Here is a 127,713-nt window from a genome sequence, read left to right on the forward strand (position 1 = left end):
CACTTTGACCCCTTTATGTCTACGTCCTTCGGCATTAAGTAGCTTTGACGATGAGAAAAGAAATGTAGAGAAACCGACGAAGAGAATAAAGATCCATCCCTCCCGCATGATGAACATGCGATTTGTTTTCTTGTTTCACAAAACAAAGCGGCAAATGCAAATATATATGTTTAGATTCTTGTATCCATTGGTCTCTTATAATAGAGGATATTCAGCGGATTACCGTCCAAAGTGATTTAAATCACGAATATCTGCTTCAAAATAAGAAAAATCGGAGAGAGAAGGTGCGAACCAACTGCACGGAGAATGTTGGCACTTTATAATTGGTATAATTTATTGATTCGACAATACAACAAATATAATTTTTTAAGTGGATAGGCGCAAAATTTGCTTGCAATGCATTTTAAATGTATTAATTTTTTTCGAATCCTGAAAAAGCTAATACATATTTTTGAAAAATTTAAACGCAGAATGAAAGATTACATTATTACCGAGGGCTGAAAGTCCCTGAAAACCTCTATAATGTTTATTTGAATAAGTTACAAGGGTGACAAAATACATAGAAGAAAATTCTTTTGATTTAAATTTGGTCTAATGGTGTAAATAAAAACACAACTTCAACTACATACTTCAACACAGGCGCTGATGCGGGGGGGTCCATGGACCCCCTATTGTATTTTTTATTATTTATTATTTTTTTCTGTTAACTCTAAACTTTAAGCCATCAGTACAACACTAAATTACACAACCGCTTCCAAAGAATTGAAAGAAGCCATAAACTCTAATAAAACACCCTTCTTTGAAAAATAATCTGCAGGCGCATTTGTTTGGGTACCGGTGGAACCATATACAACGGAAATATTTTCCAATTCAGACAATAACAAAAATGATATTTTAAAATGCAAATACATTATACTGGGTATAAACCTTATCTCATGAAAAGTCACGTTTCAAATTTGCGATACAATAAAGATATAAAAATTTGTATTTTACTAGATAATCCATGCGTACCTACTCATCTATGGTAGAAAGGTTAATTTTTTGGTAAAGAACGACCAGTAAGATTAATATTCGTGAATTGTCTATCAATCCTTTTGATACCGTAGGTATCTGGGATTATATAGTGTATTTTATCCTTAGAGTAAGTGTGAGTCGTATGACTAAATCTGGAAAATATAATAATTTGAGGTAAGTCTGCCCCCCCCCTATTATGAATTTGTAGATCCGCGCCTGTGTAAATATGTCAGCATTTTAAAACCCAACAAAGAAACAAGAAGACCAAAATGCTCACCAAATGAAACTCAACGTAACCAGCGAGGAAAATACTGCAATACTGTAGGAGGAATGGAGACAATAAAAAACAATAATAACAGAATCTGCAGAGAAAACTGTTGGAAAAGCCAAAAGATAAAAGAATGGGGAATGATATGATGATGAATGCAGAACTGCGGTGGAGGAAAAAGGCAAGCTAGACTTAACCAACTTCAAAGAAATGTAAGAAATAGCAAGCCAATTTTTAACGAAAAGAGAATACAAGCGACTAGAATATCAATTCCAAACTCAATTGGAGTCCCATATTAACAATATAACCACCAGAGCTAAGCGACTCTTCTGAAGCTGGAGAGGAATTGTAGGTAAAACCTGGTAGTTGAAACCAAAGGTCATCTGTTGGTTATACACATCAGTGATACGAAGGATAGCTACTTATGGTTCAGTACTTTAGTGAAGGAATGACATTTTTAGAGGCTATAACAGGTCTCCCTCTTCAGCACGGGCGCCCATACAAAATTTTTTAGGGGGGGCAGACGTGAAGATGTTGCACATTATATTTTGTATACTTTGGATAACCATAATATGGTATATATTATATAATTTAAAGCACCCTAAAAGCCAGGGGGGCCGTGGCTCCCCCTGCCCATGGGTATGGGCGGCCATGCTCTTCAGGAATTATATATTTTAGCGATAGCCTTTATGACCATCTGAGATTTAAAGCAAACAATATTTGGATGCCAAATTATGTATTGAATAGCCACCAAATACTACTGGGACTATACTTGAGGAATCCATCTTGGTGGTGAACTCGGATATGATAACACCCGATCCAATCTTCACTGAGAAGATTAATACAATTATACTATCTCGAGAACAAAATGTTTCTAACATCAATGGGAACTTAATATGGTTCACTGATAGATCTAAAACTGCCCATGGTACTGGATCAAGAGTCTTTGGGCAAACATTGTAACTATAATAAATCTTACAGCCTAGGTCAACAAACAACGGTTTCCAGGCTGAAGTTTTGCTTTGGTGGCCTGCATTGATGAAATCATTGATGAAGACCCTAAAGCTAAGAGAATTAACATTTACACAGATAGCCAACCGGCTATTCTGGCTGTAAAGAACCCTCTCACCAAATCAAAACTAGTGAGAAACTGCAAAAATATCCTCAACAGCCTGGCAAAAGCCAATAGAGTGTTTTTAATATGGGCGCCGGGTAATAAAGGGATGCATGGGCATGAACGAGATTTGTTGATAAAGCAAGGATTGAGAGAAACCTTTATAGACCCAGAACCATGTGGCATTATTAAAGATGCTACAAAAAACGAGGTTCAGACGTGGCTGATAAGGAATCTTCCAAAGAAATGGAGAATCACCGAAGAGCAAATCCAGAGTAAAAAAATGATTAAGAATATTGATAAAAAACTCTTGAACAATTTGATTAAGATGGTTTAACATTTGATTAAAATAGTAATTGCCGTTTAAGAAAACACCTATACAAACCAAGTAAGGTGAATGAACCATGGTGCAGAAAAAAGCGAAAAGGAAGAAGAGAATGCTATACATATCCCATGCCAGTGCCATGTACTGTGAGGCAGGAATTGACTGGTCAACTGAGGATTGAACCAGAGGAGATCCAAAGCTACCAATAAGGAAACTGTTGGCCTTCGTTGAGGCCACAGGACTTATTAGAGTTTATTGAAAAATCAAGGTATGGCACAAAGGTCTTACTACCAAGTGCCAGAGAATAACAAGTCTCGCCTGAATTAACAAGAAGAAGAAGAAGAAGAAGAAGATATTTTATAGTATTTTATAATTTTAGTGAAGAAAGAAGTCAACAGATTATGGTGTTATTTATAGAATAGTAAAGAATAGAAACAAGTTTATTGTATAGTCCTGAAAATGTTTATTACTACTTTGCAGTAAACATTTTGTCTACAGACCGTTTGTCACCCTATCATTTTTCGTTTGTTTCCCTTGGTAGACCGCAAGCTATGGAGGAAACGCGACGGTAGACCGCATACTATAGTGACACCAATAAATATATTTTTTAATTCACATCTAAATACCCACAAAAAATAAACTTAAACTGTTATATGTTTAGTGCAGTTGATTCTCACTGAAAAATACTTATAAACAGACAGACAGAAAAGCTATTCTATTCCCCCGATGATATTGTAAGGAACATTATTTATGAGCAATAAAAATGCATTGTTCTAAATTTAATCTTTTGATAAGACCGGCCCTGTAATTGGGTTTGATGAAACCGGCTCAGACCGAAAAGACCAAGCGAAGAGGTGCTGGCAAGATGGAAAATGCTAACACCTGTGCGGACCCCTAGGGGCATCTACGTGCCGGCATGTTAAGAACACTTTAACTGGCAGTGCATCATCTCTATATATCGGATCGCCCGGTAAGAGAGGCGGTATGTATGAAAAGACATACAGGGTGTCTACTGTCCACTTGTTGTCTCAAAAAAAATTTAATACCATCAAATAAACCTAATAAAAAAATGTTTATCAATATCAATCAATCAATAATGCCTGTTTATTTCTCAATCTCAAAAAATACAATAGGTATTCTCTTTTATTGACATTTGTTCTCCTTGGCACATGCCACCAGGAGAGAGAAAAATGTTTATTACAATAAAAAACAGAAACGAGAGTAAACAACATGAGGAAAGTATTTCATAAAGTGAATACTTATTATCGATGCTATGAAAGATCTTTGGGCCTGTGCTTGATGAAGCAGCAGGACAATGGACAATATAAGATAAGAACTAACGAAGAGCTCAAAGAACTTTACCCAGACCATGAGAAAAGAAATAAAGTCCAGAAGACTGCAATGGGCAGAACACCTCAGAAGACCTTCTGGCCAAAGTACAGTAAGGCTGGTTTGGGAGGAAGTTCCAACTGGAACAAGACCACTTGGAAGTCCTCGACTCCGGTGGCGAGATAATATAGCAGAAGACCTGAAAGCTATGGGCGTGGAGGATTAGATAGAGGTTGCTCAAGACAGGAGAGTGTAGGCATGCTGTCGAGTCGGCTAAAACCCACGAAGGGTTATAACGGCACGTAGCGTAAGTAAGTAAGAATACTATGGACCAGAAGGAGAAGAAGAATATAGCATGGACAAAATACATTGTAACTGCACATTGAAACCGAACTGGAAGAAGATATAGGAAAATATAAAAGGCTGAGACGATTAACAAAAAATACCATAAGACAATCAAAACCAAAGACGCGAGAAGAGTTTGTTTTATTTGCATCACTTGTTCTATTATTTTGTTATTTACGACAGTTTACATCGTCTCGGCTCCGCTGATATCACCATCGATTTAGTTTTCTCTGTTGAGATCGCCATGTTGTATATGAGCGCCGTGTCTTCGAATACTTTATTATTCTTTGTAGCTTATCTTCATTTTCGGTTGTTATTATGGCGTCGTCGGCGTAGCACATTAGCATTATTTCCTTTTCTCCCATTCTATATCCTCTTCTTTTTTAACTTGTGCGCAATGCGCACCATTAGACGACCGACGTTACACTTCACCACAAACACAAAATTAGATAAAAACAAAAATAATCGAGCAAAACTAACTAATATATCAGTGTTTAAAATGATAAATAAATAAAGGATATAAGTACTATTTAAACTATATTTCTGTCAAGAAAAAAAGTTATCGCGTATTTTCAGATACACAAACAATATCAAACCACGCGAAAACATGTAAACGATAAATTGCCAACCAGTAAAGTATCTACGCGACGTTCGTTTGTGTCGGATAGATATGGCAGTTGCTACTGGATGGAACGACAATATAGTTTTTGCAATTTTATTAAATAGGAGATTAGAAACATTGATGCGCACAATTACCCAACGCGCACCATTAGCCGACTCTTCCTTATAATCAATCTCAAAAAAGTGTAAAAATTTAAACAGCCATTAAGAAAGATGAGGTTAAAAATTTAACATGAAAACACCGCCACCTTGTATATTGTATCTCCAGGTTGTAGAGGCGGTCTATATGAAAAGATATATTTATAACCATATGTCACAACTGCGACCTCTATTTAAAATTCTTACGGTTAATTAAAAATGATTTTGGTAAGTACGTTAAAAAGTTGGCGTGAAATTGAAATGCCTCAGGGGAATTTTTCTTATTGTAGGTATATATACCTATACTAACGCCTTAAATGTTTTTCAGGCAATGTTCTAGCAGTAACTAGAAGTTTATTTTGTCGGTTATTAATGATTATTTAATTTTAAAGATTCGTTCTTTCATAACTGTCGATGCGGATAGGTACCAGTTTCTTATCTTGTTACCGATCTCATATTTTTAGGTAGATGCTAATGTTTAGATTATAATTTTAGTTTAAAAGTTCGTTAGAGCGCAAAAATTAATCGATTGCTTTAATGAATGATTTCTATTTAATGGAAAATTAATAATTGATAATGGATGAAAATGCGACGAATATAGCTAAATTAAAACAAGAAGGAATAGGTAGGTGAAATAAGAAATCATTATCATCATCCTTTTTGTGACACAAAGACTTTGTAACGATATGCCATCCACCCGGCATTCAGCAGTTCGTCAGTAGAGGACTGAACGCGCATCGATACCAACGCAATTCCACTAATTTCTCCACTCCGATGGATCCAAGGAGTGATGGTCGCCGAAAGTGTATTTAAGAAAAAAGCGTTTATTTTAATCATAAAATCAGTTCCAACCAGCGTACTGGGCTGAACGAAACTCAAACGGCAGTGATGCAACGGATTGAGTCGGAACCTGCCGGGGCAAAGGAACTCAGTATTGAAAAGATACTTCACTGGTAACTGTGTAACCGCGTAGTGAGCAGTTGCTGCCCTCTCCGACCCTGAGTTGGTGTATGGGTAGCTGTGTGTATAGTTGTCGATGTTTTGATTGCGAAAGTATGTGTGATTATATCGGCGTGAGGTATAATGGGGATACGAGTATGTGTGTAGATTACGCTGATTTATTACGTTTTTAATAATAGTAAATACAATTTAGTTTTCTTTTACAGACGTCCGGCGTCCGTCCGTCCGCCAAGGGGCTCTCTTCCTCCATGAAGCGAAGACTGAATATTATTTTAATTTATCATTTTAATTTTTGTCTGTATATAAATATCCTAAATATATTTATTTTGAACCTGTGTTTTAGTGACTCTGTTTAGACCAGGGCGCATCTGTAAAAATATTAGTACATTTGGATGTTGAGAGGTGACTCAAATTTTTTTACAGAAATTGCTTGAACATAACTTAAATATTTGAGTTATCCTCCCTCTCAAAAAGGTCCGGAACATGTTTAAATAATCAAAATGTCAAAAAATGAAGGAAAAATTCGATTTTTTTCTTCGTTTTTTGATTATAGCTTTAAAAGTATTCATTTCCGAGAAAACTTGTACTGACATAAAAGTTGCGTTTGCGTAATTAAATTTCCTACCATATAGAATTGGTTCATAATTTAAAACATAGTCACCATTGTTGCAAAATAGCAATAATTGCGAAAAAAAAACATACAAAAACAAGTATTCGCATTTTACGTTTTTCAACCATTTATACTACACTTAGGACCTTCATATTTCACCGAGAAAAACTTTATGATACAATAAAACAATAGTGTAAATTTCATTAAGATCGGTTCAATAGATTTTGCAATCCAGCTTTCGCAAAAAAAATCATTTTTTCAAAATGTTACAGTACTGAAAATAAAGCAGATAGCAAGTTGAATTTTTTTTGCTTATAGAAGTGTACTGTACCTTTTATTTGCAATTTTCAAAGCTAAAATCGATTAACCACCACGGCGTCAGGAATTTTTTTAAATAAACAATAATTTTGGTGCTACACGCAGGACAGCGGATAGTTTGCTCTGATTGGGCATTCCAATGGACTTTGATAATGATTGATACATTTTAATTTTTATTACATTTCGATATAAATAAATAAATTTGTTTATTGCAAAATAAAAACACATACTCTATCCTTTGAAATAACACTTTTTTAGCAAAAACTTTCTTTGTTCATATATTTTAACTTAGAGAATAAAAGTTTATTATTTCTAAATATATGCAATTCTTTAAACAATATTTCACAAACAATAATAAAATTAGTTTGATTTTTGTGGAATTAAAATATTAAAATACAACAAAATATAGAGTAAGAAAATAATATATTAGATAAAGATTCGAAGAAATTTTGGTGGAAATCAACTTGTGTGAATCGAACACCGCTGTCCTGCGCGTAGCACCAAAAATTAATGTATATTTAAAAAATTTCCTGACGCCGTGGTAATTAATCGATTTTAATTTTGCAAATTGCAAATGAAAGGTACAGTACACTTCTATAAGCAAAGAAAAATCAACTTGCTATCTGCTTTATTTTCAGTCCTGCAACATTTTAAAAAAATGAATTTTTTTTTTGCGAAAGCTGGATTGCAAAATTTCTTTTGCATAATCTATTAAACCGATCTCAATAAAATTTACAGTGTTGTTTTAATATATCATGTTTTTCTGGGTAAAATATGAAGGTCCAAAATGTAGCATAAATCGTTGAAAAACGTAAAATGCGAATACTTGTTTTTGTATGGTTTTTTTGCAATTATTGCTATTTTGCAACAAGGGTGACTGTTTTTTAAATTATTAACCAATTCTATATTGTAGGAAATTTAATTATGCAACTTTTATGTCAGTACAACTTTTCTCAGAAATGAACAGTTTTAAAGTTATAATCAAAAAACCAATAAAAAAATCGAATTTTTCGAAAAGCATGGGCGACAAGAGGCATTCGTGCAGTACTCCTCTTTTAATATTACGAGCCTGTGATTCCAAAACGTCTACTAAAACTGATGTTTGATGCCAATATGAAATTCGCAGTTATGCAAACGTCTCTGCCATTCAAACCAATATCTCTTAGAACTTATATATACACTCACCGGCACAAAAAACGGGCACCCAAAAAATGGGTCATTTTTAATGACTTGTATTTCCTAAACCTGATATCCGATTTAAGTAATTTTTTTAATATGTTATAGCCTTATTCTTTATCAATATCGCTGTAATAATATTGTTGCTAGACAGGTACATTGTCATTGTATACAGGGTGTACGAATCAAACTGTTTTTTCTCAAACTTTGGAACACCCTGTGGAATGTTCTAGCATTTATAAAATACTGAAATTAAAACCCAACTATAGCCTCAGGTTTTCTTAACATTCTGTTTTTTTATTCATTCGCTTATGTTGGATAATAAAAAAGTTAGGCACTTTAACAACTACCCCTGTTTTTCGTCAATACAGGGTGTTTTTAAATAAGTACGGCAAACTTTAAGGGGTAATTCTGCATGATAAAATAATGACAGTTTGCTTTATAAACGTATGCCCGCAAATGCTTCGTTTCCGATATAGGGGGTGTTGAAATTGTTCTTACAAACTGACGATTTATTCATTGCTCTAAAACGGTTTGTGATATGCAAATGAAATTTGGTACATTTTAAGAGGTAGTTATTGCACATTTTTTGGCAAACCATTAAGAATTTTATATTCACCATTGGCGTGCATACGGGATATATCTAAAATGTTTATACTCGTATGCACGCCAATAGTGAATATAAAATTCTTAATTGTATGCCAAAAAATGCGCAATAACTACCTCTTAAAATCTACCAAATTTCATTTGCATATCACAAACCGTTTTAGAGCAATAAATAAATCGTCAGTTTGTAAGAACAATTTCAACACCCCCTATATCGGAAACGAAGTATTTGCGGGCATACGTTTATAAAGCAAACTGTCATTATTTTATTATGCAGAATTACCCCTTAAAGTTTGCCGTACTTATTTAAAAACACCCTGTATTGACGAAAAACATGGGTAGTTGTTAAATTGCCCAACTTTTTTATTATCCAACATAAGCGAATGAATCAAAAAACAGAATATTAAGAAAAACTGAGGCTATAGTTGGGTTTTAATTTCAGTATTTTACAAATGGTAGAATATTCCTCAGGGTGATGAAAACTTTAAGAAAAAAACACAGTTTGATTCGTACACCCTGTATATAATGACAATGTACCTGTCTAGCAACAATATTATTACAGCGATATTGTTAAAGAATAAGGCAAAAATACAAGTCATTAAAAATGGCCCATTTTTTAGGGTGCCCGTTTTTTGTGCCGGTGAGTGTAGAATGATATATTATAGATAAAGATTGTCATTGTTCTTTTTGAATTACTAATAAATGGAAAATTTGTGTTCTTAGTCATTTAGTCTCAGGGGCAGCGTCCAGGAAAGGTCCAGAAACTACAAAATAAAACACAACAACGGTATTTGGATTTTTAATTTTTTCATAAATAATAACAAACTTAAAATATACAAAATAAAAAACATATAAAAACTTATGTGGGCGGCGCGGCGTGTATCGACCGCCTCCTTAAAAATATCCTCCCCCCGGTGGGGAACTGCCTGGCGAGTAATATCAACGAAGACGCTAAAGCGAGTTTTACTGACGCACTTTGGCCTCCTGGTAAACTAACAAATACTGTGGCTACCGCTGCCACTCCATCACCTAAAAAAAGAAGAAGAAAAAATAAAAATTACTTTATAAAGAGTATATTTATTAAAAAGAGCCCTTACGGGCTACATCACGAAACGCTTTCCGAAAGACGACTTCAGTTGCTCTCTAAAGTCCATTTAAAGAGTTTCTCTCAGGGCCAGTAACCCCATTGTTGACAGTTTTGTGTTGCGATGATGTAAATGGCGTTAAAGTTCAAACATTATATAATATTATTTACAAGAATGTAATATAATAACAAATAATATAATATAAAATAAGAAATACCCCACCAAGCCTAGAAGAAATTAGACATGCCATAAAAACGCTTAAAAACAATAAATCCCCTTTAGTGCAGTCACTGAAGGTGGATATGAGCTATTACCTCCGATTTCGTTGAACCTCCATAGATTTGCATGAAAATTGGTGAGTGGTTAGAGGGTATATCAAGGAACAAAGGTGACATGGTGCCAACTTGCGCATTTACCCTGAGGGTAGATGCCACCCCTTTTCGGGGGTGAAAATTATTTTATTGAAAATAATATTTAGTGAAAAGATTTTAATTTTTCTTAAGAAAAATGCATGCTTTTTCCCGATTTTTCATCAATAACTCAAAAACTTTAAGTTTTTACAAAAAAAGTAATTATTACCAAAATTGAAACTAATAAAAAATGAAATAAACCCTTTACTAGAAAAACCTTTTAATGTTAACTAAAAGTGAATTATAGGTAATTGAATATATATTTTTTTGGTGCGTAAAAAAATCTAAGTATTCAAGCTGAAATAACGGGAAAATTATGCATTTTATAACATAAACTTATTAAACATTTGTCAAAGTACTTAAGAATATATATCAAACGAGCCCCCGAACATGTTGATAGCATTAAAATCTATGTACCAAAATTTTTTCAAAATTTATCTTTTAAAAATTTTTCCAAAAAATGTTATTGTTTTTTTTAATAACTCCGTTTATTTTTACGATATCAGGTTTATTTAAAAACCGTTTGAAAGATAATTCCAAGGACTATTTAATCACGTTGAACCTAATCTTTTAGACCCCTTACTTTTTGAAAAATAAAAGGTTAAATGGCCGCGGTTGCATGGTTTTCACAGAAAAATTTAAGATTTAAACGTTTCTATCTCGGTTATTTTTTACCCTATGGAAATAGTAAAACAGGTAAAATATTGGACACAGAAAAAACTAAAATTTGGGTATATATCATTTTTTACGTATATTGAATATTTTTGGAGTTATTATCAAAAGAATATGAAAATTACAATAATTTTAAAAATTATAATTTTTTTAAATTATATCTTTTTTGCAAAAATATACATTTTAAGCCAATCAAAATTATTGAAATTATTACTTATGCTAATATAAAGAAGTTGTTGTAAGGATTACTATAAATTTTAATTTTTGTGGAAATGACGTACCTATGTTTTATTTTTCACTTTTTCCTAAAAAATTCAAAATCTTTTATTTTCATCATAACTTGCTTAATTTTGACGCTATTAACTTATTCTGAAGCTCATTTAATAGGTATTCCGAAGTACGTTGACAAATGATTAGCAGCTATATTTGTTTTTCCGTTATTTAAGCTTCAATACTTAGATTTGAGCCAATAACTCACTTTGAACTAACATTACTTTAGTTCTTTAAGTGAGTAATGTATTCAGTTTTTTATTATCATCAATTTCAGTAATAATACCTATTTTTTAAAAGCTTATAGTTTTTGAGTTATACGTGAAAAACCGATTTAAAACATGCATTTTTTTACGAAAAAATAAAATTTTTGGTCTATAATAACTCAAAAAGTGTTGATTTATATTAATAACATTATATAACAAAATTTTCTTGGGGGGTGGCATCCACCCCCAGGGTAAAAGCGCAAGTTGGCATCATGTCACCTTTGTTGCTTGAGGTTTCCTCTAATTACTCACCAATTTTCATGAAAATCGATAGAGGTTCAACGAAATCGGAGGTGAAAACCTTCAGTGACTCCACTACTTGTCTAGACAATACTGATGCCGAGTTATGTGAAAAAGACGGTCATGATATCATTAGTAAAATCCATCAATTAATATAAAAGGCCTGACAACAAGAAATTATGCCGAAAGAATGGTGTGGTATCATGTGGCCGAAAGAAATCATGTATGAACTACAGAGAAATTTCACTAATCAATACTACGTCTAAAATATTGGCTTCGGTATTACTAAAAATATTACTACCATACGTCGAAGAAATGTGTGGTTTTAGGCCTGGAAGATCGACCATTGATCAAATATTTACTATATACACTCCTGGCCAAAAAAAAACGGGACACCTTAAAAATGGGTCATTTTTTATGTCTCGAATCTCCTAAACCTGTTGTCCGATTTTAGTGATTTTTTTAATATTTTTTTATAATATAGCCTTATTCTCTAAGAATATGGATGTAGTAATAGTGTTGCTGAACAGGTAAATGTCATTGTATACGGGGTGTAACAATAATACTGTGTTTTTTTCTGAAAGTTCGTAACACCCTGTGGAATATTCTAGCATTTAAAAAATATTGAAATTAAAACTCAGTTGTAGTCCTAGCCTCTCTTAACATTCTGCTTTTTGACTCATTCTCTTATGTTGGATAATGAAAAAGTTAGGTACTTCGACAACTAGCCATGTTCTTCATCAATGTAGGGTGTTTCTAAATAAGTGCGGCAAACTTTAAGGGGTAATTCTGCATGAAAAAATAATGACCGTTTGATTTATATGATTTACAAATTTTATGTACCCCCAAACTTTTGTGTACGTTCCAATTTAATTATTATTGTAGTACCATTAGTTAAACACAATGTTTTAAAAACTTTTTTGCCTCTTAGTACTTTTTCGAAAAGTCGAGTTTTTATAAAGATATTTTAAATATTATTTGTCAAATCCACCACATATTTGTATATGGTTAAGTACGATTATGGAGACTTGGTAATAATATGAAAATTTATTTATTATTTACATTTTTAGGTATATTTTGAACCATATATTAAAAAAGAAGCCACATCTAGATAAACGGTGCCTTATCAAAAAAATACAAAGAGGCAAAAAAGTTTTAAAAACACTGTGTTTAACTAATGGTATCGCAGTAATAGTGAAATTGGAACGTACACAAACATTTGGGGGGTTTAAAGGAACAAAACCCCCATAAAATTTTTATGTAAACATATTAAAAAAGAAGCCGCAACTCGATAAGATTTGCCTTATCGAAAAAATACAAAGCGGCAAAAAAGTTTTAAAAATATTGAATTTAACTAATGGTACCATAATAATAATTTAATTGGAACGTACACAAAAGTTTGGGGGGGTTTAAGGGAACAAAACCCCCATAACATTTTTATGCGGTGAACAAATTTCACTATAATTTTTCTATAAGATGTTCCTGCCATAAGAATGCCACATGTCCATTTTCAATAAAAAGCCTCTAACAGTTTTCAATATATTCAAAAAAATATATTTACATATATAACTTCAACGGGCTGTAACTTTTTTATGTGCATATTTGTACTAAGGTAAGTTAGGTTCATTTGAACTATTTTTGGTCCCAGAATATGTGATTTGATTTATGACCTGTATTTTTGTTACACTCTGTATAAAAGCCAATAGACTCAGATGGGCAGGGTATGTGATATGCAGTAATGACAATCGCCTTATAAACAATGTGTTTTGGGAAAGGCCAGATAGGAGGTCTGTAGGACGGCCTAGAAGAAATTGGAAAGATGCAGTAAGAGAAGTTCTAGAGAAAATGGGAGTGAGACAATGAAAAACAGTGACACATGACCGACAAACATGAAAAGCAATAGTAAACGCGGCAAAGACTTACAAAGTTTATAACACCATTGATGATGATGATGAATATAATAACAATTTTACACAATTTAAAAGGTTTTCAACCATATATTTTTATTGGCTCAACCACGTATACCTTGTAAGCAGCACTTGGAATTATCATTCCGAAAACAAGAGGCTAAGAAATGGTGTGAACTCGGTACTTCGGATTCGAAGCAAGTTAATAACCAAAAATCGACCAAGAAAGTTTTGGCGGTAGTTTAAGATTCTACTCTAATTTTTCCCGTTAATTAGCTTCCAATTGGTAAAAAAACGAACTCAAAACAAACAAAAATTGTAACATTTTGGAGGAACTAAATATAAAAACTCGTAAGAAAAGAACCGAGGCGAACAACGCCTCCTCCCACATAACTGAACATACCATCGCAAAAATCAGTCAATTACAATTTGGATTATTGTAACATACACTCTATTTACCAGACTTAGCTCACTCTGACTTTTGACTGCTTTCAACTCAGAAAAATTAATTCATCTAAAAGATTTTCACTTTCAGTTGGGACGCGTTAATTTTAAATTTAAGAAAACTTTTCCAAATTGTCGGTGAGTTTGTGTTGAACACAATGAATATGGTAAAATTCTCGTACACCATACCATCACTCATTCCACAACTTTTAGGCGATATTATTGATTTAAATGGTACATTCCATGTCAAATCACTCAGGCAAAAAATTTTTGGATCTCCGATTTGTCTGAAAATTGGTATATAGCTTCTGCGGGACGTAAAAATAAGATATTTAAGTTCAAAAAATCTTCTTCTTTTTTTCTCAAAGTGATATTTTATGCGATTTTACAGTGATTTGGTGTTTATTTAAACAAATTTGCATTTTCTGTCGCAAAGTATCAATGAAATACATAATATTTTAATAGAAGGGACTCCAAAATGTCATTATATGGCATTTACAAGTTATTTTGTTTCAAAACAACGTTAAAATACCGATTTTTTACATTTTTTTGCATTCCCAAAATACATCATAATCGATTTGGCTAAAAATTTGCCCACAGATAGCCATAGCATAGGACTTTAAGTGGTGAGAAGGATTTGAATTATATTACAATACCAAAAAAGTTACATGCAGTAATATCAGGCTCAAAAGTATATTAGTCCAGTCGGAATAGCATTTGACCTTGCATATCGAGCTGCCCAAAATTTTATTTTTCTAATCTTTAGGGGAGTCAATAGTAGCCTAAATTTAAAATCACGGATGAAATCCTCCGTTACGTTAGCCGCCATCTTGATTTTAAAGGAGAACCTGTTTTGCTCAATATCTCCGCCATTTTTAACTTTTCGACAAAAATGGTAGAAACTGAAATTGTTCCAAATAAATCGTATTTTAGTCCGTTCTTTAACGGTGAAATATTGCAAAACCTCTAAATTTTAAAGAACTGCTTGGATTGACATGAAATTTGGCATACACATAGCTAACAAGTCAAAGAAAAAAGTGATGTTATGCCGATATGTGCTTTTGCCCCGGGGTGCTTTTCACCCCATCTTGGGGGTGAAAAAGTATTCGTCCAAAGTAAGTCCGGAAATTGATAAACTGACTAATTTTAAGTAATTTTTGTTCTATAGAGTTTTTTCACTAAGTCGATACTTTTCGAGCTTTTTGCCAGTGAATATGTTCATTTCTTCAACAAAATAACCACACTTTTAGACGGTTTTTTGCAACTAACTCAAATAGTACGTATTTTGTCGAAAAAACATTCGTAGCAAAAATATAGCCTGTAAAAATTTTTAAAAAATGGTGTATATATCACGTTTCTATACCTAGTAGAAGCAGAGTTATAGCTAATTAAAAATAGGTTCATATTCGTCAAATTCCAAATGATATACTTTAACGTGAAATAACCAAAAATGAAGCACATTTCGGGAAAAACTCATTACAACTTATTTAAAGTGTTTAAAAAAAAATGAAGCACATTTCGGGGAAAACTCATTACAACTTATTTAAAGTGTTTAAAAAAAGTTTCATTTTTGTTTTATAAAAAAAATTTCTAGCATCAAAAGTAAACAAGTTACGCTCAAAATAAAGTTAGTCCCTTTTTTTTGGTAAAAAAATCGGGAAAATCGCCCCCTAATTAGTATCTCAAATGAACTTAATCGTTACGACTTCACAAGTTTCTTGACCCGTGTATGTATTGTTTATATGATCTGTAAGTTTCATCGGTTCAAAGTCCTTATTTTTGAAAGGGCTGTAGTTAAAAGGGGTTGAACGAGTCACTCATCACCAGTGTATGCAAATTTAGAAACATCAAATCTCAATCAATTTTTGTCTAACAGAAAAACAAAAAAATACATGATATTCAGAAAAGCAATGCTGATTTTTTTTGTTTTTCGAGATTTTTGGTATCTCTAACAATTTTTAAGTTATTTTGAAAAAAAGCATATTTTTCAAAATAAAAATTTTACTTTAAAACCAAATTTTTTCCAAAATAAGCACTTTGAATCGATGAAACTTACAGATCATATAAACACAACATAAGTAAAATAATTTGTGGAGCGGTAACGATTACTTTCATTTAAGTTGCTAATTAGGGGGTGATCTTCCCGATTTTTTTGCCAAAACAAAAGCGACCAACTTTATTTTGAGCGTAACTTGCTTAAATTTAATGCTAGAAACTTTTTATAAAAACAGAAATAAAGCTTTTTTAAATCCCTACAAAAAAGTTATAATGGGTTTTCCCCTAAAACTGTTTAACTTTTTGGATATTTCACTTATAAGTATTCTATTTGAAATTTGGTGAATATGAATCTATTTTTCATTGGCTATAACTCTGGTTTTACGAGGTCCAGAGACCTAACGTGTACACCATTTTTTTACTTTTTTACAGGCTATATTTTTGCTAAGAACGTTTTTTTTCGACAAAATACTTACTTTTTGAGTTATTTGCGAAAAACCGTCTAAAAATGTAGCTATTTTGTTGAAAAATTAACCTATTCACTCGCAAATAACTCGAAAAGTGTTGACTTGGCGAAAAAGCTCTATAGAACAAAAGTTACTTAAAATTAGGTAGTTTATCCATTTCCGGACTTATTTTAGACTTATAATTTTTCACCCCCAAGAGGGGGTGAAAGTCACCCCCAGGGCAAAAGCACACATCGGCACAATATCACTTTTTTTCTTTGACATGTAAGCTATGCGTATGCCAAATTGCATGTCAATCCAAGCAGTTCTTTAAAATTTAGAGCAAAAACCGTGAAAGAATGGACTATTTACAATTATTACAATTTCTTTTGAACAATTTTTGTCGTGAGATCGATATTTTCGTGTTAATTGTACTTACAGTAGACGCCTATATTTTTGACTATGATATTGCATGTAACTTTTTGGGTATTGTAATATAATTCAAATCCTTCTCACCACTTAAAGTCCTATGTTTTGGCTATCTGTGGGCAAATTTTTAGCCAAATCGAGTATGACGTATTTTGGAAATGGAGAAAAATGTAAAAACGGTATTTTAACGTTTTCTATACTATAAAATTTGGTCAAAAACTTGTTTTGAATCAAAGTAACTTGTTATAATGCCATATAATGACATTTTTGAGTCCCTTCTATTAAAATATTGATTCCATTGATACTTTACGATAGAAAATGTAAATTTGTTTAAATGAACACCGAATCACTGTAAAATCGCATAAAATAACATTTTCAGAAAAAAAGAAGATTTTTGACCTTAAATATATTATTTTTACGTCTCTCAGAAGCTATATACCAATTTTCAGACAAATCGGAGATCCAAAATTTTTTTGCTCCAAAATTGAGTGATTTGAAATGGAATCACCCAAATACGTAAAATTTACGCAAGAAACTACTTACCTGTAGGTTCTACAGCTACAGGCCTCAGATCATGATGCGCCGACTTCTTCGGCTTAGTCCTGGCGCTAAGATTTAACGTGACGCTGGCAAACGGCCTCTTGGCCATATGCAACATCTCCACGACGTGCCTCCTTCTCGCGCGACGCACGTCGGCTGCCTGTTTCGCTTTCCAAGCCACCACGCAAGCGGCTAGGAATAGGAAGAAACAAGAGAAAAATACTGAAAAGAATACGAAAAGATCTATGTGAAGTTGATCTTGACGGGAGAAAACGATGCCGTAAGCGACTTTCTTCTCCGAGTCGGTGGGCTCGAGAGCTTGAAGAACGAGGAAGAAGCGAGTTGTTTCTAAGCTGTGGTATTCCTGAAAACAGAAATTATATTAATTATATGATAACACCGAACCTGTATGGAATAGTGATGTTGATTATAGTTACTTTCGAGTATTCGTTACCAATCGTTACTTTTGTATAAAGTAACGATTCAGTATATATATACAGTATTCGTTACTTTGATTACTATGATTACTTTTGTATTTGAGTACCGGTAATCATATCGAGAATCGTATTTCTCAGTAGGTAGTTATTTTGTATAGGTATTCCGATATAATAACGACCTTCACGAAGTACGAAGTAATCAGAGTAATCAAAGTAGATGCAATAGTCGTTACTACTTAGCTCTGATACGATTGCGTATCGATGCGTATACCATGTATTTTGTTTTCTCTTCATTGATTTTTAGACCAATATTTAATACAGCTTCTTCAAAACTCGAGAAAATATCCTTAATTTCTAATGTTGATTATTCCACTGCATCTACTTCACCGGCAAAGGCGAATACAAATTTTGGTCCCCGGGCAGCTATGTCTTGTTTGATTTTTGGATAAATTTTAACGAAGTAATCAGAGTAATCAAAGTAACGATTTGCCTCTCTGTATAGTAATCGTTACTTTCGGTATTCGTAAGTAACTAGTACTTTGTAACGAATAGTTACTTTTTCAACGTCACTAGTATGGAAACTTCGATTAGTCACCGACAGCCTATACATTACTGAAAGTTTCTCCTGTTTTGTATGCGTATAAAAAGAACCATTCTTTTAGTTTTAGTGCAAGGCTAAAAATATATAAAGGCATGAGGACACGTGTACTAAATTTAAAAAATATCATCGAGTGTAATAATACGCCGGTCGATAAGTTCCGGGCCTAACATGAGAGGGCGACTCTAACGAATTTTTTATTTGACATTTCTGTAGTCCTAACCTTCAAAAGAATACTGTCAAAATGTTCATGTCATTAGGATTATTATTTAACGAGTTACAGTGTTTGTTATTTTTATAAACATTGGATTCAAAGCAATATCCTGTGTTGATTTATCACTGTTATGTGATGGGAAAAAACACTGTTTAACCTGAAAAATTGCTCAAAAAGTGTCAGCGGGACTCTGCTCCATCGATTATAACCGTGAAACGATGGTTTCCTGAATTCAAACGCGGTCATACCAACACCAATAATGCTGAGCGCTCCGGCAGGCTAAATGATGCAGTTATTCCCGAAACCATCGAAAAAATACTGAAAATTATTATAGTCGAGAAAATGAAACTGAAAAAATGGCAAAACCTCGCAATTTTTTCGTCCAGCATCGATTTGTACAAAAATTTCGGATTAGGCTCATTTCACCCTCTAGTTCATTTTCTATATTGAGCCGTTGTACGTTTTTGGTTTTTTAAGGGTGAAAACTACACCTAATTGTAAAAAAATATAAAATAAAATTTTAAACTTTAATATTGTCAACATTTCATTCTTATTAGTTACATAATGATTGTTTTATGCTTTAAGATATAATATCATAATATTTCAACCCTTACAAGTGTAAACTACAGTGTAAACTACCCCTTATTGTCAAAAATTATACAAAAACATTGTAAACTTTAATATAGGTAAAATTTGGTTTTGATTGGTTAAATAATGATTGTTTTATGCTAAAGGATATAATATCATATTTCAACCCTTAAAAACCACCCTTAATAACATTGCAATTTTTATAAGTGGATAATTTAATAGATCTACAATATAGATACAAAATAGATAATACAGAAAAAAAGTAGAATTAAAGAATTACAAAAACATTTATTTACACAAAAATACGAATTTACAAATATGTACAACTACAAATAGTTTTTTAGTCACCTTCCAGTATAAACAGAGGCGGATCCAGAAATTTTGGGGGGGGGGTCATGGGTCTTTAGGGTGATTTAATTACTTCTCTCCGATGCAAGGTCACTTAGTCTTACCAACCCTAGGATAAGGTGGTTTACAATTATGGGGGGGGGGGTCATGACACCCCCTGGATCCGCCAGTGAATATAAGAACTAGTTCTGTGGTATTATATATGTACATTGAAAATGCTCTATAAGCGGACTATTCGAATTTTTCGAAAAAAAAAATTCGTTTTCTAATCATACCCCCTTTATTTTTGGGGGTAAATTTTTTCAAAAATAATTTTGTAGGATTTTTTAAGAGCTATAAGACTATGTAAATTAAATTCCGTAAGATCCCTTAGTTTTTAATTGGGGTGGGTTTAAAGGGCTCGATAAGGGGTGTTTGCTCGTAAATAGCGATTTTAAACAGCTATATCTCGCTATCTATGCACTGTAATGAAAATATATGCACTGTAATGAAAATATATGCACCAGGAAATTTTAACTATGAAAAAAGCTACAATTTAGTAATCTATCATTTTTTTGTATCTCTAGTATTTTCGGAGATATTTTGAAGAAAATAGCGAAATATACGAAATTGCAAAAAAACAGTTTTCTTTAAACTCCAATTTTTCTAAAATTAGACTTTTTAAATGGGTCAAACTTCTTGGGTGTATTGATAATGCAAATATAAAAGGAATCACAGAAAGGTGAAGACAAATTTTTAATTAGGAGGGTAGTTAGGGGGTTGTTTTCACTGATTTTTTCATAAAGAAAAGCAGGTACCGACCTTTTTTGATCATAAGTCACTCAATTTTTATGCTACAAACTTTTTGTTTTTTTTTTCTGTTGAAAGGTCTAATTGTATCCTTAAAAAAAGATTATCTAAGTTTTCCTCGAAAAATGCAAAGATTTCCCGTTATTTGGCTTTGAATATTTCAAATTATACATTTGACGAAAAAAGCTAACCTTTAACATGCTGTATCTCGGTTTGTATTTGTCGGAAAAATATTATAGAAAAAGAATTTGGTTTGTGTTACTAAAAGACACAATTTCGATAGCTACAGTTTTTTAGATTAAATGCATATTTTTCGAGTTATTCTCAAAAAACTTTCTAAAAAAGTGAATTTTTTGGTCGAAAAACTGTTACTTTCAACCGGGAATAACTCGAAAAATATTGGTTTTACGAAAAAATGTAAAACACATTTTTTGCCTAAAATTACGTTTTACACCGATTTACATGGTTAAAATGTAATAAAAAATTCCCACCCCGAGATGGGGTGGCAACCACCCCCAAGGTTTTAGCGTACAGCGGCATATAGAAAATGATCCTTGGACTATTCCCTACTTTCTGTGAAAATTTCAAGTAAATCCATGCTGGACGAAAAAATTGCGAGCCAAAATGCTTCATTTCCTCGACTATTATGGAAAACCGCAAAGTGAAGTTGCAACACATAGCTGACACTCTAAAGTTATCAAAGGGTAGCATTTTTACAATACATAAACAATTAGGTATGAGGAAGCTGTTTTGCAAATGGGTGCCGCGTTTTCTTACACCAGAGCAAAAACAACAACGAATTGATGAATCTCAGCGCTGTTTGGACATCTCTTGTCGTTTCCCCATTACTGAGGATCGTGATTTCTTCCAATATTCCTAACAATGTTTCTCCATTGGTCTCTATCTTCAGCTGCTCTAAGAGCTGCGCAGAATGAGTTTCCAGCTGAATCCTTTATTTGGTCAGACCATCCAGCTGGTGATCGTCCTCTTGATCTTCTCCCCGGAACATTTCCAGAAACAATTAATCTCTCCATGTTTGGACATGTTTAATCGGAAAAGTCGGAGTTTTTGCGTCGGTATATCACAATGGATGAAACATAGATCCATCACTGCCCTCCGGCATCAAATAGGCACTTACCTGAGTGGATAGTACCCAGGGAAAGCCGTACAAAGCGTCTAAAAACGCAACAAATCGCTGCAGGAAATGTTATGGCCTCTGTATTTTGGGACTCACGAGGAATGATTTTCATTGACTCTTTGAAACATTGAGAAACAATCACCATCGACTGCTATATTAGTTTATTGGAGCATTTAAAGACCAAAATAGTAAACAAACGGCCTTATTTATTGAAGGAAAAATTGTTGTTTCGCCAAGATAATCCACCGTGTCACAAGTCGATGTGTTATAGTCAAAGTCCGAATTTCAGGCACTCCTAGGTTTGACTAGGCAATCCTCAGGTCTGACTGACGGTCTTAGTCAAAGCCCGAAATAAATTACAGTTTAGGCCTTTGACTAGTCAAACCTAGGAGCGACTAAGTTGGCCAGGCAAAGGTCGAAATTTAATTTTATGAAATCGGGGTTTGACTAGTCAAAAACCCCGATCAGATATTAAAATGTAATTTGTTAGATTAGGTTTAATAAAACGTCATTTTTTAATGTAACATTTATTATTTTTATATTTTCGTAATTAAAATAAAAAAATAGTATTGAACCCTTTTTAAAAAAGATAGTATTTATTCTCACATGTGAGGCATTATGGCATTTAGAGTTGAACAATACGTTAGACCTATTACACTTACATAATTTTGAAGAAAATTTCTTATCGCAGTAGCATTTTATAAAGCCTTGTCATGAGAATTTAGAATCTTTTGTACTAATTTCTCTTAGAGACAGCTTAACGTCTGGAACATTTTCGAAATTAAGAAAATTCTCTTTGCATTCTCTTATTTGATTTCTTGGAAAAAGTGTGTTTATTGTTCCGTATTTCGTACCAACTCTATATAAACCGTCAATTGTTTTATCTTGTATGATACCCGAAATATTTCGAGCATCTCCTTTGGCTCTATCAAAGCTGGGGATAGGTATTGTTACAGTTTTTCCGATCGAAATTGGAGGAAATTTTTTTTCACTTAATTGTTTCATCGCGTTGGCCTGGGCATGAAGACCTTCAATCGCTTTTCCTTTATTTATTTGAATCTTTTCTGTCTGTGCACAAGGCATGCATATAACTTTTCTTTTAAAACCTTCATAGTATGCATCAAGTTTGCTGTCAGCGCAGACAACATATACCACCTGATTACAAATTATGCACGTATGTGCGTCAGAGCTCTCTTTTTGGCAAATACAGCAAACCACATCTGAAGAAGTAATCTAAATTGTTTGCAAAAGCTGTCTCTAAGAGAAATTAGTACAAAAGATTCTAAATTTAGAGGACAAGGCTTTATAAAATGCAACTGCAATAAGAAATGTTCTTCAAAATTATGTAAGTGTAAAAGGTCTAACGTATTGTTCAACTCTAAATGCCATAATGCCTCAACATGTGAGAATAAATACTATTTTTTTTTATTTCAATTACGAAAATATAAAAATAATAAGCGTTAAAATTAAAAAATGACGTTTTATTAAACTTAATCTAACAAATTACGAGATTTTAATAGCTGATCGAGGTTTGACTAGTCAAACTCCGATTTCATAAAATTAAATTTCGACCTTTGCCTGACCAACTTAGTCGCTCCTAGGTTTGACTAGTCAAAGGCCGAAACTGTAATTTATTTCGGGCTTTGACTAAGACCGTCAGTCAGACCTGAGGATTGCCTAGTCAAACCTAGGAGTGCCTGAAATTCGGGCTTTGACTATAAGAGATGAAAACGATGGCAAAATGCACGAATTGAACATTGAATTGCTTCCACATCCACCGTGTAGGCCAGATCTGGCCCCCAGCGATTACTACCTTTTTCTGATATTAAAAAGATACTCCTTGGCAAGGATATCGCGCCGATGAGGAAGTAATCGCCGAAAATGAAACATCTTGAAGTAGATAAATCGTTTTATAAGGACGGCATCGAAAAATTAGAAAAGCGTTAGAATGATTGTATCGCCGCTAAAAGAGATTATTTTGATGAATAAAGAATAGTTTTTGCAAAAAAACTGTTGTTTTACTAGTTAGGACCGAGTCTTATTGACCAACGGGTTAGATATATAAGAAAATACACAGTTTACATCAAAGTAATATAACTTACCTCTGGCAACGTAATAACGAGCCTATCCTGCAACTTCTTGACCAACAAAATGGTCTTCGGCTGAGTAATGGTAATGTAGGTTTTGTATCCCGAAGCCTCTCTTTCTAAGTACACATCTTTCGACCTCAAAGTCCCATTCTCCCAATGGCCGTACATGCTGTCGATATCGACGTCTATAAACCCGCTAGTGTTATTCCGAGAGGCGACGTAAGTGTCATCATGAGTGCTCATAAAGACATTTAACCTTCCTTGGGTTACGTCGATTATAATACGTATATCCACATTCATGAATCGGGGTTGAATGACGAAAAATACTACTTCACCCGGATGGAGTGCGTTGGGCTTCATCTTACATTCATCTGGAAAATAAAACATTTACAAAAATTAAAGCATCATTTCATTTCAAGAAGTAAATAAAAAAGAATGTGTGTGTACTTTGTACGCAGTACGCACGTAAGAAGTTATACTTCTATTATAATATAATCTAACTTCATATTATGATTTCAACGAAATCAATATACCTATCTACTTTAAACAGTTTTGTGTATTGTATTTAAATATTAAACTAATTTTAGAAAGAACAAAAAGAATAAGAAAAATAAAAAAAGGATATGACTTTGTCCGGATTTGAACAGGGCCTTTGAACAGGATTTGACCTCTCGATCCCTAGGCGAATGCTCTACCGATCATCTACCACCGTTTTTGTATTCAGTCGATCATTTCTTGGACATAATTACAATCACGGTGACAGATACATTAATTGAAAATAAACATTTTCAATAATACTTATTAGGAGGAAGACATAAAAATAAATCCACAGACATAAAAATTATAATAAATATATTTACTACAAATACTAATAACATATTCTTTTCAAGCACACCTTATTTGCGCTACATAACTTAAAAGATGTAGCGACTAATAACATACTGTCGGTGTGCGCATGCGCCAGGGAATGTAAAAAATTCATCCTCGTGCCCAAAGAAGTATAACTTCAAAAATTAATGCATTCATTCATTAAGCATTACAATCCCTAGGGATTATAGCTAACTCCATGGAGTTCAAAGTCATGTTCTTCGGTGAGGTGGATTATTCCTCTATGTCATTTATAGCTTGCTGTGTGTCTTTACTGCTGTCGCTTGTGCTGTTGTGTCTTTGTGTGACGCTTTTCTATTTCTTCCTGTCCTTGCACTGAACTTTCCAATCTTTAACATTCATTGCTCTTATATAAATATCTTCTGCATCATCCAGCTATCTTCTTATATGCCTTCCTCTACACCTAAGCCATAGTGGTGTCCAGTTAGTTATCTTTCTCAACATATATGAGTGTGGGTGTCTCTCTATATTTTCTATTCATTCTAAGCGAAGAGATTTTATGTATCTGACTATATTTTCTCCCTTTAATTCTTCTTCAATTTCGGCATTTGTTTCCATTCTTATTTCTCCCTCTCTTGTTACATTGTGGCCCAGTATCGTTCTCATTATTTTTCTCTGAAATAAATCTCAGAAAGCTATCTTCCTGTTTCTTGTTAACCGTCGTTGTTTCTATCCCATATGTAACTACAGGTCTTATTAAGGTCGTATACAGGGTGGTCCTTAAGTAATTGTACAAAAAGAAACAGTAGATTCTACACTCTAAAATATTACGATTTAACCCAACTTATTTTAATAAAATGTTGATATTAAGAAAGATACACGGTGGTAAAGTTTAAATTTAAAATTTAATTTTTCGCCATAACTTTCATGTTTATGGAGATTTATTTACAAAAATTTATAAGTAGAGCTTTTGAGTATGAGGAATTATAACTTGATGCATAATTTTGATGTATCTCATAGAGGACGCCACATATGCCACATATTTGACATAAATTTGCGCTTAACTTTTTTGCTCTTCGAGTTAACACTATTTTTCTGATAAAATATTAAAGATACGATATTTCAACAAAAAAAGGTATACTTGTTAATAGCTTCAAAACTGAACAGTTTTCGAGATAGATCGCATTTTACAAATCAGCTGCTCTGTTTAACGCAATTATTCCAGGCAACGAAGGAAAAATAGAAAAAATATCAATACTTATAAATTTTGGTATGGAATACCTTCAACTAAAGTTGATAGTTTCCAAAACATTAAAGAAAAAATAGTATACGCTATTATTTTTTTATGATATTTTTTTCTATTTTTCCTTCGTTGCCTGGAATAATTGCGTTAAACAGAGTTCTGCAGCTGATTTGTAAAATGCGATAATCTCGAAAACTGTTCAGTTTTGAAGCTATTAACAAGTATACCTTTTTTTGTTGAAATATCGTATCTTTAATATTTTATCAGAAAAATAGTGTTAACTCGAAGAGCAAAAAAGTTAAGCGCAAATTTATGTCAAATATGTGGCATAATATGTGGCGTCCTCTATGAGATACATCAAAATTATGCATCAAATTATAATTCCTCATACTCAAAACCTCTACTTATAAATTTTTGTAAATAAATCTCCTTAAACATGAAAGTTATGGCGAAAAATTAAATTTTAAATTTCAACTTTACCACCCTGTATCTTTCTTAATATCAACATTTTATTAAAGTAAGTTGGGTTAAATCGTAATATTTTAGAGTGTAGAATCTACTGTTTCTTTTTGTACAATTACTTAAGGACCACCCTGTATATGTTCATATTTGTTCTCTTACTTAGTGTCTTGCTTGTCAGCAGATTTCTATTAATTCCATATGTTCTTTTGCCTTTCAGAACTCTTTCCTCTGTTCTCTCTTTTCCGGTTTCCCTATTGTTACTCCCAATTAGCTAAAGGTGGTCTATAGTATAGAGTATAGACAATGAAGCAGTCAGACATATCTTGGTTGACATCTGCGTATCTCTGTGCCAGTACATTAAAGACCAACAGGGCTTCTCTGGTTACCAAACCATTGCGGAGTCCGAACAGTGTATGTGATGTTTCACTTTCACATTTGTTGAACTACATATCTAATTATATCTAATAAAATAAAATTTAAATGACAATTATGTAATATCGAGGCTACTTACCCATGGGTTTGGCATCAAAACACATCTTATTATCCACGTGCATCTGCTTATAACATTGATGGCCGGAAGTGGGCGTACCCAAATAACCTTCCTTGCATTTCGAACACTGCACCATCCAGCAAGGATGAGCGGAGTTTTTATCTGATACTCCTCGGCAAACGTCGCTTTCCGTGTTGTTTTGGCAGTTGCATTTATCACCATGGATGGGATCGCACGTGTCTCCGTGACCGTGGCAATCGCATGGACGGCAAGGATCTCTGTGGTCTTCAGTACCACGGAAGTTACCTAAAATCAACGTAGATATTCAGATTCAACGAAAATAAAACGGGAATGAATTGAAAATAGAGGTTTTCTCCTACAACAAATTAATTTTACAAATTAAGAAGATGACAAGAATGTATGCAAGAATTATTCGAAGATGAGCAAGAAGAAAAGATATTTAAAACAATAGAGGAAAGATTTCAGAAACAAGAAATGCGGTCGTTTTGCGAAGAAGTTAAAAAAACTGAAAGGGATACGAGAATTACAATTCATACATGAAAAAAGAAGAGAGAACACTCACGAATGAAAAATAATACTAAATGGGCAAAATATAGATGAGAATGAGAATTGCCTTATACAGGATGACGGCATAATAGATGCGTCTAGTGAAATAGAGATTAAAAGTGTAATCAATGGGCTCAGAAATAACAAAAGACCAGGAGAAAACGAAAATGCTTCGGAAATGCTAAGGAGGGAAAGGACCTTATCAAGAGAATATGGAAAGAGAAAAATATGTCCAAACATTGGAACAAAGCTTTATTATGTCCTAGCTACAAAAAGGGAGTAGATTGGCCTATGAAAATTCTAGAGGTGTTGCTCTGTTGGATACTTGTTACAAGACATTAGCCCGGATGCTAAAAGAGAGGCTCAACAGATGTGCTGAAGATAAACTAGGTGAATATCAGGCCGGTTTTGACAGATCAGATTTTTATACTAAGAGAAATTCAGACTACCTGCTATGAGCATAAGGTATCCCTTCGTGCATTGTTCATAGATTTTAAACAAGGGTATGATAGGATAAGGATGAATAAAATATATGAAGCACTGAGCTCCTTGGGCATACCCGCAAAACAGGTTAGATTAGTAAGAATGACTCTGAATAATAGTACAAGGAATCATGTAGTATGGAGAGGATTCTCATCGGATGAATTTGGAGTGAACAGAGTTATAAGACAAGGAGATCCATTATCCACAGTACTTTTTTGGTATTGGAAATAATAATCAGAAAAAGCCGAGTTAAAACGACCAGAACCATCTTCAACAATGAACATCAATGTCTGTCCTTTGCTGATGATCTTACTGTTCTAGCGAAAACAAGAAAAAAATTAAAAAATATTTTGAAACATTAGAAAGGGAGGCAAAATATTTTGACGTAAAAATAAACCAGTAAAGTCAAGGTACATGATACTCAGAAATATAGAGCAAAAAGAAAAGGGACAGTTTGTGTCAGAGCTATACATAAATGGGGGCAAAACACAGTGAAAGGTGGAAGGTTGGGTGCGACGAATAAACTGGGAGCTAGAGGTACTGTATAACGAACCAAGCATTAGCCGCTTGATAAAGATACAGAGGGTAAGATGAACGGAGCACAGGATGAGAATGGAAGGAAAGAGGATGTCGAAGATAATGCCAAAACGGAGCTCAATCACGAAAAGAAGAAAAGGATGATCCACACAAAGATGGTTGGATAGAATACAGGAAGATCTCAGAAAAGAGAGAATTGATGGTTGGGAAGAAAGAGCAGCAACAAACAGAAATGAATGGAGGAGAATAGTAAGTAATGAGTAATAGTAATTAAGTTTGGGATTTTCTGCCTAAAACACGTTTTACGTTAAATAAAGAGTTAGTGAGAGATATTAAGGATATGTTATAATCTCATTTTTGAAACTGAAGTCTTCAGTTATTCGACAGTCTAGAGTCCAGGGAAACTAGATTAGCGAAACCAATACACTTTTAAATAATTTTTTTTTGCTTCTATACCAGGTAAATTTCATCTCGATTTGCAGTAGAACATTACTGCCCTCTAACGAAACAATGAAAGAACACTTACCTCTAATACAGTCATCACATCTGGCACCAGACGTCAAATTCCCGCATCTCAGACATTTCGCGTTGGCTTTCGGACCTTCTTTTAAAGTTTTGTTGAGAAATTCGTAGTCGATATAATCTCCCGTATCGATCTCCGTGCTGTTGTCCACACAGATCAAACTATGTCCATGGCAATAGTCCGAACAAGATACGCAAACACCACCGTCGGCTGGATCACCGACAAAAAGCGGTTTACACTTTTCGCATTGAGCGCCCTATACAAATAAGGAGTAATTACTTGGGATGTATCATTTTGCACATGTATACAATAGTACATAAATATCTGAAATCGCGAAGGTCACTCGGGTAGCAAATCAAGGAGAGGGGACTTTAGTTGTACGCGTTGGTGCAAGGAGTAAATATCCATTTAAAATACATTGTGCACAAAATCAGTGGTTCTGCGACATTGCCAAATGAAATTGTCAAATAGTTGTTTATTTAGAATACATTTAATATTTTTTTAATAAACATGAATATAGCAAGTGACGTGAAAAATAGGATACTAAGTGTACAATCCCGTGAAATTATACACAATGTTTCAAAATTTACGCAAGATTAAGCAGAAGGAAAGGGTACCCCCCGTTAAGATAGGCAAAATGCCCTTACTCTCAGAATTCAATTTATTTAATTTTTTTACGTTCTGTGCAATTAAAAAATGAGATAACGCGGATTTTTAGCTCGCCACCCCCTTACCCCTCCCCCCACAGCCAAAAACGTAGATTTTTAGATTTAATTTTTTTTAGTTGGGTTGCAATTGATTTAAAAATTTCAAAAATCTCACTCGTGTAGCTGAGGCTTTTACAAAACATGTCCATTTTTTATGGACCCTTAGGTCGAGTGTACATAACCTCAATTTTTTTTTAACTTTTTTAAAACCTATAACTTTTTTTTGAAGGGCTCTGCAGGTCCAATTTTGGATTTTGTGTATTTTATCAAAAGCTATCTCTCTGATTTTTTTCAGATTTTTCCGTCAGGTGCGCCATCTTGAAAAATCCGGAAAATTGTTTTTTTAAGGGGTTTTTAGGGATTTTCTCCAATTTATAGACGGCAACATAGATCAACTCAAGGTTTGCTAATAGATTATATATAACTTGAAATAAATGAGTATTTTAGGATTATCAAAAATTGGGTAAAACACCTTTAAACCCCCCAAAAACCATGTTTTTTTAAGTTATGTAAGGGTTTTTGCGGGATTAATGATACTTTTTGAGATCAATACAGCCTGAATTTTTTTTTCATTTTTTTACGTTATATGTGATTAAAAAAAAGACTAATCGCATTTTTAGCCCACCACCCCCTCCCCCTGCCCCCACAAAAACGTAAATTTTTCTATTTTTTTTTTTTTTTTTGTTTAAAGTTGCAATTAATTTAAAATTTTTATGAGGCTTCTACAAAACATATATCTATTTTTTATAGACCCGTGTAGATCGAGTGTACAATACATATAACCTCAAAATTCCTTTTTTATTTTTTTAAAACGTATTTTTGACTTCAAATCGATATTTTTTTAAAACGTCCAATGAATATTGTACATCTCTCTCTCGCGGACGGCCGCTTCAATACATGCTTAGCGCTCATTTTTAATTATTAAAAATAATAGATAGTAATAAAATAATGACAAAAACTTTTTTATGCTATTGCAGGGGGGGCTTTAAACTTTGAGTTGGTCACTTTATGACTTTCATAATGATAATTTTTAATCGAGTTATTAAGCCTTGAAAATGGCTATTTTCGCGTTTTTCAAGTTTAAAATTGCATGTAACTCGACAACAGTCAATTTTATAGAAAAATCACAAGATATCTTTTTTGCTCAGCTTGATCCAGAGAATCTAAAACAAATTTGTCCGAAGTGAAAAAATTGATTTTTTCAATTCGTTTAAAAAAATGTTTAAACAATTTTCCGACCGCGGTACTGCCTGGCACCTTGTGGATTTGTTATAAGGACCTGTTTTTGAGTAAGTTTGTGCAAAAAAATTAATCGGAATAATTTACCTAACAGGACAAGCATACAGCGTGGACTATTTGCATTATGAGCCAAACGTAGATGGTTTGTAAAATACACAAAACACAAAAAAAATTAGCAGCCATCGCCAAAAAAAGTTATACGTACCTATTAAAAAACAAAAAAAAAGAGGTTATAATATGTACACTCGACCTTCGGGTCCATAAAAATAAATGTTCTGTAAAAGCCTCAGCTGTGCGTGTGAATTTTTTGTAATTTATAATTTAATAATTACTAACTATTCTAAATGCGAAATAAGCCACAATTTCACTAAAAAATGATTTTATTAACGTTTCGACGTCCACCACGGACGTCGTTGTCAAAATACAAAATATTAATAAATTAAACAAAAATGTTGCTTGGTAAAAAAATCTTCTAACAATCTAATTTAATCTGACTTATTTATATAGATCCATTTATATAGAAACCATTTTTTCAGTGCGTCACAGATTATCGAATTCTCTCTATCGCAATACAGATGGAAAATAAAATCATTTTTTAGTTAAATTGTGGCTTATTTCCCATTTAGAATAGTTAATTAGAAAAATGCTACAAAGAAATAGCTTCAAAACAACATTTATAATTTAATTGCAAACAAATTAAAAAAAAAATTAAATCGAAAAATTGACATTTTTGGCTGTGGGGGAGGGGAATAGGAGAAGTGTCGAATAAAACTGTGGTGAGTCCTAATTTTTTAAAATCATATAGAACGTAAAAAAATAAAAAATATATTCAGGCTGTATCGACCTCAAAAAATATAATTAGACCCGCAAAAATCCTTACAAAACTTTAAACAAACATGGTTTTTGGGGGGTTTAAAAGTGTTTCGCCTAATTTTTGAATATCCTAATATACTCAGTTATTTCAAATTATACATAATCTATTAACAAAACCTTGAGTTGATATACGTTGCAGTCTATAAAATGGAAAAAATCCCCAAAACCCCCTAAAAAAACAGTTTTCCGGATTTTTCAAGATGGCGCACCTGACGGAAAAATCTGAAAAAAATCAGAGAGATAGCTTTTGATAAAATACACAAAATGCAAAAAAATTGGACCTGCAGCCCCCTCCAAAAAAAAGTTAGAGGTTTTAAAAAAGTTAAAAAAAAAATATAAGGTTATGTACACTCGGACTAAGGGTCCATAAAAAATCGACATGTTTTGTAAAAGCCTCAGCTACACGTGTGAACTTTTTGAAATTTTTAAATCAATTGTAACCCAACTAAAAAAAAATAAATCTAAAAATCTACGTTTTTGGCTGTGGAGGGAGGGGTAAGGGGTGGCGAGCTAAAAATCCGCGTTATCTCATTTTTTAATTGCACAGAACGTAAGAAAATTAAAAAAATTGAATTCTGAGAGTGAGGGCATTTTGCCTATCTTAACGGGGGGTACCCTTTGACTGTTAAACGGGTAACAAATAAAAAACCGAAAAACCTTTAAACCCCGATTGATCTGACAACGTTGCGTGACCAAAGTTTTCGAAGTCTGACTTTGGCGGTTTCAGATAGTTCTGCCAACTTGTACTTATACTATGAGAAGAAAGTCTTGACATAACTATAAAAGTGAAAGGTTTTTAATACTATTGAAAATATGTACAGCTGGTTCCAAAAAAAACTGATACTACTCTTAAAGCGTATTTTGTAGAAAATTGAGCAGCGTAATTTGAAGGATAAATACTTATTATTTACATTATGTCACTGTCACTGCCAAATTTAAAAATTTGTCAGATAACTTATTCTGTTAAACGTCAAAAAATGGCTGTTTGTTTGTTTATTTTATTATTTATCTGTCATAATAAATATAATATAATGTCAGACCAGTCATACACTGCTCAAAATGATCAAATCTTACTAAGAGTCGTATCAGTTTTTTAGGAACCAGCTGTACATTAGGTAAACCCGAAATGGCAATAGGGTATTGTGGGGCTCCCTGACACTTTGTATTAAAAAAAACTTACATTAATTTCAACTGATTTAGGTAAAAATCAGTATTTAAATTTCAGTACGTGTGTGTTCTTATTTTCCCTGATGGGATGTAGAATGATATTTTAATGTCGTTTTATGTATTATTAGATTGAAAAGTTAGTCTGAATTATTTGTAATTATTCGTCATCATTATGAATTATTATTTGTTGTCGGTCTACGAAATTCGTAACATTGTCCTCCAACAGAACATTTCAGTGGCGTCTATATTTCTTGTTTCCGCTAGTCTTAGGGGCCAAGATTCACATCCGTATGTCAGATGGGGAATATTAAGCTGATCAACATAATATTTAGAGTTCGTGAAATTTTAGATTCCATTCATATTTTGGCAATCTTTCCTACAGCGACTTTGGATAGATTACATTTTATTTCTTCCTGTAGTCACCTTGTGTTTGTGATCAATGATCCCAGATATAAGTATACGCTCACAACCTCAAACTGATCAATCAATGGTCCACAAATGGTTATGTGAGGATGATTTTTATGTAGAATATTAATTATCGTGATTTTTGCCTTGAATATATTTAACTGCAAATCAAATATTTGACTTTCGTTTTCAACCAGTCGTAAGAGATCAATTATGTATTCTTGAGTATTTGTCATCTGCAAAACGTAGCTGTAGGTTGTTTATTTTCAGTCATTTATTGAGATGCACTTTTCCCATATATGCTCCCCATATATATATTAAATAATTGTGGAGACAGCATACTTGTCTGACACCTTGTTCTGGAGAGAATTCGTTTGAAGTTGTGTTAAACACTTTAACTTTTAACTGTTTCAGTACTGTGTTCGTATAGTCCAGTTATAAGCAAAATTAAGTGTTGTGATACACCTACTTCTTTTAGTATCTGTCATTTTTTAACCCTGGGATAATCTACAAAACAAATATACAGTGTGTTTGGTAAAGAATGGGCCATAACTTAATCATAGATTCCTGAGGTTCAAATAGGTCGATTTAAGCTAACTTACCTTAGTACAAAAGTTGATAATAACCGACATACAGGGTGTCAAAGTTTTATTTTATTTATATCAAAACTTTTATTTTATTTATTCTTGAATATTTCCTAACAGGCATGGGATAATAACACGAAATTTGGTAAGCGGTGGTTTTTCGGACAAGAAATCTAGATTCACCACCAAAAATGATGTATTGCCCAGAGGGCGCCATATACGCCTTTCATCGCTCATTAAATAGGTTCAAATTTTTTTATTAACCACTCTACATACTTCTTAAATCAAAACTTTTAGTCCAGTCGTCAGGCCATTGCTTGAAATGTCTTATTTGTTACAGAGCAAGTAAAACAATCCTATTCCGGTTTCTTCAGTGGCTTTGAGAATGTCTGCTGTTATCTATCTCTGCTACGTAATTCCTATATATTGACTTATCATTTGTTTTGATCTTAAGATAACGGCCATCTTTTATATTTTTTATCAACGCTTAATAGTAAATATGGCAACACTTCGACTAAACTTTTTCTCAAATGATGATAATGAGAAGTATGATAAATAAATCAGCATTTACCCGATCTCTACCAAGTGTTTAGAACTTATAAAATTAGTGGCTAGTCATCCTATTGAATTTGGAGTTTGTTACATTGATGTATTATAAGTAGTAGACATTTAAACTTATTTATATTGATTCTATTTACAATTCCAGAATTAATTCAGTAGTTTTTCTTATTGTTAGTTTGAAGCCATACGATGTTTTGTACAGATGATAATCATGTTTTTTACAGATGATAATTTGAAATATAACATTGAAAATAAGAATATGGGTACGTTATTCTCAAACAAAGACAAATAATTATAAGTAATTATTTTTCGAAATACATAATGATATCCGAAAAATATCACCCATATTCTTATTTATAGTTGATGGGGTGTAAAGTGGGTTAGAAATTAAAACTCACCATGGTATTATTATGACAAACTAAGCATTTATCCAACTTATCGGGGCCTTCGCAGCTAGCATGCCCGTTGCACTGACACTGGATGCTGCAATTCGCACCCACATAGCCAAAATCACAAAGACACTTTTTAGGTTGAATACATTGACCACGGACACAGCCTAGCGGAGCAAGCAAAATATATTATTATTCAAATTTTTGTCAAGGTTATATTATGTACTAAGGTGCACTTACATGGGCAACAAAAATTACTCAATTATGGGCAATAATGGTCTATTACGACGTAATAGAATATTTAGAAATTTACGGCAACACGTATCAATTTGGAAAAAGGTTTAGTAACTACAATATGGAGCCATAAGGAGAAACTCCAAGAAACTAGGCAATGCTTTTATTATCACGAGTCAAAAGCAAAAAAAAACAAAGAAAAGGAATAGACTTAGAATGTTTTTAGCAATACGAAAACAAAGTTTATTGGGTTGTGAATTATATATTTTATTCAAAATTTTACTAGGATGTTCACAAGTGATTTCGAATTTCTTTTGAATACAGTTAGCCCATTAATTCCGAAACAGACGACCAATATGAGATAAACACTGCATCAACAAAAATTTGCCTTAACCCTTCCATTCCTAGCTACTGGAGATTCATTCAAAAGTTTAATGTATCTGTTTAGAATTTCTGATAGTTGCATTGCACTCTTCATCCTCACTGTATGCAGAGCTATTGCAAAAGTTCTTCGTGAATAAATAAAGGTAAGTTATTTTTTCAACCACAACCACAATCTTTTCAGAGTAGCATTATGCAAAGTACATATTGCCATGATGGCCGCCACATCTGAAACTGATAAGCACTACAAGAAGAAGAAGTTATTTGGATTCAACTAATGTTATTTAATATTAGGGTCTAGGGAAAAACAAAACTCGACTGCTAAACAAACAAATTAAGTGAAAAGAGAAAATTGTGTGCTGATACAAATGCAACACAAAAATATTCTCTTGTACCCGTTGTCTAATACATGCGGAGTTAAAAAATCAAAATGAGGGTGGTTAATTTAAAAATAATCGTAGTAATCAAAATATTGATTTATTTCAATTAGCAATTCACGTAGCCGCAGAAAAATGCATACAAGATAGTACACTGGGGTTCAAAATTAACCGGACACCTTAAAAATAGGTCATTTTTGATGTCTCGAATTTCCTAAACCTGTTGTCCCGTTTAAGTGATTTTTTAATATGTTATAGCCTTATCCTTTATCAATATCGCTGTAATAATATTGTGGCTAAACAGGTAAATTTTCAGTGCATACCGGGTATACCAGTGAAACTGTGATTTTTTTCTCAAACTTCGCATCACCCTGTGAAACATTCTAGCATTTATAAAATACTAAAATTAAAACCCAACTATAGCCTTATGTTTTCTCAACATTCTGTTTTTTGATTCATTCGCTTAAGTAGGACCATAAAAAAGTTAGAAAATTTAACAACTAGCCATGTAATTTATCAATACAGGGTGTTTTTAAATAAGTGCGACAAACTTTAAGGGGTAATTCTACATGAAAAAATAATGACAGTTTGCTTGATAAACCTATGTCCGCAAATGCTTTATTTCTGAGATATAGGGTGTTGAAATTTTTCTTACAAACTGACGATTTATTTATTGCTTAAAAACCAGTTGAGATATGCAAATTAAATTTGGTGGGTGTTAAGACGTAGTTATTGTACTTTTTTTGACATACAAGTAAGAATTTAATATTCACCATTGGCGCGCATACGGGTAATATAAGCCCTCATATTACCCGTATGGGCGCCAATGGTGAATATTAAATTCTTAATTGTATGTCAAAAAATGTGCAATAACTACTTCTTAAAACCCACCAAATTTCATTTGCATATCTCAACCGGTTTTAAAGCAATAAATAAATCGTCAGTTTGTAAGAAAACTTTCAACACCCCCTATCTCGGAAACGAAGCATTTGCAGACATATCGTTGATAAAGCAAACTGTCATTATTTTTTCATGCAGAATTACCCCTTAAAGTGTGCCAATTATTATTTAAAAACACGCTGTATTGATGAAAAACATGGCTAGTTGTTAAAGTACCTAACTTTTTTATTATCCAACATAAGCGAATGAATCAAAAAACAAAATGTTGAGAAAACATGAGGCTAGAGTTAGATTTTAATTTCAGTATTTTATAAATGCTAGAATATTCCACAGGGTGATGCGAACTTTGAGAAAAAAACACCTGGTTTACAATGATACACCCGGTATACAATGAAAATTTAACTGTTTAGCAACAATACTATTACAGCGATATTGCTAAAGAATAAGGCTATAATATATTAAAAAAATCATCTAAATCGGACAACAGGTTTAGGAAATTCGAGACATAAAAAATTACCCATTTTTAAGGTGTCCGGTTAATTTTGCATCCCAGTGTAGAAACAAATTGCTTCGAATTTCTATACCCACTGGATATTCGGCAATTCGTATCAGCGAAAATTAATTAAATTAATTATTTAACAATTAAAAGCAATATTGGCGAAAAAATTGCCGCAATTTTTTAATTTGCTCCTTTTCGCTCCACTAATTACTAAAAATTGATCTATTCGTGTTGGAGAGTAATTATTGCTCAAAAAATTGCTCGTGTAAGCACACTGTTAGAAAGATCTGATGTCTTGTGAACTTCGAAGAAATTTTCTTTTCCCCCTTTGAGAACGCCCAACAATGCTTTTCCAGTAGAACGTTTATGTTGGAAATGATAATCATTTAAATATAAAACTAAATTGTTATATTGAGATTGGAGTGGCTGAAGGATAAGTTGAAAATTGTCTTCCTTGTTCACAAATGACAAAAAACAAACATAAAATAACAAAAGAAAAAAAAACAAGCCCGTGAGTGAAGCATTTCGGCATTTAACAACCTAGATCAAGTGTAAAAGCAAATAATTATTCAAGAAAGTATTTCTAGGTATCACATCAACCTTCCACCAGGTCAACCAGCTTCCATTCTACTGGTACTCGCTGAAAATAATTTATTGATTTCTATTGGAATTTGTAAAAACATTAGAAAGAACTAACGCATAAGTTTTCTTATGCCATATTTCTAGCTCATAGTTCTTATGTAAAAAACAGTTCACATAAAAACAATTGTGAAGTCACTGTATGATTAGTTTCATCAAAGAATAAAAAACGCAAGTCGATGAAAGAAAGGTCCAAATAAGAAGGTACATATAGTAATGAAAATTTTTTAAGACAACTGAAAATAACCGAAGTGGTTTCTTTTCAAATATTATTCGAATCAAAGGTATCCACGCGTTATAAGTATTTCTAAGAACTAACAGTTCAAAAGCTTATAAACTGAGACACACCTCAAAACTTTCAACATTAAGTCTTAGATTTTGTTCCCAGTTTTATTTCAAGTAGACGAATCCAATCTAGACGATTATTTATCAATATTGTCAATTTAATGTTTTTGTAAAGTGTTGTAAGTAGTATTCATACCATCTTTAATATACTGCACAATTATTATCCAACTATTCTTTATTTATTGTGCACAAATTTTCAGTATGATTTACATACCGTGAATATTATCCATTATTTTGCAATATTATTGTGCAAATTGGTATAAAACTTAGACGGAACACTAACAACATGCAAAAACATAACAATATGTTACACAAGAAAATTGAGTGGAATTTACACAGAAGCTTAGGTGCAAAAATCACGAACACTGTGAAAAAATGAAAATTATAAATGAATAAGTAATAAAACAGGTGATTTATACATAGGTGTATCAAAAGTGGTGGGACTGCCGAATATTTCGCGAAACGAACATCGGATCGAAAAACTGAAAAACAATTTATTTAACGTTATTCAAAAATGTATCGAATGACACCAAACACGACTCCCCATGCCACCCCCTGGAGGTGGGATGGTGAGCAAGTTCAAAATATTAAATAGGAACCCCCATTTTTATTGCAAAAAATAAGTACCAACCATGAAATCTTTAATAGGAACCACTATTTTTTATTGCAGATTCTGATTCTACAAAACTTTCTTAAAATACTTTATTCAGTACCTTAAAAATTTGTGGAATTCTTAAAAATTTGTTTACAGACTTCGGATATGTAATGGTTTTCTGTGATTACGGCGCCATCTATCACGATTCGAAAATAAATCCAGATAAAACATGTAGAATCCTAATCCACAATGAAAAATGTGGTTTTTTTCATGTAATATTTCAAAGTTGTCCCCAGCCTCACCCCCAGGGGGTGGGAGAGCGGTGTTGTGTTGTGCCATTCAATAAAGTTTAAAACAATTTTCAATACGTGCTTTTTGGTTTTTCATTTGAAAGTGTATTTCTCGAGATATTAGACCGTTTCTATAATTTACCTATAGTATGACGATAAATTGGTTTTTCCGATTATTGGGACCGTGCAAGTTCGGAAAAGCGACACCTGGTTTCATAGCTCGGTAGCATTTTTCGCTTTTTTAATTATATTGGCCAATCAAATTGGTCCTGGTTACTCGACAATAGGGAACTTGCACATTTTTTTTTGTTTAAAATGAGTCACAGTTTTGTTTAAAAATGAGATTTCTAAAATTTCACGCTTCAAAAACTCGTAATAACTTAGAAATACATATTTAAAGTCTTCAGCGGTATAAAATAGTTCAAACGGCACGTGACGTCACATAGTTTTGCATTAGTTTTTATTATGGTTATATTTCGCTGTGTCTAGGTACACGCTAACGTGTACGCAAATAAAAAAGTTAGGTAGACGCGAATTAAACTTCATCAAGCCAGTGACGTCATTATTTAGCTTGCGCAGTGACTATATATTTTGGTACATGCTATTTTGATATGATTAGTGTTTGTTTGATGGAAACATATTTGTTAAGGGAAGGGAAGCAGAAGTATTCAGATGTTTCAAACTTAATTGTAATAAATCAATGTGTATATATAAAAGTATATATTTAGGTTAGCAAAATAATTATACAGTGGAACCTCGATTATCCGTCAGGGCACCGGACCAAGGGTATGACGGATAATCGAAAAGACGGTTAACAGAACATTACAAAAAATTAAAAATTCACAGTAAAATTCTCTACAAATTATACATGTATGTTTTGTTTGACAATATAAGAGTCCAACAATCGAATCAATTTTGTTAAAAATGTTCTGACGTCTTTGTTTTACTGTTGCTTCATATTTTGCAACGGCTGAATTTCTTATCGGCGTAAGCTTATGCAATCTACTTTATTGGCTTCTTCTTGTCGAGAATACCACTCGATGAACTATTACATGTGCGATGTAGCTTCTCTAGCTTCTTTACGCAAATCTTTGTCACTTGCAATAGCATTATCGACATCGCCACCGTCAAATTCCAAGTCTGTGTCAGCTTCTGAATCTGTTTCGTCCGCCTCTGTTGCCATTTTAACGATTTCATCATCTGTCAGCAATCGATAGCCGTTTGCGTCCTCATTACAAAAATTAACCAGTCCTTCATCTCGTCTTTAGGCAACGAAAACAAAATAGTTGATTCAGCCATAACTTCATTTGTTACCGCACCACGCTCTTCTGTCATGGAAGAGTTTTGATCTTCAGTTCATTCAGGCCATAATTTATTTCAAGCTCTTTTCAGCATTACTTCCGAAACATCAGCCAAAGCATCCGCAGCATTGTCGACTATGTGTTTTAACTTGTATACTGTCCAATATTCTTGCAAAGAATATCCCTCTTCCGTAACGAGGATTTGAATAAATATTTTTCTGAATCATCTTTTAAAGTTTCAATGAACGATTGATCCATTGGTTGTATCAATGATGTTATATTCGCAGGCAGAAAATAGCACGTGATATTTCCACCGTCACTTCGTAGCCTACCGGCAGGATGAGCAGAGGCATTGTCCAAAATGGGAATCGCTTTTTTTGCTTATATAGTCAATACAGTTTATGTACGGACCCTGACGGTTAACAGAGGTGACGGTTAATAGAGAGACGGATAATCGAGGTTCCACTGTATGTATTTAGTTGACCGACATGTAGGTACAAAATATTGTTAAAATAATTTTTATATGTAAGTGAATTATTATAATCAACTATTCTAAATGCAAAATAAGCCACAATTTAACTAAAAAAAATATTTTATTAACGTTTAGACGTCCAAATCGGATGTCATTGTCAAAATACAAAAATTAGTCAGATTAAATAAATTATTAGAAAAAATTTTTCACTAAGCAACAACATTTTTGTTTAATTTAATACTATTTTGTATTTTGACAACGACATCCGGTTTAGAAGTCGAAACGTTAATAAAATCAATTTTTTAGTTAAATTGTGGCTTAGTTCCCATTTAGAATAGTTGATTACAAAAATGCCACAAGGATAATGGCTTCAAAACAAGTTAATTATTATTGTGAAAGCTTTAGGTCTTCCTTTTATTTTAATCTTTTACGGTAATACTATTTCATTTATAACTAAAAAATATATATATTAATTTATAGTCTCTTATCTTTTGCGTACTGTTTTAAAATGTTCTTAAACTCATTAAAAGAACTAAATAATTGTCCGCACTCCGTAGTTAATTTAAAAACAAACACTAAACAAATAAAAAATAAGAAATCACTGACACTCTAACTTTTTTATTTGCGTACACGTTAGCGTATACCTAGAAACAACCTTATATTTAGGTATATTCTTCTTCTCATTCTTTAGTTTATTGGCCTCCACCTACTTGGGTATTTGGCAAGCTCATCGTCGTGGAATAAGTCAAAAATATTTATATTCTAATGACATTTATCGTATGTCATTGTAATAATATATACCAGTTTGTTAAAATTGTAGTTTTATACTGTTTTTGAAGGAAAGGAACGAAGGTTTACTATTGAAAATAAAACCATTTTGTAAAAGTACAAATTTTCTATGAATAGGTCAAACGATCAAAAACACTTGTAACGTCACATAAATGTCTTTTCTGTATGTATATACACCGTTCTTAGGCGTCAACGCCCTTCGGTAGGGATCTATGGGGGAGTTTCACCGAGCCGCAAGCCCTTATCCCTTGCCGTACTGCTCCCTCATAGGTCGATCAGATGCCCGCATATCCAGGTCTAAGCGCCAGATTCATATTTAGAATTTTATACTGACGCGTTAGCCTTTTTGTTTTCCGATGGCCTGGGCTGGGTTTGAACTCTCGTACCTCACGGCGAAGTGAAGTGCGGGTCAGCCGCTAGTCGCACTGAGCTATCTGATCGACCATGTATTTTCTACTGACGTTTATAACGTCTAATTTAAAATTATGTTTACTTTATTGGAAAAATGTAAATGTAAAACCAAGTGACGTCACGATGCGTTTTGGACCACCTGTTTTAATTTGAATTTTTAATCGTCTTTAGGGGCCAAACGAAAGACAAACAAAACTTTTTTATCTTTGATACATGTTTTAAATTATGTTCTGTTGTGATTTATAACATTTTTTTCGAATTTAAAAATTTATGCAAGTTCCCTATTGTCATGGCCATAGCCAAAAAAAAAATTATAAGAAAAAGTAAGATTTAGGTTATGTTATTAAAAGGTAAACAATAGGGAACTTGCATAAAATTTTAAATTCGAAAAAAATGTTATAAATGACAACAGAACATAATTTAAAACATGTATCAAAGATAAAAAAGTTTTGTTTGTCTTTCGTTTGGCCCCTAAAGACGATTAAAAATTCAAATTATACCAGCCAGCCCAAAACACGTCGTGACGTCATCGGGTTATATGTTTACATTTTGCATCAACAAAGTAAACAAAATTGTATATAATTTTAAATTAGACATTATAAACGTCAGTAGAAAATACAGTTATGTGACGTTCCAAGTGTTTTTGATCGTTTGAACTATTCATAGAAAATTTGTACTTTTACAAAATGGTTTTATTTTCCATAGAAAACCTTCTTTCCATTCCTTCAATAACTATATCAAACTCCAATCTCAATAAATTGGTATATATTATTACAATGACATACGATAAATGTCATTAGAATATAAATATTTTTCCTTTATTTCGCGACGACGAGCTGGCCAAATACCCAAGTAGGTGTAGGCCAATAAACTAAAGAAGAAGAGAAAAATATACCTAAATATAACCATAAACAGAACCATATAGATAAACTATGTGACGTCACGGGTCGTTTGAACTATTTTAAAATACAGAAGACTTTAAATTTGTACTTCTAAGTTATTACGAGAAAAACCTTGGTATAAGAATTTCACCCTCCCTCGCAAATACATATCCACCATCAGTAGAATTAGATTTGGACATGCACGTTATCCTGCACATTTATTTAAAATAGACATATTAGATTCGAATATTTGTCAAGAATGTGAGGTTAAAAGTGACTTAAACCACATATTTTTTGAATGCAAAAAGCATAAACACCTAACCAATAACCTAATTCAAAGAATTATAGACCAGAACATCCCACTCCCTGTAAATATTCTCTTTATTCTGTCACTGAATAAAAAGAAAATTTTTTACTGTTTGGTATCTTTCTTGTCGGATAGTAAAATATTATTGTAATTAGTTATAGGTATTTGTAAAATATGTTTAAAAAAATATTAAAAAAATAAAAACAAAAAATTAAAAAAATAAAAAATAAAAACATGAAACAAAAAAAATTAATAAAAAAAATATTTAAAAAAATAAATAAAAAAAAATTAAAAAAATTAAAGAAAAAAATCACTAAGAGGATTTAAACCTCCGCGGGGTTGAACCGGGTTGACATCCTATCGTAGTGACAAAAAAAAAACAAAACAAAAAAAAACTAAAATAAAATACAAAAACCAATGCATTTATTTTAATATTAAGATTAATATTTTTATTTGTAAAATGTATACACTATGTGTTCTTGATAAACATTAAGTAGTATAATATATTTATATTTATTAACATAGTATGTACATTAGCTGTTATGAGTAGGTAAATAAGAAGTAAAAAATTGTAATAATATTATAATAACCAAGTTTCACTAACTGGCAATATCTTTAATACATTTACTTTTGATTGAGACTGGCTGAATGACCATAGTCCAAGCCAAAAAAGAAAAAAAAAGTTATTACGAGTTTTTGAAGCGTGAAATTTTGGAAATCTCATTTTTATACAAAACTGAACATTATTATGTAATAAAAAAATGTGCAAGTTGCCTATTGTATGTCGTAAATAAAATTAATTATTAACATGGACTACTACAAGCAAAATACAATTAATTTAATTTACTTTTATATAATATGTCTTAATATGTCTATAATTTTTGTCTTCTTCATTGACAGTAGATATGAAATATACGTCAATTTGACCATTTCAATTGACAATATGAATTATTTAAGAAAGTTTCAAGATTTCTCCGCTATTCGAGCACGATCGTTTCTCGTATCCACTCCAAGTACTTGCACACGGCGAATAGAGCCAGCTATCAACAATGAGAAAAAATGTTCGGTATAAAAGTTACTTATTTGTTTATGAGAAATCCAAATCTGCAATAAAAAATGGGGATTTCAAGATGTTTAAGAGTTCAAAGTTGCCTCCCTCCACACTCTACTAGGAGCTGAGGCTGGAGGGTCGTGATGTTATTCGATAGGTTTTTGAAAAATATTAAACACGTGTTTTTTCAGTTTTTCGATCCGATGTTCTTTCGCGAAATATTCGACCGTTTCGCTACTTTTGGCACACCCTGTATAATGAAACATTAGTAATAGGATTATTATGCGCCCCAAAACGGACATACCTAATGGACAAACAGGTTCACAGCCATTAACTCCGTCCTTATAACCTTCACCACAGTTGCATTCGAAGCCTTCATCTAGATCTACGCATATTTCCGATTCTATTGCGCATGTGTGGTGACCGTTATTACATTCGTCTTCAGGAGGACATTTGACGTAATGCCAGCTGTATGTCACATTGTTCAATGGCTCTATCGCTTCCACTTCCTAAAAAAAGTACATAGTTAAATCGAATTTTTGAGGTTATATTGAAATGAACTAATGATTTATATTAAAATATAAATTAAAAAATAATAAAAAATATAATAATGTAGATGAAAGTACACATTTAAACAGTTGTAAAGAAATATAAACAACAATAAATGTGAATATATTACAAGTAAATGCACCCAACCAAGACTAGTGTGACATAATTTTGTCACATGACTGTTTTCAGCTCCTTGCCTATTTATTATAATTTAACAGACCCTTTTTGTTCAAAGATCTTGATTTATGTGTTTGTGAATGCATTTAAAAGGGGTACCTTTTTTACAGGTACACACCTCGATATTGGAGGAAAATACATGGAGGATACATGGATACATGGAGGAAAAGAAGATTTTTAAGAAAATTTAAAAATGCGCTCTATAATTTGATCTTATTTTTTTCAAAAACCATTCATTTTAATCCAGCCCAACTTTTTGAACATAGAAATAACACTATAATAAAAAGTATTGCAGAAGAAAAACGATGCATTTAAATTCTGGTGGATGAGGGGTTAAATATACTTCTCATTTTTTCTTAAAATACATTAGTCATCAACTTTTTTGCAGCATATCTCGCTTAATTAAGGTCTTTTTAAGCACTACAAAAGATATTGGTAGCATTATACATCTACAATCGGCCGTTTATCTGTTATTTCAAGTTGAATACACCGATTTGAGCATGCACCAAAAAAACAAACTCTTGTCACCTACCATATCTCTTTCTGTATTATAACTAGAAGACTTATAACGAAACGAATCTCTTTGTTTTCTTATAAGCTACAAAAATGTTTCATATAGTTTTCTTAGTGAGATGCATAGTTTTTAAGGTATTCGCAAAAAACCGTTCGAAAAGGTGTCATTTTTTAATGAAAATGGCAAATTTTCAACCACGAATAACTCAAAAAGTATTGAGTTTTCAAAAAAAAAATATATAGAACAGTTTTTGCTTAGAATTGGTTTCTATAGCCGCTTCCGTGGTTATTTTAACCGAAAAATTTTCCACCCTCGAGAAGGGGGTGGGAACAACCCCAAGATAAAAGCACACATCGGCATATGGTAGACTTTGAATTAGAAGATAAGTAGAGGCTATTCCCAAAATTTCATTAAAATCCATGCAGTAGGATAGAATTCGGAGGTAATATCCTATTCTTGCTCCCATTGACTGGCGTAATATGAACTGGAGATGGTTTTACGTAAAAATTGACAATAAATATTATCAAATTGTGTATTTCTAAAAACTTTTTAAAATACTGTATGAATAAAGTCACCTACTCCAACTTTTCGATGATTCTCCAAGAAGACCTCTTCGCACGTGCCCAGCATCGGTCTCACATTGGATCCTTCTGCGCAGAAACCTTCCCCGCTCAAACCCGGCGTCGCGCACCATCCACAAGGAGCATGCTTCAAACAACTCGAGCATTGAGTGAACGAGTTGCAAGGTTCCGGACAGTGTTGCCGCTCGTCCGGGCGTAGAACTAATCCGCAAACTCCGCCTGCGCAGTATACGTCTTGGTAGGACTCGGATACGCATTCGTCCAGCTGCGTCGACCACCGGCAATCGGGGGTTTCCAGGCAAGAGGAGCAGGTTGAGTAGTTGATACAAGGTTGAGGACACACTGCTACTGAATTGGCTTCTTGCTCTTGAGTCACTACAAAATATAAAATAAACTTTGATTGGAGAAAGCCACATAACGATGGCTTAGTGTGAAAACCTCGTATCTCATTAAATTACAATTTTACAGGAGAGGCAAAAAAATGATTTTCTGCATAATTTAACCTAAAAACAAAAATTACCGTTACGTATTTTTAATTCGAGTACATTGAGACAAATATCTGATATTGGCCCAGAGCTAAAAGTGTTAAATGTTAAACATTGGAACTACAAATATTAACTATGAAAAACACGTAAATATCCTTGCAGTATATAGAGCCTTTGCCCAAGTAACTATGATAACCTCGTATATCTGGATATACGTGTTTTTCATATAAAATGAGGTTGTGTTTATTATTATTTACGAGGTTTTCATTTTTCATAGCTTATTGCACACCTCCAAATACTAGGTTGATACAGTACAAATCTTTTGATTTAAGGTTCATAAAATGTTTCTATATGCCGGACTACCTTTTATTGTTCACAAAAAACATTTCTATAAGTCGGCTCTCTCAAACAAACACTCCAAATTAAGTACCAAATTATTGGTTATAAATATACGTGGTATTCACACTAAATCAAGAGAGCAATTGATATACGTGGTTTCTTTTTTCGGCTGTAGAAAATAGTCTAGTGTGTTTCGATTTTTTCTAACAGTTGTAAATCGTGAGATACAAGGTTTTCAAACTAAAACCACCAAAATGTCATTTTAAAAAAAAAATGAGATACGAGGTTTTCACACTAAGCTAACGATAAGTAAAAAAGCTTTACAGATACCTGACTTTTAAGGATTAGCATTTAGAGATGATTCTTTACTAGAAATATGATGCATGATTAGAATTATAAGAGAATTATTTTTAAATGTATTTATGCCAATGTAAATAACCTAGAAATGCATTTTTTTTTTAAAAGCGTATAATTTTTTTTAGATAGCTGTAGGTCTATTTTTTTTAAACTATATTTCTAATTTTTTCTAGATTTTCCGTAAGCCGAAAAAGTGGTTTTTTAGGCGTTTTGGAGATTTTCTCAATTTTATAGAGTTCAAAGTACATCAAATCAAGATTTTTCTATGGGTTGAAGTAACTGAGTCCTTTTAAGGAATCTTTCGAGGACATTCAAAAATTCTACAAAACACTTTCAAACCCTCCAAAACCATGCTTTCAAGATTTTAAGGGGGAAAGGTATTTATTTTTTTCGAATCCTGAGAAAACTATAAGTGTTTTTGAAAAATTTAAACGCAGAATGAAAGATTACGCTATTACCGAGGGCCGAAAGTCCCTTAGAATAAATAAAAAGTTTCTTTTGAATGAAATATTTGCAATTAAAAATCACACTAAATTTTCTCTTTTATTTTCACCCCTGAAACTTATTAACACATTCACGGACACAACTGCATATGCAGTCAATTACTCCATAAGAGAGCATGTCTAATGTCTACACGTGAAGAGTGTCCTTTAATGTGTTAAAATAAATATTATAGAAGTTTTCAGGGACTTTTGGCTCTCAGTAATAATTTAATCTTTCATTTTGAGTTTAAATTTTTCAAAAATATTTATTAGTTTTCTCAGGATTCGAAAAAAAAATGAATACATTTAAAATATATTGAACATTTTGACAGGCGACATTTTGCGCCTATGTCCTTGAGGGTTTTTGCGCGTTTTTGTGGGGTTAATCATATTTTTTGAGATCGATACAACATGAATCAGTTTTTTCATTTTTTTAAATATTTTATGCGATTCCTTAATTATTAGACAGCGCAATTTTATCCCAAGACTCCCTCCACTAATCCAAAAAACGTAATTTTTTAGATGGAATGCAATTAATTTAAAAATATCAAAAAATTCACATACATAGTAGAGACTTTTTAAAAAAACATGTCTATTTAAACATGACTCGTAGGTTGAATGTAACCTCAAAATGATTTTTTAACGCGTATGACTTTTTTAGAGATGGGGCCTGTTTTTTTTAATTTTGTGTATTTTATCAAAAACTATATTTTTATTTTTTCTTTTTTCCAGATTTTTTCACAAAGTGTGCCACCTTCAAAAATTTAACTGATTTGCGTGTTTTTTAGGGGTTTTGGGGATTTTCCCCTTTTATAGACTTCAAAATAGATCCTTATTACATATATAACTCCCCATGCTTTTCGGTCTCTCCCCGTAAATCCAAATCTCATAACGCGACTCGTGTAACAAGCAAATTTCTTCTAAAATTAAGGCCCGGACTCCTCGCTTCCCCAACAAATTCGTTGAACTCCAGAGTCTATCATAAAAAAGTTGACTAGAAAAATTACTTCAAGTTTCTTTATTTGTTGTTTGTTTCCCACCGAGTCAATTGTTTGTATGTTTGCTTGCATAACTTTGTTAATTCTTCTCCGTTAATGACTCCTACCACCAAAGATAAGTGTTTGCTGCTGTCTCAACAATGTTTGTAGATTTCTTACTCTTCTCAATGCCCACTTTAAAGTATTGCCGACACTTTACAAACACCCATAATATGTATGCTTGCTATTCGTCCCGTGCGTGACCATGGTGGGGGTACCTTGAATCGATGCCAGCGTGAATAGCGGCGAAATATGATAACATTGGAGCTATCTTTGTAATGTCATTGTTTATATAACAAATTCTATCAAGAATGGTAAATAAATGTTGCATATTTATCATATTTTGCTTAACGTCAAATTGTGAGGTCCAAAAATGATCAAAAAAAAGGTGAAGACAATAGGTGTCGTGTCAGTCATGCACGGAGCGAATATACACTATTTTAAGACAAAGCTATTACATAAACTCAACTCACCTGACATACACTGTCGTCTAGAATAACTCCAGTCACAGCCTGGCATTTGGTGGCACTGTATACAGTCTGTAGCAGTACATTTATTGTATGGACAGCTAGCTAACGTTGAATTACAATTATTCGCATTGCTCGTACACACTCCCTGGCACCAAGAACAGGAACCTGACTGTATGCAAATTGTGCAGTCTTGAATTGTAGAACAGTTACTCGGACTTGTTTGATAAATGTTGTAAAGGGAACACACTTGGCTTTCATTCGTTACTAGAGAGGCTGAAAATAATAAATTGGCTAATATGTTGTTATGAAGCTATTTTCTTGTGGCATTTTTATAATAAATTACTTTTAATGTGAAATAAGCCACAATTTTACCAAAAAAATGATTTTATTAACGTTTCGAAGCCCAAATCGGGTTTCGTTGTCAAAATACAAAATACTACTAAAATAAACAAAAATGTTGTTGCTAAGTAAAAAAATTCTTCTAATAATTTATTTAATCTGACTCATTTATATTGGCAATTCAGACGTATATTATACATTTTAAAGTAGAAGACTTTAAAATGATATCGCCAATATTTATGAGTTGCGTTCCTGGGACGACTTTACTAAAAGATAGTTCATTCGATTACATGAAATCAATCCCAACTCAAGAATATCCGTCACAAAAAAATCATAGCATGTGATCTACTGAATATAATTATTTAATTTAAAAGTATTAAAAAAAGAGCCCTCCCCCTTAAGGAGACATTTTCTATCTAAATTTACAAAAATCGATTTTTTTACGTAAAAACGCTACTTGATAACATATAAGTACCGTATTTATAATGGCATTTCCCTGAGCTAAAACTCGTTTGTATAGAACACGGCCCGCAACGCCTCACCTGCTTCTTCTTGTATATTGTGTACAAAAGAATATATTTGTATAAAAGAATAACTTTTAACTTAAAAAAACTTACCATTTTCCGGAGTTTCTAGAGTACACTCCTTCGTATTCGAGTGGCACTGTTCAGCAATAATATCTTCACCGACTTTACTGGCACAGTATCCACAGCCTGACATATATAAGCAAGTTATTCGTCGTGGCAAGAGGTTGCACAAATCTGTGGGCAGTTCAATTCGAAGTACGGTACTTTGGGTCTCTATGCCCCAACCACCTATGGCGTAGATGGCGTCTCCATCGGGTTCGACCGTCATTCCTTGTGCGTACGATTGGGTAGGGAACGGGCCAATTTTTTCAATGTCTAACAAAAAAATAATTTCAAACTATAAGTAATTGGTTTAAAAATTGTAATTTGTAGATTAAGAGGGTTGATACATTTTTAAATATATTATAAAACAATAAATCGATGTTGTAATACCAAAACATTATCAATTATACATAGAAAAATCGTTATGTATTGCTGTCTAACTTTGGTAACATCAATACACTCAAAATAAACATTGTTACGCCAGCCCTTGCCTATGATCGAACATCAAAACGGCGTTCAATGACCTACGACCGTCTAGAAAATTCTCTAAAAAACAGGTGTTAGTCGACGGTTCGAGATTCGAACGGCCTAAAAGTTCTGACGTCACGAGGGGTTTGCTTTTCCAATAAATGTTAATTAAGTAAATTATTAAACTTTAAGTAAATAAATTAATTGTGTTTTTAGTATTAGTGTTAAAAGACTGTAAATGAATTAAAATAAGTGTTAGAAGACTTAAATAAATAAAATAAACGTTACAATATATTGTAAAATCGTGTACATTCATTACTGTGTATCAATATTAAAAACTCTGAAATACTAATTGATTTGGCAACGTAACTTATGCATAATCTTGCAAAAGTAACTTCTCCTTCATGTGCATTCTTGTGCATGTAATCCTTCGTGTGGAATTCTCCTCATGTGGCCGTACCACAATTGTTTTACTTGTATCCTATCTACTGTTCATTCGCTTTCAAGATGAGTAACGATGCCAGTTTCAGACGCCTGATTCGTGGATTTTTCGTGTCGTCGCAGCTGGTCGTTTGTTATAAATTAATTTATTCTATATTATAAATTAATTTCTAACCAATAACAAGCTGCGACGACACGAAAAACAAACGAATCGGGAGTCTAAAACTGGCGTCGCTACTCATCTTGAAAGCGAATGAACTATAATATCGTTTTTATACCCTTTATATTCTTTTTCTACATGTACCCTCTCCTCATCGGAGGTTTGCGACTATCAACTGGAATTCTTCTCTACCTTATGCTAATCGTATAATTGTGCTGGCCTCAGTGATTGGGGAGGAGATTGTCAAACCATTGGCGTATATTTAGCAGTCAAGAGAACTTCTTTCATCCGATGCGTCCTCTTCGTTCGATCCGTCCTTCATCAATCAACTGCTGTAACGTGTGCAAAGGGCATTAACGTTTTCGAATTCCTGATATTTTTGCTCGATCCTGTATACTAAATCCGTTTCAGAAATTGTGTTTGTTTGTGGCGTGGAATGTGTGATTATTTTTCATTTCTCATGAATCTGTGGTATTACGTAATTAATTCTTGATTCTCATGCGTAATTGTATCTCTGTTTTTATCTAAAGTTGAATTTGTGCCGTCAAAGAAATGAGACTCGTAAATCTTTTTGCTAATGTATTTTTGGCGTCTGTTAGACCGGAATATGTTATTTTGAAGATCATTTGTTTATGTTAAGAATTCCTTAATAGAGATTAAGTGGTTCTGAGTTATTTATACATATAATATACTTGTGGGTATCTAGTGGGCCAGCTGTGCGAAAAGCTGAACCAGCGAAAAACGTGAGAGTTTTGAGTTGAGATATATGATCACCAGAATTTCGTTGTTTAAATCCTATTTGACGGAGAGTGATATTGCCTTTGAAGGCGTGGTTGAAGTTTGCTTAAACCTTTTCTATTCGTTTTGAGATAAGAGTGGAAATTGGTGAATTTTTTTGATTGGTAAAACCGGTAGTAGGATGGAAGAATGGGAAGGTGGAGTGAGTTTTGGGTGTTAGAGGAGAGCAGTTATGAAAGATCAGTTCTAAGTAGTCGAGAAGAGTGATCAGTTCTAGAGAGCTAGAATAAGAAGTTTGTGCCTTTCCGTCAGCAGGCCTTGCCTTTTGAAAATAGTTCAATGGAGAAAATCAGTTGTTTGTATTTAGTACAGTTTCTTTAAGTTTTTGTTCCAGAGCCGAAGTAGGCTTAAGTGGATGCTGTGGTCGTAGGGAATGTAAATTCTCGACAGTATTTTATGTTCCTAGTGATGGATTAAACACATCCATTAGTTTTCTTTTGTCGAAAAGCTCTTTTTTTCAATCAAGTATAATTAATAACAATAATAATAATATATTATGATAATATATAAGTGGTACATACAATAAACGAACAATGGAATTTCATCTCTAATATAATTAATACCTGTACTTTGTCTGTAAAATTGAGTGTCGTTGTGTGCGTGACAACAAATGTGTCGTAGTCGTAACATCAGGACAATGTTTAACACCGTAACTGCCGCATGGATGGACTATGGATAAAGAACACATCAAGGTACTTGCGCTATTTTTTTATTGTTGAACTCCTATGTTTTCTCGCGAATTGATGAAACTTTATTTTTTTTTTTTTTTTTTGATAACAACCTTTGCTGAATTTTTATTTGTTTCAATAAAGTAAGATTACGTTTAATTACTAGATTTTCTTTACCAATCTCTATCGTCCTTATAAAATAATCACGCATGAAAGTAGCCTACGGTAAGTACAGATATTTCAAATAGCCGGCATCTTAGTTTAATATATTTTTTAAGTAAACATATAATATGATATTTTCTTTTTTTAATTATGGCGCCCCCCAAGCCATTGAGTCTCAATTTTATTTAACATCTATTAAGAGTCCACACCCCTAGGTCTCTGAAGACTTAGAGCTTCCGAGGTATATCAAAAGTTAAGTAGCACCAAGTATATTTTTTATTTATATTTTATTAAATTTGTCATGTTACACATTATTTTTTTGCCTGTGTTATCCCTAGGCGTGCTACATTAAAATGTCGCCCAACGTGTTTGGGGCATACTTAGTGCCACTTAAAATAGCGCCCTTTCTTGGGACTGCCACACTGCATAATAACATACTTATTGTTTCTAAAGACATGGTCAAAATAAGCTATTTTTCTTTGTTAACTGTTGCTAATAGTTCCTTCTCATTCAACACTAGATCGTTTGATACTCTCTCGATTCATGATATTTTCAATAACCATCGGTACAGCCAAATCTCCAAAGAATTGACATGGTTTTGTCTTTAATGTCTATCTCTCAACTCCGTACAACAGGGTGGATAGTATGTAGCAATAACCTTCGGTACAACCACAGATGTAATGGTTTCAGTTATTTCTGTAGGATTAGATATAAATGGGGAGAAATATTCACTATACAAATAATAGTATTATCATGTAAACTTACCATTTGACATCAAGTTCATCCATCTATTGCAATTATATGAATAAGCATATAATGTGTCCGTAATATTCCATGGGTAAATTTTGCCACCCATTATTATCATGTAATCTTCAGTTGTAATGGCTGAATGGAAATATCTCGGGCGTGGCTAAAAATTATAATTTGTTTTAAGTATACCGTTATCATAGAATATACTTTACTAGATATAATTGTATATCACAGAAAGTGATGGAGTCGAAGAAAGCTGGGCAAAAATTAGGTCTAATATCTTAGCCAGCTGAGAAAGTTCTTGGTGAAAGAAATACAAATAAAAATAAATGGTTTTGTACAGAAGTAAAGGAAAAAATGCAAAGAAAAAAAAGCTTACCTGAAATAGATGTCAACCAGGACACAAGAGGAATACGATAACTATAACAAGATAATGAGAAACGAAACACATACACATTAGAAAAAGTTTATAGAAAGACCGATAAAAGATTTGGATAATAAAATTTATAGAACTTGAAAAGCAGTGAAAAATGGGAAGAAGTCTTTAGAAGGCCGATGGGAAATTCGTAACATTTGATAAAGTACAAAAAAATGTAGATAAGCGTGAAAAGATTTTTTTTATTGATCCACATATTTATGTCTTACAACATAAAACTAAGGAACATGAGAAAGTACCACACCTTATTCAGTTGGCTGAAAAAACGCTATAGAGTTCAATATACAAATATACAAAGCACAAATGCGAGATACAATCATCACATACAGGATTTTATAGCTGATGTTAATCAAATGGTGCTGTCGACTTAACCAGAAGAATCCGATAACTTTCTGGAAGAATTAACAGTAGATACATTCATTCATAGTTTGAGAGGGAGCTAGATACAGAACACTATTAGATGAAGCACTTACTATTTTACATTGGAACATGATCCCACACGGATCTAAAGAGCTTCACAAACAAAAATGTAACAGACAATTTGGCCGAATATAATAGTTCACTTATTATTACAAAAGGATAGTCGCAAGTGATATTTTTATTATTTCAACCCTCATTTAGTATAATATTTGTTCGGTAATTACGCTTAAAATATTTTTAAATATTGAAATAAATAAAAAAAAAGGCAAAATCTTACCCAATGTAGAGTCGATCCAAGATTATTCAACTGCGTCCACGTCCTGTTCTCATAATTAAACATATACAGATTATTAGAAATTGTCGAAAGCTGCCTCTCGTATACAACACCGCCAAACACAAACAAATTACTACTTTGAGCATGATAAACAGTCGTGTGGCCGAATATTCCTAGAGGCCCTGGACCTTTGGTATTGATAGGCACCCACTGCTCTTTTCCGAACTTGTAAGCCCAAACGAGGTTTAGAAAACCGTTTTGAGGGGATATACCTCCTATCAGAATGAGGCTTTCTTGTGATTTATGGTATGTGAGAGTGTGTCCAGAAAGGGCTGGAGGCCATACGTCAGTCTTTTCAATTTCGCCCCACCTAAAAAAAACAAATTAGAAATGTAACAAGTCAATTAATAATATAAAATGTCAAATAATAATTAAAGATAGCAAAGTACTAGGAAATGATGGTATAAATGGAGAATGATAAAAAAGGAGGAAACCTTTTACATCAAAAATGCCTAGGGAATGGAATGAAAGCGTTATACTCATACATAAAAAGCAGATAAAGAACAATTTTGAAATAATGAATGGGTTTTGAAACTATAGGGGGAACAATTTTGAAAATAGGGGCATATCACTATAGGGACATATCACTATAGGGGCATATCGGAAAGGACAACAATAAATCAAATATTTACGATCAGACAAATATTAGAAAAAACACGGAATTCAAATCAGATGTACACCAAATTTTCGTAGGTACATTTCCAGCAAGCATATGATTCGATAAAAAGAAACAAAAATGGGAATCACAGGAAAATTAGTGAAGCTGACTCAAATGTGGGTGACAGATTCATATGCACAGGTAAAGATAGGAAACAGAACATCGATGCCATTTAGTATAACATCAGGGCTTAGACAAGGAGACCCCTTATCACAACTGCTATTTAATTTGGCCTTAGAATATTGTAACAGAATTTAATTAAGCATCCAGAAACTCAGATTTAATTAAGTCAATTCAGTGCTAAATCTAAAATCTTTTTTAAAAAAATAGACTAATTATTACTACTCAATACGATTGTGTGTATTTGTTTCTATTAAATTATATGACATTGAGTTTATTGATGTAAGTAGTACACGCACTGCAGGCCTGACCTAGAGAAAGTTGCAGAGTAATCATAAAGCTTGTTATTGTATTTATAATTATGTTAATAAAAACGAATGCACCTAAACAAATAGACATGAGATATATACATACGAAAATAACTGGAGAAGGACTCTAAGAAAGAATTTAATGATTATCAGACGAAGCAAGCGATGTCATCCGCCAACTGAGGACTCGCAATCATTTTTAATTAGTGGACAAATAAAGTAGATATGAGTACTTAGTGCGTTCAAGTTAATCAACCCCTTGTAGGGGTAGCCTACCCCCAACAACCATCATAATATGTAATAAGTAAAATATCGTCTGAGCTGACAGAGGATTTGCGAATCGAGGATCAAAACCATTTTAGCCTTTGCTGGTATTCTATATAGATACAGTCGCTCATTCTATAAAAGACGTGAGAGAAGTGTTTTCACAATTCGAAGACGAAACAGATAGTCTGGGTCTTCCGATAAATGAAGTGGAGACGAAATACATGCTAGTAACCAAGACCAGACAGTAGTAAAAGAGTTTAAATATCTGGGGACGGTAATCACAGATGACAATCACATAGTAAAAGAGGTGTCAGCAAGGATAGTTGCGAAAATTATACTCCTTATCATCATTATTAAGATCTAAGCTGCTAAAAAGACAATCTAAATTAAGACAGTACATATCAATTATCAGTTGTTACATATGCAAATGAAACATGGATTTTACATCAGCGGTAAATAAATAAGCTGCTGAAATTTGACAGGAAGGCTCTTAGAATGATATTTGAACATCAAAGAGATGAATTGACAGGAGAGTGGAGAGCATTGACATATTAAGCCTAGACTCGGTATACTCCCCAAAAAAGCGTAACGCGGAAACAGCATGGAAACAGTCCATCGGTGGTCTATCTATCTCTTTTAACCAAACGATCCCGCGCATATGACTGACAAAGATGGCTAGACCACTCAATCCTATGTCGGCGTTACACCTCGATGCATTGAGTGGCATATCCCTAGCCAAGTCTATTCTCTTTACATGTCTCTGGTGGAGAGGCGCCTCAATGCTGAATTGGTGACTCTGTATGGTACTGAAAACATCACCAGACATATAAAAGCTAACCGAATAAAATGGGCAAGTTACGTGGTAAGATCAGAGGAAGGCAGAGAGTTAAAGACCATTAGGCAGTCCCAGAAAAAGATGGAAGGATGATGTTGAAGCAGATTTATTTAGGATTGGGGTAGAACAATAAGAGATGGAAGCGCAAGTTTGTAGAAAGATGAAGGGCTATAGTGGATACGGCGAAGACGCATCCCGAGTGGTAAAGCCAGTCAAGAAGAAGAAGAAGAACAAATTAAATAAATCTAATATAAAATTGCTAAATCTCGTGTGCTTTCGAATCTGTATCAAACTGTTTGCAACTGCTGCGGTAAAACACTAATATGGAAGCTATATTTAACTGCACAAACCTTTGATTTTGTATGTCAAACTGCCAAAAATCATCCAAAGTCCTATTCCGATAATTCTTATGTTTCTTCGACAACCCACCATAAACATAAATCGTCTGCGTATGGCCGATATCGGCTCCGTGGAAATATCTTCCCATCGGCATCTTGGCATCAGGCGTCGACTCTATGGTGACCTGCATCCATGTCAAATTCTTCGTGTCGAAAAGTCGAACATCGTTTAGAGGACCATGTGAGAGGGACAGTCCTCCGAACATCCAGAGCGCTCCTCTACGATCCGACACCAAAGAGTGTCCGAAGCGGGGTAGGGTTTTTCGAAAATGTTCCAATGACTCTGACAGCTTGACTGTGTTGAATAGTTCGGTGAATGTCAGCTGAGTTTTGGTTTTCCTGAAAATAATAACAATGATGGTATAATAAAAACATTTTTGCGATGCACTGTGGTTCCAAATGCTGAAAACGAGGTCATGAACCGTCAAAAGCGTATATTGTTCATACACATCGGTATAACTTTCGTACTTAGGATTTTTGGCATCGCTGATTACGAAACTGATTTTTTGAAGTGAAAACTTCTTTAGGGACGTTGTGCGATTTTTGGATAGGGGAAAAAGCATTGAATTCGCGACCGTCATCGCGACCTTCATCTTTGGGGACGTTGTTCAATTTTTGGATAGGGGAAAAAGCATTGAATTGGCGACCGTCATTGCGACCGTCATCACGACCGTCATCGCGACCGTCATTGCGACCGTCATCGCTTATGCTATATATTATGTGTATGTATATATAAATTGTGTAGAGGCATTTAAATTTAAAATAAATGTAAAACCTATTTTAGGATGGGGAAAAAGGATTGATTTCGCGACCATGTATATTATGTGTATGTATATATAAATTGTATAGAAGTATTTAAATTTAAAATAAATGTAAAACCTATTTTAGGATGGGGAAAATGATTTATTTCGCGACCGTCATCTCTTCGGAGAAATAAATTTTGTACCTATCTATATTATGAGTGTGTATACATAAATTGTATAAAAGTATTTAAATTTAAAATAAATGTAAAATCTATTTTGGGATGCGGAAAAAAGATTGATTTCACGACCGTCATCGCTTCGACGAAATAAATTTTGTACGTGTATTATTATAATGTACGTATAATAATACTAATATTATTGAAGTGAAAACTTCTTTAGGGACGTTGTGCACTTTTTAGATGGGGAAAAAGTATTGAATTAGCGACCGTCATCGCCTTGGCGAAATAAATTTTTGAAGTGAAATCTTCTTTATGGACGTTGTGTCCTTTTTAGATGGAGAAAAATATTGAATTATCGACCGCCATCGCGACCGTCATTGCCTCGACGAAATACATTTTTGAAGCGAAAACTGTTTTAGAGACGTTGTGCACTTTTTAGATGTGGAAAAAGTGTTGAATTAGCGACCGCCATTGCTTCTGCGAAATAAATTTTTGAAGAGAAAACTTCTTTAGCGACGTTGTGCACTTTTTAGATAGAAAAAAATATTGAATTAGCGACCGACATCGCGACCGTCATTGCTTCGACGAAATAATGTTGTGAAGTGAAAACTTCTTTAGGGACGTTTTGGTCTTTTTAGATGGGGAAAAAGTATTGCATTAGCGACCGTCATTGCTTCGACGTAATACATTTTTGAAGTAAACACTTCTTTAACGACGTTGTGCACTTTTTAGATGGGGAAAAAGTATTGAATTAGCGACCGTCATCACTTCAGCGAAATAAATTTTTGAAGTGAAAAGTTCTTTAGGGACGTTGTGCAGTTTTTAGATGGGGAAAAAGTATTAAATTAGCGACCGGTATTTGTTCGATAAAATAAAAGTGAAAACTTTTTAGGGATGTTGTGAACTTTTAAGATGGGGAAAAAGTGTTGAATTAGCGACCGTCATCGCTTCGGCGAAATAAATTTTTGAAGTGAAACCTTCTTTAGGGACGTTTTGCACTTTTTCGATGAGAAAAAAGTATTAAATCAGCGACCGTCATTGCTTCGACGAAATAAATTTTTGAAGTGAAATCTTCTTTATGGACGTTGTGTCCTTTTTAGATGGAGAAAAATATTGAATTATCGACCGCCATCGCGACCGTCATTGCTTCGACGAAATACATTTTTGAAGCGAAACCTTTTTTAGGGACGTTATACACTTTTTAGATGGAGAAAAAGTGTTGAATTATCGACCGTCATCGCTTCGGCAAAATAAATTTTTCAAATGAAAACTTCCTTAGGGACGATGTGCACTTTTTGGATGGGAAAGAGGTATTGAATTAGCGACTGTTATTGCTTCGACGAAATAAATTTTTGAAAAGAAAACTTCTTTAGGTACGTTGTGCCCTTTTTAGATGGAGAAAGAGTATTGAATTATCGACCGTCATTGCTTCGGCGAAATAAATTTTTGAAGCGAAAACTTTTTTAAGGACGTTATACACTTTTTAGATGGGGAATAAGTGTTGTATTAGCGACCGTCATCGCTTCGGCGAAATAAATTTTTCAAATGAAAACTTCTTAGGGACGTTGTGCACTTTTTAGATGGAGAAAAAGTATTAAATGAGCGACCATCATTGTTTGACGAAATAAATTTTTAAAGTGAAAACTTCTGTAGGGACGTTGTGTACTTTTTAGATAGGAAAAAAGTATTAAGTTTGCGACCGTCATCACTTTGCCGAAATAAATTTCGTACGTACATAATATATATGATGTGTATGTATACATAAATAGCATATAACGTACGTAAAGCTTATATAATATAGGTATAGCACTTCTTTTTGGATGTGGAAAAGCATTGAACTCGTAATTTATATACTATAAGAAGTTTTCACTTCTGTCGGCACTACCATGAGTGCTTTAAATTTTTTTTATTTAAAACAAAATGGCGAATTCAATATGGCGGAAATAAATTAAAAGCATCAATTAAAATGGCAATATTTTTTTCCAAATTTGCTAATTTAAGAGGGTTTTAGAGGGTTTAAGAGGCCGACATTAATATTCGTATCTATAACCAACACGTAGAACCTGTACAAAGATTCCAGTATCTTGGTTGCTGGATAACAAACGATCTTGACCACGAGGTCGAAATACGTGCTCGTATATGGTATGCTAGGTCCGCTTTTCCAAGAATGAAAAAATTCCTAATAAACTCTACCTTATCGTTGGATATCCCATACCAATTTGTAAAAACGTTCATTTATTCCATATTGCTACATGTAGTGCAAACATGGACTCTCGAAATTACAAGTATGAGGCGTATAGAAGCCTTTGAGATGTGGACTTTTCAAAGGATGCTGAAGATCTCTTGGACAGAGCACGTGACCAACAACGAGGTCCTGAAAAGAATGGAGACTGAGAGAAAACTCCTAAATATTGTAAAAAAGAGAAAAACGAGTTATCTAGAACATATTTACAGAGGAGAAAGATACAACTTTTTACTCATAATGGAAGGGAAAGTGGAAGGATGGAAGGGTCCAGGAAGAAGAAAATGCTCCTGGCTGAAGAACTTAAGAGACTGGCCAGGCATGGACATACATTCGATACTAAGAACCGCTCAAGATAGAGAGCAATTTGCTGTAGTAGAGCCAACCTTCAGTAATGGAGAAGGCACCTTAAGAAGAAGAACGAGGGTTTTAAGATCGCCGATTACAAATCTGAAATTATTTTGTTGAAAAACAAATTGGTGGAAAGAAATTGAAAATACCAATCAAAAGGCAATATTTTTTCCAAATTTGGCAATTTAAAGGGTTTTTCGCTGATTACAAATCCGCCATTATCTTTTATAAACAAAATGGCGGATCCAATATGGCGGAAAGAAATTGGAAATATTATTTTAAACGCATATTTTTTGTTAATTTTTTAACAACAATTCTTTTTGAAATAAAAACAAAATGGCAAATCCAATATGACTGAAAGAATTGAAAATATTAATTAAAATGCATATTTTTTTTAAGTTTGATAATTTAAGGGCTTTTTCAGATCTATGATTACGAATCTGTCATTCTCAGAAAAAAAACAAAATGGCGGATCTAGTATGGCAGAAATTTTTTAAAATATATAACAAACGGATACTTTTTTGAAATGTGGAAGTTAAAAAATAATACATATATGTAAAAATGTAATATTACGTATACTGACAGCGTCATTTCACACTTTTGTAGTCAAAGAGCTGCCAGCAATGCAAATACATAATACACTTAAAATCAGCTAAACCAATACGATTCTGTATCTTCTAACTATACATTTTGACATTAATAAACGTTAATTGTAGAATTATGCAGAATCATGTACTTTTTGAATGTATTTTTACGAAATTTTGATTATTTCAAGTATATTTTTACTGTTTATTCTTTAACAAAGTGTATGCATTTATTGTTATAAAATCTAAGTTAACTTATATCTTACATTAATGCATACTAGAAAAAGAAGAATCTGCGTAACAGCTGTCAAATTGATGAACTACAAAACATTTTACAGCGTTTTCAATATACCTACGCGTTTCGTTTTCACTTTCACTGCCGGCCAAAATAACATTGCATATTGTCCCTGAGCTATGAATAAGAATACATCCGGTCCTACCCTTATACCTGCGTATTACGACCTTACGATAGCATGAGAAAACAACTGTAAACATGAAAATCCCTAGAAAAGGACTTTTTTTACCTCATGACCACGTTTTCATCATTTGGAACCACAGTGCGATACTTCAATTATCCTTATTTGTAAATACCACTTACTTTATACCGCATGAGGGTCCAGTCCATCCCGCGCTACACAAGCACCTTCCGTAAGACTTGTCGCAAGATCCTTGTCCTTTGTCGTGGTTGCAATTGTCAAGACAAATCGATTGTTCACAGTCGAAACCGACGTAACCGTCTTGGCAGACGCACTGGCCGTTTCTGCACTCCCTGGGTGGACGGCAATCATCACAGCTGATAACTTTATAGAAGGCGCTGAAGCTTTCGCCTGGCTCGCCTTGCTTGTAATGAACTGTAAGCTGTCCTATAAAAAATTGCTGTTTTTATGAACTGTGAAAAAGATCTAATGGTTTAAGGGGAGGGGGTGTTCAATCACAAATTAATCCCTTAATTTGTAATCTCACATTAACCTTAACTTCCTAATTTTTTATAGTTTCACCGTGTATAATTGTGAAACATATCGATTAATAGTTTAATTTCCAGTTTATTCAACTTCCTGCAAATTGAATGAATTGCCAAATAGTGTTGCAATGCCTAATGTCCTCGTTTAAATTATATTTGTCAGCTTTCAAAGTACAAAGTTTCTGTTACTATGCTAGACACATTAACCTTTGTGCCGAGGTGTACATTATTGTTGAACTTATAAATTAGGGGATTTGGGCTCCTTTGAGTGCAGTGTATTATAAAATGTTATCTAACCAACAACTGTAGTGTACTAATTCAGTAGCTGTCAATAAAACCATATTTTTACTCCACGACTTCAACATTTATTTATCATCGTCGATCGAGAAGAAACGGGCACATGGCATTAGAAACAATTCGAAAATTATATTACTTTCGAATTGTCCAGAAGTTTGAATTTTCTTTTATTTTAAATGAAAGTACTTAACTTCAAGAATACTCTTGGAAAATTTATCGGATTGATCGAAGCAAAATTAAAGGAAATACAGCATGTTGAATATCCCCACCTACGACTCGCTTTGCAGCAGTTGCGCGTCAGCTCGCTTGAACGTAGTGAGAAATGTTCAACAGCTGTTCCCCTTCTCTTTTGTAAATTACTCCGCGATTCAAAAACAAATTCCGGTTTGCATCACTTTACGAGTTGACAGAAAAAAAAATTGAAAATAAAAGTTATCAAAACTTTAAACGCGTATTTCTCTTATATTAATAAATCCTATCCTATTTTTTTAAAGAGTTTAGTTATCAAACAAAATATATCAACTTACCTGTTCTTGATTCCACGGTGCCCAAAGCTAGAGCTTCTTCAGTACAAAAAACTGCAGATAACGGACTCTGGCTACCCATATCAACAAGTTCTGGTAATCCATCAAACACGTACACAGCGTTTTCACCACAAGATATGTTTAATTGTGAGGAATTGATCTAAAAAATATAGAATATAGTATTTTTACTACAAAAGCGATATTACGTAGGTAAAATTTTTGACGTAAGAGAACTGTCAAAACATTAGAATGTGACTTTTCATTATTGCCATGTTTATTAATAAACATGGCAATACGAAAAGTCACATTCTAATGTTTTGACAATTCTCTTACGTCAAAAATTTTGACCTACGTAATATCGCTTTTGTAGTAAAAATACTATATATCACAATATATGTACATAACTTTGACGGTCAAAAGAACAGAGGCAGTATTTTGCATCTCGTGCAAAAATTTCATCTATACTAAATTTCAATAAGCGATGCAGGGTATGTAAACAACGATTTCAGTTGCTAGAGATGTTCAACATTTATCTACTCGTTCCATAGTAACAGTATATTATTAAAATCACTTTTCTCTTTTCTCGATTATTAGTTTTTATTATTTAGTATATAAATTATTAGAATACATAGATAGTGAAAAAATAATCCTATTAATTAAATTAATGAAACATTTAAGCAATTATACAAGTAACTATTATACAAAAATATTCAAAAACTGAACGTAATAGCCATCTCTATTTTACCGATGAATATATCGCTGTCAACTAATATTTACGTCTCTTGCATAGCTTATTGAATTTTAGTTTTAAAATTCTACTGAAACGTCTTATTTTTAAACTACTTACATACCTGTAATTGTATTATCGGTGTTCCAATATTAGTATCCGGTTTAATAATCCACAAACATTCTCTGGTAGGTGTACCGCCCCAAGGAGGAATATAAGCTTGTCTGGAACTAATTCCTTGACCGTGAGAGTCTCTCAAAATACCTCTGTCGCATTGATAGTAACACTGTTTCCCATTTTTGGGATCTCCGAAGTATTTGTTTTTGCATCTTTCGCAATGGTCACCTCTTGTGTTGTCTTCGCAGAAACAGACACCAGTATCCATGTCACACTCGCCTTTGTCTTTGTTGCCGTGACCGTTGCAGTCACATTTGCGACAACCTGTAGGAAAATTGTACATTTAGTAGAATCAAACAAATTTAATAAACATTTGGAAAGCATTCCTTTTTTAAATCATTGCAGTTCAAATAGTATCAAAAAAATAGAACTTGGACCTACCTGATTTATCTAGGATTGGAGTACAGCAATGGGAAATAGGAAAATAATAAGAGCTGAAATATTTAAGGACATATTTATACAAGGCGGGAAAAATACCAGCAGAGTGGCTCAGATCTGAGTTCGTACCATTGCCCAAAAAACCAAGAGCGAAAGTTTGTGAAGACTATAGGATCATAAGCCTAATGAGCCATCTGCTGAAGCTGTTTTTAAAAGTCATCCACAAAAGAATTCACCGGAAATGCGAGGAACAAATTGCGCCCAATCAGTTAGGATGGGTAAACGCCGTTGGTACGGGGGAGGCTTTATTTAGCGTGCAGGTGTTGTTTCAGAAATGTAGAGATGTCAGCTGTGATGTTTTTGCATGCCTGATTGAGTACAAGAAGGCTTTCGATAGAGTCAGGCATGAACAAATGATGGAAGTGCTGATGAGGACAGTAATTGACGGAAGAGACCTAAAAATAATAGCTAACCTGTATTGAAAACAATCAGCGGTGCTCCGAATAGATGGGGAATATACAGATCAGATCAAAATCTTAAGGGGAGTGAGACAGGGGTACATAATTTCACCGATGAAAATCAATCTGTACTCAGAGCACATTTTTGAAAAGGCTCTAAAATATATTGATGAAGGCACCTCAATAAATGGAGTCAAGCTCAGTAATCTGCGGTATGCAGATGATACAGTAGTGTTTTCCAATACCATAGAAGGGCTGCAAAACTTAATGAACAAAATAACGGGAAACAACTAGAACATAATAATATGGACTGGATATAAAAACCAGCAAAACCAAACTAATGATCATCAGCAAGGAAAACATAACTGGAGCAAATCAGAAATGAGGACGCAGAGGTCAATAACTGGAAAAACACTGAGAGACAGAATGCCGAACGACAGAATAAGAGATCTCTGTAACATACAAGATATAGTACGGTGGGGAAGACAGAGACGACGAGAGTGGAATCAGCATGTGACGAGAATGGACAGCGAGAGAATAGCCCCTATAGCCAGGGATTCGAAGCCAACAGGCAAGAGACCAACAGGAAGGCCCTTTAAAAGGTGGCGAGATAGCTGGCAGTCAACATCACAGCTACGAATACAAGCTCAAAATCGGTAAGAAACAGGCCAAGAGGCCTATTATAAGAAGAAGAAGAAGAGCAAATCTGTATGTGAACCAAATGAGAATTGAACTGCTTGAATACAACTACTTGGGAACCATAATCAATGAGTCATGGGTAAAAACCCAAGAGATTAGATGCCGCATCGGAAAGACAAAAAGTGTATTCTTGACTATGAGCTCTGTGTTCAAGAGCCACGACCTCACCCTAGAAATAAAAATAAGGCTCCTTAAATGTTACGTGTACTCAGTGCTTCTATACAGAGTAGAAACGTGGACATTGAAGGCGAAAACTCTATCAAAACTTCAGGCTTTTGAGCTATGGTTGTACAGAAGGATCCTGAAGATACCATGGACAGGCAAAGTCACCAATGAAGAAGTGCTACGGAGGATGAACACAACCGCAGATTTGGTCAACATCGTGAAGGGCCGTAAGCTGCAGTACGTGGGACATATAATGAGAAATCAAGGTAGATACGAGCTACTCCAATGCATTTTGCAAGGTAAAATTGAAGAAAAAAATCCCCAGGACGAAGAAGAATATCCTGGTTTGCTATCCCGAGAGCTTGGTATAGAAAGACCTCACCACAACTTTTCCGTAGAGCAACCAACAAAATCATCACATCCAGAATGATCGCCAACGTTCGGAACGGACAGGCACCTTAAGAAGAAGAATGGGAAATGAAAACGCAAGATCTTAGAAGAGGGAGGGCTGTAGTGGATGCGGCGAAGACTCACCCCGAGTTATAAAGTCAGTCTAGAAGAAGAAGATTAGTTAAATGAATACTAACCTTGTTCGCTGGTGGCGTTTCCATAGCTACCCGGTCTACATTCCTCACAAAATTCTCCCATTGTATTGTCAACACACTCCTCGCAAATTCCTTCGCCTTGCGGACAGGCAGAATGATTGTTACAGCCACAATTTTTCGAACAGTCATCTCCGTACCATCCAATATCACATTTACACGAATAATCTGGTTCTCCTTGGCATATACCATGGACACAAACATTGAAACAGGTTCTGTGGCAATTCTTTCTTCCGTCACCGATATATCTGAAAAATATTACAATCAAACAAATGTTCCCAACATATTGTTACGATTCACAGCAGAACGCAGGCCAGCCCTGAATATCTAGATCTTTCTGGAGAGCGAAAACTGATTTAGAGCTCTTTCTCCATCGAGGCGTCAACTTGTCTGAATGTATTCAATTCGATTTTATTCTATTTATTCCAGGCCCGGTCTAGAATATTGTAGAGCAAAGTCGGTTAGTACTTAAATAGAAGATTGAATTGTAGACACTGTGCGCGTAGTGCGCTAATTATAATGTCGAAAAATAGATTGTACAAAATAATTGTAGATATAAATTATATGTTTTAGTGAATCTAATAAATGAAATAAGTGTGGATCTAATAAATTAAATAAAAACAAATAAATTAATTGTTTAAACTAAAGTTTATAAATAAATTTAGTAAGAACAGTTTGATATTTAGAGGTTTGATTAAATTATACAAACCCTTTGCGGCAATGGCAACTGAAAGATCCATCTGTATTGGTACAGATGGCTTGTTCGTGGCAATCGTGTAGTCCTAAACCACATTCATCGACATCTGGGCACTGAGCGTATGCCCATTTTGCGTCGGCAGCTTTAAGAGCAATGGAACAATTGACATGAGGATTGTTGAAGTCTCCTTGAACACAAACACCTAAAAATAAAACAAAAATTTGTTTCTTCACGAGATAACAGAATGTTGGCGTTGGACGTTTATTTTATTCTAATTAAAAAAAACTAACAAAATCTTAAACGGCAAAGAAACAGACATTTTCATTTAAAAAGGTGTCGGACAAGGTTGTAGGTTACCTCCAACTTTGTACTCGGAAATAATACTTTTTTTCAACCCTGTATTTTTTTTACTAATAAAAATAGAAGGTCGTAGAAAAAGTATAGTATTCTACTCGCATGTAATGGCTATTACTCACTGATGCATTACGAGAAAAACTTCATCATTGTGAGTAACAACCATCATTACATGCTCATTGAATAATATACTATTCTTTTTCTCATGATCATCTTTCAGTGCGTCACAGTTTTTCGATTTCTTTCTAACGCATTAAATTGTATGTGGCAGAAAAAAAGGCACGTCGGTGATTACATTTCGTCGGTGACATTTATAACATTTATTCTAGTTATTCTAGTTGTCGATAGATGGCGCCATAATAAAAAAAATAATTTTTTTTAATTAGATAATAATATTACAAATATAATCTGTATAATCTATAAAACTATACAAATCAAAGAAAATACCATTTTATAAATGCAAGAAATACATTTGATTTGTTTTTATTCCAAATTGAAAATAAAATGTGACAACTGTCAGATTTAACTAAAAGTTAATGTTCGAATAAATGTCATATAAATGTGTATTATCACGGACTTACCTTTTTTCCTATCATTTGTTACGCACTGAAAAATGCTCATGAAAAGGACAATATCATTTTACCTGTCATAGGATTGGAACTGTTGTAACACCATCCGCAACTCAAAGCGCTCAAACAAGTAGAACAATTTGTGTGCATCGAACAGGTCTTGCATTGTTCTTGAGTCTTAGGTACTGGTAGTATTCCGTTTTCTTGTCTGGCGACCAAAGGGAAGGCTTGATCCATCCATTCTCGACATAGTCCAAATTGATACTCGCTGGTGTATACTGAGAAACTGAAGCATTGTTGTGTTGCTTGGCACCACACACATCGACCTAAAAAGATATTCAGAGTAATTGATGAATTGTTTGTAAATGTAATTCCATTTTCAATGGATAACATGGGAAGAAAATACACATGTATTTACAGTAGAGAATCTGGCAATTCAATTTATGGTCAAATATTTCAAGAGCATGCTCAAGAAAAAATCCAGTTAATGTGACAAGTTTAAATATTGGTGAATATGAGTTTGAAAAGGTAGAACACTTTAAATATATTGAAGTCTCAGTTAATGGAACTAATGATAGAAGCATCGTAATCAGTGAAAGAATCCAGGCAAGAAACAGAGCCTACTGGAAATACAATAACTTCCTCAAAGATAAGAAGCTTACTCAGAATACTAAACTGAAAATTTACAAAGCAGCAATTAGACCAGTAGGCAGTAATCACATATTATGGTGCTGAAGTAATGTGTCTGACCCAGAAATAGGAAGAAAGATTGAGGATCCTACAAAGGAAGATAATTCGGAGGATAGCAGGCCCACTAAACTTAGGTATAGTCGGTTCGCTAAACTCAGACACAAGTGGCTAGTGATTTTAGTAAGTAATTTTGCCAATTCGGTAAAATTGGCAAAAAAAAAGAATGGTAAACGTGAACGTAAGAAGTTATACTTCTATTATATAATTTCAACGAAATAAATATACTTAACAGTTTATTTGAATTTTATTTAAATATTAAACTAACTTTCTTACCTACCACTTTCAAAAATGTTTTGCTCTACCAACCAAGCTATCAAGACCCATGCACTTGACGTCTCGGATATAATTACACATCACGGTGACAAATAGATCAAGTGAAGTATAAAAATGTTATAATAGATATTTTATTATCTTACTCTCGAGGAAGACAAATCCAAAGACACAAAAATTATAATAAATAATACATTTACTAAAAACACTAATATATTCTTTTAATGACTTATTTGCGCTGATACATACATAACTTGAAACTTGAAAGATTAGCAACGAACTACATACTGTCTGTGTGCGCATGCGTCCAGAAATATAAAATTTCACTCTCGATCGTAAAGAAGTATAACTTCAAAAAAATAATTACTAAATAGTTAATAATTACTAAATAGTTAGTAATTTTGACAATTTTGGCAAAATTGGCCAAAAACAAAAAAAATACCGACTAAAATCACTGGCTAGTTGTGTCTGAGTTTAGCGAACCGACTATAATAATGAATTTAGAAAACTAACGAACTACGAATTAAGAGGACCTCTGAAAAGAGAAGACATCGTGAGATTTATCAAGGCACAGAGACTCAGATGGATGGGACATATAGAAAGGAGAAATCCAGAAGCCGTCATCAAGAAAATTTCCAAATGGAGACCTGTATCAGGCAGACCACGAGGAAGACCCAAAACTAGATGGGAGAACCAGATAGTCGAGGACCTTAAGAAGATGGGAGTCAGAAAATGGGTAACCATAAGCAAAAACAGGAACGAATGGAGAAAAATTGTAGAAGATGCCAAGTGACACAATTGTAAAACCAAAATATTAATGAGGATTGATTCACCGCGACAAACGAATCGTAAGAGCCCAAAGAGGGCGGCAATCACTCCGCTAGGAGTGTGGATGCCATAATGATGATTCCAAGAGCAGCTGTTAATGATAAGAATTGTAGTGATCTTTTATAAGACAAAATATTTAGATTATTGAAAATGAAAGAAAGTTAATAATTCATTTTGTTTTAGAGATAGGCCGTCATACTCTTACATACCTTTCACTCTTTTCAGCTCTTCAGAGAGACCTATGGTCTGCTCTGAAAAAATAAAAGAAGAACAGAAAAGAATAATTTTGCTTAGTAAGTCAGTTCGTTTTCTCTTTGGTTCAAAGCAGACCATAGGCCTCTCTGAAGAGATCAAAAGAGTGAAATGTACGTAAGAGGATGAGGTTCTACTTCTGAAACAAAACGAAATATTAACTGTCTTTCTTCTATTAATTTTACTCCTACCTGAGTACAAGGAACCATGACTTCATGGAATTTTACCTAGATAAATAGACGGGTTGTGGGATGTAATAATAGATTTCCCCTAGTCTTCTCCTTATTTATCTTTCGGTTGCCTTGCAAAATTTTAGAAGGCATGAATTTGGGTTGTCACCAGAACTTGGTTCCAGTAGAAGTCTGCGACATGATTATGTCGTAGACTGTTTTCAGCTCCCGGCCTAACAGACTTGAGTTGTTTACCAAGTAACCTTTTTTATAATTTATGATATTCTATTCCTTCTCGACTTTTGGAGTAAATTCTTTCTTGTTTCTTGTAAATACTATTCGAGATGTTATTTATTTCTAGAACATTGAATGTTGTATAGATCGTAGGTTTTTGTAATTAGCAGGGCAGTTGTGAATTTGAAAACGTCGGTGTACTTTGATATGTAACGGGCGCGGTATATTTTTGAATTTGTAATTAGATAAATTATTAGATTTGGTATAATAAATAAATTAGATATCGTAGTTTGTAAAATAAAAGATATAAATTCAGTGTTTTTCATTTGTTTAGATGTAAGTTATTAAAAATAAATAAAGTCAACTAAAATTAAACATTAGTGCCTAAAAGATCATAGAAAAGTCAGTCTTGTAACAAGTCGTTATATTTTCGGATCCAAAACTTCGAATTGTATTAAAATTAAGTTTTTACTTAATTAAAAAATAAGGCAAAATATTTTGACCTAGAAGTAAAACAGGAAAAGTCAAAGTACACGATACTCGAAAATACAGAGCAAAAATAAGAGTGACAGTTTACTTTCATATCCAATGAAATTAATCAAGGGAATATAATTTCGAGATAGTGGTCCATTTTGCTTATCTGGGGACTATTATAAAAGAGAAAGATCAGAGAGAATGGGAACTGAATGCCAGACTGTCAATTCTTAAGAGGCAACAGTAGCGATCAACAGGTAGCAACAAACGCGGTCCAAGATTGCGGCTGTAATTTTCAATATTTTGTCGAGATATTTGGCACACATATTCGTAATATAATAAAGAATGGCGGTACAGAGCTCAATTTAAGAAATATGTTAGTATGTGGAAATTACTCTATTGGGACCGTGCAAGTTCGGCAAAGCGACCTCTATTTCTACGCTCTGTACTTTTATTCGCACTTTTAATTATATTGGCCAATTATATTAGTCCTGGTTGCTGGATAATTGTCAAGACCATAGTCCAAAAAAATAATACGAAGAAAAAATAAGATGCAGGTTATGTTTAGCAAACGTAAACAATTGTATGTAGTAAATAAAATCAGTTATTAAAATGCAGTACTGCAAGCAAAATACAATTAATTAAATTTACCTTTATATAATAATTGCATATCATATCAATATTGTGGAGCAATATATAATTTTTCTGCGTCAATGACAGAAGGTATGAAATATACGTCAATTTGACAATTTCAATTGACAATATGAATTATTTAAGATAGTTGCAATATTTCTCCGCGACTCGCGCACGGTCGTTTCTCGTTTCCCTTTCCAAGTACTTGCACACCGCGAATAACTAAATAAAATATTGCAAAAAGGAGCATGTACCGCCATTAAGAAGAACAAAAAAAAAATAAACTTTCTTCAGATAAACTTTTTTATTCCATCCCTAGATTTTGTGGCATATTGGACCTAGTAAAATTTTTTATCTCTAACAAGAAATCGAACATATTTATTATAACTAAATAACTGATTAGTCAACATAGAGAAAGTGTCACTGTCATTTTGACAAACCTGCGTCAGATTTCTGTTCTGTTATCTGCATAGGGATTACGAACACTCGATACGAATCGTATCCGCCATGTTTTACCGTAGCGCCGTAGAGTGTTCGTAATCCCTATGCAGATAACAGAACTGAAACCTGACGCAGGTTTGTCAAAATAACAGTGACACTTTCTCTATGTTGACTAATCAGTTATTTAGTTATAATATGTCCGATTTCTTGTTAGAGATAAAAAATTTTACTAGGTCCAATATGACACAAAGTCTAGGCATGGGATACAACAGTTTATTTGAACAAAGTTTATTTTTTTGCTCTTCTTGGAGGTACAGGCTCGTTTTTTTAATATTGTATTTAGTTATAGAGTAATTTCCACATAACAACATATTTCTCAAATTGGACTCTGTACCGCCATTCTTTATTATATTACGAATATGTGTGCCAAACATCTCGACAAAATATTCAAAATTACAGCCGCAATCTTGGACCGCGTTTGTTGCTACCCGTTGATCGCTACTGTTGCCTCTTAAACATTTATAACAAACATTGATACTGCCACTTTTTTGTGCATTCTGGCCGAATTCCGTTTCTACTATGCAGTGTAAACGTACCTTTTTGATCTAAACAAGACCCACAGTCCGTCCTTTGATGGCAGGGCACCGGACATTGCTCCAACGTTATCGCAGCATCCACCCGTTGTCCAATTCTCTGGCATCTCGCGTCTTCGATCCACCATTCGCACAAATTCGACTGAATACACGAGTCGCACGATATGTAGTTCGAACAGTTGGAGCATGCGCTCGGTTGCAGGGTGAGGTACTGCCAGTTTCCGTCGACTGAGCAACTGACGTTTTCTTCTATCGAACGGGATTGGCAAGAGTTGGTGAGCTCGCACCAGCCACATTGCGAGTCGGTCAAGCAGTGAAGACAGTTTTTGTATTGCTCGCAGGTTCCGTTGGCGTATGGTTCGAGGTATTCGAATGTAAAAACCTGAAATTAAAATTATTAGAAATTAAATATCAACAATACGCTAAGTGCTCAAAAATGTAAGTTTCACTTAATTATAAATACAATTGACTTGAAAATTTGAGGTAGTGTAGGGTTACCAAAAGGATATACAAGAAAGCCCTGCAAAAATAGATAGTGCTACTATAAATGTAGAATTGTAAATAGTTTATCTTATATTTTTAAGTCTCCTGTATATAATTTTTCTTAATTATTATTACGAGCACGAAATAAGAGCTTCGGCCTTAGGCATATGGACCTACGTCGGCCCAGATGGGCGGAACGGATTGGGATTACTACGGTAGCCCAGCCGGTGCAAACTACTTTTAACTTTGAATCTTTAAGACATAAGTAAGAATAACATTCGCCACTGTGTAAAAGAATTTTCATTACTAATAGGGAATTTGCAGTAGAATTTTAATAGTTTCGGATCTAAGCATGAAGAGGGGAAGAAAGGAGACGGTTTTGGTTAGTGTGGGAATCAATACAGTTAGTCGATTTTAACATCAGAACCTCGACGGACGTGTTATTTGGGATAATCGTAAAAGACGCAACTTAAAGAGATGCTATAAGACGGGTATTATGACAAGCCGGTTATAATATCGATTAGACGCAATTATTTCCAAATACATTTCTTTATGCAAGAACACGTAAATTTTGGTTGCAATTACACAAACACTTCTACATTTCGTCAACTTAATAGTATCTATAATTTAGTTGTCTATTTTATTAATTAAAACTGTTAAACATCACACGGACTTTTATTAGGATTGTCTTTAACGAATCTTACATAAATATTATACAACAAAAGTTCTTGAAAGTTCTTACATTTAAATTGGCGGTGGAGGATGGATCAGTTGTAGAATTCGAGAAGGTGGACGAATATATGTATTTAGGTACCCTTATTGTCCGGACCTGTAAGGAAGAAACTAAGAAGAAACTGGAATCAACCTAACTGTGACCAAGAGCAACAGATGAGCTGGGGTCATAAACAAAACAATTAGCCTATAAATAAAACCATATTGAACAGATTGGAAGCATGGGAAAGAAAGATACTTAGCAGAATGTTTGGTGGAAAAGTAGTAGAGGGTGAATGGAGAAGACGATCTAATATAGAAGTGTACCAATTGTATGCTAATCTTCCAATAACAAAAGTAGTGAAAAAATGTAGACTACAATGGCTCGGACATCTAGAAAGAATACATCGTAATAGAGAAGTCAAGAATATTGGTTGGAGAGTACCTAAGGGCAAAAAAAGAGAGGAAGAAATAGAGAGATGTAGTGATGGAAAATGTCAGAGAGATGGGGATCAGAGGTTGGAAGCTGACAATTAAGGCCAGAAAACGATGAAAATTATCCATCCAGCAATGGGCTCAAAGAACCCGTTTACGCTATACATACATACATACGTTCTGACGGAAATTAACAGCAGAATATGCATCACTACATTTTTAAATTTGTAAGATATTTTGACAAAAATTATAAAACTGATAATCTTATTATTATCAATAAAGCAACAATATCATAACGCCTACCTTAAGAATATAATTTATTAAAAAAAAACTTTTTTATAAGTAGTCCCATAAGAAATAAATCTAGAGAGGTAAGATCTGGTGATCAAGGAGACCACAAAATGTCACTATAATCCTACCTTTAAAAATATGTACATAGAACAAAATTTTAAACTAACAAAATACTTATTATTTTTATAGACCCACTTAAACCTTACTGAATTTCATAATCGTCTTACCTTGGGAGCATCATCTGAGTCCTTGTAATGTAGTAACTCCATCTTGCTCTGTTGCATATAAACGGAATACGCCGCCTGTACATTCACGATCTTCTTCGCCATAAAATCCACCGGTATTCTTTCCAGAGTTAAATTGTCGGGCCACTTAACTGCTTTGCATTCTTTAACTTCTGGAGTAACATTCGCTACCAAGTGATCCGAAAGATTGAGAGTGGCGGAGCAAAAACTGACGCAGACGTTGAGCATCTCTTGCCAAGAGGTAGGTAGTCTGAGAAATCCTAGAAGCCGTGCTACCATTTCGCCTCCGCTGGAGAAATCGCCCCGCGGTAGGGAGCTAGTGGGACTTATGAAATCCACCTGAAAAATATATAAAAAAAAAATATTATTATACGCAAAACTAGAGTAACTATAAAAATAATATGTAATTGGACTTTGTAAGCCCTAGGTTTTCACCCAAAGTAATTGAAAGTAGAACTGGAAGTCGATATCTGAACTCTTCGTGTAACTTTGCGTCGATTGATAGAAGATTTTACTAAAATTCTGAGTCATTTTTACTAAACTTTGGGTCATCATTTTTTAAACAGAAATGACTTCAAAACCAGAACTAAAGGTTCACACTCAACTTTTCAATGGCACTTCTGGTTAGAACTTTTTAACCGGAAATGATATAAAAATCAAAATTTTACATTTGATCTCATCTTGCTAAGGCACGTAAAATGATATATCACTTATACTATTTCGGTGACTTTAAAACAGTACTTAAGGTTGCAACTCTAAAACCGGAAGTCTGGTGTGAAATTTCTTATCTTTAATACCATCCTTGGGTTATAAGCTTCCATTCGACATCTCATTTGTCATTCTATCTGTATTAATAACGGAGGAGTTGTATTCGCGGACGGACCGACAGGCATGAAACCGGAAGTATATACTTGTTCTCGTCTTGCGAAGGCGCGTCGAATCACTTATACTATTCCGGTGACTTTAAAACAGTGCTTCTGACCTCATTTCTAAAACTGGAAGTCCTAGGTCAAATTTATCACATTTAGTACCATCCTTGCATTATAAGCTTTCATTTGACACATCATTTGTCATTCTACCTGGTATAATGACGGAGGAGTTATGTTCACAGACAGACAGATATACAGACAGACGGACGTGGATAATTCAAAGTTTTCACATTTTTTCAAAATTGGGTGAAAACAAACCGGTTTATTGTAGCACTAATATACCTTTCTATTCTTCTCTTCTAAGTGTTAGGTATGTCGTCCTGGAAGAAGTAAACAAGAAGTCGTCCTGGAAAGACAACTAAATCATTGGTCTTAGTTTTACATACTACTTCTAGGACTATTACTAATATCACCGCTTTGAAGGCCCTGACACATCATGAAGTGGTAAACTAATAGTAATGGGCAAGGGTTGATATGTCAAGATTTCGAATTAGAAAAGAGAGCTGAGTAATAAAATAAACTTATACATCCGCCAAGAACATGCCCTTATCAGGAAGTATAGAAAAATTAACGCCGATCCTGTGCTCTGCTCTCACGTTGGTATCACCGGCAGAAACAGTAGGCTTCGTTCAAGAAACAACCCTCTAGATTATGCAAGAATTTTAGTTAAAAGAACTCTCTCGTTGAAAGAAAAAGATACCCGAGCTCAAATATTAAGAAAAATTATTTCGAAATATGACATCAGCAAACTAAAGGATGAAAACATAAGAAGAAAATAATACAACTGGAACTGCAAAAAAGACGAATTGAAGACAGAAATAGAATGATGAAATACGCAGCGAAAAGGCAAAGAAAGAATTGTTTGGATATGAAAACAAATCCAAATAAATTAAAGAGTGGTTGAATAAGGAATGTAGAGACCTAGCGAGAGCAAAATCGAAAGCGAAATAGGCAATAGTATAATGCATATTGAAACATATTGAAATATGAAGCGAAACTACAAAGAACTTAGAGAATGTAAGACAAGATGTAGAGGTCCAAACAGACAAAGAGGTGAAAGAAAAAACCAAAATATCGATACCTAAACTGCAAAACCTCTCAACTGAAAATCTACACTTGTACTTTACGGACAAAAAACTATTATAGCAGTAAATTGACGAAGAAAATCTGTATCTTTATTGTTTTATTAAAGTCTTAACTTATTGTAGAAGGCATTAAAAAAAGGTTGCAGGAATTCTGATACATAAAAAACACCAAAATATGAAAAACGAACAAAATCAGTTGAGAGATTTTGGAGTTTAGGTATCGATACGGAACAAAGAATATTAAATCTAAACATAACAAAATAAACAGATCTACAAAGAATCAAATTTTTTCGTTAAAAGAATATCTATACAAACTCAAATGTATTCTTCCAACCCCCTACTACCTAATCATGAAATCCTACATTGAAGATCGTTACTTCCAAGTAAAATATAACACAGCAACTTCCACATATTTTCCCATTAAATCAGGCGTACCACAGGGTAGTGTCCTCATTTACCGCAGATATCCCAACCACTGAAACAACCCAAATCTCAACATTCGCTCATGACACCACCATAATGGCTGTCAATGAGGACCCTATTATCGCGTCTGCACAACTGCAAAACCACCTTGACCAATTGGGAACATGGCTCAACAAATGGAAGGTGAAAGTAAATAAAACGAAGTCAACCCAAGTTACATTTACAAACCGAAGGGATGTATGTCCAACAATAACACTAACGGCCGGTTTCACAAGGTAAAGTTAACTTGTGGTTAAGAGATAACCTCAAAATTACCCCAAAATATGCGTTTCAGTTTCATAATTGTTACCCTTCTGGGTATACCCATAAGGGTAACCCACTCCAACCTCTGGTTAAAAATTCTGTGAGTTAACCATACTTCGCCGTTGACCTGAAACTAAAACGCATATTTTGACGTAACTTCTGGTTATCTCTTAACCACAAGTTAACTTTACTCTGTGAAACCGGCCGTAAACTATACACAATTACCAGTCAGCACACAAGTCAAATATTTGGGACTAACCCTTGACAAAAGATTAACATGGAAGCCGCACATTCAAGCCAAGAAAACCCAGATCAACATCAAAATACGACAAATGAGCTGGCTTATTGGTCGAAAATCAAAACTCAATATTGAAAATAAACTGCTCCTGTATAAAACTATGATAAAACCAATTTGGACCTATGGTGTTCAACTCTGGGGTTGCTCAAAGCCATCACATATCAAGATAATACAAAGAGTCCAATCAAAAATATTGAGGATGATATTCAACGCACCCTGGTATGTAAGCAATAAAACCCTACACAAGGACTCAGCTACACCCTTGGTAGAGGAAGAAATTCCAAGGATCACAAAGAGCTACCTTGATGGACAGAGAAGTCATCCAAATGATAAAGCAAGACTGCTGAACACTCCTCCCGAATTCGCAAGACGACTGAAGAAACTATGGCCAACAGATTTAATAAATTAAATATACATATTGTGATCAAATGTAAAAATTATAATAGGAGGGTTTCCACAGGGCAGCTTCTCCCTCATGTATTTAACATTCAAACTGTTTGCTTATAGCTTCGATGAAGCAGATTGTAAATTAAAATATGTAATAAAAAAAAGAATATCTATCAGATAGGTTGTTATGAGTATAAAATAAATGTATACACAATATTCATTGATTTTAAACAAGCATACTATAGAATTAATAGGAAAAAATTTGAAGTAATGAATCAACTGGGTATCCCGAGTAAGTTACGAAGGCTAACAAATCTGAACATAAGCAGAACCACAAATGAAGGTATTTGGAATGAGTTAAGATCAGGGACTTAGTTAAAAGTTGGAGACATTTCTGACTTCAACAAAAAGGTGGAAAGGTTCAAGTCCGATAAAAAAGTAAAGAATAAGTTTCATTGTAAGAAGTAAGCTTTTGGTGAGTACTTATTTATTTTTTTGGTATTCTAGAAATAGCTGTCTCCTGAACTAAATTATCACCATAATGATAAAAAATGTTGTGGTTGACTCAGACGTTAAAAATAGATCAAATTAATTTCTTATCTATAAATAATTCTACAGAATTCACCACAACTATCAGCAGTTAATATATGTTTACAGACATTTGGAATTTGGTTATATCGGCTAAAATTACGATAACTTGAACTAATTACTAAGTAGAAGGACATCCTTCTTAGGTTCCTTTATATCCAGTTGCCTTTCAACTCCAATATGTGCGGTTTCAATCCCCTTTACACTGCAACCACGTGGGAAGAGTCCTGTGTTGCCCTGGGTAATATCCAGGAATATTTGCAACATCAGCAAATTTTAACAACAATATGTAGTATATTCTGAAACATTTTAACATTTAAAGGGTTTTTACCAAAAATATTTTGGTGGCTCAGGCATGCTCACTATTGCTATACTTATTTTAGGGCTTTTTTAACACTGATGATGGATTTTATAATCCGAAAACGTTCTGTTATGTGCCGTTTAAATATTTAAATATTAATGATAGCCTTTCAGGTATTGTTGATCTCGTTCTTTAATTCAATAAGCAAGTTGGTGGGGATGAATGTTTTCAACAAATTCTTATTTTAAAAACAGGAAATATGGGATTAAAAAAAATAACGTAAACAAATCAATATTCGTCGTAAATACACTTAAAACTTCAGTTTTGATACATTGGCACCAAATATCAATCCAACTACAAACATGTTTAGTTAAATTATCCATAGATAATTCAATCAACATATAATTATAGAAATGTTTGTGGTTTTACTTGTTACTTTCGTCACAGCAATCAACTTTTATTTATTCCAGAATTAGCATAACCGTATTAAACAGATAAATTCTATTATACGCTATTTGTTTAATAAATGACCTTTATAAGGATACATAAAACGGGGTATATCGACTAATATCATTGAAATAAGATAGTATAAATGATGATAGAGAAACAATAATTATTATTGAAACTAAAATAAGGAATATACAAAATAATGTACAAGAAGTAACCAAGTTTTTTGTAAAATTGCATAAAAGTTCTCTTTACTTCGATGGCCAAGATCTGCTTTGGCCATTATAGTTTTTTTACTACCCTAGAATTCTAATATTTTCAGTCAAATTCTGAAACGGTATTTTGTCCAAGCAAAGTTCCTTTGCCAATGTTTAATTTAGCCCATTTAGCCCCTTTAGCACAATTTAGAACGATAACTAAAGCACCTTTATCTATTTAAATATTTTTCTACAAAAAGGCATATCCTTCCAATTCTATTTTATTTTTTAACATGCATCAAGATGTAGACGTTCTACGAGTTTCAAGACCCTTGTTAAGGGTATTATCTTTTTTGTACCTTTTGATGAGTGCAATAAATAGAATATAAATACATAGGTTTTATCACTAAATTTCCCAACTCTACTAGTTTCATTTCTTTTTATCTCACAACTCAATATGTTTTTATATCTTTTGCGTTATTTTGTCGGTTATTAGCGCGCTCATCACTGTATTTGGTATGTTTTTTATATCTGGTTAGGGTCCTTTTGATAATCCAAGTTTGTTACACTGGGATTTCAAGTTTCTCCCATTTTTGAATCAAGCTCTATCCTATGAAGAAACGGTCTATCCTATTAGAAATCTAAGTTCCCCCTCATTTAGAAGCGACCTTTATCCTAATAATGAACCCCCTTTTATTCAACATTTGGATGGTGCTGCGTCTGAGTCCACTATCCAGTTAATCTGATCAACAGATTATTTGAATTGTAAGTACATTCTCCTTATATTCTCTAAGCCAATTCGAGTGATGTCACTTTTAAGTTAAGAAAGTGCATATAAAAATCCAAGGCTGGATATAGTTAGGAGAAAGAATTTGATACTTAAAATCTTTTATCTACTCTATGTCATATTATGTATACGTTTTTAGTTTGTGAAAACTGTCATTATAAATAGCAGTGCGTGAAGGTTTTAAAGTGTGCGTGAAGTAACAATGTATTTTAAATGGGATTTACTTTTCCGCAAACTTTCAATGGGTTTTTTGGCACACTTTCATATAATCAAATATCCTTAACTTTCGCGTTGTCATGGTGATGACAATATGAGCAATGACTTACAACAACATTTTTGACAGTTTTGTGGTTTGAAAGTACAGTGGAACCTCGATAACTCGGATTAATCGGGACCACGGCCGATCCGGGTTATCGAAAATTCGGGTTAGCCGGAGAATATGGTAAAAATTAATAAAACACGGTATACTTACAGATATACTCTGTTATAATTGAAATACGACTGTACTAGACACAATACGGTCACAATCGGAACGATGTTATATTATTTAAGAACAGTGGAGACTAAGACCATTGTTTGAAATAAATAAAGGAATAACAGGTGCCTGCTGTTTCCGATAATCCGAGTCAATGAAGTGGCGGGTGCCATGAGTAATTTTTACTATCGTATAGTTCAAATTACACGAATACCCATTATCTCTCAAATGTTATATTACATACATTTTTTGTTGAAAGGTTTGTCTGATTAAAATCGGTCCGGGTTAGCCGGACTTCCGGGTTATCGGGGGCCGACTTATCGGGGTTCCACTGTAGTTAGGATTTATAAATGTCAAAGTTCTAAAAATTGTAGAATAGAAATGAATTCCAGTGACGAAGAGTTACAGTTTGTTTATTTGTTTATCGTAGATAAAATATTGTATGAAACTGTGCGTGAAGTACTTTTTGCCAACTTACGCGATGTATAGCACTCGCTCCGTTGTCGCTCGTGCTCTAAAAATCGCGTGCGTTCGCAAAAAGCATACTTCACGAACTGTTTCATAAATAACTATTGTTACAAACAGTGTACATTTTATTATTAATTTATTATTTAATTTTAATTAATGCTTTTGTACAGTCTCCATTTTAAACATGTTCTAAATGTTAAAATCACTTTTATGAATGATCCCGCTTATAACCTGCCCACATTGAGCAACGAGCCTTCGAATATAATATTAGTTCTCAGTTTATCTCTTAGTAATCTATTTGACATGGATGATATACCTAATATAAAAGAAAACTACTTACCGTTGTGGCATTAATAATTGCAACGTTGTCAGGTTGTGAATAATTGACTGGATAATGATACTTGACGAACGTCAACCCCGGCCTTTTGTCTAACTCTCTGCATTGTTCCGGCCTCACTACTTCTGTTCCTTTGGCTCCCCACCATCCAGGTATTTGGCTGGGGCTGTCTTCTTGTAATCCACACACTCCGTAGTTGTCGTCTTTGTGATGACATCTAGCATTTTGGACGCACCACGTACATTGTTCCAAACCTACCGATAAAGAAATTATTACATATTATAAGAAGCCCAGTTAGTATAAATATTAAGCTTTAAAGCAGGGGTGGGCAAAAGCCGGCCCTCGGGCCGGATCCGGCCCTTTTTCATACTTTATCCAGCCCGTTGAAAAACCCTGTAAGCAATTTTTTTATCTCTTATCGTCCAAAAACATTCGCGTGTGTATCTTTCTCCACCAAAACTTACGTTCGCGATATAGTCCTCCGGCCCGCGAGACATCTTGAAAATTTCATTTTGGCCCGAGCTTTAAAGTATTTGCCCACCCCTGCTTTAAAGGATCGTATTTCACTCTTTTACACTATTTTTGCATTTTTCAACTGTATCAGTCCATCAAGATAGTGATCCGAGTGATCCTGATGGACTGATGACTGATGGACTGATGCGACTAATGAATCTGGATGGCGCCAAATACTCCAGGGAAATAAGGTTTTTGTCGGGACACTTGAGCCGCCAGGGTGCAAATGGGTTTTTTGGGTACTATATACCTAATACATTATACATACAAAAAAGCCCGTCACAGTTCGGACGAGAATTTTAGTTATTAACAAATAAGGGTCAAAAATGGCAGTTTTTTCGTTTAAATCGCTACAGGTAAAAATAGGATAATTAAATATCTTATTTATAGTATTCTTCTTTTAGTAGATGAGCCAATGTTTAAAACGGCAGTTTTTTAATTTTGGTCCGATCATTTGTTGCTTCGAAAATTGCAAAATAAAACTAAAATTTCGAAAATAAAAAATCTGCTATAACTTTCGTAAAAGTGACCTTACGACTTTTATATTTCACAAAAAGTTGAGTCAAAGAGTCCATATACTGCACAAAAATTTTTAAGACGATTCGTCAATTAGTTTAAATTTTATTCAATTTGTTTATCCCAATGAGCTTTTTTTTTGTAATGTTATTGTTCAGAAAATAATAATTATATAGAAATTCTGTGAAAACCACATGAAAGAACAATAGTCTTGTTTTCAAATTATTGAAGAAAATCATTAAAAAGTAATTTTTGTCCCTACGAAAACATTTTACTAAAGTAGAGTCATTTTTGGCTTGAAAACAATTGGAATAGCTTTGTTAATATTGACTGTAGAGTAAATTTACCTTGGAATTTCAAAAGCTGGTATTTTTACAAAAAATTTCAAAAGAAAGCTTTTCGCCTTACGGTCAAAGTTAGCCACTTTTATTATTTAATTCACAGTTACTTCAATATACATAAAATTCTCCTGTAACAGTGGTACTTACCCTACTACTCCGAAACGGCTTGGCCGATTCTTATGAAATTTTACAAGTATCCTATGGGACTGAGAATAGGTTTTAATCTATTTTTCATACCCATAAGTTATATGGGGGGTTTACCCCCTGACATTTTTTTATTTTTTTTTGGACACAACTGTCTATTTTAATTTTATATGATGTAGAATTAAAAAATACATACAACCCTTAATTTACACTTTTCCATCACCAACCCCTATTTGTTAATACCCATCTATATATTTACATCTATAAAATTCTCCTGTCACAGTGTTAGTTGTCATACTTCTCCGAGACCGCTTGACCGATTTTTATGAAATTATATATGTATATTCGGTAGGTCTTAGAATCGGTCGTAATCTATTTTTCATATCCCTGAGTGATAAGGGGAACTCCCCCTAACATTTTGAAATGTTAGGTGGGGATTTACGTACATAACGTACTCTACAAGACTACGAGTACATACAATTTAAAAAAATTATGATCAAAATCCATCAACAAGCTCTGGAGATATTAATCGCAGCATATGTTTGAAGAATCAGTTTCATTTTTTGAGTGCACGGATTTTAATAATTCATTTCCACCGACCACAAATCGATTTCGTTAGAACGTTATTTTTAAAGCTTTATTAACAACTCTGTTGAAGTTTAAAGTTTACTCAAACTTTTACAGATAAACTATATACCTTCAACTTCGAAATGGCGCTAGTTGGGTTGCTTAATTGTTATAAACAAAGTAGCTGTCAATTAAATAAGAAAAGTGGCTAACTTTGACTGTAATTAACCTAGGCAAAAAGTGTTTTTTTTTTAATTCGTATAAAAATACCAGCTTTTCAAATCCTAAATTAGTTTTAATCTACAGTCAATATTAACAAAGTTATTCGAATTGTTTATGAACTAAAAATGACCCTAATTTAGTAAAATGTTTTCGGAATGATAAAATGACTTTTTAATGATTTTTTTAAAACACTTTGAAAACATGACTTTTCTTCTTTCATGTGGTTTTCACAGAATTGCTATTACATTACTATTTTCTGAACAACAATATTGCGAAGAAAAAGGTCATTGGGATAAACAAATTGAATAAAATTTAAACTAATTGACGATTCGTCTTAAAAATTTTTGTGCATTATATGGACTGTTTGTCTCAACTTTTTGTGCAAAATGAAAGTCTTAAGGTCATTTTCACAAAAGTTATAGCAATTTTTTTATTTTCAAAATTTTAGTCTTATTTTGCAATTTCTGAAGCAACAAATGATCTAACCGAAATTCAAAAACTGCCATTTTAAAACTTGGCTCATCTACTAAAAGAATAACAGTATAAATAAGATATTAAATTACCCTATTTTTACCCGTAGCGATTTAAACGAAAAAACTCCCATTTTTGACACTTATTTGTTAATAACTAAATTTCTCGTCCGAACTGTGACGGGCATTTTTGTATGTATAATGTATTAGGTATATAGTACCCAAAAAGCCCATTTGCATCCTGGCTGCTCAAGTGTCCCGAACATGGTATATTTTTGCCTTATTTCCCTAGAGTAAAACCCAGTTTGGCGTGGGGCTCTACTCGTGGGGCACTTTTTGGATTAAATGTACCTTTCTAAAAACACCATCAACAAAGATATTTATGAGGCTTTCATCGATTACAAAAAAGCTTTCGATAGGGTACAGCTTTTGAAAATATTAAAAACCAAAAGCATTGATCGTAGAGACCTACATATCATGGAAAACTTGCATTGGGAGTAGAAAGCATGAGTCTATGGCAGATTATCCGACGAATGTTACATTCAAAGAGGCATTAGTGAGGGATTTTCAAAGAGGATTTGCCAGATAAAAACTTTGAGTGAAAATCAACGGTAAACTGAGTAATATTCTTAGATACGCTTCAGAGTACTGAATTCCGAAGGTGATACATACTTACAAATATGGACTGTTACCTGCAAGACCGCGATGAAGATCAGTCAGGAACGAAAAATGCCCAGCGAGCTAACTGTTAAAACAAGGGCTCGAACGAAAAAAAGGTCGAATAAAAAGCTAAAACCTCTCCGAAGGTGGCAAACATATTATGTATGTAGAAATACTTATTTCACTGGACTATGTGTAGGACCGATCGGTCTAGCGGAGCGAAACGATCAAGGCGTCTGAATCATAGAATCGCAACGGAAGAATAATTTTTAATTACAAATATCTTTTTAAAATTACTCACCACAAGATTAACCGAGAACACAGTGTTAGAAATCAAATATATTTCATCCTGATTAACAAGAGATTCAGAAATTATATGCTCTTAGTGAAAACATATCCTAGAGCAGAGACAATACTCGCATTTGCATAATATGTATAACGAAAATTAAAACAACTTCTGCCAAAAATATAAATATCAAGAAATACGATATGAGACGTACAAAGGATGAAAATCTGAACGGTAAAATATAGAATTATATGCAAGGAAGCGACAGAGAAAGGAATTAAAGTCAAAAGGCGGTGGAATACTATTTTAATATTTTGCTGAAGCTATTTTCTTAGGGCAGTTTAATATAAATTGGATATCAATTTAAATATAAACTTGAATAATTGCGGAACTAAGCACAATTTTAGTTTAATTTTTCTGCCATTTCCTTCATCTTTTGCATTGTTTTCCCCCTCTTGGTCTCATTTTCCTGAATGTGTTCCATCCACTCTTTTCTAGATCTACCCTTTTTCGTCTTCCTTATATGTTGTTTTTATTTTTTTGACCTTCTTTACTAGTCTGTTCTCGTCTATTCTAATTATGGCTACAAATTAGTTTTCTTTTTGTATTTTTTCTCTATTGGTTCCTGTTTTATCTCGTTTCTGATGTTATCGTTTCTTTCCCTGTCCAGCTTCGTTTTTCTAGCTATATTTCTCAATTGTTTCATTTCTGCTGCATTTATGGTACCTTCGTACCACCATACCATTTCGTATCTTCTACTTTGTAACCCAAGTCTCGCTTGCATAAAGACAAAAAGGAAAAGTTAGATATAGGTCGGTTCTGCAGCTATCGATCGTTCATTATTCCAGCGGCGTTTTGGAAGCTAAGAAAATTATCCTCAATAACTTAAAATAAAGTACTTTTATCCCATTTGCAAAGTTTTAGTAACATCGAAAGCTCGGGAGAGATCTGGTAGTTGTGCACACCTCCTCCATACCTTACAATTTGCTCCTGCATTCACCAAAAACTTCCTTTCATTCTATTTTTAAAGTCTTGTAAACTTTTCGGTTGATTGATGTAAAATTTTGGCTTCATGTAACCACATATAAAGGAATTGACTGGTGTAAGACCAGGAGATCTTGGGGGCACTCCGCGGAAAACATTTGTTTACAAAATAAATCCTAAAATACTTACCTTCAAATAACAAAAATTTGCTCGCCTGATAAGAATAGGTAATGACAGAACACCTTGTAGAATGATTAGCGGAACTATGGTGGGACGTCGATCACTAGGAAGATCAAGGAAGATGTGGATAGACGAAGTGACAACAGGTGCTAAAGAGATATTGAGGATGGACAACTGGAGGACAGCAGCCAGGGACAGAGATACTTGGAGGCGGGTGCTGGGAATGGCCAGATCCCGACTTGGACTGTAGCGACCATAGGAGAGAGAGATAACTTTTATCTTACCTAATTTGTGTGCAGCTGACGCCATGGGCGAGTTCTGAGGTAAGGGATGTCCATGAATCAGACACGAATGACAATCTCCAAGGGCCGGACATATCCCCGGACATTTCGTGGTCTGCAAGTTCGTTGTGCAGTTGGCTCCTATGGTTCTCCCATAGCACTGTTCGTCAGCGGAGCACCAACCGCACTCTGGGTCCGCGGAGCATTCTCCGTAATTCTTGTGGCGTGCGCATGCGGCTTCTGGAAAGTACGGCTCCCCTTTACGGGTTGCTACCATTGGAGGGACGGTATAGGCGAGGAGGTCTCCGTTTACGTTGCCGTGGTAGCCACCGACTAGGAGTAAGGTGTTTTCGTTACGGACGGCAGAGGCGTGGGCGAATACTCCTGAAACAAAATGTGTAATATTAATCTTAACATTATATTGGAAGGTAACACTTTTGTTCTTATAACGTATTTACCTTCGAACGGCATAATTTACCTATTTTTTCAATTGAAATTCTTACACATTAGATAGTTTGTAAATGTTTCTTTGTAAATTACTTTGCAAACTTATGCAAACAAGGGCTCAATTAACCCAATAAAGTCGAGCCTACAATGGCGATGAGGAATGGTTAGGACGGATGTGGGAGAGACTAAAACATTTCATTGTGAAAGTAGGATTGCACCAAGACTCGGTGCTTAGTTTTTATTTATTTGCATTAGTTTTGGATCAGGTAACAGTGACACTAGAGGGAACATTCCCTGGTGCTTAATGTATGCTAATAATTTAGTGTTAGTAGTAGACAGTGGAAGCGATTTAGAAATAAAACTGGAATACCGGAGACAAGCTCTTCAGGAAAGAGCTTTAAAACTTAGTAGGACAAAAACTCTTTCGTGCAGCAGCTTGCAAAGTTATAATTGTCATTTGGATCGCCAACCTTCGAAAGGAAACGACGCAATAAGAAGGAAGAATGGCAAAATAGAGTATATGGAATGTTGATTTAAATATGGAGTTAATACAAATAAAATAATATCTTTGAATGATAAAATGATTGTGAAAAGTAATAGTTTTAAGTACCTAGGATCAGCATTACAGAGAAATGGGGAAAATATAATGGAGTCTATGGGACTAAAAGGGGGGCAGAGCTCACATATTGTAGTGGACTCTATAGGGGAGCCCGAGCAAGACTACCTTGCCTGACCTGAAAATGTCCCATATTTATACTCGTTCGTGTGTGTCTATATGTATATTTCCAGATCAAATGGTTAATTGTAGAGGTCAGAATAGGCATGGTTTACACCAAGGTTTAAACCAACTGGTTTTTTAAGAAAAAAATCTGTTTTTTTTATTGAGCTTCCATACTGTGGTGTTTTATTTCAGTTTTTAATACAGCTGCCGCAAATAAAGGAAATTAAGATAAATAAATTAAATTTTTTTACTTTCGAACTTAGTTATCTTGAATATTAGGTATAACGTTTGAAGATGTTTTTTTTTTGTTATATTAATTTTGTGTGTGTGTAAATAAAAATGAAAGTTGTCTTAATCATTGTTTTCTCAGTTTTTTCATTGTTTATTACCATTAGTTTATAAAGTAATTTATTCATTTTTAAAGTATTTATACTTGTTATACTTTGTATCAAATAAACCTGGTTTAAAACCAAAAAACCTTGGTTTTTGCCAACCCTGGTAGATGTTCCGAAGCGGGGCGATACGAACCGAGGTACGCGTATTAGTCTACTACTAAGACCCCACGATGACAATGTCACCTAAGGGTAAAAACATGCCGAAGATACATAGATGAGCGCGGTGTAGGTCGCGATCGCGGTCGAAGTTTACATCGATGACGGGCAGAACATACCGAAGATACTTTCCGTATCCTGTTTTGGCATCGACATCGCTGTAAACCGCGATGCAAGATGGCGAGGGTGAACGAGTGACACATCCTTGGTATGTGCGATCTCATAAGAAAATGAAGGTTTGTTTTGATATCGATGTAGCGACCGAAATCGCGACCTACATCGCGCTCATCCATGTATCTTCGGCATGTTTTACCCATCACATGTAGACCGGGCAGTATTAGCCCAATAAATGACCGTTTTGGAGTGTAATTTCCAGGGGCAACTCCGAATTGCATGAAAATTTGGATTTAGGTTCTACTTACCCTCCACTTCAAAGTTGAAATTGTGCCGTTAGTTGCTTTTACTTGGGGGGTGACAGTCACCCCTTCTCGGGGGTGAAAAGACATACGTTCAAGATAAGACCGGAAATGGATAAATTGACTGATTTTAAGCACCTTTTGTTCTATAACGTTTTTTACGTAAGTCAATACTTTTCGAGTTGTTCGCGATTTAAAACGTTGATTTTTCGACAAAAAAACTACGTTTTCAGACCGTTTTTCGCAAAAAACTCAAAAAGTACATATTTTATCGAAAAAAATATTTTTAGCAAAAGTGTAGCTTATAAAAAACGAAAAAAATGGTGTACCAGTAAAGTCTACAAATTGAGTAGAAGCAAAGTTGTAGCTCATGAAAAATACGTTCTTATTCGCCTAATTCCAAATCGAATAATTCAACGCGAAATCACCGAAGAATGAAGCACTTTTCGGGAAAACCTTATTAACATTTTTAAAGTATCTAACTATCTGTTTTTTACAAAAGTTTCCAGCATCAAAAATAAACGAGTTACACCGAAAAGTTGGCCCCTTGTTTTGGTAAAAAAAATCGTGAAAACCTCCCTCTATTTAGCACCCTAAATGAATTTAATCGTTACCGCTTTACCATTTATTTTAACTGTATGTGTATTGTTTATATGATCTGTAAGTGTTATTGGTTTGAAGTGCTTATTTTTGAAAAAATTTAGTTTTATATTAAAAAAAATTTTCTAAAAATTTTTGAAAAATTTCCTTTTTTCAAAATAACTTAAAAAGTAGTAGTGATAAGAAAAATCTGAAACAGTAAAAATATAGGTTTTGCTATTATAAATATGCTAGTTTCATTTTGTTTCTCAGTAAGACAACAATTGATTAAGATATGGCTGTCCAAAATTTGCATACACTCGTGATTAGTGATCCATTCAAGCAGTTTCAACTATAACCCTTTCAAAAATAAACAGTTTAAACCGGTGAGACTGACAGATCATATAAAAAATAGATAGGTAAGTAAATTGTTTGTAAAGGAGTAGCGATTAATTTCATTTGGGGAGCTAAACACCGGGAGATTTTCATGATTTTTTACAAAAAAAAGAGGGCCAACTTTATTTTGAGCGTAACTCGCTTCTTTTTAATGCTAAAAACTTTTATTAACAATTAAAATAAAGCTTTTTATAAACATTTTAAAAAAGTTTAAATGGGTTTTTCCCGAAAAGTGCTTAATTTTTCGGTGATTTCACCTTGAAACATTCGATTTGGAATTAGACGAATAAGAACGTATTTTTCATGAGATACAACTTTGTGTTTACTTGATTGATAGACTTTACTGATGCACCATTTTTTTTGTTTTTTATAAGCTACACTTTTGCTAAGAATATTTTTTTCGATAAAATATTTACTTTTTGAGTTATTTGCGAAAAACCGTCTGAAAACGTAGTTTTTTTGTCGAAAAATCAACATTTTCAATGACAAATAACTCGGAAAGTATTGACTTTCCGATTTCGTATTGACGTAAAAAACTCTATACAACAAAAGTTGCTTAAAATCAGTCAATTTATCTATTTCCGGTCTTATCTTGAACGTGTTTTTTCACCCCCGAGAAGGGGTGACTGTCACCCCCAAGTAAAAGCAACCAACGGCACAATTTCAACTTTGAAGTGGAGGGTAAGTAGAACCTAAATCCAAATTTTCATGCAATTCGGAGTTGCCCCTGAAAATTACACGGTATCGCCGCATTTCCCGTTCATTTACTGGGCTATATCGTCGCCCCCGCTAGCGAAATTATTCCGATTCGATTTGTTTTGCACAAATTTACTCATAAAGAGATCCTTATAACATATCCACAGGGTGCCGGACGGTGCCGTGGTCGAAAAATTGTTAAACAATTTTTTTAAACAAATTCGCGAAAATAATTTTTTCATTTCGAACATTTTTTTTTTCGATAATTTGGGTCATTCTGAACAAAAAGGGCTCTTGTCATTTTTCTCTAAAATTGATTGTGGTCGAGTTATATGCGATTAAAAATTTGAAAAATGCGAAAATGGCTATTTTCATGGCTTAATAACTCGATTAAAAATTATTATTATAAAATTCAAAAAGTAACAAAATCAAATTTCAAACCCCTTCTTTAAGGTCCTGAAGAGATTTTTGTCATTATTTTACTACAAAGCTGTTATTTTTAATTGTTAACAATTAGCATAGTCCAGATGTATCGTCGTCCCCGTTAGTGAAATTATTCCGATTCGATTTTTTTGCACAAACTTACTCAAAAAGAGGTTCTTAGAACATATCCACAAGGTGCCGGGCGGTGCCGTGGTCGAAAAATTGTTTAAACAATTTTTTTTAAACAAATTCACAAAAATAATTTTTTCACTTCGAACATATCTTTTTTAAGATAAGAGAGAAATTCATGGACCTTCTGAAGATGAAATTATAAGTAGAATAAGTTCTTTAAAAAATAATAGGACACCTGGTACTGATCACCTGGGTCATGTGTTAAATAATCAGAATAATAAATGTAAAATATAAAATAATACAAAGAATATTAAAGATAAAATATTAATTAAGAGGATGGGTATGTATTTTCGGCTGCAATGCTATTCAAATGGGAATTCATTTTTTTCGAATCCTGAGAAAACTAATAAGTATTTTTGAAAAATTTAAACGCAGAATGAAAGATTACGTTATTAGCGAAGGGCCGAAAGTCCCTGAGAACTTCTATAATGTTTATTTTAATAAGTTACAGGGGTGAAAAACTAAGAGAAAATTTAGTGTGATTTTTAATTTCAAATATCTCATTCAAAATAAACTTTTTATTTATTCTAAGGGACTTTCAGCCCTCGGTAATAATTTAGTCTTTTATTCTGCGTTTAAATTTTTCAAAAATATTTATTGGTTTTTTCAGGATTCGAAAAAAATGAACACCATGTCCGTGGTAATATTTTCCAAATCTATCTTTGTCTTACAACGCACTCGGTCGAAATGAATATTGTCAGCATATTGTCAGTGACAATCAGTGACAGTTTTAAATATTTGACATGGCATCGGGAACATTTTGAGTTGTTGATTAAATAATATTGATAATATAGTGTATTTGATAAATAATTGATTTAAGACGTGAACTTAATAAAAAGTTATTGTTGTGTATTATTTGTGGAAGATCCAAGCAGAGAATACATCAGTATAAAATATTCTGTGATCCAAGTATTTTGTTGTTAAAGATGTTCAAAATTGTAAGCGTTCCATAGTAACAATTAATTATTAAAAAATCACTTTAACATTTTTCCTCTTTTCTCGATTGAGTATTAGTTTTTGTTGTACATATAAATTATTACAATCACTGAATACATAGTTAGTGAAAAAATTAACACATTTATTAACTGAATTAATAATTTGCAATTATACAAATAACAGTTATCCAAGAACATTCAAAAGCCATCTCTTTACGTTAATGATGACATTTTCAAGTAGAATGACATTCTAGTAATGTTTACATATCCATACCAGTGTGAATTTTACTACACGTAATTTGCCGTGTAAAGACAGAAAATGAAGGGATAGCCGTAAAATATTTGCGAATTATGTACCGATGGCCTTATACTAAATACTTTTCCAAAGATATATTTTGAAGTGTATTTCCATGTTTATTTCGCATAGTTAAAATAGATGTACAATATTTTCTTTTAGGTTTTTTTTCTTGAAGTGTATTGACGCAAGCTAAAATTACTATGGATTCTTAAAAATAAAAAGGAAGATTTCATTTATCTTGTCTGTTTGTTTTGTTATGATTACTTGCAAGGCAATCAGTTGTAGTAGATGGAAATATACTTTAATTCGGGGATGGAAAACTACATTCTCATTTCTAATTCAAGCTGTGTTATAAATTGAGTTTTCCTTATTTTTTCGTTGTATCACCGCCTGTACGCGATTAGTAATTGCAATTAAGCCTACTTACGGTTACATTAATATTAATAAAGACAGGTTGCTTCGTCAGAGAACATTATTAAAAAAAATTGAGGTCGTTTAGATCGTAACATTTAATTAATATTACGATATTGATATTACAAGTTAAGTATTTATAAGTTTAAAAACACCATTTGTCACCTTTTGAACAGACCCTCCTACTTTATTTGTGAGAGATTTATTAGAACTAGACAGTGATAGAATCATCCTATGTCCTATGTGATTGAAATTTATAAAAATATTGATAACATAGACAACACAAGAGTATAGAGAACAAAATATAAGTATAAAACTTTATTATTTATTATAACTATTTCATAATGTTGTTTTGAAGCTATTTCCTTGTGGCATTTTTATGATTAACTATTTAGATGGGAAATAAGCCACAATTAAATTGAAAAAAATAATTTTAATTAAAATTATAAAATTATTTTTTAATTTAATTGTGGCTTATTTCCCATCTAAATAGTTCTTCTTCTTCTTATGCAATCCACTAATGAATGTTCGCGATCACGTTTTACCATTTTTCTCTATCCCTTGCCGTATGTATTAGGTCTCCTATGTTTTTTAGTCCTGTCCATTGTTTGACATTACGGAGCCATGACATTTTCTTCCTGCCCACTCCCCTTCTGATGACACCTGCCCACTTGTAGACATATAGGTGACATATGCATATTCTGTCACCCAGAGAAAGAAACTGTGAAACACATTTTGTCACTGTGGCAGTGTTTGCATTAGGTAAAGAAAAGCCACCGGCAATGAGCTACATGAAGTTATTAGACCTTTTAAAGAGGGTCAGATTAGAGGATGAAATCTAGGACTAGAGCACCACAATAAACCTGAAAATTTTCGCAATAAAATAGGCCAAAAACCTCATTGACTCTATTTAAACGTATATAAATGACTAACATTTGGTAATTTTTCTTTTACAATACAAATAACACGTTTTTGGTAGTAAACAACAAATTTTAAAGCATAATAAAGGAATCCCAAATAGTAAACTGGTATTTTTAATTATTAAATAGAAAAAAAATATCCCCGATTGTAAAAATATAATAAAACACGGACATCACTAGACAGACGTGTTCTAAAGTGGAATTTTTATCTTCACTAATGAATACAAATTTATTCCTCATAAATATTGTTGTGCAAAGGTCATAATTATAACTAAAAAACGTTAATTTGTTAAACTAATGCTTATTAATAATGAAAACAACGTATATGTTTAGCGGAAAAATAAAATAGCTGCTTACACGTTCAAAATTTCTTTTTATCTCTAGATTATACTTCTAAATATACCTATGTACATGCAAAAAAGGTTTTTACGTGAAATCTTCGTATTTGTACTTTCTCGATAACCAAAAGAAACTATCGGAAAGTTGGTTATCTGTGTAGGTAGTCTAGCGTTTATGTTTACACTTCAAAAAGTCAACTTATTCTTCATATTTATGTACCGAAGTGTAATATGATTCATATACTCAAAAGGCAAGAAACAACACCCCGTAGAACCTCCTTCAATGCTGTAATGAGACGCAAAAAAAGTCTAAAACAGATTTTTATAAATTTCAAACAGGCTTATGATTCAATTAATCGTACAACATTATGGAAGGCAATGATCGAGCTCGGCGTACCCAAGAAACTAACTGCAGTAACGTAACACAAATGTGTGTAAGTAGTAGTATGGTATAGTTAGACCCAAACCGAGACATCCAAAGTGAGAGTTATCCTCCAACACCAAATTGTTCTATATGGTTCACATAATGTTCAGAAAAAATTCAGACCATTTTGAGAGTCGGGTTTGGGGGGGAGAGGGGGAGAAATCTGCAAATTCGTAGTTTTTTACGTTTTTCGTCAATATTTCTAAAACTAAGCGGTTTAGCATGAACAACCCTCTACACAAAATTTTTCTACATTAAATTTGAAATAAAAAAGGCCCTATGGTTTGGGGGGGAGATGGGGGAGAAGTCGGTGAATTAGTAGTTTTTTTACGTTTTTCGTCAATATGTATTTCTAAAACTATGCTTTAGCGTAAGGAATGTTCTATAAAAAAAATGGTCTACATAAAATTTAAAACAAAAAAGGTTTATACATAATTGCTATAAAATCAACGGTTCCAGAGTTACGGAGGGTGAAAAGTGGAGGTTTTCGATACTTTTTATATTTACCGATTTCTCCCCTCTCTCCCCCCCACCCAAAAAAACCCGACGCCCAAAGTGGTGTGACTTTTTTCTGAACATTATGTGGACCATATAGAACAATTTGGTGTTGGAGGATAACTTTCACTTTGGATGTCTGGGTTTTTGGTATAGTTATATCATAAATATTGCCCAAAAAATATAAAAAGTATCGAAAACCTCGACTTTTCACCCTCCGTAACTCTGGAACCATTGATTCTATAACATAGTCCAGAGAAATAAGGTTTTTCTCGTGACACATCCCCCTCCAGGCCGAAACCAAATTTTTTGAGTAATATGGTCATCTATGATAATAACCTATATGTTTCCTGCAGCCGATTTTGATGATATACATAGTTATAAACAAATGAAGATCGAAAAACGGTAAATTATCGCTTTTTTCGTCTATTACCAAAAAGTTAAGCACTTTAAACAAATTTGAGAGTAAGAAACTCATAAATCGTATAAAAAACTTCAATATGACATTCGCTGAATATGTCCAACCTTATTGGTTGCTTAGAAAATTGCAAAATAAATCATAAATATTGAGTTTTTATAAATATTCGTAACTTAGGTAAAAATTAACTTAGAATCTTCTTATTACACGGAATGCCGAGACTTCTTGTACTTAAATTATATTTTAAATTTCATAGCAATTGGTCAAATAGTTTAAAAGTTATTTAATTTATTTTTCCCAAATTCATTTTTTTTGCAACACTATAAGTCAGAAAATTATGAGGTTACAATAATACTTCTGACAGTTTATGAAAGAAGAACATTTATACTATTACCTTAATTAAAAATAAATGACAAAAAATAATTTTAAACAGTGTAAAATTATTTTGCAAAAACATGTCCATTCTTTGCTTACTTATAAACAATTAGAATAACTTTTTAACCGTTACCCGTAGAAAAATTATTTTTTCATATTTAGAAAGACTGAATTTTTATACACACTTAGAAAGAAAAACAACTGTTCTAGGACATTTAGGGACAAAGTTAGCCCCCCCATTTTTTTAATTCACATGTTTTTGCAAAATTATTTTGCAATATCTATAATTATTTTTTGTCATTTTTTTTAAATTAAATTAATACTGTAAATTTTCTTCTTTCATAAACTATCCAAAATATTACTGTAACTTCATCATTTTCTGACTTACAGTGTTGCAAAAAAAATTAATTTTGGATAAACAAATTAAATAACTTTTAAACTATTTGACCAATTGCTTTGGAATTTAGGGTATAATTTAAGCACCATAAGTCTCAGCATTCCATGTAATAAGAAGGTTCTAAGTTAATTTTTACATAAGTTATGAATATTTATAAAAACTCAAAATTTATTATTTATTTGGCAATTGTCTAAGTAACCAATAAGGATAGACATATTCAGCGAACGCCATATTGAAGTTTTTTATACGGTTTATGAGCTTATTACTCTTAAATTTGTTTAAAATACTTAACTTTTTGGTTATAGACGAAAAAAGCGAAAATTTACCGTTTTTTGATCTTCATTTGTTTATAACTATGTATATCATCAAAATCGGCTGCAGGAAACATATAGGTTATTATCATAGATGACCATATTACTCGAAAAATTTGGTTTCAGCCTGGAGGGGGATGTGTCACCAACATGATATTTTTTTTCCTTATTTCTCTGAACTAAACAATAGACCGTGATAGTCGTGACGTCAAAACGTCAAAAAAAGTTTTCCAAACACGTTGTGTCTAGGTACACGCTAAAATGTACGCAAATAAAAAAGTTAAACTTCATCAAGCTAGTGACTATTTAGCGTAGGCAGTGACTGTATATTTTGATACACGCTATTTTGATATGTTTAGTGTTTGTTTGATAGAAAAATATTTGTTATGACGTTTAATTCTACCTAACTTTTTTAGTTGCGTACACGTTAGCGTACATCTAGACACAACGTGTTTGGAAAAAATTTGACGTTTTGACGTCACACTATCACGGTCCATTATGTATAGAACATTTTTTGTTTTAAATTTTATGTAAAACATTTTTGTATATTATAACAATGTTTACGCTAAAGCATAGTTTTAGAAATGTTGACGAAAAACGTAAAAAATCTACTAATTTACCGGCTTCTCTCCCATCTCCCTCCCAAACCAGACGCTCAAAATGGTGTAACTTTTTACTGAACAATATGTGGACCATATAGAACATTTTGGTGTTGGAGGAAAACTTTCACTTTGGATGTTTGGGTTAGGCCTTTTTTGGACCAGTTATACTATACTACCTCCGTAACTTTGGAACCATTCATTTTAGAAAGATTATGCATAGGGCCTTTTTTATTTCAAATTTAATGTAGAACAATTTTGTATAGAGGGTTGTTCATGCTAAACCGCATAGTTTTAGAAATATTGGCGAAAAACTTAAAAAACTAAGAATTTACCGATTTCTCCCCCCTCTCCCCCCAAACCCGACGCTCAAAATGGTGTGACTTTTTTCTGGACATTGTGTCAACCATATAGAACAATTTGGTGTTGAAGGATAACTTTCACTTTGGATGTCTGGGTTATGCCATCTTTTGGATCAACTATACTATACTATAGGTAACTCCTTTGCACAAGTTAGAATAGGGGGGAAAATATCAAATGCTTTCTGCATAAATTCTGGACTGAGACAGGTAGTCCAGGAACCGAAGCTTTTCACCTTGCAATTTTTACAGAATGGATCGATTTGCTTGAAAATTTGAGAATACCTAAGTAGTGGATAGTCCAAGGGTCAAAATCTATATGATGCCGAAAAGCGCTTTTACCATGGGGTGGTTGCCACTCTATCTCGGGGGTGGAAATTTTTTATTATATTTTGACCGCAAACCGATAAAAACGTTCATTCTAAGCCAAAAATGTTCTATACATTTTTTTGATAAAATTAACAGTTTTCGATTTATTCGCTATCGAAAGTATTAGTTTTATATCGAAAAAAATCAATGTTTTTCGATATTATACTCATTTACGATTCACTCAATTTTTGCCGTAGAAAACATTTTTTAAAACCAAGTTCTTGGGAATTAAATAACCTACAATTTCATATTTAAACATTTTTTCATATCTCTGTTGCTAATCTTTCTATTCTGAAGAAAATGGCATTTTTTACCAAACTACAAAAATTCTCTAGAAAGAAGAATGAATAAGGCTAATGACTAAAAACACCGCTAACTTACATTATTATGCTTCCAATTGGATTTCTCCCCTTTTTTCAAAAAAATATATTGATTTTTTAACCGTAACTTTTTTAATTTTTATCTTAGAACGTTTGGTAAAAAAGAATTGTGTTGGTCTTTACAAGATCTGTAAGGCTATTAATATTAAATTATTTTAAAATCCTCAGTCTCAAAAAGAGCTGACTTTGAAAGGGTTGGTAAAGGTGGTTTTTGCATGTTATTACAAGTTTTAATTGTCAATAGCTCCAAAATTCCAAAAAATTTTGGAAACCAACTTCTTGGGAATTAAATAAGCCACAATTTCATATTTAAACATTTTTTCTTATCTCTGATGCTAATCTTTTTATTCTGAAGAAAAGGCCATTTTTTAACAAACTGCAAAAATTCGTTATTTGCTTTAAACTCCATTTTTTTAAAACTAATCATTCTAAGCCGCTCAAATTTCTAGAACCTATTAATAATACATAAATAAAGAAGACCAAATAAGGTCAATGACTAATTTAAATTAGGGTGGCGATTAGGGGGTTGTGTCGGATCGCTTTTTCGCTGAAAAAAAATAGGTACTGTCATTATTTTCAAGTTACTTCATTTTTGAACTAGACTTTTTTTATTTCTTCTTCTTCTTCTTCGCGCGACTAGGATTACTCCTGTTTGTCTGCCTCTTATTCTGTTTCAGTTGTTGTTGACTGTACATTGTCTTTCCACCTTTTCGGCGGCCTTCCAACGGGTCTTCTGCTATACGGCTTGTTGTTTTTACAGATGTTCGCTAATCTATCTGGTTCCATTCGGTTTACATGTTCGTTCCAGTTTTTCTTTCTTGTTTTTATCCACCTGTTAATATTTTGAATTTTGCAACGTTCTCGTATACTTCTGTTGCTTTGTCTGTCTCTTAATGATATGCCCGCTACTGATCTTAATACTTTCATTTCGATATTGTTGATTTGTTGTTTCGTCTTTCTTGTATCGGTCCTTGTCTCCGCTGCATATGTTAGGATAGGTCTTACTGTTGTCTTGTATACTTTTATTTTGCTTTCCATGGTCAGATATTTGTTTCTCCATATGGTTTCTCGGAGGCAACCACTTACTCTTGCCGCTTTTGTCGCTTGTGTTGTGGTCTCTGTTCTTATATTTCTGTCACTAGTGATCTCTACTCCTAGGTAATTGAATTTCACTACTTGTTCTACAATTTTGCCGTCTATTTCTAACTTGCATCTACGCGGCTCTTTACTTATCACTATACATTTAGTTTTTTCTACCGATATTCTCATATTAAATTTATTTGCTGTGAGATTGAAAGTGTGGAGCTGCCTTTGTAGGTCATCCTCGTTATCAGCAATTAGTACTGCATCATCGGCATAGCATAGTATCGTGATTTTATGCGCTCCCATGTGGTATCCATGTCGTTTTCTGACTTCGTGAATTATTTGATTCATCATCATATTGAATAACAATGGTCTGAGCGAGTCTCCTTGGCGGATTCCTCCCTTTAGTTCTATGCGTTCTGTTTCTCCTGTTGACATTATAACTCTGGTCTTGTTGTTCTCGTTAATTTCCTTAATTAGCCTTATTATCTGGTGGTCTATTTGTTCAGCTTGTAATAAATTTAAGATATCATTTCGCCTCACCCTGTCAAAAGCAATTTTTAAATCTACAAAGCACATGTATGCTGGTTTTCCATATTCAATAGACTTTTCTACTATTTGCCTGATAATAAAAATTGCATCTATTGTGCTGCGGTTCTTCCGGAAGCCTTGCTGTTCATCTGCCATATTCACTTTTTCCTCGATTTTATCTTTTATGACTGCCGTCAACAATTTTAATGTGCTGTTCATCAGACTAATGCCTCTATAATTTTCAGGATTTTTGGAGTCTCCCTTTTTGAGTATCGGTAGCAGGAGACTTTCCTTCCATTCCGCTGGTACTACTCCGATATTTATTATATCGACAAATAATTTTAGGAGCCATTTGAGTAGTTTTATTTCTGGAGATAGATATTTTTAAATACATATTTTAAATTAGTTTCAACAATCAAAAATGAATATCCATTTTCAATTTCGTTGCAACACGAAACTACAGCCGCATCATTATTCCAGTTCAAGCAGAGAGTTTTTTTTTTAATTTTAACAAGTAATCCTCGAAAAATGTATAGTTTTCCCGTCTTTTGACTTTGAAACTACAATATTTAGTGTTTGACGAAGAAGAGCTACCATATATGTAATAAAGTATAACTCGATTACTATTGGTCTTAAACCTTGGAAAATCGGTTTTGTTTATTTTTTCAAAAGGTACATTTTTGTTAAGCAAAGTTATTTTGATAAAACGAAAACTTTTTGAAATATTAGCAGAAAACTGATTAAAAACATTGATTTTTTCGATATAAAACTAACATTTTCGATAGCGAATAAATCGAAAACTATTAATTTTATCAAAAAAATGTATTGAACGTTTTTGCTTTTTATTTTATTTTCTATTTTACCAACTTTTGCGGTCAAAATATAATAAAAAATTTCCACCCCCGAGATGGGGTGGCAACCACCCCCATGGTAAAAGCGCCTTTCGGCATCATATAAATTTTGATCCTTGGACTATCCACTACTTATTCTCGAATTTTTAGGCAAATCTATCCATTCTGTAAAAATTGCGAGGTATTGTCTTATTTTAAGCTGCATTACTTGGACTATAGTACTTTTACGGAAAATCGATAGTGCAGAGTTTCATTTACTCGACTATTTACCACGTGACTATGAAAATTTGATCACCCGCTGTACATTTTTTGATTACGTCATTAAATTATTGCTGTTTGTTAATTACTCCGAGGCAAAGGTAAAAAATTGTTGGGAAAACTAAACAATCACTCATTAAATGAATTTAAAATATTATAATTGCCAAGTAATTTGCGCGTTTGTCTTGTTTTATATTTATGGAAATAATAGACCGACAACACGAAGTTTTTATATGTTTGTTCTTCTTTAAACCTACGGAACAATATATTCAACACTAGGAGAACGATAAAAATAATAATTAAGACCTACAATCATCACAATTCTTTCAATAATTACTGTTTTTAAGTATCGTAATCTGAGAACTTTAACTTTTTAAGGTGAGGAAGGATGATGAAGAAAAAGCCAAATACCAGAAGAACTAAAACAAGATTGTGATAATATGTCTCCAATGCTTTTTAATATATGGCATTTTGATATGTTATTGCTGTATTCTTTCTCAAGTAATCGATGTGAATTAATAACCTTTCTGTCGATCTTGGCCTTCTTTAGTGAGTTGTAGCTGGTTTTTCTCGACTGCTATGATTCTTCATTCGTCTCAGTCGTGCAGAAATGAATCATTGCTGTACAGCCAACAGTTGTTATTGTATCGGTGATAGAAACAATATTTCCGATTGCGTTTTCTCATGGTCAAAAGAGATTTTACTACATAATCAGTCACACGTGTCTACATTTAATCAACTCTGAGCAAACGCGGCATCCAGTAGGTTTTTCATATCCACATGTTCTTGTATGATAATTTAATATAGTGCGGCAGATTCGTGCAAATACACACACCCAAACTTATATGGAATCACCATGTATTTCAAAGTAATATTTATTTATTTTGAAAAAACTTGTTATTGTTGCGAATAATAAAGGTTTTTATTGAAAATAAACAAATATACAAGACAATCGGATAGTACTGTTCTTACGATGTCAGTTGGACCAGAAGCATTTTTGGGGTCCGGTCAATAATTCTACGAAGAGCATAGAAATAAAGATAAACCATATAAACATTTGCTTGCTTCAAAATTGATCACTCCTTGTATTAGTCCACATGGACGCGGGTGTGGCTTACTACTTTCTAACGTATCTTATTGGGCAATACTGAAGAGTAATTGGTCAAATTGTTCGGAAGTGCTTAGGCTCAAATCATATCGTTATCTGGTCAAAATACCTTCTCATGTTTCAAAGGCGGCAAGCAATATAAACACTAAATAAACAGTGTCGTCGTCATAACTTACAATTATTTTATTTTTATAATACATTTTTTGTCTCATTTCTTTAGTACTTAAAAAATGAATAAGCACATTAAATTGCATTTGTAAGTATTATATACTTTTAATGATCAATTTTAAATTTTATTGTATTGTATTATACTGAAACTGTATTGTTTATACAGGATGTCCCATATATTATGCGAGATTTAATGACGTCAATTTGCTCAGTCCGCTGATTGGATAATGTAATTAATGGAATTTTTCATGTTTCATATTTTTATTTTTTCCATATTTTCCTTTGTATGTGTCCATGTCTAAGAGCCATATATGAGGAGAGGGAGTGTACATTGATTGAAGACTCTTGATTTTAGGTATTGTGGGTATTTTTTTTTCTTTAGAATAAAAGACAGTTTTCCGAGTGATGCCCAGGCCAACCTTATTATTTTTTTTTATTTCTTCGTTCTGATTTTTTTTATTTAATTTAGTGATTTGTCCTAGAATATCTCTTTTACTTGCTTTATTCTTGTTTGTGCCACTGTAATTATTGGTTCTCCTTGTTGATTGGTCATGGCTTTTGTTTTACTGTAAGCGATGTTCAGTCCCATCTTTGTCGATTCACTATCTAGTGCTTCCATCATTCTTGGTAATTCTTCACTATTTTCTGTTTTAATACAATATATATACTTACAAGTCAAAAGTGACATTTGGAAAAATTGTGTAGCTCAAGTTCAAGTAAAATAAAAATATTATCTTGCTTTGTCACCAATATTAATGTCTTCTTCTTCTTTTCCTTCTTCTTCTTCTTGTGTAGACATGACTGTCTGTTTTTCAGTGTGGCTCCAGTAAGTTGTCATTCCATCGTTTTCGTGGTCTTCCCACTTAGTTTTGGATCCCGCGTATGAAAAAAAAGTTGATTAATAGCAAGCTGAAAATTTTTTAATAGCTTAAGGGTGTGTAGTTGGAGAAACTTTGATATATGGGAACACTGGAATAGGGGAAGTTTTAATTGTGGAACAGGTTAAAAATTTGGAACGGCCAGACCACGAAAACGGCGCATGTATTTTGTCCGACAGAACAGACTTAAACTCTCCGAACAGAGATTAAACTCTCATGCAAAAATCAGCCTACTATTTATCACCAAATGGGCGTTTTAATGAGTGGAACATGTAGAATATGTCAAATGACAGGAATTATGACAGCTGATAAATAGCAGTCTGATTTTTGCATGAGAGTTTAATCTCTGTTCGGAGAGTTTAAGTCTGACCGTTCCAAATTTTTAACCACAATTAAAACTGCCCCTGTTACAGTGTTCTCATATATCACAGTTTATCCGACTAGACACCGTTTAAGCTATTAACAAATTTTCAGCTTACTATTAATCAACTTTTTTTTTCATACGCGGGATACAGACCTAACTGATCGTCTTCCTATTGGGGAACCGTCTCTCGCCGTCCTTACTACTTTGTTTTTTGTCATTTGGCTCATGTAGTTGTTCCATTATACTCTTCTGCTTTTTACCCAGTTATTGATGTTGTCCACCTTGCATATCTGTCGTATATCTGCACTTCTACCTCTTCCTATATCCCATCGATTTTTCAAAGTATTTTCATCTCTGCTGTTTCTAGCATTATTTCTGTCCTTTCTGTATCAAGTCGTGTTTCTGCCGCGTATTGATGTCATTATTGGTCTGATAACTGTTGTGTAAATTGCGCCTTTCACTTCTTTTCCAATATTGGTGTGGTAGTTATAATCACGACAAGTGTCGAATCAAGTTCTGAACACACGGATAGTGATATATTTCAACTTGTCAAAAATATGTCCTATGTATAGTATTTTTACTACAAAAGCGATATTACGTAGGTCAAAATTTTTGACGTGAGAGAACTGTCAAAACATTAGAATGTGAATTTTCATTATTGCCATGTTTATTATAAACATGGATATAATGAAGAGTCACATTCTAATGTTTTGACAGTTCTCTCACGTCAAAAATTTTGACCTACGTAATATCGCTTTTGTAGTAAAAATACTACACAGTAGTAAAAGTGATCTCTTCATTAGTCATGAATTAGACAATTCGACTGGAAGAGGAATTGTTCGTTTTCATGTATTTTATGTGTATATTCAAAGTGTAGTCTTATTTCTTTAGTTCTCAAATTAATAAGCACGTTAAATTTCATTTGTATTATGTATTTTTAATTATCTTTGGTGTCAATTTCATAAAGAAATGTGAACAGTTAACAACATTATTACTGTTTAACAAATATTGAACCATAATTTAAAAATAAAAGTTTACTCATTAATTTCTATTGCGCCGCCTATGTTTTACAAACGGTGCCGACAATCGGTGTCGAATTTTGTTTTTATACTGGTCCAACTGACATCGTAAGAACAGTACAGCCCGGTACGGTATAGATTATTTGCTTGAGTTGCAAGTTGAACGAAAATAAATAAACTAACTTTTGCGTCCAAAAACTAAAATATGCCTCATGTGGGGTTATAGAACTTACAACGAGGAAATATTATTGGTCTTGTGAAGAAAGTAATGTTCTCAGATGGACATAGCTGTAGAGTTAGGCGTAATACAGGGCGTTCTGTCCAAAACATATGCTAGGTAACAGGAACTAGGAAAGCTCAAAAATAAAGCAAGGGAAAGTCGCTAAAAGTAATAACGGCTCTCCACGATCGTTTAATTGTCCAATCAGCTGAAAGACACCCAACCATTTCTCACCGGCAGCTCCAAAGGCAGCTTTTGGAAGCTACAGGTGTAACTGTTTCAGTTGAAAGGATAAGAAGAAGAGTTCGTACCAAGAAGTATACAGCAGGTGACAGTTATGGGTTCCCGAGTTATCGAGGCAACACAAGATTGATCGCCTAAATTGGTGTCTTCACCATCAAAACTGGAACATTGGGAATTGACAAAATGTGCTATTTTCAAAAACAGTCAGAATTTAATGTAATCAGATGGAAAATCAGATGACCCACGAAATCGTGTAGTTAGAGGTCGAGGAAGACAAGCAAGAACGAAAACTGTCAGATCTGTTCACAAATATACAAGGGGAAGTGTAATGTTCTGGAGAGGAATTGTGATCCGTAAAAAAACTCCTTTAATTTTCATCCAATCAACTTTAACTGCTCACAGGTATGTTGATAACCTGTAGTCAGGCTCTGGAGAGGCGCAACAGGAGAAAATTTAATTTTATTGCATGATAATGGACCTCTACATACCATTATAGTGACTACAGGCATCATTGAAGCAGAAGGTATCCCTTGCTTGGAGTGGCCTGCTTGCTCACCCGAGCTTAATCCTATAGAGTATTTGTGGGATATGCTTAAAAGAAAAATTAGAGCTCGCCGGGATAATCCACAAAACACCGCACGGCTCGTACAAGCTGCTTTTAAAGGATGGAGCAACCTACCACAACAAAATGTTGATAATTTGATTAGGAGCGTGCCCACGCAAACTGAAGCTTACATAAGGACTAGAGGTGATAACACTGACTACCACAAAATACAAAAAAAAATAAATAAAAACAAGTTAAACATTATTCGTTTTACATTGAAATTTTGTATGCTATTGACTTTAAGACAACTACTTTCAATTTGTTTGTTAAATAAGTTATTGTTTTATTTAATTGTTATGTATTTGTTATTAAATTGCTTTAAAATAAATATTGTTTGACTTCGTGTGTTCGTTTTTTTAAATTCGCCCGAAATAATAAGAAATATCAGGTATTTGGGTGTGTGTATTATTCGCGGTGTGCAAGTACTTGGAAAGGGAAACGAGAAACGACCGTGCGCGAGTCGCGGAGAAATATTGCATCTATCTTAAATAATTCATATTGTCAATTGAAATTGTCAAATTGACGTATATTTCATACCTTCTGTCACTGACGCAGAGAAATTATATATTGCTCCACAATATTGATATGATATGCAATTATTATATAAAGGTAAATTTAATTAATTGTATTTTGCTTGCAGTACTGCATTTTAATAACTGATTTTATTTACTACATACAATTGTTTACGTTTGCGAAACATAACCTGCATCTTATTTTTTCTTCTTATTATTTTTTTGGACTATGGTCTTGACAATTATCCAGCAACCAGGACTAATATAATTGGCCAATATAATTAAAAGTGCGAATAAAAGTACAGAGCGTAGAAATAGAGGTCGCTTTGCCAGAATTGTGCATTTAATGATAGAAGCATATAATTTGGACCACATATACTACACATCTAAAGGTTCAAATTTAGATAGGAGGCCATTTCAGATTTTGCCTTTTACAAAAATTGCGGGGGTTAAAAATGGCGACATATGTGACTAATAGGCTAATAGCACGATAACTTTTGAACGAGACTTCAGATTTCAGCCAAATTTGGTATATGTATATGTTCTTTTTTGATGTAAAAGATCGAGGTCTTGAACCGGAAGAATAGGTTTACCAGAAGTTTTGTTTTTCCTGGTTTTTATGTAAAAATATGTGGTTTTTCTTTCAATTCTTTCACCCTGTATGTATTAATTTTTCAAAAAGTTAATACGGCCAGGCCATTAAAAAGAGCGTATAAAATATCTTTTAGGAAATATTTTTAACTTTTTAGTTATGTTAATTGCCATTTAATAAATGCAAAACGTATCTTCACATGTACCTATATGCGGCAGATTCGTGCAAATACCGGGTGTCCACTTATATTTTCCCCCATTTTAACTGCCTATAACTTCTAAACGGCTTAAGATAGAAATATGCGGTTTTCACTGAAATGTTTTAATTTAGTAAAAGTTTTGTCTGAATGGACGGAATTTTTTATATCGCTTTCAAATACGAAATAAAAAATGGCGGATTTTTAAAAAAAACTTTGTTGAGTTTTTTTTAATGGAACACCCAGTATATTCTTTTGTAGATTGAAAGAAAGGTCATTCACCTATCGAGCGATATAAAAATTTTCAAAATCGGTTGTCAAATCACTGAGTAATTAATTTTTAAAATGAGAGGTGCAACGTGGATATCACATGCCTAAATAACATAACTAAGCAAGTTGTGTGATTTCCACAATGCATCTCTCATTTTAAAAATTAATTGCTCAGTCATTTGACAACCGATTTTAAAAATTTTTATATCGCTGGATAGATAAATGACCGTTCTTTCAAGTTTTTAGGTAAATTACCATTTTTTATATCGATTTTAAATAAAAAATGGCGGATTTTTGAAAAAAAGACGTTGTTGACTTTTTTTATTAAAACACCCAGTATATTTTTTTGTGGCTTGAAAAAACGGTCATTTACCTATCCAGCGATATAAATTTTTTTAAAATCGGTTGCCAAATGACTTGGTAATTAATTTTTAAAATGAGAGATGCAATGTGGAAATCACATACTTAACATAATATCATTTTGCTCAGTTATGTTACGAGTATTTAGGTATGTGATATCCACGTTGCACCCCTCATTTTAAAAATTAATTACTCAGTGATTTGACAACCGATTTTGAAAATCTTTGTATCGCTGGATAGGTGAATGACCTTTCTTTCAATTTACAAAAAATATACTGGGTGTTCCATTAAAAAAAAATCAACAAAGTTTTTTTCAAAAATCCGCCATTTTTTATTTCGTATTTGAAAGCGATACAAAAATTTTAATCCATTCAGACAAAACTTTTACTAAATAAAACATTTCAGCGAAAACAGCATATTTCTATTTTGAACCGTTTAAAAGTTATAGGCAGTTAAAATGGGGGAAAATATAAGTGGACACCCGGTATTATAAGAATTATTGTGCATTTAATGGTACAAGCATATAATTTGGACCACATATACTACACATATAGAGGTTCAAATTTAGATACGAGGCCATCTCAGTTTTTGTTCCTTTTAGAAAAATGGCGGGCATTCAAAATGGCGAATATACATAATATGTGACTAATAGCGCGATAAATTTTGAACGAGATGTCAGATTTCAACCAAATTTGGTATATAGCAGAGGTGGCCAAACTGTGGCTCGCGAGCCACATGCGGCTCTTTGAAGGATTACTTGTGGCTCTTAATAAATGTACCTGAATTACTTTTAATTTTTGTGTTGCAAAATGTCTTAAATTACTGACAGCAAATATAAAAGACTAAGTGTAACATCAGTACTTGTACAAGGATACCCCTTATCACTGTTGCTATTCAATTTGGCCATCTCAGCTGACAGGAAGATTTAGGAATGGAGGATCAAAACTATTGTTGGCCTTTGCTGATGATATAGGTGCAGTCACTTATTCTACAAGAGACGTGAGAGAGGTGTTTTCACAACTCGAGGAAGGAACAGGTAGTCTGTGCCTTCGAATAAATGAAGAGAAGACGAAATACATCCTAGTAACCAAAAATCCAAGACGAAGAGTTAGGCAGAACATAACTATTAATGACCACAATTTCGAAGTAGCAAAGAGTTTAAATATCTAGGGACGGTAGATGACAACCACATATAAAAAGAGGTCTCAGCAAATATGGCTGCGTGGAATAGAGCATTATACTCCCTATTATCATTACTAAGATCTAGTTGTTAAAAAACAATAGGTTTGTTCGTAGAACGATCAGCAACCGTTACCGCATGCAACGCATGCGCGTTCGTAGTCTACGAACGCTAACTGTTAACTGCGCAACACTAACTGTTCACTGCGCATGCGTCTGATGGTTGGCAACGGTTGCTGATCGATTGGATCGTACTACGAACAAACCTATTATAAATTAAAACTGTACAGTCAATTATTTCCCCAATTGTTACATATGAAAGTGAAACATTGACTCTACATCAGCGGGAAATAAATAAGTTATTTACTGGTATTTGAAAGAAAAGTTCTCAGAATGATATTTGTCCCTCAAAGAGATGATTGACAGGAGAGTGGAGAAGGTGCCGCAAAGCTGAATTGTTGACTGTGTATGGTACTGAAAACATCGTCAGACATATAAAAGCTAACATAATATAGGCAGATCATGTGGTAGATCAGAGAAAGACAGAGAGTTACAGACAGTGTTTTTTGAGAGACGATAGAAGATCAGTTATCAGTAGGCCGTCCCAGAAACAGATGTTAGGATGATCTAGAATTGAAGTATCCTGAATTAGTAAAGGCTGCTTGTAGAATTATTTGCATGTTTCAAAAAACGATGTGAACCATCTTATTTCACTTTAAAAAACACGAAATCCAAACAGTGAGAGAGAAATGTAATAATATAATAACCTTTTTTTCACTTTTTAGGTAGGTAATTGTTTAATTGCGGCTCGCGAAAAATTTCAAATTTTGACAAATGGCTCGGACTATCAAGGAGCTTGGCCACCCCTGGTATATAGGTTCTTTTTTTAATGAATAATATCGAGGTCTTGAACTGGAAGAATCGGTTTACCAGAATTTGTGTTTTTACTGTTTTCTTTATGTAAAAATATGTTGTTTCTTTTTCAATTCTTTCACCCTGTATACTTATATTAATTTTTCAAAAAGATAATACCGGCGTTGAAAAGAGCGTAAAAATATTATTTAGGAAATATTTTAAATTCTTTAGTTATATTAATTACGATTTAATAAATGCATAACGTATCTTCACATGTAGGTACTTATGTGCGGCAGATTCGTGCAAATAATAATATAAGAATTATTGTGCATTTAATGGCAGAAGCATATAATTTGGACCACACATACTACACATACAAAGATTCAAATTTAGATATGAGGCCATCTCAGATTTAGTATTTTACAAAAATGGCCGGCATTCAAAATGAATCTGCCACCCATAGGTACATGTGAATATAGGTACGTTATGCATTTATTAGATGGTAATTAACACAACTGAAAAGTTTAAAATATTTACTAACAAAATATTTTTACATTCTTTTCAATGGCGGTATTACCTTTTTGAAAAATTTATATATACAGGGTAAAAGAATTGAAAAATAAACAACATATTTTTACATAAAAAAAACAGTAAAAACACAAATTCTGGTAAACCGATTATTCCGGTTCAAGACCTTGATATTATTCATACCTTCCTGTATGACTTTGTTCGAAAACGAATTGTTTTAAAGTTATAAGCAAAGAAAGTAGAAAAAATTGATCTTTTTCGATATTTTTAAATATTTTAATTTTTTTATTAATGTTCCGAGCATATTTTTTGAGAAGGTCAATTATTATTATTGAAGGTGTCACCTAACTTTATCTGCAAAAATCCGAATGCCACCTCTCACATCCAAAAATAAACGTTTTTTCGCAGATCAGCCCTGGTCTATATGTTATTAGAATAGTATGGACACAGAAGAAAATTAACCCAGAAGTATAGAGAGAAATGGGCAAAAAATATAAAATAATAAACACGATAAAAATAAGAAAGTTACAATATCAACCAATTCAGTCTCACCAACACCTGGAGAAGACAATGGGAGAGCGATTCACCACAAGAAGTACACCTAATAGCCTGTAAGAAAACAATGAGGGTTGTAAGAAAAGCCCTTACTCTTGAGTGTGCCTGTAATACATAACAACCGACTGTCTTTCACGTCGTTGAAGAATGCCCCTGAAGGCAGTTCCCTGGAGTTCTTGATGGATTCCTGAATGCGACCAAAAATGTTTTAGATTATATTAAGACATTAGATCAGCGATACTCAACCTTTTTCTTTCCTGGGCCACATAGTAGCTATTGCCAAAGCTTGCGGGCCGCAATCAAGATGAAGTAGTATACAGGGTGTTTCATTGGGAAACGGAAATACTTGAATGTTGAATAGAGGTAAATAAGGCGGTTCTAAACGTACTAAATTTATTGCTCCACTGACTTTATAACCGAGTTACAGGGTGTTTCATCGATTTTGCCCATTTCTTTCTGGACCCATAACTTTAGAACCACTTTGTATATTTTTTTGATATTTGGTACACATATATCACATTTAGAACCGAAACCACCCAACTACTAATCACAAGAAAAATCCAGTTCCGGATTAAACAAAATTATAAATCCATTGTGACCTTGAAACAACATCCTGTATATTGAAATTTTCAAAACATGTTTGCACATTTGAAAAGAGCTTTAATGGAGCTTTCATTTTTGCACAGACGATTCAATGACTTTAATTTTGAAATTTTGTCGAAATTTTTAAGAACTCAAACTTTCAAAACAAAAATTTCGATATGATTTTAAAATTAATGTCATTAAATTATCTGCGTAAAAAAATTAAAGCGAACAATTAAACTTAATTTTTTGTGCTCTTTTCAAATGTGCAGACGAATTTTGAAAATTTTAATATACAGGGTGTTGTTTCAAGGACACAATTATTTTAAATTTTTTTGTAGTAAATAAGTATTGATTATTTTTAAAATGAGTATTTGTTCATTAACTTTAATAATTTATTATTACAAGTTTATAATACCCTGCTTTTTAATCAGAGTTCTTAAAAATTCCAATATAATTTAAAATTAAAGTCATTAAATTGTTTGCCTCACGCCCAAACACGCCTCAAACACATCGGCACAGTATCAAATAATTTGAAAAACACGTGAAATTTGACAAATAATTTGATCACAGGGCCCTTTAGTTACTCTTCGGGCCGCATAAAAAACGCTAGAGGGCCGCATGCGGACCGCGGGCCGCAGGTTGAGTATCACTGCATTAGATGTTTGTTTGTAATACTCCTTTTAACATTTTCTATTGTTTTTAATTACCTATGTGTATGTGTTCTTATTGAAAAAGATGAAGCCCAACTCAGGACATTTGAGAGAAAGATACTGAGAAAAGTATATGGCCCAGTGCAAGAGGAAGACGGCACATGGAGAATCAGGAGAAACGAGGAGGTTAATGAACTGAATGAAGGGTATGACATTGTAAGATTTGTGAAAAGTCAAAGACTGTCATGGCTGGGACATGTCCAGTGACAAGAAGACATGAAAACGACAAAGAAGATGTTACAGTGGAAGCCGGTAGGAAGGCAGAAAAAAGGAAGGCCCAGGACGAGATGGTTGGATGACGTGGACGATGTGGAAGGACATAGCCAGACAGGTAAAGACCCATCCAGGGTTATGATGCCAAAAGAAGAAGAAGATGTGTTCTTATTGTATTCCATCCACCAAATAAAATAGTTACAGTATCTGGGACATGCAATGGCGGAACAGCACTATGCAATGTTAGATTGATAATACAGGAAAAGATACAATGAGAAAGAAGTATGGGAAGGAAAAAACAGAAATAGGAGGATTGGGAATATAATAATGAAAAAGATTGAGTCCTGCAAAAAAGCCATTAGAGCAATTCATCAAAAAGTGTATGATATCAAATGAAAAGGGTAGGGGGAAGGAGAGAGAATATAACAACATAAAAGGACCTTACATCTTAAGGAGGTGTTGTACTAAGAGAGAAGTTAGATTGGTGCTTGGACAATGATGATCAGAGAAAAGGTTATAGGTATTGATTTTATATAAAAATGGTAAGCAACTTTGCTTCTGTTGAATGTCCCATTCCCATAACACATCATGGTATTTTTTGGTTGTTGATATACTTTTCACACGTTTAGCATTTAGTTGTGTAGTAGATGTTTCACGTGTTTATTCTAGAGTAAAAACTAATCATCTGACTATAATGTATAACCAATAAGTAGATGATAAATTATATTACAGATTTCGTTTAAAAACAAAAGTAGTATATTAAAGAAAATTTATTAGAAAATAATTAATACCTAATAGTAAACATATTAATAAAAATTTTAATTATTTTTGAAGTTATACTTCTTTAGGCGCGTTGGGAGTAAATGTATATGTGCGCGAATTCATCAAAAGTCTTGGCCCTGGGCACAGCTCAAACGTTATACATGCTCTGATTGGGTATTAAAATGACCTGTCAATAATTGTTCAATATGAGGTTATGGGTAAATGAATGTTGTGTAGGTATATTAGTTTTTATTGTTGTCAGAACAAAGACAAAAGCAAGTTTATAATTGTAGTGACTTTTTAAATAGTTTTAAAAGCAACAGGTACGTACCTAATTGTAAAAGTTTCAGTATTGTAATAAAAAATTACATACCTATTTGTAAAATGTACCTACAGTCGGAAAATTGAAAGAATACCCATGAACAATCACATCAATCACTTATTTTGTATTTGCTGTCTTTGTCTATAAATAACAAACGTTTGTTATAGAAAAAGATAGCAAATACAAAATAAGTGATTGATGTGATTGTTCATGGGTTTTTTTTCATTTTTTCGACTGTAGCTAGTAGGTAATGCTTTGATTTACATGATTTGATTACCAACAAAATTTCTACCAATTTTCACCTAATGTATTGTTTTCTTGCTCTATGTTTTGATATATTTTAATATTTTAATTCCACAAAAATCAAACTAATTTGATTAAACTAAGAAAACAAGCAACTGTCAAAAAATAAAACTTTCACTTGGTGTACCTTCCCACATCACTCATATTGTCTCGCTGGCTAAATTCTGAGTGCGTTGATCTAACAACCTGATATAAGCAGGTTCGATCCCCAATGAAAATTTTTATTTTTTTATACATTCTTATGATTGTAAGTATATTTATTATATTTTTTTTTCAGAAAATACGTATTTAGTTAAAATTTTTGCCAACAATAAATTATTATTCAGAAATCATTTCTTTGTTTCATTTTTTAATGTGTTTGCGTGTGTTTTATTCTTTTATTTTTTTAATTTTTGGTATTGTTTTAATAAAAATGTTTGGAAACTAGCAAGTATTAAAATTAGTTTAATATGTAAATAAAATATAAATAAACTGTTTAAAGTATATTGATGTCGTTGAAATCATATAATAGAAGTATTTACATGCGTATAAAGTAAACACACATTCTCTTTTTTATTTACAGCACAAATCTGACATGAAAGGTTTATTTATAATATAAGCATTAATAACTGTTTTTGACAATCCCTTCTCATCTGAAAACTGAAGTATCAGACAAAAAAACAAATTTTTTAAATACATACTGAAAAAACACTTATTATTAAAAAAATAAAGGGCAAACGTGAGTTTTTAGTCAATTAAGGGACTAGTACACTTTAGAAGACCAAAAATAAGCATTTTTTCAAGATTTTTTTTCTCAGAACATTTATTAGAAATGAACATTAAACTTTTTACATATTAATATCTAAATCTTAGAGAATACAAAAAGTATATCTTTTTTCATTTATGCACATACACTAATATTGGGATTTGAAACAGGATTGGGATCTCTGAAACAAAAAAATCGTACGGTATTTGAAAAAGGAAGGTTTCTTACGTGACAATTTACCACCGTTAGTGAAAAATTCCGCAAAACAAAGATTTTACGGAAATTCAAAAAATTTTTGTGAAAAAATCGCCCATTTTCTTTCAGTTTTTCATAGTTAAAAAATATTAATTTTTTATTTTTTGGTCAAGTTGTGGTAAATTGTCACGTAAGAAACCTTCTTTTTTCAAATCCAGTACGATTTTTTTGTTTCAGATATCCCAGTCCTGAGATTAACTGTCCGCCATCAATTTTCGAGGCCTCGACTTTTGCGCCCTCTGCAGTATTAGTGTACGTGCGTAAATGAAAAAATATATATTTTTGTATTCTCTAAGGGTTAGATATTAATATGTAAAAAGTTTTATGTTAATTTTTAATAAGGGTTCTGAGAAAAAAATTCTTGAAAAAAATGATTATTTTTGGTCTTCTAAAGTGTACTAGTACCTTAAAAGAAAAATTAATGTTGAAAAAGTTGCTGATGTACTGAAACCAGTCATTTCTTTTTTACCAGCAATACAAAATTAATGTCAACTGTGTAATATGTGTCTTTTTTGCTTTTACCGACATTTTAAATAGAAATCAATGTATCCTATATAATTTTTAAGACAATTAAATAATCTTACCTTGTTGTTTGGGATATCTGGAATCATTCGTCTTCCCAAGGATATCAGGATTCACCCAAGTATGGCAGCCCAAATGGTACAAGTACATCTGATTGTCATAGCAAATTTCTTCTTTATTATGCCTATGTGAATATCCTCCAAACACAACTAAGTAATTACCAAAAATATTGGCTGTATGAAAAGCTCTTTCTCTCGGGACGAATTTTTCTCGTAAATGTTCTCTTGTATAATGAATTTCAGTCCAGTGCAGATTGTCAAGTTGAAAAACGAACATCCTATCAGATAATTTAGAAAATCTGGCAACTCCAGGTACAATTCCTCCATAAACTATTAACGAATTAGAATGAGGGTGATATGTAGTTGTATGAGCTACAACTCGAACGTCCAATTGCTTGCCACCTCTTGGTTTTATCTCTTCCCAAAACTCATCAAGATCGGGTAATAACTGTATTATATACAATGATGAAGAAAACTCTCCATTTTCTGTGCTTCCACCAAACAAGTAGATGTTATTGTTAGCACACGTAAGAGTATGTCTGGTTAAACGAGGAGGAACTACATTAGATAATGTCGCTCTTAGCTGCCATTGTCTCGTTTGCACGTTATAATACCATAAATCATTAGCTAGACTGCCGTTGTGTAATTTCCCTCCATATAATACAAATCCTTTTGATATAGCACAAGCTGAGTGACCATATCTGGGAGCAGGTTTTTGTTCATCTGGCACTCTCGAATGTCTCTGTCTTCTTCTTATGTGTGTAGTATTTTCAGTCCCAGCATACAGGAGGTTTCTTAAAAACGAAGTTCCACTGTTGATCCCCCATTTTTGTTCCCAATCAGGACCAGCATGTTCTATTAATTTCGCTATTAAACTGGGCTCAATGGAACTAATTAGTCCAGTGTCTGGAATAATTGCACCATACTCATCCCTCCAAGCGCTAGCTTGAAAATTATATATCTCTAAATTACCCAGGACAGTGTTGAGATTATATCCTCCAAATACATATAAAGCATCAGTAATTTCTATATATACTGCAGAATGTGCGGCTCGAGGCTGAAGACCTCCTTCCGAATGAGATAACCAATGCCATTTGTTCCCTACTGAATCAAATTCGTATAGATTACATGATTCACCTGAATAACCTGCCCTGCATACACATTGGCCTTGGTCGCAGTGTCCATGCATTAGGTGTCTTCCACAATTATCTGGACACAGTTTTCTTGAACAATCGTAGCCTCCCCAATCCGTTTCACAAGCACATCTGTGGTCGTAACACACTCCATGATTCGAGCAATTATTGGGGCAATCGGTTATTGAAAACTCCGCTTTAAAACCTTCTAATACGTAATTGGTATCACTATATAACAAAATTAACATATATCCAGAAGTAGCGATCACTTCTTGGGGTTCAGTCTTTCCACTAAAGCTGCCTAATAATGGAGAATTAAACGAATCACCGTCGTACACAAACACATAGTCGTAAGAACACTCAGTGCCCATGCTTTGAAACTTTAATGTTATAAATTTGTTGCTGTCATTGGCCTTGATTAACCATTCACAGTGACTGTCTTGGGTGTAGTTTGACCCCGCGGGTCCATCACTGATTATTCCCCAAGAAGTCTGGAATATCCTTCGGGTTTTATCACAAGGAACCAGGTCTACGGCCGCGTAGCCCACTACGATAAAGCATATCACTATTTCCGTGAGGGAATAATTGATTATTTGGGGACGCATATTGTCGAACTGAGCAATTTTTAAGAGAATACAACCTTGAGCAGAAAAGCTTCCATTATTGCTGGTTTTTTTATTGTAAATCTAAATGTTTCACTTTTGAAGGGCGATATTTCAGCGTAAATAAGCAACAATAACATTTTTTAAGTATTTTGACAGTTGTTCATTGTGATTTGTTTTGATGTTTTAGGATGACTGATGACTGATGACTGCCGACATTCGACGTCTCTGCATTCGAGAATCCCTCTTTTTTTTAACAGAATTGCAACTTGAAAACTGTGATAAAACATTGGGATTTTATTTTTTTAAAAAGACATCTAAATTTAAATTCGTCTATAAAAGTAGGAAGAGCTGCAAATTAATAATCCATTATATAAATTGTATACGTTATTTCTCAAAATCAAATTAGAAAGACCACGTAAGGATTTACTTTAAGCCGTTGGTATCACTGTTACAACCAATGGGGGAAAGGCAGAAGTTTAGAAATATGTAAAGATGGCAACTAGTAATAAAAACGGTTCAAAAATAGCATAAATGTTCCAGGTCTATGGAAACTAGCCAATACTATCATGCTCCCTAAGAGGAATGAACTTTAAGGGAAGGGGTAAATCACTGACCAACCTTAACCCTACAGGACACAGGCCGTTATCTCTTCTAAATATCCTAAGTGAAATCTTCAAAGAAAGTCTCCTAGATTTTACTACAGAAAACAATACGATTCCTTTATTCCAATTCTGCTTCTGAGAAGGTACATACTTCACAAACACCGCGTTTACTGAAATCTTTACTAACACAAAATATAAATGACACAATTAGATTTTGGCATTTTTTCCCTCTATTTTCAGAAGCCCTTCGATCAAAAGTGACGTGCCAAACGTGCATAGTGGATAAGATTTGATGGATAATATATAATGACCATGGGAGTTGGCAAGTAGTAAAACAGATACAGTAGTACTAAAAGGACCAAGGTTGGACCACATAACAAACTGTCATAAATAGTGTGATGTTAATGTCTTTTTGGTCCCAATTAATTAAAACTCTATTGTTTGGATAACTTTATATTTACATCGTATAAACGGTGATTCAACCATAGTTGTTTACAAATACAAATCATTACCTATACCACACATTTGTACATATCAAGTATCTAATTATAACAACTCTTGAATTTACCTACGCTGCATTTTTATACACGACATAATATGTAAACCTCACGTATTAATTCACGGTCAAGAGTCATTGTCTTCGGGCCTGGCTAATACACTACATTATATTTTGATAAAAATATTTACAACTTAATTTATATAGGTTGTCCTAACTATATTACAAAACCAACAAATCAGGTAGCGATCAGGAGTTCAAGACGTCATCGAAAGAGCTACGACGCTTAAGTGGAACTGGGCAGGGACACTTAGCTAGAATACACGATGGACGGTGAACAAGACGAATCATGGAATGAAGGCGCAGGAACTACAAAATAAGCCTAGGACGACCACCGACTAGATGTAGGCTGTGGGTGAAAAATAGGTCGATTTTAGGATATAATTCAGGAATTTTTGAAACCTATCAGGTGTTGTAAAGGACGATGCAAGGAATAACTTCTACTAAAATGTAACAAAAAATATTGTGCGCTTTTTTTATATTGCGATTTTCATTTGTTAAATTTGCAATTTTTAAAGATTTTTAATTTTGCTGCTTAGGATATTGATTTTAGAGAAAAACTTTTTAATAGAAAGTTGTAGTAAATTAAAAAACCTACAATTTGAGCTATGGTAAGTTTAATTTTGTTTATTGGTTATTGCAAAACAGCCTGCGAAAGTTCCAAAATGACCGTTTTTTACAATTGCATTATTTATTGTACAAATCATTCTTTTATATTTTTTAAAGCTTTAAAATGAAGATCTTTCAATTCCAAACATAAAAAAAGTTGTAAAGCCAGATTAACGAATTTGTTGCTTAGATATTATAAATTGTTTATCCCAAGAGGTCAAATGTCGAAGGCTATAACTTTTTGAAAAAAAATCGTAGAGAGTTGGTGAAAAAACCAATCTCCTTCTAAAGAGTTATATATTTTCATATTCTGATGTAAATAAATGCGTAAATCATTTTTAAACCTCTAATTTTTGGGTTTGAAAATAAGGGGGCAAATTTCGTTATAAACATTTAGAGCTGAAGCGGCCCTGTACATCCTATGAGTTTTTAACTTACAGATTATTGTTGCTGAAGACGAAATGAAGATTTATAAAAAAATAAAAAAAATCTACGACCAACTGAAGCCGAGATAATTTTTGGGTTTGAAAATAAGGGGGCAAATATCCTTATAAACATTTAGAGCTGAAGCGACCCTGTACATCCTATGAGTTTCTAACTTACAGATTAAAGTTGCTGAAGACGAAACGAAGATTTATAAAAAAATAAAAATTTTCTACAACCAGCTGAAGCCGAGATAATTGTTTTTTTTTTTTTCTTAAATCGTAGTGCCTTTATTTATAACAACTAAGAAATTATTTTACAGTCATTGACTAAAGAAGGACTTATGTTATCTTAAAATAAAAATTATTATAAAATATAATTACATTTAATTATTAAAAATTATTTTTAAAATCGGTGCTTTTGCGAATGCCCGAATTTTGCAAATCGCCCGGCTCGCTTCAAATTCGCGCGCTCGGAAAATTTTTACGTACAGTCGGAAAAATAAAAGAATACCCATGAACGAACATATAAAACACACTGTATTTTCCTGTCACCGTGTCACAAAGAAAATTGCCCAGCGCAAGTTCATGTAATAATAATTATTACATGTACTTGCGCTGGCCAATTTTTTGTATGACACGGTGACAGGAAAATACAGCGTGTTTTATATGTTCGTTCATGGGTATTCTTTCATTTTTCCTACTGTAACTTGTATTAAATTTTGACAGAAAACAATTTAATAATATTACCATTATAATATACAGTCTGTTTACCACTGTATTTGTTTTTCTTGATAAACTTTTATATGTGAAATCTCATTTCTAAAGAAATAATATTACAAAAATGATACATATAATAATATATGAAATATATAACTATATTTTTAATTGTTTCATTGTTATATAAATATAATAATAATGTTATTTCTTATTATACAATATAAAACTTTTCTTCTTGTAGTGACTATCCGTTTTGGATGTTCGCCAACATCCAAAACGGATAGTCACTACAAGAAGAAAAAGTTTTATATTGTATAATAAGAAGTAACATTATTATTATTATATTTATATACCAATGAGAAAATTAAAAATATAGTAAGTTATATATTTCATATATATGTATCATTTTTGTAATATTATTTCTTCAGAAATGAGATTTCACATATAAAAGTTTATCAAGAAAAACAAATACAGTGTTAAACAGACTATGTATTATAATGGTAAATTGTTTTCTGTCAAAATTTAATACAATACAAGTTACGTAAAAATTTTCCGAGCGCGCGGATTTGAAGCGAGCCGGGCGATTTGCAAAATTCGGCCGCTCGCAAAAGCACCGATTTTAAAAATAATTTTTAATAATTAAATGTAATTATCTTTTATAATAATTTTTATTTTAAGATAACATAAGTCCTTCTTTAGTCAATGACTGTAAAATAATTTCTTAATTGTTATAAATAGAGGCACTACGATTTAAGAAAAAAAAAACAATTATCTCGGCTTCAGCTGGTTGTAGAAAATTTTTATTTTTTTATAAATCTTCGTTTCGTCTTCAGCAACTTTAATCTGTAAGTTAGAAACTCATAGGATGTACAGGGCCGCTTCAGCTCTAAATGATTATAACGAAATTTGCCCCCTTATTTTCAAACCCAAAAATTATCTCGGCTTCAGTTGGTCGTAGAATTTTTTTATTTTCTTATAAATCTTGGTTTCGTCTTCAGCAACAATAATCTGTAAGTTAAAAACTCATAGGATGTACAGGGCCGCTTCAGCTCTAAATGTTTTTAACGAAATTTGCCCCCTTATTTTCAAACCCAAAAATTAGAGGTTTAAAAATGATTTACGCATTTATTTACATCAGAATATGAAAATATAACTCTTTAGAAGGAGATTGGATGTTTCACCAACTCTCTACGATTTTTTTTCAAAAAGTTATAGCCTTCGAAATTTGACCTCTTGGGATAAACAATTTATAATATCTAAGCAACAAATTCGTTAATCTGGTTTTACAACTTTTTTTATGTTTGGAATTGAAAGATCTTCATTTTAAAGTTTTAAAAAATATAAAAAAATGATTTGTACAATAAATAATGCAATTGTAAAAAACGGCCATTTTGGACCTTTCGCAGGCTGTTTTGGAATAACCAATAAACGAAATTAAACTTACCATAGTTCAAATTGTAGGTTTTTTAATTCACTAAAACTTTCTATTAAAAAGTTTTTCTCTACAATGAATATCCTAAGCTGCAAAATTAAAAATCTTTAAAAATTGCAAATTTAACAAATTAAAATCGCAATATAAAAAAAGCGCGCAATATTTTTGGTTACATTTTAGTAGAAGTTATTCCTGGCATCGTCCTTTACCAGTGGCGGCTCGTCAGAGGAGGCAAGGGAGGCTCAGCCTCCCCATACATTTTTTACACACTCTATACTGTTTTGTTTATCATGAATCGCGAAAACAACAATTACTTTCACTATTATACAACGTGTAAATTCCATATTATCACTAATTATCCATACGTACGGAGCATTAGCATTAGAACGCATGATCGCGTCTCAGTTTTATTACATATTATTGTAGGCAGGACCCTGGGTTATCCCGAGATGCACGAACGGAGCCGAGAAGCCCAGTATTCTCAGTTGCTAATGCTCCGTGCAGCGCAGCAGGCGTTTAAGGAGAGCCGGTCTCCTAACAGTGGCATCTACGGCGCCATCACACGCTGCCCGGAGATATACCAAGGGAGGCAGTGTAGCTTCTCAGCTCCGTTGGGTGGTTGGGTGCGTCTCGGGACAACGAATTTTAGGGTCCTGACTAAAAATAATGAAAAATCTAAAAGTGCGAATTTTGTTATGAAATTTGGTATGTGGGGTTATAATAATATTTGGAACAACTTGCTCAAATAACTTTTTCCGATATCTCTAACTCAAAGCAAAATATCGGTAATTTATCGTGTTTTTGAATTCGCAGTAGGCCGCGTTTAGAATTAAAAAAATTCAGTTGAGTATCTTAAAAAATTTGAAGCTTCATTTATGTATGGACTGCAAAACTTCAAATCTGTATTTATTTTGATATGCATAGGTATTATCTATTTACAAATAGATGGAATTGTTAACAAATAAACGACACAAACTTTGGTATTAAACTTTTACTATTAGACTAACTATTTTTAAAATGATGATATCATGAAATTATGAATTAGGATGATATTATGAAATGTAAATAAAAATGGTCAAAAGATGGGGCCTTAAATTACATTTTTTGGCGCATTTTTTTTGCTAGTGCAAATTTGTCTAGATATTTTACAGTTAGGTATAGCCTCCCCTATTGTAAAAATCACGAGCCGCCACTGTCCTTTACAACACCTGATAGGTTTCAAAAATTCCTGAATTATATCACGTTTTTTCACCCACAGCCTGGGGTATAAATTGAGTGATACATGTGAGGAAAATCCAAATATTACGTTCTGGAAGAGGGTGGCATTGAAACTGATTTGAGGGAAGAAAAAAAAAAGACATTTTTATTAGAAGAGGTAAAAGGGAAAGAAACGCTCCTGCTTATCTTAAAGACTTTGTTGAAAAATAAAGCTGGGGTGAAATGTAGTAGTCTGTGAACTATGTTTGTTATTTCTCATCTTAGTTACTGTCATCTGCTTATGTCATGTTTTTGTAATTTCATTAATCACCTCATGCTGGTTTCTTGTATATTAAAACCTAGTTTATAAAGGTTTTGCAGTTTCATTACACTGACTATATAAAAAAGACTAGCGGGTAACTGGCTACAAGCGGTCCAGTGTAGAGAACACTGGAAAGAACTGAGGGAGGCCTATGTCCAGCAGTGGACGCGATTGGCTGATTGATGATGATGAAAGGGACCAAATCTGCTTTTGAGCTAAATACTTGGGCATACACCTTGATTCAGGTTTGGGATACACGAAAGACCTGATAAATGTAGTTCAGAAGTCTGAACAAGAACCACTGCCATGACAAAGCAGCTCCCTAAAGCACTCAAGATCTTATACGACAATGATAACAGCCACTTAACACGGGTAAAAACCGAGGTTAGAGAACAAATACTAAACGAATAGCGACAAGAATGGCACTAACAGAAAAAGCACCATGGGAAGACATAAATATGAATTTAAAAAACAAATTACTATTATTACTCAATTTCTGACTGGGCGCGGCTTATTTAGGTCTAGACATATCGTATTAGGAACACTGAAAATAATTTGTGTATAAAATCCTGAATGCGCGACAACGCAGAGATATGAGAGCAAAGCTAGGAGAGACAACAGAGAAAAAAGTACACAGAAAACTTTAACATGATAGTAGATCTAATAACAGAAATACTAGATAAACAGGAAACACTAGAGAGAGGGAGAGGCTGATAGAGAGAACGAGACAAGATAGGAGATAAGAGAGTAACAGAAGACCTGGAAGATTGGGAAGGAGGACTGAATCCCACACACCGGGGAGAGGGCAATCTCCCAGGATCTTGGAATGCTGCGGTCTACTTTGATGGTCTAAGGTTTCCTCCTGCAAAAAAGACTATTGCATAAAATATACTTAACTATTGAATATCAGTTTGCTCATTTCCTTTAGTAAAAACATAGAGATGAAAGTAATGAACCATTTTTCTACACCCTCTGCTTTCACAGCAGAAGTTTCTCAAGGTTCTACTCTGCATCCACACTTTAAACTATACTTTACACGGTAGTCCGTTCTTTAACGGTAAAATATCGCAAAACCTCTAAATTTTAAAGAGCCGCTTAGATTGACATGAAATTTGGCACACACGTAGCTAACATGTCAAAGAAAAAGGTGATATTGTGCCGATATGTGCTTTTGCCCTGGGGGTGGATTTCACCCCCTCTTGGGGGTGAAAAAATATTCGTCCGAAGTAAGTCAGGCAATGGATAAACTGGCTAATTTTAAGTAACTTTTGTTCTATAGAGTTTTTTCACTAAGTCAATACTTTTCGAGTTATTTGGTAGTGAATATGTTCATTTTTTCAAACCACGCTTTTAGACGGTTTTTCGCAAATAACTCAAATAGTAAGTATTTTGTCAAAAAACATTCTTAGCAAAAATATAGCCTGTAAAAAATTTTAAAAAATGGTGTATATATCACGTCTCTATACCTAGTAGAAGCAGAGTTGTAGCTAATGAAAAATAGGTTCATATTCGTCAAATTCCAAATGGAATACTTTAACGTGAAATAACCAAAAATGAAGACATTTCGGGGAAAACTCATTACAACTTATTTAAAGTGTTTAAAAATTCATTTCATTTTTGTTTTATAAAAAAAAATTCTAGCATCAAAAGTAAACAAGTTACGCTCAAAATAAAGTTAGTCCCTTTTTGTTTTGGTAAAAAAATCGAGAAAATCACCTCCTAATTAGTATCTTAAATGATCTTAATCGTTACGACTTCACAAGTTTCTTGACTCGTGTACTATGTATTGTTTATAAGATCTGTAAGTTTCATCGGTTCAAAGTCCTTATTATTGAAAAGGCTGTAGTTAAAAGGGGTTGAACGAGTCACTGATCACGAATGTATGTAAATTTAGAAACACCAAATCTTAATCAATTTTTGTCTAACAGAAAAACAAAAAAATACATGATATTCAGAAAAGCAATGCTGACTTTTTTTGTTTTTCGAGATTTTTGGTATCTCTAACAATTTAAAAAAAAAGCATATTTTTCAAAATTAAAATTTTTAAAAACTTTACTTTGAAACCAAATTTTTTCAAAAATCAGCACTTTGAATTAATGAAACTTACAGATCATATAAACACAACATAAGTAAAATAATTTGTGGAGCGGTAACGATTAATTTCATTTATTGCTAATTAGGGAGTGGTCTTCCCGATTTTTTTTTGTCAAAACAAAAGGGACCAACTTTATTTTGAGCGTAACTTGCTTAAATTTAATGCTAGAAACTTTTTGTAAAAACAGAAATAAAGCTTTTTTAAACACTTATAAAAGTTGATAAGTGGTTTTCCCCAAAAAGTGCTTAATTTTTTTGGATATTTCACGTCGAAATATTCTATTTGAAATTTGGTGAATATGAATCTATTTTTCATTGGCTCTGGTACTACGAGATCCAGAGACCTAACGCGTACAGCGCGTACACCATTTTTTTTACTTTTTTATAGGCTATATTTTTGCTAAGAACGTTTTTTCGACAAAATACTTACTTTTTGAATTATTTGCGAAAAACCGTCTAAAAGTGGTTATTTTGTTGAAAAATTAACATATTCACTCGCAAATAACTCGAAAAGTGTTGACTTGGCGAAAAAGCTCTATAGACCAAAAGTTACGTAAAATTAGTCAGTTTACCCATTTCCAGACTTATTTTGGACATATATTTTTTCACCCCCAGGGCAAAAGCACACATCGGCACAATATCACTTTTTTTCTTTGACATGTAAGCTATAAGTATGCCAAATTTCATGTCAATCCAAGCGATTCTTTAAAATTTAGAGCAAAAACCGTGAAAGAATGTACTACGGCGACTTCGCTAATCCAGGGCTGAATGGGCAAGAACAAGAACTTAAAGTTTTCTTTTGAGAATGTTCTTTATTTGATACTGCAAGATCTCAATGAACAATATCATTCTTCTATATCAGAAAACAGATCGTTTCATATTTAATTTAGATAAAAGTGGTGTTTAATAAACAAGAATCTACAGGTCGAGCAAGTCTCGTAAATTTCACGATTGCGAGCCACGCTTCACGCAACCGTGTTTGCGTACTTGTGTTTCGAGTTGCGTGGTCGTGCGGAGTTATATTTACCAATTCGCGCAATCGTACTTGAGACGCTGTATCAGGTGAGGTGTTTGAAAATTTGTGTAACTTGATTCTGTGGTTAAACTTTTGTTTTATTTTTTTTTTCGCAGAAAATTTTTAGATGAAGTAATTGTATGATGAAGATAACACAGAAAATACAAGAGGGCAGCATACTTTGCAAAACAACTGTTACAATTTGAAATCAACAAGTTGTTGTCTTGCAGGTAAAAAAAGTGACTTTTTAAAAAAATTATATCTTGGAAACTAAAAATTATTTTTATTTATAATTGAAACATGTAAAAGTATAGTACTCTCAAAAAAATTTCAGCCAAAAATATTCATTTTTGTAGAGTTGACTGCAATTTTTCGACAACAGCCCTTTTTTGTGGTGAGCAGCATTAACAAGTCCAGTCTCATCTGAAATCAAAGTTTCTTGTAGTTTATACCTCTGGCTAGTGAATGAACAAATGATTTTTTATTAGATGAGGTCATTTTGTTTTATAAAAAAAAACTACTTTAAAAATGAGAAAAATTGGGGTCAAAAATGTGTTTAAACTTATGTAAAATCTTCAAATTTCATTTTTTTTTAATTCCTTCGTTCATATTCTAGCCAGAGGTATAAACTACAAGAAACTTTTTGATTTCAGATGAGACTGGACTTAGTTATGCTGCCAACGCAAAAAAAACTTAAACTCTACAAAAATGAATATTTTTGGCTGAAACTTTTTTTGAGACTACCTTAAGTACTATACTTTTACATGTTCCAATTATAAATAAAAATAAATTTTAGTTTTCGAGATATATTTTTTTTAAAAAGTCACTTTTTTTACCCACAAGACCTATGTAACCCCTTAAAAAAATGTTTCAAAGAATATGTTTGATGGCCAAGATGCATACATATATTTAGAAGGAAAGTTCCTGATTTCTGTAGTATAATACATAATACCAAAGAGGAAGTAGCCCTAAGCGCCGGACTCCACTTGCGATTTGTAGTTGTGAAGATTGAACACATTCTTTCAAATAGAAGTCAATCCATGATTATTTAGTCACAAATGGATTGACTTGTATTTGAAACAATGTGTTCAATCTTCCTGATTACAAATCGCAAGTGGAGTGCGGCGGTAATAACACCAAAATATTCCATATAGGTCCATAGAAGGTACACAGACATTGAAAAATTCCTGGAATATCCCCGAAAACATGTTCCCTGAACATCCCAGGAAAATCCTGTGTCAGCATTTTAAACATTACCTGAATGTCTTATTGGAACATTCCATGAATGTCCACGAATGTTCTCTGGACATTCAAAATATATTTTGTAGACATTCCCTGGATATACCAGAAATACAGTGATGAGCGCTCTAATAACCGGCAAAATAGCACAAAAGATGTATTAAGTAGTGAGATAAAAAGACATGAAACTAGTCGAGCTGGGAAATTTAGCGATATTAACTTATACATTTAGATTGTATTGATTGTGTACCACCTTCAGACATATCAGACGAGTTTGGAAACTACCACTGTCACAGTGACAGTTTTAGTTGACATACTC

At 33.3% G+C, this 127,713-nt stretch overlaps 1 protein-coding gene and 1 long non-coding RNA gene across 2 annotated transcripts; one reads left to right on the top strand and one right to left on the bottom strand.

Moving 5' to 3' along the window:
- Positions 1-9,610: 9,610 nt before the first annotated feature.
- On the bottom strand, positions 9,611-117,366 carry LOC114327794 (multiple epidermal growth factor-like domains protein 8). Its single transcript, XM_050656355.1, has 24 exons — positions 115,452-117,366; positions 87,152-87,532; positions 81,988-82,238; positions 74,942-75,298; positions 72,798-73,176; positions 68,224-68,475; positions 67,239-67,428; positions 66,515-66,777; positions 64,175-64,491; positions 63,327-63,483; positions 62,140-62,404; positions 57,395-57,781; positions 54,800-55,166; positions 53,682-53,826; positions 50,208-50,492; positions 49,255-49,524; positions 46,080-46,456; positions 44,565-44,769; positions 34,798-34,955; positions 28,867-29,119; positions 26,775-27,059; positions 23,743-24,101; positions 17,532-17,892; positions 9,611-9,853 (listed from the first exon to the last, which is right to left on the bottom strand). The coding sequence occupies exons 1-24, from the start codon at positions 117,184-117,186 to the stop codon at positions 9,684-9,686; spliced, it is 8,169 nt and encodes a 2,722-aa protein (XP_050512312.1). The 5' UTR covers positions 117,187-117,366; the 3' UTR covers positions 9,611-9,683.
- A 110-nt stretch (positions 117,367-117,476) lies between these two features.
- Positions 117,477-118,355, top strand: LOC126888260 (uncharacterized). Its single transcript, XR_007699477.1, has 2 exons — positions 117,477-117,931; positions 118,029-118,355. It is a non-coding gene; the product is annotated as an uncharacterized LOC126888260 (long non-coding RNA).
- The last annotated feature ends 9,358 nt before the right edge of the window (positions 118,356-127,713 follow it).

Source organism: Diabrotica virgifera, chromosome 7, assembly GCF_917563875.1.
Source record: "Diabrotica virgifera virgifera chromosome 7, PGI_DIABVI_V3a".
In the NCBI taxonomy this organism is placed as follows: Eukaryota; Metazoa; Arthropoda; class Insecta; order Coleoptera; family Chrysomelidae; genus Diabrotica; species Diabrotica virgifera.

What these genes read in the sequence shown, in the direction of transcription:
- LOC114327794 (XM_050656355.1), bottom strand. Translation starts at nt 117,186, where the DNA reads ATGCGTCCCCAAATAATCAATTATTCCCTCACGGAAATAGTGATATGC. An exon ending in AAACGCCACCAGCGAACAAG is followed by an intron (nt 64,492 to 66,514) that starts GTTAGTATTCAT and finishes ATTTTCCTACAG; the next exon opens with GTTGTCGCAAATGTGACTGC. An exon ending in GGACCCTCATGCGGTATAAA is followed by an intron (nt 57,782 to 62,139) that starts GTAAGTGGTATT and finishes TATTATTTTCAG; the next exon opens with GAAAACCAAAACTCAGCTGA.